General features: G+C 41.9%; 2 protein-coding genes across 9 annotated transcripts in view; one reads left to right on the top strand and one right to left on the bottom strand.

The window, feature by feature from the left end:
- Positions 1-9,876: 9,876 nt before the first annotated feature.
- SLK (STE20 like kinase) lies at positions 9,877-97,253 on the bottom strand. Of its 5 annotated transcripts, none has more exons than XM_032786109.2 (19): positions 96,197-97,253; positions 65,091-65,255; positions 61,175-61,223; positions 60,252-60,401; positions 57,568-57,640; positions 57,148-57,342; positions 55,920-56,001; positions 54,732-54,860; positions 50,866-52,320; positions 48,335-48,465; positions 47,910-48,033; positions 44,683-44,862; positions 41,978-42,070; positions 35,505-35,634; positions 28,155-28,279; positions 26,857-27,045; positions 22,300-22,425; positions 14,835-14,948; positions 9,877-12,515 (listed from the first exon to the last, which is right to left on the bottom strand). In XM_032786109.2, exons 1-19 carry the CDS (start codon positions 96,344-96,346, stop codon positions 12,369-12,371), a joined length of 3,807 nt encoding a protein of 1,268 aa, XP_032642000.1. In that variant the 5' UTR covers positions 96,347-97,253; the 3' UTR covers positions 9,877-12,368. The 5 variants fall into 5 exon arrangements, with proteins under 5 accessions (XP_032642000.1, XP_032642004.1, XP_032641999.1 ...); XM_032786113.2 differs by having other exon boundaries at positions 9,877-11,115; positions 48,335-48,483; XM_032786108.2 differs by having other exon boundaries at positions 48,335-48,483.
- Positions 97,254-120,710: 23,457 nt separating this feature from the next.
- Positions 120,711-126,174, top strand: part of STN1 (STN1 subunit of CST complex) — a 70,490-nt gene continuing 65,026 nt past the window's right edge. The window contains exons 1-2 of one of the 4 annotated variants that reach the window (XM_075072888.1): positions 120,711-120,938; positions 122,034-122,229. In XM_075072888.1, coding sequence (XP_074928989.1) covers positions 122,097-122,229 — 133 coding nt within the window. In that variant the 5' untranslated portion in view covers positions 120,711-120,938; positions 122,034-122,096. The remainder of the gene's footprint in view (positions 120,939-122,033; positions 122,230-126,174) is intronic. The other 3 variants (XM_075072889.1, XM_075072887.1, XM_075072886.1) reach the window with 3 other exon arrangements.

Consider the following 126,174-nt stretch of genomic DNA (forward strand, 5'->3'; position numbering starts at 1 on the left):
CTGCAGACAGGGTAACATATCAATTGTCAACTAATTGTTTTGAAAACTTCCCATGCATCTGACTCATTCATACAGCACTTGCACTCGGTACAATCTTTGTTTCTGCTCATGCAGAAGTATGTCCCAGCAAACAGTGTGTTTCATTATATTTACAGAAGAATTAGGGCAGTATTCTACAGATAGCCATGCAATCAAGTTACTTTTTAAAAAAAACTTAGAAAACTGCTGTTTGTTTATTCATAGATTCTTGGCCAATTCATTCATCTCGTGGTGATGATGTCCCTGCATCCTTCACATAAGGCAAAAATAACTTGGTTTGCAGTTACATAAAACATTCAACAAAAATTGTGATGAGACAATGTAATGTTTGATTTGCTCTTTGATATATGCAGTGCCCTTTGTGTGTTTTATTTATCACACACAAGCACGATTTGCTTAGCTTTCTTGGCAGACACAGTGAAATCAATGTTTGTATCAATTCAGGTTCCTGAGTTTTCAACCTCAGTCTCAATTTCTGGTAGTATTAGAAATAGATAGAAAAATAAATGGAAGTCCAGTTTGTTTTAAATAATACTTTCTCTGGAAAACAGTCATCGTCCTCCCAAATTCTGCTCATCTGTCAGGTAGACTGACCAATAATCAAGGCTTTTTGCACATACACATGCTATTCTTCCACAGGGGTCCAAGACAATATTTTGCCTACGTCCCCAGAAAAAGAAAACAGCAGAAAAAGACCCTTCATTTGTCTTGGGGGAATCTGCAAAATGACAAGGGGCTGGGTCCCAGTGTTAGGAATCAGAGACACAAAAGATCTCAGGAGAACCAGGTCACCCCTCTAAAGTTTCATACAATTTGATATTCGCCACTGTTTTGAGCAGTTTAATTTTAACTAAGTATGATGACAGTGTTTCCATCACTGCCCTTGGTAGATTATGACTCTCATTGGTGGATATAGTTTACAAAATCTACACTTGCAGAAACCCAAAAACCCACAACTCCACCAAAATAGTCATCTGGTTTGATAATCAGCTAAGAGAGAAGCTTTAGTTAGGACTTGATAAATATAGATGAAAGCGCTGTGACTATGATAGTATAGGCAAATTATGTGTGCTATGCTATATCCTTCTGCTTCAAGGACAGTGGGGTCTTAGGTAGCATTATGTAGGTGCCCATAGGTGAGAGCCTTTTGAGTGGGTCCTTATTGTGATTACTCAAAGGCGGCTTTCCACTTCATCTTGTTGGAGCCAAGAAATGCTATGATGCATAAATATGCAATTGTTCTAGAAACTGACAATGGATCACCAAAAATTTTCTCCATCGGTGGAGAGCACGGGGTGGGGGTGCAGGAAGATGAGGAGAATTAAGTGTTGGCTAAAATGGAAGAATTGGGCTTTGGTGAGAAAATTGGCATAAACTCTCTTGATTTTAAAGTCTGAGCATAATTATCCAAATCTTCTGCAGGAATGAATATATTGACTGCAGTAGAGTTACACCTTTAGAGAATTTGGCTCGGCCTAGCCTCTTGATTGTTAAATTTTAACCTAGTTACTGTGCAGAAGAGTTAAGGTGATCCAGTATCACCCACTTTGTTCTCTTACTTGTCAGTGGCTGAAACCTAGACCTTTAACACAACTGTAGAAAAATGAAGACCTCACTGTAGAAACTCTAGGAATGAGGTTACAGAACATAGTTTGGGCCTTACCGCTGGATGGTTATTTGATTTAACCTTTCTTTGCAAAGGGTTTGCTGGGTGCCTATTTCCTAGAAACAGCAGAGTCCTGTGGCACCTTATAGACTAACAGACATATCTGGAGCACGAGCTTTCGCGGGTGAATACCCACTTAGTTGGATGCATGTATTCACCCATAAAAGCTCATGCTCCAATACGTCTGTTAGTTTATAAGGTGCCACAGGACTCTTTGTTGGTTTTACAGATCCAGACTAACACGGCTACCTGTCTGATACTATTTCCTAGAAAACTATCATGACTCTGGTTCTGAGCTTGTAGCCCATTTCCTACTTGACAAGGCAGGGAGAACGTTTCCATTTTTCTTTTTGTGTGGATCCGTGCCATATATTAGCAGTTATCTCTACCCTCACTAACTCTGGAAGAGCAGCAAGGTCTGAGAATGAAACCTTTTGTGGCCAGATAGAGATTGATAGGATTCTACTGGGCCCTATTTCTCTGGTTGTCTTTCATAAGACTTTGGGGAATAAGTGGGGAGAGGCATCCAAAGCATGTCTATGGACTCATGCGGGCTTAACTGGCTCTCTGGCCTCATTCTCAATACCTGTTACAAAATTCTGATGTTTAAAAATAGGGCGAAGAGGAAATGTGTCTGGACTTATCAAGCTGTGGAAGTTTCTTACTGCCATTCCCCTTCTCCTGGCAGAGTCGCCGGCTGACTGAGGGCAGAAACTCAGTGTACTTCAAATGGGAATTGCTCTATGGGGCAGATGTTGTTCTACCCATAAATGCATTTTAGAAACTGTCCAACATAGGGTGAATTTGAGCATGTTATAATTGCTGTTTTTCTTCAGGAGTTTGGGCCTACAGTATGACACTCTCTCTTGTCATCTTAAGAGCCTTGACTAGACAGACTAGCTGTAGATCCCAGAAAGTTGGCATCCAGTGGTAGTAATATCCCATCTAAGTGAAATTTGTTTTGCTGGAAAACCACCCTTAAAGAATGTCCCTGACACTGGAACTATGATTGTTAGTCTAGTGAGTTACAGACTTGGTGTAGCACTTGCTACACTGAGCAACAGCCATAGGAAAAAATGGTTACTCGCCTTGTCGTAACCGTTGCTCTTCGAGTTGTATTGTTCATGTCCATTCGAGTCAGGTTTGTGCACCCAATATAGAGCCCTGTTGACCCGCCACCCCCGCCCAGTTTCATCTTGCTGGCTACGCTGACAGAGGGGTAGGAGGATGAGTTTTGGAATGGACATGAACAACACATCTCGAACAACAACAGTTACGAGAAGGTGAGTAATCGTTTTTTCTTCTTCGAGTGCTTGTTCATGTCAATTCCAATCAGGGGACTCACAAGCCCAAGTTCAGGAAGTGGGATCGGAGTCGTCCACTGATTGGAGTACTGCTCCTCCAAAGGCTTCGTTGTCTCTGGCCTGCTGTGTAATCACACAGTGCATGGTAAAAGTGTGGATGGAGAATCATGTCACAGCTCTGCAGATTTCCTGAGTAGGGATCTGTGCAGGGAACGCTGTTGACGAAGCCTGCACCGTGGTGGAGTGCCAGGCTGCAGCACTTGCGGATGCAGGACATGATCCATGACTAAATGCATTGTGATGACAAGGGTAGGTTTTTCATTCTGTCCGCCACTGCCACAAATAGCTGGGCCGATTTTCTGAATATCTTCGTTCTCTCGATGTAGAAAGCTAGTGCCCTGTGGACATCTAGTGAGTGGAGTCTCTGCTCCCAGCCACTAGAATGAGGCTTAGGGTAGAACACCAGGAGAAAGATGTCTTGGTTAATGTGAAATTGCAACACAACCTTTGGGAGGAAAGCAGCATGAGGTCTGAACTGCACCTTGTCCTTATTGAACATGGTATAAGGGGGCTCTGAGGTTAGGGCCTTGAGTTCAGACACCCTCCTGGCTGAGGTTATCGCCACAAGGAATGCCACCTTGTAAGACAGGTATAGCAGGGAGCACATCGCTAAGGACTCAAAAGGTGGTCCCATGAGTCTAGAAAGGACCAGGTTGAGGTCCCAGACTGACAAGCATTAGAGTATATAGCCTGTCGAACCCTTTTAAGTATCAGCTGAAAGGGGGGTGAAAGGCCAAGATGGCAGCTAAGTGCATCTTACTGATGTCAACGAAAGTCCCTGCTGCTTCAGATGTAGGAGGTATTCCAGAATAAGTGGCACTTATGCTAGTGTTGGGGACGAACGGCACTGCACCAACCAGATTGAAAATTTCTTCCACTTGGCAAGGATGTGGCTCTCGTAGAGGGTTTTCTGCTGCCAAGGAGAACCTGTCTAACCTGGTCTGAAGAAGAAAGCTCCATCCGGTTCAACCATGGAGCTTCCACGCCATGGATGTTCGTATGTTGAAGACGACCGTGATCTTGTGTCAGAAGGTCCAGAAAGAGCGGCAGGGTGATCGGGGCTTCCACAGACATGTCTAGGAGAAATGTGTACCAGTGCTGATGGGGCCAGGCTGGTGCTATCAATATGACCGGAGCTCATTCCCTCTGGATCTTGAGGTGTATCTTGTGAATGAGCGATATGGGCGTAAAGGCGTATAGGAGATCATGAAGGTGCAACTCCAGGGGGTGTCCAGGCCGACCTTACGGTTGCTGCTAGGGGACAAATCTTCTGGCTACTGTGCACATGCACACACCTGATTGGAATGGACATGAACAATACATCTCAAAGAACAACAGTTACAAGGCGAGTAACCATTTTTTCCTATGGCTGTTGCTCAGTGTAACAAGTGCTACACCAAGCCTGTAACTCACTAGACTAACAAGCATAGTTCTAATGTCAGGGACATTCTTTTTGGCATGTGCTTCGTACAAATCTGGCAAGTCTTAAAGCCCAAGGATCACAGCATGCTCCACTAACAAATGAGGTGGTGGGGAACCCTCTGTAACTGAAACGTATATAGAACTACTAAACTTTACTAACTACTGGAAACTATGTACAGTGTACAGCTAAAGCACTGCTAATCTACTTGCTGGAGCAAGAGAAAAACAAAGGGAAGTTCCCGCTACTGTCACTGGTGGTAAGAAAGAACTGAGGGGGTGACGGGTTGGCGTGGTTCTGTATTGAGTGCCATGAAGGCACGACTTCAGAGGGTGCCCAGACCAACCCTACGGTTGCTGCTAGGGGAAAAATCTTCCAGCTACTGTGCATGGGCGCGCACGCACCTGATTGGAATTGACAAGAACAAGCACTCGAAGAAGAACAGTTGGTTATAGGTTTTCATTGTACAATGCAGATTGTGTGAGATTAGGATGGAAGGTTGTGTTAATAACTGTCCTTACTAGGTTCTGTAAAGAGAAATAATACAAGTTCACATTTCAGTGAGGGAGTGAGATGCTTTCCTTTACATAGATACAGCAGTGTAGGTTTTGAAACGTAAATGACCTTGGTGTTAATTGCTGGAGTAGACCAAGAGGCAAAATTTTCAGAAGCTAATTAGGGCCCTACCAAATTCATGGCCATGAAAAATGCATCACGGACCATGAAACCTGGTCTGCCCCTATGAAATCTGGTCTTTTATGTGCTCTTACCCTATACAATGGAGATTTCATTAGGAGAGACCAGCTAGGGTGACCAGATCTGCTGATAAAATTGGGACCGTCCCAATATTTAGGTGTTTGTCCCGATATTTTGCTCTGTGAGCAGCACTCACATTTTTTTTTTTTTGCTCCACTGGCGGGACCCCCCCCCCTCAGCTGGTCACCATAAGACCAGCATTTCTCAGACTGGGTGTTCTGACCCAAAATGGAATTGCAGGGGAGTCACAAGGTTATTTTAGGGGGTCACAGTATCGCTACCTTTACTTCTGTGCTGACTTCAGAGCTGGGCAGCATACCATACCATACCCCCCTTACTTCTGTGCTAATGCTGGCAATGGCGCTGCCTACAGAGCTGGGCTCCCAGCCAGCAGCCGCTGCTCTCCAGCTGCTCAGCTCTGAAGGCAGCGCTGCTGCCTGCAGCAGCGCGGAAGTAAGAGTAGCAGTACCGCAATTCCCCACCCCTACCCCCTTTTTGGGTCAGGATCCCAACACTGTGAAATTTCAGGCTTAAATAGTTGAAATCATAAAATGTACCATTAAACATCCTATGACTGTGAAATTGACCAAAATAGACCATGAATTTGGTAGGGCCCTACAGACAAAGGCCAAAATAAGCACTTACTGCTTTTGTGCTGCTACTATTGTCGCTTGTACCAAACACATCCACTCAGGGCAGGTCATATATAAAGTGAGGCTCCATGTTTGTCACAGGTCATGGATTCCGTGGCTTTCTGTGACTTCTGCAGCAGCTGGTGTGCCTGCCCAGGGGGCCACCTGAACAGCTCAGGCAGCCCCTGGGCCAGTCACACTGGCTGCTGCTGCTGGGGCAGTCTCGCCCGCCCCCCAGCAGCAGCAGGAGTTTAGGTGGGGGCTCAGGACCAGAGGTTGGGGTGCGGGGTGGTGCTTACCTAGGGCAGGTCCCCAGAAGGGCTACAGGAACTCCCCTCCCTCAGTTCCTACCTCCACATGCTGCCTCTGCTGGCAGGCACTGCCCCTGCAGCTCCCATTGGCCACGGTTCCCACAGGAGCTGCAGAACCAGGCTTAGGGTGGAGCAGAGGCAGCACGTGGAACTCATGAGCCATATAGGGAGCCTGTCCCAGCCCCACTAACCCTCCCGCTTGAGCACCCACAGCGGGTGGCCTGCCAGGCCCTGCCACCCACCCCCTACCGAGCACCTGGGACGTCCCAGGAGCACATGTGGCACCCCCATGACTTGTCTGTGACTCTTACTAAAAATACCCATGACTAAAGCGTAGCCTTATACATAAGGGTATGTTTAACATTGGGAGTGTCCATTATTCATGATGTACTATCAAGAAAAGTCTGAAGTACAGTTCAAAATTTTCATACTTGGGTTCCTAAAATGAGGCACCCAAATAAATTATCTGGTTCTCAGAGGTAATGAGCACCCTCAAAATCACTGGGAACTGGGGTTGCTCAGCACATCTGGAAATCAAGCCATCCAGTCAGGTATCTAAATACAGATTTAAATGCCTTCACTTTGGATACCAAATTTTGAAAACGTGGGCCTTTCTGTGTTAAAGGTGTCAAAACCTTGGTCTTTGTTTTTCAATTTCTGATGGAGAACTAGCTGAAACCATCAATATGACTTGCCATCACAAACATAAGTTCCTGGTGGAAGTATTTACAGGCACTTTCCTTGTTAAGGGATAAATGTTAAGTAAAATAGTAGGATTTTTTTGACAAATCTCTATAGTACTGTGGTTATACTGGGATAGAATCCTTTGAGCCTCTAGGGACATTTCTCATTTGCCAGGGGTACTGAGATTGGGGAGACAAGGTATCAAACTCTTCCTGTATAATTTGGGGGTGGCATTATTTTAAGAACACTTGGCTGAAGAAAACTGATATAAGAACAGTACATATGGGACGAAAAGATACATTATGCTTCCTTGCACCACAGGAAAAGGAATTATTAGTTTTTTGGTGAAATGCTTGACTAAACAGTCAATTCTTCCTCAGCATAAAGGCCTGATGCATAATTTGAAATGATAATCAGCTTTCAAAGATTGCTGTGGAAAATCACTTTGAATTGCCCCAACCGTCATTCACTTCCAGTCAGACTGTTGACATCAAAGTAATACAGCCTCACCTGAATTTAATTTCTGCTTATTATGAGTTTTCTACAAGAAAATCTTTAAAACCAAGTTAGGACATCCCTGGTCCCCATGACAAAACAGTTGTGCTCAACCTTTTTGTAATAATCTCAGTTGTGTGTTGTTCTAATACAACAGAATTAAATTTCCTCACAAGGCCACCGAGCAAGGAAAGAATCTCTCCTTGGCAAAAACAGATTTCCTAAGGCACATCCATTTTACGATGGGTGTGCTTTCAGGGTGACTGGGAGCTTGGAGAAAAATATTTTTTAAAATTGCTTGTGTATATAAAATTACACTCTGAGGGGAAAAAGAAAAAGGCAGGGGGTGAAATTCTGGCTCCATTGAAATCAATGGCAAAACTGACATGCACTGCAGTGGGGCTCAGATATCACCATTTCTATGTCCTCTCTGATCTGAAGAATATTTTACTTTAAGGGGGCCGCTATGGTTCTGGGTAGGAGACCCAGACTTCAGGTCAAGAACCCTCTACAATAAATACAGCAGAATCCAGATTATCCAATGATCTCAGGGGTCCCACCTGCAACATTCAACTAACAAAGGCTCTGACACTGCAAACATTTGAACAAATTAGTAACTTTATGCTGCGAGTAGAGCCCCTGAACTCATGCATGTATACAGGGTCAAGTCTCAAGGGAGCCAAGTAAGGTGGTATTGAAGCCTGCTTTCAGGGTCCAGGTCTGACTCTGCCAAAGGCAACAACAGTTAGGCCTGGAGCTATACAGAACTGAGTGCACAGGAAGTGCAGTCCTGTGATGTGCAGATGATATGTGGCACTGGAATTTCAGCTGGTTCTCAAGGGAAATTTCCAGTCTTTGGGTTGGAGTTTTGTTTAAGATGGATTGAGAGTGGAAGTTTTCCTGTACTTGCACTTGAGCAGACTGTCAACACCACATTCACTTCCCAAAGCAACACTGAAGAGAGTACAAAATAGTCTGAAATTAAGGGGCCACATGAGAAGAGGCAACATTTGACACTAATTTAGAAGCCTCAATCTCTGCTGGTGAAGGAGACCCTAGTGGGACTAATTGTACTTGTTAAGTGAAGATCTGTTGTAAATAGAAGAGGCCAACTGAAATGGTCAGTTGCAGGTCATAAATTTATAACTCATTTTGTGCTTTGCCCTTGTGGTATTTATCCAGAGCTGGTGTAACCACTAGGTGAACTAGGCGACCGCCTAGGGTACCAAGATTTGGGGGTGCCAAAAAGCAGTGCCCTTTTTTTTCTTTTCTTTTTTTTTTTTTTTTTACACTACAGTGGAGTCACATCTTACACGGGGGTTAGGTTCTAAAGTCACCACGTAAGAGGAAAATCACATATAGTGAAAATTACCATAAAGTACAGTATACACAGTACACACTAGAACAGGGGTCCTCAACCCACCGAACGCGTGCCAAAGGTGGCACGCAAGCCGATTTTTCTTTAACGGCAGGTTGCAGGTCCTGGCTGCTGCTGAGCCTGCTGCCAACCTGAGGTTCTGTTCACTCAGCTGGCAGCGGGCTGAGCAGGGCCGGCAGTGAGTCGGCTCCTGCCAGCTGGGGTCCCAGCTGCCAGCCCTGCTCAGCCCGCTCAGGTCCCAGCCAGCTCCACTCAGCCTCCTACCGGCCTGGGTCAACAGTCTGGGGTTCCGTTCACCCAGGGTTCTGTACGCCGCCTGGGGTTCTGTTCACTCAGGCCAGCAGGAGGCTGAGCGGATCCAGCAGCTGGGACCCCGGCTAGCAGTGGGCTGAGTGGGGCTGGCGGTCGGGACCCCGGCTGGCAGGAGCCAGCAGATGGAACCCCAGACCAACAGCGAGATAAGCAGCTCAGCCCACTGCTGGGCTGGGGTCCTAGCCGTCGGCCCTACTCAGCCCACTGATGATCTGGGGTTTCAGCTGCCGGCTCCTTGCCAGCCAGGGTCTCGGCCACCGGTCCCGCTCAGCCTCCTGCCGGCCTGGGTGAATGAGAGGAAGCTATGTGGAGTCGCTAGCTGGGACCCTGGCTGGCAGCTGAGTGAACGGAACCCCAGGCCCACAGCCTGCCATTAAAAAAAAAATTGGCCCACATGCTGTAGATTGAGGACCCCTGTTCTAGTGTATACTGTACTTTATGGTAATTTTCACCATACGCGATTTTTCCTCTTAGCACTGACCTTAGAACCTAACCCCCGCGTAAGATGTGACGCCACTGCATTCATTTTCGAATATGGGGGGGGGGGGGGGCGCGGCAAAGTGGAAGTTTTGCACCGGCCCTGTATTTATCATGCAGTGGAAAATAAAGGTGAGCAAGTGCCGATTGTGACCATGCTGTTTAGGGGCATTGAGATTTTAGCAGACCACATTCAGTGAGAAAGGCAATTGTTTCATCCGGAAAATAAGTGAGATTAGGCTTCAGTCTGAACTTAAATGTGTTGTGAGCAAAGGCATCAAAACAATCTTGTACATCTCTTCATGTTCCATAATCTTTAAAAAGCAATTTTATAAGCCTAAGTACATAAACAATGATTTTACCCTAGATTTTATTACCAAATGGTAATTTTACATTAGATTTCATTATCAAGACATTTCAAAATACGGCAGTTATTTAATGAATGCAGTATGATTGGAAATATTCTAAATCCAACGACCATTGTATGAGGCTTCAGCTGTTACATTTCCTTCCTGTATCCTTTGTGAAATTTCTGAAGGGATAAGGTTACAGAGGCTGGTGAGGAAGGTGGTGGAAGTCAAATAAAAAGTCCAACAGATGCAGAACAAGATATATAGTGTGTCATAAAATATATTAGCAAATGATCATTTAAACCTCCAAAATATTATAGAGTGTGAGGAGAAAATACATATTCTGCCTGTGAAGTTATTAAACATTTTGAATGAGTTGAACACAAAGTTTAGAGGGGGAAAATTTGCCTGACCCCTTCACAAAAAATAAATCACTAACAATATATTTTGCAAAAAACAGTTTTTCACACAGATGTTCTGTTGACTATAGTGATATAAACACTATTTAATATATTTAATACTAGTCATTTTATAAAGGTGTAGCTTAAAAAGTAAAGGCCCTCAAAGACATTTTTCACCCTAGCATTTTGGAATAAACATATTAAAGAATTTTGCCTCTAGCTACATATAACATTCTAGTATGATACGGTATGTGAATTTACAACCAGTACACAATACATATTTATATAATGAAATGCCAGAAATTAAGGCTAGCTATAATTTTCAGAGTAAGTTATGCTTATCAAAAATGTTACAAAATTTAAATCAAAACATGCATTTCTCAATTATATTTACCGTCAATTTAAACTGTCTGCATTAACAAGCTAAAAGTTCAGCATCCAAGATTTCAACCAAGCCCAATTAAAATTCTACATTAATTTATAATCAGTTCCTTCACATGCATCAACACTGTTCCCATGAAATGAACAATATATGTTCACCAGTCAGATGTCTGATGCAAGCTAGCAAAATTAAACAAAAATAAAAACTTTTACAAAGACACTAAAAGATCACATTTCAAACGACAGAAAGCCAACATTATTTTACAAATTTAACTTTGGCATACCAATGTACAGTTTATAATACTGTGTTGATATGACTCAAATTCTAAACCTCTGAGTGTGTTTTTCTTTAATACAGTTACATTCCCACCAGCTACATGATAAACATTTCAGATTTTTCTTCCCACTGCAAATCAGTCAAGTAAATAACCTACAGTACACCTATGAAACTGAAAAATAAAAATCGTTAACACGTTACTATGCAGCAAAAAAACCAACCCAAACACACACATATATTTAAAGTAGTTTGTCTACATATTCAACTTAAATCCTTCCATGAAATAAATTGACTAAAACAAAAATTTCAAAACACTTCTATTCAGATCAGATTTCGGCATTTAGTTTATAATATGAACAGCCACTTCCACTTCTCTGATGGAGTTTCAAATGAACAGACTTTGGATAAGAACAGAAGGATCCACCTACCCAGTCCAAGTATGTTAGAGAAACAATGTGCAGAGTGCACATTATGTTCTGAAAATACATTCTACAGTTTGTAGAAGTAAACACCTCTAATGTGTAAGGAAAATAATAACTTGTGCATTTTAAAGTTAGCAGTTTTCCACCTTTACATATTTTAGTGCAAAATATTTTAGGGTGAGGACTTATGACAAAAATGGCAATAGCAGCAAGATTTTTTTTCTTTTTTTTCTTTTTTTTTACAGTAACATCCATGCTAAGAAGGTTTTTTTAATAACAATAAGTCTATCCTATTGCAAAGATTAATATATGTAAGTGTTTCAGGCACTGGATTAATGAAACTAGCACCCCATTTCATCATGGATTTTAATAGACAAAACATGTAATGGAGGTTTGGTTGCTTTAGTTATGATGCCAGAAGATTTTAAAAAAAAAACTTAAAGGCATACGCTGTAACTAAATATGTTGAACATAAGATTCTTTTTCTTATAATTCAACAGTATGTTTTGAAGAAATAGTTTCTGCCCTAGTTATGAATGACCTGCTCAATGACACAAAACTTTTAACCTCTTTACAGAAGTTTCAGTTATGAAATTCTGTGGTGGAGAAATCAGACAGTTAAAAAAAGAAATAATAATATTACATCATTTACATGATGATTTATGTAATAGTTTCTTTTTTGTGACCTTTATATCTAATATTTTAAGCTTATTTTTTTAATGTCATAGTAGATAACATTTTCTGAGACTGATTAATAAAAAGAAATTCTTCTTGAAATATCTGAAGGATGACATCGTATTACCATTACAGACTAATGTCTGTTCTTCTATTCAGTTTTCTCCAGTCAGAAACAAAAAGGAAAAATCTTGACAATGACACTGTTGATTGTCTCCACTAAAACTTAAAAGCATTGAGGTCCTCTGATGTAATTTGTAGATTCTACCAAGGCAGAAGCCAAAGATATGAGAATTCCAAATAGGAAAATTGACAGAAGTTCCTAGAGTTACGATCCAGTGGAGTGCACGCTAGGGATTGGATAGAATTTGGAAATCCGGTTCTGTGTTGAAGGGTTAAGGCATTCGGACTCTCCAGTCATTTTAAAGAAAACTTCCTGTTCTTGAAGTTTCCTAGCAAATTCCTCTTCCAGTGTCTAAAAACAATAGATTAACAAAGGTGTATATGGTGAAGTGCAAAGAAATCCACTATATCAACGTGTTATTTGCCCAACCTTCATGCAACACACCACAAAAAATCATGCACTAATATCAAACTGAGCATTCAGAGGCTTTATAGTCTACCACTTAGGTTGGTTTGCATCCGTAGGACAGTTCGCCTACAGATATGTTAAAGGGTCCAATTTATTTTTTACACACACGCACATGCATGTGCACACACTCTAGGAGATGTTAAAAGGTGGATTGCAAGCCTCTCCTGTCTGCCTCCCTTGTATCTATTGTGGCTTCTAGATAAGATGATGCTCTACTGAATTTTTTGTACATTAGTTTCACTACAGTAATTCCTCACTTAATGTTGTAGTTGTGTTCCTGAAAAATGTGACTTTAAGCAAAACAATGTTAAGCGAATCCAATTTCCCCATAAGAATTAATGTAAATAGGGAGAGTTGGGTTCCAGAGAAATTTTTTTCACCAGACAAAAAACTATCATATAGATATACACACAGTATACATTTTAAACAAACAATTTAATACTGTTCATAGCTATGATGATTGTGAAGCTTGGCTGAGGTTGTCATAAACAGATAGCTAAGGGTTAATGTTTCTTTTACCTGTAAAGGGTTAACAAAGGGAACCAAACACCTGACCAGAGGACCAATCAGGAAACCGGATTTTTAAAAAAGCTCAGGGAGGAATTGTTTGGGTGTCTGTGTTTTTGTCTGTTTCTTCAGGAAACCGGATTTTAAAAGCTCATGAGGGAATGTGTTGGGTGTGGTCTTTTGTCTGATCTCTCGGCTATGAAGAGGTGATTCTTTTCTTTCTTCAAGTTCTAATCTTCAGTTTTCCAAGTTGAGTACAAAAGATAGAATAAACAATTAGGCTTTTATTGTTTTTGGTATTTACATGTGTTGTAGTTGCTGAATGTTTAAATTGTATTTTCTTTTTGATAAGGCTGTTTATTCATTTTCTCTTTAAGAAATTTTTGGGGGACCCCCCTTGGTATATTTGGGGGTCCAACCTTGATATAGAAGAACATTTTTTGTCTTTTCTTTCTTTTATATAAAGCTTTTCTTTTTAAAACCTGTTGGATTTTCTTTTCTAGTGTGAGCGTTCTAGGGGATAGAAATCCCTTCCGGATTTACAGTCTTCTCTTCAAGGAAAAGACTGGGAGGGGAAAAAGAAGGAGGGGGGAAGGGTAGATTGCCCTCTCTGTTTTGTGATTCAAGGAGTTTTAATTACAGTAATCTCCAGGGATACCCATGGAGGGGAAGCCTGGGTAGAAGTAAAAGAGAAGACATGGGGAGGAGGGTTATTTCCCTTTGTGGTAAGACTCAGGGCATCTGAGTCTTGGGGTCCCCCAGGGAAGGTTTTGGGGAGACCAGAGTGAGCCAAACACTGGAAATTTTTGGCTGGTGGCAGCGCTATCAGATCCAAGCTGGTAATTAAGCTTGGAGGTTTCATGCAGGCACCCACATTTTGGGCTCTAAGGTTCAGAATTAGGAATTATGCTTATGATAGAGGTGGTGAAGTCAGAGGGTGGAAGAGGGTGAGAGATTTCCCAGGGAATGCCTTGCTGCTAAAATGAACTAGCACTTGGCTGAGCCTTCAAGGGTTAACACATTGTTAATGTAGCCTCTCACACAAGGGGAGACAGCACAGCAGACAGAGACAGACACACACTTTGTGTGTGGCAGAGAGAGAAATGCACACTGCCCCTTTAAGTAAGCTGACCCACTCTTAAGTGCATTGTCTTGGATCAGGAAGTTTGAAACAGAAGCTGCTGCCCCAGGCTCTCTCTCTCTCTCCCCATCTGTGTTCCCACCCTGCTCTATATGGAGAAGAAGGGGTAAGTGGGGTGCAAAAGCAGGGGGGATGGAGACACCCTGACATTAGCTCCCCCTTCCTTCCCCTCCTGCACAGCAAGCAGGAGGCTTGGGGAGCAGCTCTGAGGCAGAGGGCAGGAGGAGCACATGGCAGTGGTGGGAGGGACAGCTGCAACTGCTAGCTGCTGGATGGCTGCAGCACAGGGAACTTAGGGGAGCTGATGGGGGGCTGCTGGTCCACCCTGGTTACAAGCCCCCACCAGCTAGCTGCAACAGGCTGCTCTTCCTGCAAGTAGTGGACAAAGCAGGTGGCTGCCAAAGGATGTTAGACGGGAGCATTGCACAACTTTAAATGAGCATGTTCCCTAATTGATCAGCATTGTAACAACAAAACAACTTTAACAGGGATGACTTTAAGTGAGGAGTTTATCTTCTGGACCCGTCTTTTGCTTATAAACTGTCCTGGGTTACCTTTTTTCTTGGTCTTAGCTTCTCTCTCCATTCCTTCAGTTCTAGGCTATGCTCTTCATCTAACTCTTTTAGTTTCTGAGTCTCATGTTCAACCAGTAGATGGCATTTTTCATTCTGAAAACAACATAGATAATCCTTAAATAAAATGAATTCAGATCAGACAATCAACCATTTGTACAGTAACATGTTGCCCTAATTCTTTTAAAACAGCTTACACTGTATAATGTGATGTGAATTATTATAACAACGCATTCTTATCAAGAGCTGATGTTTCCAACAGAACCAATGGTTTTGTGTTATAAAATATGGCATAATCAGAAATATTGTGAAATATATTTCAGTGGCGTAGAAGATAAAGTCACTCAATACTGTATGTGTGTTATTGGCTAATCTATTCAGTGTCATGCAGTGCATGCTCTGTCTAGTCAAGGCAGTTTGTACGATTCAGTTTAAGAGCTTAATTACGTTAGAAAGTTATGCTTGCAACCATTTCAGTTCTTGATTCTAGTAGTTGAGGCTGACTGACAAGTCAAAGGGGATATGTCTTCATGGAGGGAACCTCAGTTTACCACTATAAAGAGGTAAAGAGCAACAAATCATCATCATCTTGCTCCTAAAGACAGCTGGGGGCCAAATTATCCCCTGCTACAGCTCAGAGCAACCTTAGGGCAGCTCTAACTTACACCCAGCAGAAATGGCCTCCAAAATGGTCTGTTCCTTCAGTTGGGGCTCATTGACGCGCATCAGTTCTGTGGCCATACCCATTTCCACAGGATGCTGTGAAAGAGAGTGGTGTAGCACCAGCTTCCTTGGCTCTATGTCCCTGGGGGATTTCCCATTGCAAGGGGAATAATCGGCTGGTAACTTAACTCCTGTTTTAAATCTGCCTTATGTCACTGGAGCAGAAGAAAACAGACTTAATGGGGAACAGGATCTGGCTCATGGTGTGCAGCAGTTGGTTTTACAACATACATGTCATGAAAGGACCAAAAACTGAGGCCTGCATTACTGAAAAGAGGAGGTTACTCACCTTGTGCAGTAACTGACGTTCTTCGAGATGAGTGTCCCTGTGGGTGCTCCACTCTAGGTGTCGGTGCGCCCCTGCACCTTTGATCGGAGATTTTTTGCAGCAGTACTCGTAGCGGCCACGCATGCTTAGAACCTGTCACTCATTCTGAGTATATCACTAGTGAGCATGCACAGCTGGTACCCTCAGTTCCTTCTCTACAACGGAGGCTACCCCAACTCTGAAGTAGAGGGGGGGAGGAGGGTGGGTAGTGGAGCACCCACAGGGACACTCATCTAGAAGAACGTCAGTTACTGCACAAGGTGAGTAACCTCCTCTTCTCCTTCGAGAAATGTCCCTGTGGGTGCTCCACTCTAGGTGACTTCAAAGCAGTGTATCTCAAGGAGGTAGGGACTTCGGATCTGGCAGGAATGCCGTAGACAATACTGCCCTGCCTAAATCGAGTGTCAGAGAGAGGGCCTTGAGTAAGGGCATAGTGATTAACGAATGTGTGTGGGAGGACCAGGTGGCCGCCCTACAAATGTCAGACAAGGGTACTTTGTGTACGAAGGCTACAGAGGTAGATACAGATCTAGTGGAATGTGTCCTGATCAGTGCTGGAGGTGTAATGTTCTTTAACTGATAACAGAGACGTATGCAGTCAGAGATCCATTTCGAAAGCCTCTGGGTAGAGATAGCCATGCCTTTGGAATGGCCCGCGATGGAGACAAAGAGTCTGAGAGTTTCTGAAGGGTTTGGTTCTGTCCAGATAAAAGGATAAGGCCCTATGCACATCAATTGTGTGCATTGTGACCTTGAAGGAGTTTGCATTAGGTTTCGGAAAGAAAGTTGGTAGGTGTATTGGTTCGTTGAGGTGAAAAGAAGCATGAACTTTTGGAAGGAATTTTGGGTGTAATCGTAGAGTAACTTTGTCCTTGAAGAAGAGCGTATATGGTGGATCTGCCATAAGGGCTGCTATCTCGCCTGCCCGTCTGGCAGAGGTAATGGCCACCAAAAAAGCTGTTTTCCATCGAGAGGTGCAAAAGGGAGCAGGTGGCTAAGGGCTCAAAGGGTTGATGAGTTAAACAGGACAATACTAGGTGAAGATCCCATGGAGGGGGTAGGTGGCTTAATGTCTGGATTATAGGGTTTGGAGTCCCTTCAGGAAACGCTTGGTGATGGGATGAGCGAAAACCGAGGTATTGTCAACTGTACGATGAAAGGTTGTGATGGCAGCTAAGTGGACTCTAATGGAGCTGAATGACAGGCCGGATTGCTTTAATGTCCAATAGATAATCGAGTATGCAGGGAAGAGGTGCAGAGGTAGGAGACAGTTGTTTTGGTTGAGCACCATTTTGTGAATCGTTTCCACTTTCGGAGGTAGGTGGTACGGGTGGATTGCGTTCTGCTGTGTAGAAGTACCCTCTGTACTTGGTCGGAACAGTCTAGTTTCTCGTTGGAGAACCATGCAGGTACAAGCTTTGAGGTGAAGCATGGAGAGATTGGGGTGAAGAAGCCGGCCGTGCTGCTGTGATAAGAGGTTGGGATGAGAGGCAGGGAGATCGGTGGTTGAATTGACATTCTGGTGAGGAATGGGAACCACGGTTGTCTCGGCCATGAAGGTGCGATCAAGATTATCCTGGCACGATCCGTTCGTATCTTCGTGAGGACCCTGTTGAGCAATGGTATTGGGGAAAAGCATAAACGAAGGGCCGGTGCCAGGAGATCATGAATGCGTCCCTAGGAGTGTTTGCCCAGTCCCGCCCTGGAGCAGAAATTGAGGCATTTCGTGTTTTTCGGGGTTGCGAAGAGATCTATGGTTGGGTGACCCAAGTGCAAAAATATGTTGAGAATGATTCTGTTGTCTATCTCCCATTCGTGCTCCGAAGGAAAACGTCTGCTTAGCTCGTCGGCAGTGGTGTTCAGCACGCCTGGGATGTAAGCAGCTGATATCTGGATGTGGTTCGCAAGGCACCAATTCCAGAGTTTCATGGCCTCTGAACAAAGAGAGTGGGAACGAGCCCCCCCTTGTCTGTTGACGTAGAACATGCAGGCAATGTTGTCTGTCATTATGCGTACATGCTGATTCTTGATTAGTGGGAGGAAGCAACGGCAAGCATTCCAGATAGCTCGAAGTTCTAGAACGTTTATGTGTAGGGAGGTCTCGGAGTGAGACCATAGCCCGTGGACTGTTTGGTGAGAGATATGGGCCCCCAGCCGGTGAGGGATGCATCGGTCGTCATCATCACAGTTGGTGGAGTCTGGAGGAAGGGGACTCCAGAACAGAGGTTGTCGGGGACTGTCCACCATATGAAAGAGTCCTTGACCCGGTAAGGTATGGTTAATTGTTTGTTTATTGAGTGCACGTTGGTTTGTAAACCGTGGCCAGCCAAGCTTGGAAGCACCTCATGTGGAGACGTGCATTCTGGACCACGAAAGTGCACGAGGACATGTGCCCCAGTAGTTGGAGGCAGTCTCGGGCGGCGACCCGAGGGCTGCTGTGAAGCCTTGTAGCCAGCAGTTTTATGGTATTGAATCGGTCGGGTGGAAGGGATGCCCATCCGGTTCTGGAGTCGAGGCTCGCTCCTATAAAGTCCAGGCGTTGGGTAGGACTTAATGTGGATTTGTTTTCGTTTATTTGCAGGCCCAGGGATTGAAAGCACTCGATGGTGATTTTTGTGAAGTGGAAGGCCTCGGCGTATGTGGAGGCCTTGAGGAGGCAATCGTCTAGGTAAGGAAATATTATAACTCCTTTTTCCTGAGGTAGGCCGTGACTACCGCTAGGAGCTTGGAGAAAACTCGAGGGGCAGTGGAAAGGCCAAATGGTAGAACTCTGTATTGGTAATGCGTTGAGCCAAGGGTAAAACGAAGAAAACGTCTGTGGGCTGGGTGGATAGTGACGTGAAAATAGGCGTCTTGTAGGTCGAGGGCTGAAAACCAATCGCCCTGCTCCAGGGCTGGAATTATGGTGGTGAGAGTAACCATCTTGAACTTTTGCTTCTTGACGAATTTGTTGAGCCTCCTGAGGTCGAGGATCGGTCGCCATCCTCCAGTTTTTTTTGTGTTAGGAAATAAGGGGAGTAGAATCCTTTCCCCTTGTGGCATTCGGGCACGAGTTCGATAGCACCAGGTGAAGGAGATGTTGTACTTCTTGCTGGAGGTGTGGCTCGTGAAGGTGTCCCTGAAGAGGGATGGGGAGGGTTGGTGGGTGGGGGAGGTAAGGAGAGGAAGGGGATGGAATACCCGTTGTGATGACCTCTAGAACCCACTTGTCGGTGGTAATATTTCTGCCATTGGTGTAAAAATGGCTGTAGACGGTGTCCAAAGATAGTTGTGGCAGTGCATACGCTGGAGTTGGGGCGACGTTTACGAGACCCTCGACCAAAGGTTCAAATTTGCTTATTATTTTGAGGAAGTTGGGGCATCCCGGAAGAATTGGGGCGACGCCGCTGGTATCTGGACCTCTGGCGTTGGTGTGTTGTTGTTGATCCTGAGATCTCGGGAAATGCTGAGTATATGAGGGGTAGCGCGGACGGTGGTAAGGTTGATATCTGTACTGTCGCCTTCTGTTTGTAGGGGTTTGGATACCTAAGGACCGAAGAGTTGCCCTTGAGTCCTTCATTGAGTGGAGCACCTCATTAGTGGTGGAAGCAAAGAGTTTGTCACCATCAAAAGGGAGATCCTCTATGGTGCTCTGAACCTCGTGAGGAAAGAGAGAAGAGGAAAGCCATGAACCTCGGCGCATGACCACCGCTGTAGCGGTGGATCTTGCTGCAGTATTGGCTGAATCCAGAGCTGCTTGGAGAGCCGTGCGGGATATGATTTGGCCCTCGGAAACTAAAGCTGTAAACTGTTGTTTCTTGTTGTCTGGATGTGTTCAATAAAGTCCATGAACTTGTTATAGTTTCTATGGTCGTACTTTGCTAGAATTGCGGTATAATTGGCAATTTGAAATTGTAACGTTGAAGAGGCATATACCTTACGACCCAGCAGGTCTAGGCGTTTGCCTTCTTTGTTGGCTGGGGTATGGCGGAAATACTGTTGTTTGTTTCTCTGATTGGCTGCGTCCACTACCAATGAGTTTGGGTGCAGGATGTGAGAAAAGGAATTCAGAGCCCTTCGAGGGAATGAAGTATTTACGGTCTACTTGCTTGTTTGCAGGTAGGCTGGCTTGTGGCTGGAGTCTGCCAGATGGATTTAGCAGGTTCCAGAAGGGCCGGATTAATTGGTAATGCCAGTCTGGATGACGAAGATGGTTGCAGGATGTCCGTTAACTCATGTTGTTGGTCAGGTACTTCCTCCAGATTGATTCTAAGCTCACTGGCAACCCTTTTAAAGAGATCTTGGAATTTCGAAAAATCGTCTGATGGCGGGGGAGGGGAAGGAAGTAAAGCCTCCTCAGGTATTGGATCAGTTGGTACGTCAGGTAATACTGGATCAGGAGCTGGAGTTAATTGATCCTGAGGATGGGAGGGTGCCTGCCAAGTGAGTCATAGGATTTGACGTTCGCGTCTAGTCTGAGTAGGATAGCGGACGTGCTGCCGAGGGAAAGATGGCCAGGGAGCCCAATACTGCCATGGTGATGGAAAAGGCATAGGTGGTGCCATCCAGGGGTTAACACACCAGGAGGCGGGATCTTGAGGGTGGTTTGGGACAATTTTCCTGTGTCCGCGGGTGACAGGACTCTGAGAGTAGAATTCAGATTGTACTGGAACATCACCCTGTAGTTCAGACTCCTCCTCACTGGAGGAAGGCTGCTCGGACCCTGAATCATTTGTCAGGGAGAAGCCATCCCTAAGAAAGGGCGAATGCAGTGAAGGTGATACTAAGAGGTTACTTGAGTGGGTAAACTGCAGAGCTGGGGCAGCCGAAGGCGAAGCCTGATAGAAATCCTGTGAGGGAACCCAGGCTGACACCGGAGTTCTTAATCTTGGCTCCATGCCAAGTAGTGTTGGTAATGCTGGTGCTGCAGGCAGTGTTGCGCTATTAATAGCAGGCTGCGGTGCCTCATGGGGGGCCTGAGTTGTCGGTGCCGCATTCATCGCGGTGCCGATAGGTGCCATAATCGAGGCAGGCAACTGAAAGCCTGTCGCCTCGGCACCAGAGCCTTGCGCTGCCGCCGAAAGCACAGGCAGGTTTAGCGCGGTACCGGAGGAGCACACCTCGTCGAAAGTACTCGGGGGGGCGGGGGAGGAGCACCAGTAAGGAGACTGTGGATCTGACCGGAGAAGGTTTGTCTGTAAGGTTTTGTTTAGATTTTGAGTGCTCTCGTTTAGTGCTTTCTTCAGTTTCTTTGAAGTGTTAGAGCTGTGTCTGTGAGCGGAGGCAGAATCCGCACCAGGGTCTGAGGCGGACTGCAGAGATTTCTGAAGCAAAATGAGTTTGAACTTTAACTCCCTATCCTTCCTTGCTCTGGAACTTAGTTTAGTGCAGTGAGTACATTTTTAGGGAATATGAGCCTCCCCCAAGCATTTTATACACTGTGAGTGTCCATCAGAGAGAGGGATAGCGTCCTTACAGGAGGAGCAGCGCTTAAAGCCTGTGGAGCCAGGTATATTTGAAGCGGCTGAGAGAACAAGAAATTTTTTTTTTTTCTTTTAAATAGTAGAAAAAATGGTAGGTAACGCTAACTAACAACTAATTAACAGGAAAAAAACTGTCTAACTACAGGTATTTTAAGATGGGGAAAGAAATCTTAAGGAGTCTGCTGAGCTCCATCTCAAGCCGGGGGCGGTAGAGAAGGAACTGAGGGTACCGGCCCCGCATGCTCACTAGTGATATACTCAGAGTGAGTGACAGGTTCTAAGCATGCGTGGCTGCTACGAGTACTGCTGCAAAAAATTTCCGATCAAAGGCGCAGGGGCGCACTGACACCTAGAGTGGAGCACCCACAGGGACATCTCTCGAAGGAGAACTTAGTTATGTTCCAGAACTGCAGAGGTAATCAGCAACCTGCCCTTTGCAAGACAGACCTCATTGCACGTAGTACTATAAACCTGCTCTTATGGCAAGGTACTGACATCACTCAGAGCAACTGAAAATTCAACTAACAGAAGATGGAGCTGCCTTTCTCTTTTGAATACTGATTTAAAAAACAAAACAAAAAACAAAAAAAAAACATTAAAAAGAAATGTTGCCAAAGGAAAGTAGCAGTTAAAACAAAGGTTGGTAAGCACTCTACAAGGTTAATATTCCCTTACGGTTCATAGTGTGTGTGTGTGCGTGTGTGCGTGCGCGCACAAATCTCTATCATTAACTGAGTTATGGATATGAATCAGGAGTACAATATGCAGTATCCCTTAGAAAAGGACCTCATTCATTTCTATATGGATGGGTAATTACGTAAGAAAAACATCATTAAAACATTTTCCTAATCAATAAATTCAGAATTTGCTCAGTTTGTATTGATTAACTTGACTCTCTTCATACACTGCTTATTTTATGCCCTATATGTTTAACCTGTAATTGGTGCAGTTCTCTGATGTTTGCTTCACACTGCAACTGAAGGTCCCGCATTTGATTTTCATGTTTTTGATGCTGAGCCAACCTCTCATTTTTCTGCCTCTTTTCTTCTTGAGTAGCAAACTAAAATTAAAAACAAAGAGTAGGTGATTGATACTGTAGTACCTAATGCAGGTATATATCACAAATGACTTTTCCAGGGTTGTAAAGAACATAATGTATTTACAGTATAACTGGACAGAACAACATTACAAGATTAAAGTCATCAGTGCAATTTCCTAATTTTCACTGCTTGAATTTTCCAATATACCCTTAACAGGCTCCTCCCCGCCATCTCTTCTCTGTCATGTCACTTCTCCATCTTTGTTCAAATCCCTCCCTAAAACTCACTTCTTCTATGAGGCCCCTAAAATATGTCAATTATAGTTATTATTGGCTCAAACTCATCTAGTGTAAACCACAAAGCTCTGTGGACTTTAATGGAGCAAATGGATTTAAACCACTTTAGAATCTGGCTCTATATTTAAAAAAAAAAAAATTAAACATTCAATACATGCATAAGCCATACATGAGTAATCCTTGCTTTTCACCTAATATACTTTCACTCACTGCATCGAATCTAAGCCCTCGATCCTTCAAAAAATTTATGCATGTGCTTAACTTTACGCACTCAGTAGTCAGACTGACTTCAATGGGATCACTTAATAATAAAATAAATAATAATAATAGGAGATATACCAATCTCCTAGAACTGGAAGGGACCTTGAAAGGTCATCTAGTCCAGCCCCCTGCCTTCACTAGCAGGACCAAGTACTGATTTTTGCCCCAGATCTCTAAGTGGCCCCCTCAAGGATTTAACTCACAACCTGGGTTTAGCAGGCCAATGCTCAAACCACTGAGCTATCCCTCCCCCCCTCACTGTATGTAAAGTTAAGCATATGTTAAGGCTCTGGATGATCGGGGCCTAAAATTATCTGGTATGATCTTCAAGGCAAGAACTATATTTTACTAGTACTGCAGAGTGCCTACTAATTTGGGAGTCTTTGTAAAAATAACAATCAACATCACTCCTATTCAAGAATTAGAAGATATACAGATGATTGCATCAAAAACAGGCTGTCAAAAACAGAACAATTTAAATGTCTTTGATTATACTCAAATGGAGAAGTAATCTAATCGGCAGCAGGCATTTCAGCTAACCTTATAACAGGGGTTGGCAACCTTTGGCACGCAGCCCAATAGGGGCTGCGGGAAGCGTCGGGTCCAAGGGATGTGCTGGCCACCACTTCGCGCCACCCCCATTGGCCTGGAGTGGTGAACAGTGGCCAGTGGGAGTGCGATCGGCCGAACCTGCGGACGTGGCAGGTAAACAAACAGCCCCAGCCCGCCAGGGTGCTTACCCTGGAGAGATGCGTGCCAAAGGTTGCTGACCCCTGCCTTATAATATGCACACAAGTTGGAAATATCAAAAACTACTGGGGCATACAACAAACTGATTTGTACAAACAAATTTGGAGAAGGATTAAGGGAAACTGCAAATACTTCTCTTAAATGCAAATAGAAATGGCTGCTCCAGATTGAGCCAATAGGTAGAGTTCCATGATAAACAATCCAGTCTCCATTTTACAGTGGGATGATTTTAGATAAATTTTCCAAATTTAGTTGTGACCATCAAACCTGCACAGAGGACTGGATGGTACTCTCTTTGAAACTCAATAAAATTAAAAGCAGCAGAGAATCCTGTGGCACCTTATAGACTAACAGACGTTTTGGAGTGTGAGCTTTCGTGGGTGAATACCCACTTCGTCAGACACAGGTAGTGGAAATTTCCAGGGGTAGGTATATATATGCTAGCAAGCAAGCTAGAGATAACGAGGTAGTTAATCAGGGAGGATGGGCCTGTTCTAGCAGTAGAGGTGTGAAAACAAGGGAGAGAAACTGGTTCTGTAATTGCAAGCCATTCACAGTCTTTGTTTATCCGAGCTGATGGTGTCAAATTTGCAAATGAACTGAAGCTCAGCAGTTTCTCTTGAAGTCTGGTCCTGAGTTTTTTTGCTGCAGGATGGCCACCTTAAGGTCTGCTATAGTGTGGCCAGGGAGGTTGAAGTGCTCTCCTACGGTTTTTGTATATTGCCTTCTGATATCTGATTTGTGTCCATTATCCTTTTCCGTGTGACTGTCCAGTTTTGGCAATGTACATAGCAGAGGGCATTGCTTGGCATATGATGGCGTATAACATTGGTGGACGTGCAGGTGAGAGACCAGTGATGAACCAGTGAATCAAGAGGCTGATAAAGGAGGTGCTGTGTCATCATGACAGGTCTGACTACCAAAAGGAGGCCGCCAGACAACTCTCCAATACCAAATTCTACAGGCCACTTCCCTCAGATCCCACTGAGGAATACACTAAGGAACTGCACCATTACTCAGGACACTCCCACACTAATACGGAACAAATCAGCTATACTCTTAGAGCCACGACCAGGGTATTCTATCTACTACCCAAATCCACAACCCGGAAATCCTGGACGCCCATCATCTCGGGCATTGGCACTCTCACTGAAGATGAGTAGATATGGAATCTAGAGCCCATGCCACCAGCACTCCCAGCTATTCCGTGACACCTCTGATTTCCTAAGGAAACTACAATGCATTGGTCACCTCCCAGAAAACACCATCTACGCACCATGGATGTAGAGGCCTCCTAACACAAACATCCCACACACAGATGGAATACAAGCCGTCAGGAACAGTATCCCTGATGAGCGCACAGAACTGGCTGCTGAGCTCTGTGTCTTATATACTCGCACACACTATTTCAAGTTTGATGACAATATATATCTTCCAGATCAGTGGCACTGCTATGGGCACCCGCATGGCCCCACAATACGCCAATATTTTATGGCTGACCTGGAACAACGCTTCCTCAGCTCTCGTCCATCAACGCCCCTTCTCTACCTGCTACATTGAAGACATCTTCATCATCTGGACCCATGGAAGGAGACTCTAGAAAAACCACCACGATTCAACAACTTCCACCCGCACCATCCAACCTCTACCACTCAGCCTGGACCAATCTACACAGGAGGTCCACTTTCTAGACACGCCGGTGCAAATAAGCGATGGTCACATTAGCACCACCACCCCATACCAAAAACCTACGACGCATGCCTACCTCATGCCTCCAGCTTCCATCGGGCACATCACACATCCATGTCTACAGCCAAGCACGAGGTACAACCGCATCTGCTTCTAACCCCTCAGACAGAGACCAACACCTACAAAATCTCCACCAAGGCATTCTCAAAACTACAATACCCGGAGGAAATTAGGAAACCAGATCAACAGAGCCAGACGTGTACAGAGCCTCCTCTACAAGACAACCCAAGAAAGAAACCAACAGGACTCCACTGCCATCACATACAGCCCCCAGCTAAAACCCTCCAACCATCATCAGGGATCTACAACCCATCCTGGACAATGACTCCAAACTTTCACAGGTCTGGGTGGCAGGCCAATCCTTGCCCACAGACAACCGCCACCTGAACGTATTCTCACCCAAACTGCAACCACCGTACCATAGTAACTCTAGCTCAGGAACCAATCCATGCAACAAACCTCGATGCCAATCTGCCCATATCTACACCAGCACACCATCACAGACCTAACCAGATCAGCGACACCATCACTGGTTCATTCACCTGCACGTCCACCAATGTAATATACGCCATCATATGCCGACAATGCCCTCTGCTTGTACATCGGCCCAAACTGGACAGTCACATGGGGAAAAGGAATAAATGGACACAAATCAGAATGTAGAAGCAATATACAAAAATCCTGTAGAGAGCACTCACTCCCTGCCAACTATAGCAGACCTTAAGGTGGCCATCCTGCAGCAAAAAACTTCAGGACCAGACTCAAGAGAGACTGCTGAGCTTCAGTTCATTTGCAAATTTGACACCATCAGCTCGCGATAAACAAAGACTGTGAATGGCTGCCAATTACAGAACCAGTTTTCCTCCTTGGTTTTCACACCGTACTGCTAGAAACACGGGCCCATCCTCCCTGATTGAACTAACCTCGTTATCTCTAGCTTGCTTGCTAGCATATATATACCTACCCCTGGAAATTTCCACTACCTGCGTCTGACGAAGTGGGTATTCACCCACGAAAGCTCATGCTCCAAAACGTCTGTTAGTCTATAAGGTGCCACAGGATTCTCTGCTGCTTTTACAGATCCAGACTAACACGGCTATCCCTCTGATACTCAATAAAATTACATTCCAAAAGCTGTCCGTGAAAGTGAACACTAAGCAATATAAGGTTCATAACATCCTGAGGCTAAATGTACTTCTTGCACAGAATTTCAAGTCCTTGTTCACTTCTGACATACATAAAAGACTGACTCGGGACAGTCATGCAGCAATAATCTCTCTAGGCCTTTAAACTGATGCCTTTTAAAATACAACTGAATACACATAACTATACTTCAAATCTTCACTCAACTCAAGCACTTTCAGATATTTTAAACTACAGATGTTTGTCAGTCACCTGTTTAATCTTCTCACGATCCTGTTCTGGAGTGCCTGATGAGTTAATTCTTAAACTTTTCTTAAACATAGCCATTCGAGTCTTTGCTTCACTTCGCTGAATTTTGGGCAGTCTTGCTCTTTCCTGAGTTTGCCTGTTCTTCAACTCCTCAATAAGCCGTTGATTATATCGTTGCATCTGTTCTGTTTCCTAAAAAGGTTTTGAACAAAAAGATTGTTTGTAATATTGCTATATGACTAACATAATATGTTTAAACATTTAGGCATCAATTTAGCAAAGCACTTAAACATGTGCTTAAGTCCATCCCATTTCTGCAGGGGTCTGATTCAAAGCCCAGTGAAGCCAAGCTGCCCAGCTCTGAAGGAGAGGGTAAAAGTACACAACAGACCAAATTTCACAGTCTGTGATGCATTTTTCACGGCCACAAATTTGGTAGGACCCTACTTATAGTATTTTACTGAACTTGGGGCCTTATAGGGACATTGATGTTAAATATTCTTAAATAAGACCTCTTTACCTATGTTAAAAATACCATAGGTTATTAAAACTCTAACTTTAGTGTAATTACTTGGGATTTACACCAGGGCAATGTAGCTCAGAATATGGTCAATAGCACTTTCAGGTTCTCTTGCAATAACAAGAGTCATTGGACTCTAAACACGGCAGAGAACTATTTGTTTAAAGCACCTGCTTCTCTTGGAATAAAACACCAATATTAACAAGAACCCACTAATGCTAATGTTTCTATTGGTTTTTTATTTTTAAAAACTTGTTTTTTGAAATCTAACTTTTGGGCTAAATTTGACATAAGAAGTATCTTGATCCCATTACTTTATAGGCCCAATACTACAAATAACTATGCAAATGGATGGGACTGATCACATAAGAAAATATGTAAACGTATTTTTGGAAGGTAAGTTTCTATATTTGTAACAGCAGTGCTTCCTTTTGTGCTCCCTAATCGTTTACTGTTCTCCCATGTTACATCTGGTCTTAAATTTAGATTGTAATCTTTCTGGATAAGGAATATCTCTCTCCTAATGGCTTACTTTGAGTGCTTGAAATATAAATAATGTGTTAACTACCAAACATGTCAAACAACTTTGATAAAGTGCCTCAATGTACTGACTGAAGCAACAAAACAAAGCGAAGAGAGATTTATATAGCAAGAAAGAAGCTACACAAGTTGAATGAACCAAGTTGTTGTAGACAAGTAAACTAGTATTATAGATCAAAAGATATTTTAATATACCACTGAAGATTGTAATATAGAGGAAAGGGACAAACTCAGCACTAACTTTTTCATGCCTCTTAAGAAGCTGGTGTCTCTGCATGAAGTACTGATCTTTGAGTTGCTGCTTCAGAAGCTGATGTTTTTCCTGTAAATGTCGTTCTTCTAGCTCCCAGATTGCAGCTTCACGAGCTGGAGGAGGAGGAGGAGGAAGTTTGTTCCAGAAAGTACTACATAGTATTTTCTAATCTACACATATATATTTAAAATTACAGGGATATTTTAATTTAAACAAAATGATAAAAACATATTTGTAAGAAGCCATTAATACAGATATATGCAACACCACCATATCTAATAAAATGATCAATAGTTACAATTTTAAGAACATTAGAATGGCCATACTGGGTCAGACCAAAGGTCCATCCAGCCCAGTATCCTGTCTCCCAACAGTGGCCAATGCCAGGTGCCCTGAAGGGAATGAACCTAACAGCTAATGATCAAATGCTCTCTCTCCTGCCATCCATCTCCACCATCTGACAAACCGAGGCTAGGGACACCATTCCTTCCTCAGGCAAGGAGTTCCACAGGTTGACTGTGCACAGTGTGAAGAAGAGCTTCCTTTTATTTGTTTTAAACCTGCTGCCCATTAATTTCATTTCGTGGCCCCTAGTTCTTATATTATGGGAACAAGGAAATAACTTTTTCTTATTCACTTTTTTCACACCACTCATGATTTTATACACCTCTCTCATATCTCACCTTAGGCCTTGTCTACACTAAGGGGTGGGGTGGGGTATCGATCCAAGTTACGCAACTTTAGCTATGTGAATCACGTACTTAGATTTACACCGTGTCTTCACTGGGTTAAATTGATGGCCGATGCTCCCCCGTCGACTCGGCCTGCGCCTCTCGCCCTGCTGGAGTACCAGAGTCGATGGGAGAGTGCTCGGAGGTCAATTTATCACGTCTAGACTAGATGTGATAAATCAACCCCCACTGGATTGATTGCTGCCCATCGATCCAGCCGGTAATGTAGACAAGCCCTTAGTCTCCTCTTTTCCAAACTGAAAAGTCCTAGCCTCTTTAATCTCTCCTCATATGGGGCCCGTTCCAAATCCCTAATCATTTTAGTTGCCCTTCTCTGAACCTTTTCTAATGGCAGTATATCTTTTTTGAGAGGAGGAGATCACATCTGTGCGCAGTATTCAATGAATACTGTATTCACTGTGTTTAATTAAGAATTAATACAAGAAAAGTGTTATCTGGAAATGTCTTGAGTAAATTTTTTTTGTTATAGAGTTATAAGCAAAATTCAAAATTATGTGACCAAAACTGTGCAAATAAATAGGTATTGGCTGAGTCAGAAAAGGCAAGGAACAGCTCAAAAAAAGACGGTAACTCATCTTTGTAACTGTTGTTCTTCGAGGTGTGTTGCTCATATCCATTCCAGTTAGGTGATTCCCAAGCCTTACCTAGGCGGTGGGGTCGGAGTGAGATGTCGCAGAGTGCAACATGGCGGAGCTGAAGGCTGCATCATCCCTAGACTGCTGAACCAGGGTGTAGTGGGAAGCGAAGGTATGGACCGAGGACCAGGTCGCTGCCTGACAGATTTCATGAATGGGCACGTGAGCGAGAAAGGCAGCCGATGAGGCCTGAGCCCTGGCGGATTGCGCAGTCATGTGGCCCGAAGGGGCGTGAGCCAAGTCGTAACAGGCGCGGATGCAGGACGTTACCCAGGAGGAAATCCTCTGCGAGGAGACGGGTAACCCTTTGACACGTTCAGCCACCGCAACAAAGAGCTGGGGGGGGGTTCTGCGGAGTGGCTTAGTTCACTCTATATAAAAAGCAAGCACCCTACGGACGTCCAGTGAGTGTAGCTGCTGCTCCCTGTGAGACGAATGGGGTTTTGGGAAGAAGACAGGTAGGAAGATCTCCTGGTTAACATGGAAGGCCGATACCACTTGGGGAGAAAGACTGGGTGCGGCCTCAGCTGCACCTTGTCCCTGTGGAACACAGTATACGGGGGGATCTATCGTGAGGGCCTGAAGCTCCGACACCCGCCTTGCGGATGTGATGGCCACCAGGAAAGCGGTTTTCCGGGAGAGTAGAGAAGGGAGCAAGTCGCTAATGGTTCAAATGGAGGGGACATGAGCCGGGCCAGAACTAAGTTAAGATACCACGTAGGGGCAGGGCGGCGAATTTGGGGGTAGAGACGCTCCAGGCCCTTAAGGAATCTAGCCACCATTGGGTGGGAGAACACCGAGCGGCCATCTCCGCCTGGGTGGAAGGTGGAGATGGCTGCCAAATGAACCCTCAGAGATGATACCGCCAGACCCTGTTGCTTGAGGGACCAGAGGTAGTCCAAGATATCGGAAATGGAGACCTCGGTGGGACGGAAGTTCCGTTCCGCGCACCAGCACGCGAAACGCTTCCATTTGGCCAAATATGTCGCTCTAGCGGAAGGCTTCCTGCTACCCAGGAGCACCTGTCGCACTGGGGTAGAGCAACGCAGCTCAGACTGGGTCAGCCACGCAGGAGCCATGCCGTGAGGTGGAGCGACTGAAGGTCCGGGTGACGGAGCCTGCCGTGCTCCTGAGTGATCAGGTCCAGGTGAAGAGGCAGGGGAACAGGGTTGACTACGGAAAGGTCTAGCAACACGGTGCACCAATGCTGCCGAAGCCACGCTGGAGCTATCATGATCAAGCGGGCCCTGTCCCTGTGCACCTTCAGAAGGACCTTGTGGACGAGCGGAAATGGTGGAAAGGCATTGAGCAGGTGCGTCACCCACAGTACAAGGAAGGCATCCGCCACTGAACCCGGTGAGATGCCTTGAAAGGAGCAAAACCTCTGGCATTTCCTGTTCCCGTGAGATGCAAAGAGGTCCATCCTGGGAAACCCACACCTCTGGAAGAGCGAAAGAGCAACGTCCGGGTGAAAGGACCATTCGAGGGAAAGGAAGGATCTGCTGAGGCGATCCGCCAGCGTGTTCCGAACCCCCAGGAGAAAGGACGCGATGAGGTGAATAGAATGGACTATGCAGAAGTCCCAGAGTCGTAAGGTCTCTTGACACAGGAGAGAGGACCTCGTGCTGCCCTGCTTGTTGATATAGTACATGGTCGTTGTGTTGCCGGTGAATACCGACACACAATGGCCCTGTAAGTGTTGACAGAACGTCTGACAAGGAAGGCGGACCGCTCTCAGCTCCCGGACGTTGATGTGGAGGGCCAGCTCGTGACGTGACCAAAGGCCTTGGGTGCGTAGGAGCCCGAGGTGAGCCCCCCAAGCCAGGGAGGAGGCATCCGTTGTCAGGGACACCGAGGGCTGGGACGGATGGAATGGGAGCCGCGCACACACCACGGAAGGATCCAGCCACCACTGGAAGGAGTCTAAGACATTCGGGGGAACAGTGACGATCATGTCCATAGGATCTCTGGCCAGACGGTATTGTGTGTTGAGCCAGGACTGGAGGGGCCTTAGGCGGAGTCTTGCGTAGTTCGTTACGAATGTGCAGGCCGCCATGTGGCCCAAGAGGGCAAGGGCGCCGCTTGCAGTCTCCGGATGATGGCCGCCGTAGTTTGGAACCTTGACAGTGGCAGACAGGCTTTGGCAAGAGTGGAGTCCAGGGTGGCGCCGATAAACTCTATCCTCTGAGTGGGGATTAGAGTTGATTTTTCCACATTGATCATTAGACTTAGACGTAAGAAAAGGTTCCTGACAACGTGGAAGTGACTGAGGACTTGCGCCTCGGAGGTCCCGCGGATAAGCCAGTCGTCTAGGTACGGAAATACGTGTATTTGACTGCAGCGAAGGTGGGCGACGACAGCCATACATTTGGTGAATACTCTTGGGGCTGTAGAGAGGCCGAACGGGAGGACCGCGAACTGGAAATGTTGTCGGTTGACCACAAACCGAAGGAACCTCCTGTGAGGTGGGAAATGGCTATGTGGAAGTAGGCATCCTGCATGTCGAGGGCGGCATACCAGTCTCTAGGATCCAGGGATGGGACAATGGTCCCCAGGGATACCATACGAAACTTCAACTTTATCATGTATCTGTTGAGTTCCCGCAGATCGAGGATAGGTCTGAGACCTCCCTTTGCCTTGGGGATTAGGAAGTAGCGGGAATAAAACCCCTTGCCCCGCTCAAGCTCCGGGACCTCCTCTATGGCTCCTTTGGCGAGGAGCGCTTGCACCTCCTGTAGGAGGAGTTGCTTGTGAGAGGGGTCCCTGAAGAGGGACGAGGGAGGGGGGTGGAAGGGAGGCTTTGAAACAAATTGTAGGTGGTATCCAAGTTCCAACGTGCGTAAGACCCAGCGATCTGACGTTAGCTGGGACCATGCAGGGAGGAAAAAGGAAAGATGGTTGGAAAAAGGAGGGGACGGATCCCTTAAAGAAACTGGTACAACGCCCTCGAGCGCACCTTCAAAAGGAAGGTTTTGGCCCGGAGAAAGGCTTGGAGGAGCTCTGGTTCTGGCCTCCTTGGTTGCTGGATTGTCTCCGGCGACCATTCCTGCCTCACCGTCTGGCGAAGTCTTGCCTCTGCTGAGGTTGAGGGTAAGGCCGGTGTTGTTGTTGTGGTAGGAAGGGCCTGCGCTGGGTTACGGGTGTGTGCATCCCTAAAGAGCGCATAATGACCCTATTGTCTTTTAGGCTTTGCAGCCTATTTTCTGTTTTATCTGAAAACAGGTCTTGGCCCTCAAATGGGAGGTCCTGAATGGTATGTTGGAGTTCCGGGGGGGGAGGCCGGAGACCTGCAGCCATGAGATACGGCGCATAGTTATGCCAGATGCTAGAGTCCGGGCAGCTGAGTCCGCGGCGTCCAGGGAAGCCTGTAGGGAAGTTCTTGCGACCTTTTTGCCCTCACTGAGGATCGCGGAGAACTCCTGACGTGCTTCCTGCGGAAGCAACTCCTTAAATTTGTCTGCTGCTGCCCAGGTGTTGTAGCTATAGCAGCTAAGGAGGGCCTACTGACTGAAGATGCGGAGCTGGAGGGCCCCCGCAGAGGAGACCTTTCGGCAGAGCAATTTCATACGTCTCGCCTCTTTCGATTTTGGGGCCGGGGCCTGCTGTCCATGGCGCTCCCTCTCGTTCACCGACTGGACGACAAGGGAGCAAGGAGGAGGGTGGACATACACATATTCATAACCCTTCGAGGGTATCATGTATTTGCGCTCTACCCCTCACGCTCCAGGGGGAACAGAAGCCGGAGACTGCTAGATGGTAGTGGCATTGGCCTGTATGGTCTTAATGAATGTGAGGGCAACTCTAGTGGGGGCATCCCCTGACAATATGTCCACCACTGGGTCTTGTATCTCCGAGACCTCCTTGGCTTGCAAGTTCATGTTCTGTGCAACACGCCTGAGGAGGTCCTGGTGTGCCCTGAGGTCAATTGAAGGGGGGCTGGTAGATGAGGTTCCAGCTACAGCCTCGTCAGGGGAGGATGAAGAGGAGAGACCAGGTACGAACGGGTCTGCAGAGGGCTCTGCCTGGTGAACCACGTCTGACTCCCCATGGAGCTCGGGGTCCTGAGGCTGGGACAACCCTTCCTCCGTGGGAGGAGGAGGAGGAGGAGGAGGACAGGAAATCGTGGCCTCCGGAACCCTGTGTTCTGAGGCATTCGAGCGTGAGGGACCTGGCAGAGGGCCTTGGGCTTGATGGTATGCCTAAGGCGTCCAGAATCCCCACTGCTGCGGTCCAGCATCTTGAGGTTGGGGTTCATGGAACAAAGCAGCAGGTACGTTGGTGTCCGGGGTGTATACGCTATCCGCCTGAGAAGACACAGACGGCTGTTGGCACGGCCGGGGGGTGCCGAACGAGGCTGGTATGGGTCCCTTGCTCCCGTTGGTGGAGACCTCCTCGGTGCCGGGGACCGGTACCGGGAATCATAACGGTGCCGAGATTGAGACCAGGACCTGCCACCAGCACGGTACCGGGAGGTCGACCGGGATCGGGAATGCCTACGGCGGGAGCGGCTACGCGAGTCTCGGTGCTGGGAGGATGTCTAGAGCCAGAACGGTACCGAGAGTACCGGGCAGGGCATGAGGTGGATCCGTGCCGTAAGTACGACCGGTACCGTCACAGTGAGCGGTGCCGGGACTGCGAGCGGCGCCTAGATCGTGACCTTCCACGAGACCGTGAGCGGTGCCGGGACCTGGATGGAGATCGGTGCCGGCTCACCGAATCCAGCGAAGGAGGCCTCATGGCTGCAGGCTTGCCTCTAGACTGTAGAACCCGCACCAGCAGCGCTGGGGGTTGAGGCAGGGCAGACTCAGTCATTGCAATAAGGTCCCTGGCCGAAGAGAATGTCTCCAGCGTGGAGGGGACCGTCAGCTCGACCACAGGTCTCACCGGGGAGCTCTCCAGGAATGGACTCGACGAACCTCTCGGGGCCAGAGTCGACAGTACCACGGGCGTCGGTGCCGCAGCAGGAGTAGATGCTGGGCGATCCGCACGAGTCTGCTTCGAAGGTGTAGAGGAAGCTGAGGGCCTTCGGTCGGGACCCTGCGCCGGAGAAGGCCAGTGCCGAGGTGTCTTCGCGGAGCCGGCGCGGTCCGGTGCCGGAGGGGCGGTGTCAGGACTCTGTGCTGAGGACGGAGGGTTAAGGGCTGCCTCCATAAGGAGAGTCTTTAACCGAATGTCCCTCTCCTTTTTAGTCCGTGACTTAAAGGCTTTACAAATGCGGCCCTTGTCAGATATGTGCGACTCCCCGAGGCACTTTAGGCAGGAGTCATGGGGATCACTTGTGGGCATCGGCTTTTTACAGGCTGAGCACGGTTTGAATCCCGGTGAGCCGGGCATGGGCCCGGACACCGGGTGCAGGGAAGGGCTAAAGCCCAAGCCCGCTAAACTATATACAACAACTGATTAACAACTATAAAACTAAATACTCTATAGACTAATGATAACTATATACAACGAGAGATGAGTGAACAAGGAGAAGCTAGGGACGTGGAGGACAGCTATGCTGCGCTCCACAGTTCCAATGACCGACATGACGGTAAGAAGGAACTGAGGAGCGGATGGGCCAGCAGGGGTATATATCAGGCGCCATAGCGGCGCCACTCCAGGGGGCGACCTGCCGACCCACCGGAGTTGCTAGGGTAAAAATCTTCTGACGAACGTGCATGTGCGGCGCGCACACCTAACCGGAATGGATATGAGCAATCACTCGAAGAAGAAACAATTTTAACATATTACTTTTCTGCTAGCAGAACAAAGGCATTTCAAATATAGTACTGTTTTATATTAATGATATGCTTTTAACTACAGTTTCAATTTTAACTGTGGATGTCCTTGATTTTACAGATTTAGGTCAGACTTTACTATTTTTCTAACAGCTCCCTTTGAGATGAAAAGTTGCATATAAAAAAGAAGAAGATCTAATTTTAAAGGACAAATTTGATGATGATGGATACCTCTCATAAGCTGCTGCTTGTTATTCAGGCAGTCTCGCTCAATATTGGCTAGTTCTGTTTTTTGCTGCTGGATGATTTTCTTTAGAGATGAATCCAATTCTTGTTGCTGCTTCTGCACAAATTCTTGTTCCTATTAAAAACCAGGGAAAATAGATTAAGTTGCTGTATTCTATTCATACTAAATTTTTAATGAGATTCCCAGAACAATTTTCTTTGTTCCCTTGATTAAATTGCAAACCAAACACATTTATGAAAATTGGGCCTACAATACATCTGTAATAAAATTATCTACTTTTGGGGACATCCAGTAAAAGAGAAAGGGTACAGAATTTTTAATTACACTTTTAGAAATGAAACAGAAAGCAATGAACTAACCAAAATCTGCAGTTATTTCTGTGCTCAGAGTAAAACATAATGAGTTTGATTAGAAAAAATAATTTACATTTTCTCAAATTAAATTAGCAACTGGTCTGAAAGTGGGTGGAAATTGTGCATCTACGGCAATGCAAAGAGGTCAAAAACTAAACCTTTTATTCCCTGAACCAGCAGGAGCTACTACTGTTGCTTAAATAACGTGTCAACACCAGGGAGAGGTAACTTTATTATACCACCCTCTGGTGGTTCCTCCTGCCTAATTTAGGTGGGAAGCTTATGAAAAGAAAGCCTTGGCTCTGACCTTGGTTGGCTAATGGTACTGTCATGAAAGATGCCTGGAAGGGCTGGTACTAAATCCTACTAATAAGGAGCAGTCCTCCATGGGAAGAATTTAAAGAGGAGGAAAACATGCAGCTTATGTAACTGTGGGATCAGTGTCTGAAGATCCCTCCTACCTAGACTCTAGGTTTTGGAAGGGCCACATAATGTAACCAAACGTGACAGCAGCTGCATGGGACTGAAGAAGCCCTGCAGTCGCCAATAAAGGAAAACCAACCACGTGCTAAAAACTGAACCCATGTTCACTCAAAGCCAAGTACAATCATCATTTTGTTAGCTACTCTTTATTTGGCAATGCACAGAGTTAACAAGCCTTCATAAACCAATAGAAACTATCTGCACATAAATTATTCAAATAACTTTTAAAGAAAATAATTACTTTTCATACGTGTGTGTGTGTGTGTGTGTGTCTGTCTATATACACACACACACACACACACACACACTTTTCATAGTTTATATTTATTTATATCACTGGGGAATAAAAACTGAGGAAGTCATATTGATACAGGCCCCAGTCCTGCAATTTGCTCTATGTACAAAGGTCCTCCCATGCAGAACAAGCTGCAGGACTAGGAACCTAATTTGCAGAAATAACAAAAATATTTATTTGCAAAGTTGGAAACCCCCCTCCCCCATGCACACACACACAAACAACCCAGAAAAACTCTGATACAATAAAGTCACATGTAGTAAAGAGTGTAACAGTTGACATTTGTTTGGGATTATTATTCAAAACTATTTGTATGCACACTTTGCACAGCTACGTCTAAGTTATTTAGTCAAAATAAAACAGACATTACACAGTTCACTATAACCTATCCACACTCTACAGTTGACTTCTCATTTTTATGTATCTACACATACAGGAAAGCATGCACACACATCTTTGCCTTACAAAAATGACAAGAAATTTTATGTAAAATATGATATACATTGAACCTACTTTCCAAAACAAGAAAAAAGTGTTTTAAAAATGGATCTGTGCTGGTTACATGGAAAGGGGCATAATCTCAGCATTTTTAGTGGAACACAAAAAAGAACATAAGGAGAATACAGACCTTAGTATTGTGTTAATTTTGTCTTTAAACTTATAAGACAGATTTTCAATAAAACGTTCTTAAACTTGTTAGTGAAAGTGTCTTAGTAAAGTTGAGTTCAATAACTTAATGAAATAGTCACCGATATTTTTTGTTGTTCAAAGTTACCTTTATAAGGTGTATATTATTTTGTTAAGCACTATGAAAAGCAGTAAGTAACCTTTTTACGCTGCGAGTTGAAAGTGTCCTTGTTTTAGTGCTCATGAATTCAGAAAATTGACATGCATTGCTTAGGGGCTATCAAAGAAGCTTTTCTGCTGCAATAGTACAAAAAGTTTGACTATTTTTACTGCACTTGCAATACACAAATAGACTAAAGGCCTGATTTAGCAAAGCATCTAAGCATGAAGATAGCTGTGGTCTAAGTAAGGGCTTATTTACACTTACATTTTATAGTGCTCTAACTTGCTGGCTCAGGAGGGTGAAAAATCACCCCACTGAGCACAGCAAGTTTGAGCAATTTAAAGCACTAGTGTGGACAGGCTCAGAGCACTGGGAGCGCTGCTCCCGGAACTCGGAGCTATTCCCCTCATGGAGATGTATTACCAGGAGTGCTGGGAGAGCTCACGTGTGACCACACACACACTTCAAAGTGCTGCCGTAGGAGCACACCCGCGGCAGCGCTTTGAAGTTTCTAGTGTAGACGTAGCCTAAGTGGGTATTTGTGTGGAATTTAGTGTCCTGTGATATATAGGTCAGACTAGATCAGGGGTGGGGAAACTTTTTGGCCCGAGGCCACATCTGGCTATGGAAATTGTATGGCAGGCCATGAATGCTCATGAAATTGGGGAGTGGAAGGAGGTGAGGGCTCTGGGGTAGGGCCAGAAATGAGTTCAGGGTGCAAGAGGGGGCTCCAGGTTGGGAAAGGGGGTTGGGATAGCGGGATGAGGGCTCAGGCTGAGGGTCCAGGCTCTGGGGGGAGGAGGGGCTGGGGATGAGGGGTTGGAGGTGCAGGAGGGTGCTCTGGGCTGGGACCAAGGGGTTTGGAGGCCTGGAGAGGGATCATGGATGGGGTAGGGGGCTGGGGCCTGGAAGAGGGGCAGGGGTGCAGGGTCCAGGCAGCACTTATCTCAGGCAGCTTCCAGAAGCAGCAGCATGCCCCCAACTTTGGCTCCTACACAGAGACGTGTCCATGAGGTTCTACACGTTGCCTCTTCTGCAGGCGCAGTCCCTGGGGCTTCCATTGGCCGTGGTTCCTGACCAATGGGAGCTGGGGGGGCTGCATTTGGGGTGGGAACAGTGTGCGGAGCCCCCTGGCTGCCCTTACATGTAGGAGCCGTAGGAGGGACATGTGGAGCCACAGGGCCAGCCCTGACCCTGCTCCCCAGCTGGAGCACAGGAGCAGCCCAACCCTCAGACCCTGCTCCCCGGTGGGAGCTCCAGGGCCAGATTAAAATGTCTGAAGGGCCGGATGCAGCCCCCGAGCCGTAGTTTGCCCACTGCTGGACTAGACAGTCTAATGGTCCCTTCTGGTTTTAAAAATCTACCAAACATGTAAGAGAAGATCAGTTTTTCTAGAACGATGCTGTGGAAAGGCTGAATGGATAGAGGACGGTAGCTACCAAATGCTAGCAAACAGCAAGAGGATTAGAGCAGACATTTTTAGTATGACTGACAAAGAGTCCATATATGGTCAATGGAAAGGTTCCTGACAGCTTTGATATGAGCCAAGTTGCAAAGCATTTGTTCTCATACAGGAAGAAATGAAGTTTAAGATGGTTTCTAGAGAAGAGAGAGAAGGGAAGACAGCTGGGATGCTAGTGGATGCTAGTCAAATGAGATACATGGGCTTGAGCAGCAACAATAACATTTTATCTTATTGATCTTTAAAGTAAGATGAGTGTAGCAAATACTTCACAAAGCTCAATGGAGAAGAGATGTGTACAGGTCTGTTGCATCTTATGTGCATTTAACGTGCACGATTTCAACTTTATGCAGTTGGGAAAACCAAAAAAAAAGAAGAAAAATAGTAAGTTTAATACTGTACCTATCGCCCGCACTTCAACTCAATGTAATTTTGACTATACGCGGTTTTCGCTTTATGCGCTAACCACGGAACGGAACCCCCACGTAAGATGAGACTCGCCTGTAAGGCGAAATCTGGAATCAACTATCTGTTACAGGCACACTTGATAATGACTGTTGAGAGAGACGTGATTTTCCTCTCTTACAGAAGTTCAGTAAATATTAAGTAAGGCTTGTGTGTGTCCCATTGCACAATGAATTACAATTTTCACAACCATCTCTCTAGGGCTGGGTAGGTACACTGAAGTGGGTATACTTAGAGGTTATTGTGGTACCAGGGTGAATGGGATGTGCAGAAGGTGGTATAAAATTGGAAGAGGAGCAAGTTGGTGAATATCTGGAAGAATGATAGTTATGGGTATTATCAGAGGGATAAGGACACTGATACAGATTAAAAACAGAATGATGGGCTCATGAGAATACAGTTTTAGAGTGTTCCACATTATTGACTTTTCAATGGAAAGAGTAAGAAGACTGAAATATATTAGAAATACAGCTTTAGTATACTGGAATAGCTGGGGGTGCCATTGTGTAAAACATGTTGTAAGTGACTTTCAAGGTATTTTTTTCATGCTGTCTTACATTTTCAACCCCTGGGGAAAATATTACATTAGAAGTGTGTGGTCAAGGTCAGAAAAGCAATTATGGAAGAGACTTTCCTCCCTCAATCACTTACATATAGGTTCTGATCTGTTTATACTGGAAGTCAAAATAAAAGAGTTTTCTTAAAATGGCTAGCACAGCAAGCTAAGCCATGTATCTGAAAAATGCAAGCTCTGTCCTTTCAGCTTCAAACATCAATACCAAACATCACACACAATAAAGATTGTGTACTGCGGTCTACCTCCTATACTATCCAACCAAGCTGCGAGTGAAGATGTTTTCCACAATCTTTATCACATTACATGCAATAAACATTATGCAGAAAAACTTCACTGGCAATTTTGCTGGCTAGTGTAGGAGGGCAGACCGCAATACAATTTTCTCCTTAGCAGTTACATTAGTTCTTTGTGACAGTAGTAACAAGTTTTTATCCTACGATTTAGCAAAAGAATGATAAATGCCACTTGCCAAAGGTAAACATTACACTGCACACACAACATAAACTTTAGTCACTGCATTCAATTTCTCACAGGTGCTGAAATGATAAAATCATTAAATTCTTGACTACTTCTGTTTCTGAGAGAAAATTCACAATGTTTTGTCCAAAGTTAATCACTGCATCAATTTGAACTTTTAAACTATACAATTTTAAAAATTTACACTTATCAATTTTTGAGACAGTGAAATTCATCAGCACATATGAGCCAAAGAAAAAAACAGGAGATACCACAAAGTTGAAAAAATTAGGGAAATAAACTCTTCTTGGTATTTTTGGACTTACATCCTGCATTTGTGCATTGAAGAGTGTACACGAAGACAATTGAAAAGACTGAATCATAACCTGAGCAATGGCCTGTGGATCAGAATACAATACAACACAATACAATACTTCCCAGGTCAAAATGTAAACAAAAACAACTCCTTTCTTTCAAAGGCGCTAAACTATTGTACATCAGCCATGAGAATATGAAGATGGTTTGAGCAATCATTTACAGTAGAAATGGTACTTGTACGTCACTGATCTGTTTACAGATTTGAAATCAAATTTCTGCAGATGTTCTTATGCTTACAATACTTTCTGATGACATGAAATTAGGATCTTTTAACTTAATCAGGATATCCTATTATTTATCAAAGCTTTTGCTGTAGTGGAAACTCATTAATCTACTGATAGAAGTATGACAACTTGTAGTTCTAAAACTCTACTTACTATGAACTTTGCTCAGGTGTACAACTTGAAAGAAAGATGGGTGTACAACAAAGTTTTCAACTCATTATGCCAATAACATCTACGCCTCAAAGTCAAGTCACAACTAACAGTCCAATCACATCACTACCTTTTCCACTCCTGTACACAATAATTAAATCCTACTTCAGTTATTCATCCCAAAACCCTTTTTGTGATATAACCTTGACTAGAGGTAGAACAGCACATTCAAAACCTTACAAAAGGAAGAACACATTTAATATTTTTTTTTGCCTTCCAGCTCTGTCAGATAATATCAGTGAGGTGCAAGGTGTGGAACTATATTTGCAATCTTCTAAAGTTTTCATACAACTTTCCATTTCACTTTGGTATTTAATTAAGTCAGTTTACTTTAAATGCTTTGCTGTCATGAACAGTATTCTTAATTTTACACTTTCTTTAGACTTATTTTCTTCCTTTATGCTTCATATTCTGAAAATATTTGACATTCTACTCTAACATTTATAATTATGCAGACACACAAGATACTTATCAGCTGAAAAGACCATGTCATGATTTTTCCCGGGATGTATAAAGATATTTTTCTAATTTGAATACAGCTTTCCAAATGTTAAGATTTTTTAACATATCAGTGTAAGTTTGCATATAATTGATTATACATTGTACTCTATGGAAAGGGTTATGGGAGCATTTGAGGGAGCAGAACAAATGTCAAGGGTTAGAAGTTAAATTGCAAAGTCACTCTAAAAAAGAAAGTGAAATGATTAAGCTGTGTGACTAATGCTGCTTTTTGGATTTTAGTAGCATGAAGCTGCTGCTGTTACCTGAGCATGCTGGGTTTGTGCAAGCTCCTCTTTCTTGCGTTTCATGAGCTCTTTTCTCAGCTCTTTTGGTGCTTTCTCCACTTCATTAAAAACCTAGTGTATAAGCATGCAGAAGGTGGGGAAAATAACATTTTTTTCTCCACAGCAAGCATTTGTTGTGAAGATGAGAGGTGTAGTTCAAGCACTAAGGTAGTAGAAAGCATGCAGAGGTGTTAGTTTGGTGAAAAAGGAAAAGATAGTGTATGCTCTGTGCAAGTCTAAGTGCAGCGTAGAAAGGAGCCATAAACCAATCTGATTTTACATGCAAATGTTAAGGAAGTGCTCTCAGAACCAGTGATCCCTTCCTATGGATTACTTTATCTCATTAATGCGTTTTCATGCAGTAGTTTAAACAGCCATCGATTAAGGAAGCCGCCTGCAATAGTAATGGTCTCTATAAACAGCACAGGAAATTTTATAAAATATTTTTATCCCCAGAGTAACATATCTGAAACAAGTGGAAGTTTAGAGGAACTTCCACTGAAAAACAGCTTTCATTGACATTTTCTCATATCCAAATTGATACGTCATGTCTATATTCTCAACCACAAATTACACTTACATAGTATGTTTTAAAATATAAAAGAGGCATATAAGCACACTAAAGATAAAAGGGCTGTAAGTATTCAGTTTTAAAAAGTAAACCTTTGAAACAACCACCCCCACCAATTATTATATTCTTAAAGAACTCTGCATTACTGTGGCTGAAATTGTATAAAATGTGTTTCAGTATAGTGCACTTTAAAATGGTGAGCTAATTTCTAAATATTATTTGATAAAACAACTTGCTAAGAATATGATGATTTGATGATTTTGTTTAGTGGAGATTAAATATTGCCGGTTTTTAACATCATATACTTTCCAATACAACATGGATAGTTTTAGAGCTCTGACTGCATTTTCCTCAAAACTGTAAATCTCCTCATTGAAATATGAAAAAAAAAAAGAGTATGCCTCCAAGAACAAAATGTTTATGTAATAGTGGAAGCCCCATCAGAAATCAGAGTCCAAACCACCACATGCTATTCCTGTTTCCAAGAAAGAAATGTTTTTAGATCAGTATACAGCATTAAGTTCCACCAGCTCCCCTATATAAGACCCAATCACCAGTAAAAAGAAACTCAAAAATGCAAGAAGTTCAGCAAAAGAGAAAAAACATCATTAATACATACCAGTGTACAGTTCAAAATAAATAAAATATATATTTTTCTAAACATGTTCATACTATCGGGTCCTTCTGCATAAAAGCTCTGATAGTGCACCATAGATTTTTCAATTAATGAATATTAATCTAATAACTACTCTTATTTTTTAATAAATTATATTCACTTATATGCAGAACTATAACTATGCAAATGTTTTAAAAATAAAATATAGCCTTCATATACAAAAAACTATATGTAAATACACCACTTTGTCATGCGCTAACACAAGCAAATTAACAGTTTAGACCAGAGGCTCTCAAACTGTGGTCCGTGAGCTCCATTCAGGTGGTCCGCGGATAGTTCCCACTAAGGTGCACCCCTGAGTGGGCACACACAAGAGAATGAGGGCCGTCCACCTAATTAGTGGAGCCGCGCAGGCATGGGTTCACTAATTAGGTGCCTGGTCCCTGGAGAAGAAACACATGTAAGGTGAGGTGGCGGCCTTGGGGGAATAGAGGGTAAGTGGGAGGGGGCAATGGAGTGAGAAGAGGGGGTGAGGGGAATTTGGGACGTGCAGGGCTGCGGCGGCCAGAGAAAGGGGTGACTTTCCCCAGCTCCAGGGCTGCGGCTGCCATGAAGAGACGGCCCTCCTTCCCAGCCTCAGCTCAGGGGTTGCTGTGGTGCGAGAGAGAGGGAGAGACTCCCATCCTTTCCAGCCCCAGCTTGGGGGACTGCTGCGCTGGAGGAGAGAGGGCACATCCATCGCATTAGAAAGGTAAGACTACTGATATTAAAATGAGTTGTGCGCTTTTATTTGTGGAACAAAAAAACACTGATTATTATTAAGCTTTTTTTTAAATAGTGCTTTTATCCAAAGTGCTTTACTATAGCTAGCTAACGGTAAAAACAATATTAAGTGGTCTGCCGAGACCCTCAGCAATTTTCAAGTGGCCCACGAAGAAAAAGTATGAGAACCACTGGTTTAGACTTTCAGCATCATCCTTCACTCACTTGTTTCACTATATAACTTAGATCTGCAATTAGTCATAAAAACTTTTCAGCTGTCATTTCTGCCCCCCATGCCCCAATTGAATTAAAAATCAGAAGAAACACAACTCCTGCCAGGGTTACATCTTTTACAGACAAGTTATAAAATATGGGCTTAATGAGTAAACAAATGGAAACTTACAGTAGGTATGACGACTCAACTGTTACCAAAGCTGTATTATTGTTTTTTTAAAAATTCTAACATTACAAATACAGGGAAATTTGGCTTTTTTGTTTTGTGGAATGCTATCAACCAAAATTAAAATTTATTAATTTTAAAGATTATATGAAAGATACAAATGTGTTAATCTATCAATGACTTCTGCAAAAGTCAATATTTCAATGGTCTGTTAGCTCTTTTGTATGCAATAAAACAAAAAAATTACAAGGACTGTGATGGCAGGGATAAAGGAAGTCCAACCATGCTCGCCTCTGGCCAAGCCCCCTACTTTCTAAATTGTCAATGTGTCTTACCTCTTTTTTTTTGTTTTTCAACATGCTCTGGAATTTGGACAATTCCTTCTCCTGCTCTGCTTTGATGCGTTTCGCTTCATCTCGTAAGCGATTTGTGTGTTCCTGTTCCAAACGTTCTATTGTCTGTTTTTGCTGCTTTTCTAGATTTTCAATCTCTTGATCATACTGCCGCTTTTTACTCTGTAAAATAATTCCATTTCATCTGATACTTTTCTAGAAAGCTAAATTCAGGAGGGTTGAAAATTCTGCAGAACTGTTCAGTCAAAGCAATGATGTTTGCTCAGCTTAGCTAGGGAATTCCAAATTGTGGTATACCAAATTTTGAATTTGTGATGAATGTGTTTGAAATGTGAACAGAGCATGCCTTGCTTGTGCTGAAAAATGCCTGGAGACCTCTTGTGTTACAAATCTTTAGGCATTACACAACAGACAATTTACTATATAAATTTTACATTCATACCTTGGGAATTGAATCATCACAGGCTAAAAATACAGGCCTCTAAAACTTGTGTTAACAGATACCACCCTCAGCGAATAACAGAGTCCTTATCTTCAGTCAGCCACTAGAGGGCAATACTTCTCAAATCATACCAGTACATTATGCTGGAAATAATTTATATGGAAGTGCATAAAATGAGAGAGAGCGAGGATGGGAGGCACAGCACAGGATATTTAGCAGCTCCAGATCAAAACATCTTGTGGGTCTAGCAGGGGGCCTGTGCTATCTATCTTATTGTAGGTATTTACAGGGTGACTATTACTTTGGCCTATGACCTGCAATGTAGGAGGCAGGAGGAGGAGCTACTTATCTTCTTAAGGAAGCTGGAGCATGCTCATGCTTGTAGGGGTAGGAGGAGTTGCCTGTGGGAAAGGGAATCCTTTTTGCGTCTTCTGTGTTGCAAAGGAAGATTTAGATGTAGTGGGGGGAAAGCTAATTTGGTGCATATATGATGGGGCGATTCCTTTGATTCCCCACAGAAGCAGCTTTTACTCCTGAGGGAATTCTGTGCCACTGCGCATGCACAGAATTTATATCTCCTGCAGATTTCTTTGCTTCCTTGCAGAAAAATGACTCTCTGACTGGGAAGCAAAGGGAAACCACAGGAGCGGTCATGTGACCCTCTCCAGAAGTATGTTTTGGGAACCCAGGGCAGCTGTCAGAGAGGCAGCAGAGGGGTAGGAGGCGGGACTGGGGAAGAGCTGGCTGGTGGCTCCTACCCTGCACTGGACTCAGCAGATAGTCCTGGCTGGGCTGGGGAGGACAGGACTTCCTCTTTCCCTGCATGGCATCTGGGGCCAGATCAGACCCATTCCCAGATCTCTCCCCCGTCTGCAGGTTCTGCAAACTCCCACCACTTCCTGCACCCATTGCTCTTCAGCTGCAGGGGGAGGGATCCCTGTACATGGAACTGCTTCCCCACTCACTCAAATGTGTGTATCCAGACCCCCTCATATCCCGACCCTCCCACCAAGCCTCAGTGTCCCCGCACTCAGAACCCGCCTGATAAGCCCCACTCCCCCTGCACCTAGACCACCCCAACAAGCCACCCAGATCGCCACCCCATCAAGCCCCTACCAGCTGCATCTGGATCCCCACCCTACTGAGCCCCACTCTCCCAGCATCTGGACCACCCACTGAATCCCTCACACTCAGACCCCCCTGCCGAGTTCTATCCCCCTTACAGCCAGACTCCTCTCCCGCCGCTAAGGCGCAACCACCTTCACCTGGACACTCCCCACCACCACCACCCGAGTCCCATTACCATTGCACCCAGAACCCTCCAACAAGCCCCTGTACATCCAGATCCCCCCTGCAACCAGATCCCCCACTGAGCTGCCTGCACCCATATTGCCCCACACAGAATCCTCTAATCCCACACCTGGATCCCCCCATATTAAGTCCCTCCACACTTGAGTCCTACCTTGTTAAGCTTGCCTGCCCACATAGAGGGGTAGTACCCTGGGGTGTTTCTGGGGCAGGCCCAGACCTTGCGCTGTGTCAGTGTTGGGTACAGGCTCACCGCTAAGTCTGTGTCCCAGGGAGGGAGTTGCACAGTGATCTCCCACCTTTGTGCAGCCAGTGGCCTGTGCTCCCCAATGCCATGCTGGAGCCTTCACATTAATTTAACAAATATAATTTGGAATATTTTAAAATATTGCATGCAAAATTTTACAATTTTTGGTGTAGAATGCCCTTAGGCGTAAGCTTTGAAGGACCTGGGGACTAGAGGACCTTCATTATTGAGAGTGACCATTTGAATACCTTCTGCAGTCACCCTCCTGGATCGAAAGGCGCTAACAGCTGTTATTTCATTGCTCTGATGAGTCACTCAGGAACTGGGCTGAACGAGAGTCCAGTACTGACTGGGCTCAGGCAGGCTGGAATTGATTTGGAGATGGTTAGGGATAGGACTGCAACTGCTTGTTTCTGTTAAGGTTCCTTCTCTCTGGACCAAGAAGCAGGAGAGAAATTCCTAGAGGGTCCCAGAGAAGAGGATCTTTTGGAAAACCAAAGGCAGTGCCCTCAGAGGAGGTAGGACATGCTAGGTATTCCCTGATGATAGGCTTTCTACCTTTCTCCTGAGATACTTCACAACTAGCATTTCCCACACAATTCAAACAAAAGTATCCTCCAATTTTTGGTTGTGTGAGGACTTAGCATTACCAGCAATTCCACGCCCTAGAGCTCCTGTAGAACTTGTCATACTGCACTCCCAAAAGGGCTGACCTGCTGCTAGGGAGAGGGCTTGCATACTCTTGGGGTCCCAACCGCATGCTGCAGAGGCAGCTGTACATTGGTGAATATCTCTGGCCTAGTCTTTTTGCTTTAGCCCAGACAGCTGGTAAAGGAAATGTCCCTCCGCTTGCTAGAGACAAAAACAACTGAAGTATGTGAATTAGCAAACCAATTAATGGAGTGGGAAAAGACAACCTCCCAAAAACTGGTTTTATCACCCTCTGCTGAGTAGGAGGCACTATTTCCAAGCATTTTGATTAGCTCAGGAGATCAACATGACTATCTGTCAAAATCTTTCCAAGTAGAGAGAACAGGGACTGAATAAACATGAACACTGAACTACAGAGCAGTACCCTCAGCAGGAAAAACCTAGACTGTTGCTACCCATGTTCACCTACTCCATCAATATGACATCTTTTAAGAGCACTAAATTTACTCAATAAAAAGCTGCCTTATATCATGTAGGTGAAAAAAAATAAATCAAACTTACCGTCATTTCCTGTTCAAAACGTCTGAACATCTGTTCTCGTTGTTGTAGGAGTTTATTACTGAGCTGCTGTTGAGCTCTCTGTTCTTCTTTCTGAAGAAGTCTTAGCTCCCGCAGCTCTTGACGTCTGATAATAAGCAGTAGTGTTGGTGGGGCAAAAGAAGAGAAGTGAATAAAGATAAAAATAATTTTTAAAAAAAATCAACAATTTGGGCTCAATAATACCAGTTTTAAAAAAGAAATGTAAGATTAGACTTGGATTTTTGTATCATTATTTTAAAATAATCAGTTTTTCCTTCTGCTAACAAGAAGATCTAAATTTAATCTCAATGGACTATAAAAACAAACCCCAGAGCCCGCACTCATTAATTAAAGATTCTTCCTGTGTTATTCAGGAAGGAAAAAGTCATTTAGAGATTTTTACTCACCGAAGAAATCTCAATTCTTCACTTTTTGAATCATTTTCTGTAACTATTTTTGAAGTTGTCACACTCACTTCTACTCCATCAACAACAAATTTGCGAGTTTTCTTTAACGTTTTCTTGTGTCTTCTAGTTTCCTGAATGAAAATGTTGTTCTGTGTTCAACTAAATAACACTTTTTTACATCTGATAAATTAAATTACTGCGCTTCTAAATAGAGAACAACTGCATACAATACAGCAAAAGTAAATTGTCCTCAAATTACAAGAGCTTGAAAAGTCCTCTTACTGGGGCCAAGTTAAACTTTTCTTAGCCAGCAAAGGGGGAAATTAAGCCATTATTATTTCCTATAAATTAAGCTGCCATTTATCTAGACATTTTTTTAAATTTTCCAACATGAACCAATGCAGTATTATCTTCCTGAGTCTGAAAACAGTTCTATTGCCTTTGTTGTTCCCCATTGCTTTCCCTTGAATTCATCAAGACTAGACATTTTCACAGATGTCCCCAGGATTCTGAAAAGTGGCACTGAAACTAGGATGATCAGACAAATGTGAAAAATTGGGGCAGGGGTGGGGTGTAATAGGAGTCTATATAAGAAAAAGACCCAAAAATCAGGACCATCCCTATTAAATCGGGATACCTGGTTACCCTAACAGAAACTGAATAAAAATTTGCTAATTTCACCCTACCACTTCTGCCTGAGAAACTTATCAGCAAAAACAGAGGCAGGTAATGGGAAAAGGGGACCCGAATTGTTGGTCAGGGGAGAGGCAATATACCAGACCCCTTCCTTACAACACTTTACGGTAGAGTAGGAGAGGCTCCTGAGTGGAGAAGAAAAAGAGAGAGAAAATTGTTCTCATCCCTTAACCAGGGTTTCACATTTGTCAGACACTTGCAAGCCAGTAGTGGATATGAAAGAAGGAGTTCAAGAGCAGTATCCATGGACAACACCTCTGATGAGAATCCCAATACCCTCCCCTTCAGTTACTGACAGTAGCACCAGGGGAGGGGAATGAGACTCTCCATGGACAATGCCTCTCTAGACCTTGGTGGCAACTCCCACCAGCCTTTTGTCCTTAGGCTTAGTCCTCTGGCCGTTAAGTGTTTGGTAAATTTTTCAAGCTGTGTTCAACAACAGACCTGCTTCTAATGTGAAATCAGTGAGGTGATCAAATGTCAAACATTACTGCCAGATTCCATGCCTTGACAGTGCTTCATTAACTTTCCGATTTAATCAATGTATTAAATTCTCCTTTCTGTTCAACAGTACCTCGTGACTTCACATATCACGTGACTAACAAATTCATAGCCTTTTATTATTATTTTATTACACTTTACTACACAGTACCAAATTATGACTTCATTCAGATAAAAGGGAGTAGTTCTCACCTCTCAGAACTACTGGTTTTTATTTTATTTTATTGGTTTTGATATTATTTTATTTCAGTAGCACAGAGGTCCCAGCTGAAGTTGGGTCCTCATCATACTAGGCACTGTAAAAATATATTAAGTTTTGGCCTACACACAGTTTTTGTATTGGGTGTGATTATTTTTTTTTAAACCAATACCATGGATACTGTTATACTGGTATGAATGTGCCTTATGTTCTTCTTGCTGAATAGGAATGAGATATATTGATATAAGCAGTTATACTGGCATAACTGCATTCATACCAATATAGGTAAAGCACCTTTTGTTATAGAAAAGCCTTAAGATACAATTGCTATCCTGACAATCTTGCAGTCTAAATCAGTGGTTTTCAAAATTTTTTTTCTGGGGACCCAGCTGAAGAAAATTGTTAATGCCAGTGATCCAGAGGAGCTGGAGATAAGGGGTTTGGGGTGTGGGAGGCGCTCAGGGCTGGGGCATAGGGTTGGGATGTGGGGGTGAGGGCTGCGGGGTGGGGCTGGAAATGAGGGGTTCAGGGCATGGGAGGGGGCTCTGGGCTGGGGCAGGGCTGCAGGAGGGGGTCAGGGCTCTGGGCTGGTGGTGCAGGCTCTAGGTTGGGGCAGGGGATGAGGGGTGTGGGGTGGAGGAAGGGGGCTCAGGGCTCGGGAAGGAGATTGGGGTATGGGGTTAGGCTGAGGACTTACCTGTGGTGGCTCCCGATCAGCGGTGCAGCCAGGGTGCAGAGGCAGCCTTCCCACCTGTCCTGGCACCGCAGACCACAGTGCACCTGAAGCGGCCAGCAGCAGGTCCAGCTCTACGTGGCTCTCACCTGCAGGCACCGCCCCCAAGCTCCCACTGGCTGGGAACTAGCCAATGGGAGTGTAGGGCTGGGGCTCAGGACGGGACAGCACACGGAGTACCGTGGCCCCCCCGCCTTTGATCAAGACCTGCTGCTGGCCGCTTCCGGGGTGCAGTGCAATGTTGGACTGACGGGACTTTTAATGTCCCAGTTGGCGGTGCTGACCAGAGCGACCCAGTGCCTTACATGCTGCAACCCAATACTGGGTCGCGACCTGAACTTTGAAAAACACCGGTCTAAATAGTCAGGACGTAAAATATTACAACTAATTGTCTACACTTACTTGTAAAGATATTGATCCAGTGTCCTTGTTTTTAGTGAGGAAGCTAGAGATGGACAAGTTCAAATCAATGCTGTTATTATCAGCTGTGGAACCAGTGCCTGAATCTGTATCATTTTCCTTTAGTGTCTCAAGTTCTAGCTGCTGTAATGTTTCAGCACTGGCTTGATTACCCATTTTAACTTTTTCCTCATTTTCTTCTGTGCTAACACTAATAATGGGTATTAGAGTGAGTTCAGAATCATTAAGTTGTTCAACTGCAGGATCTTGAAGCTTGTTCTTAAGTGGTGCATCACACGGAACTTCTGAATGCTCTGGATTTATCTGAATGTTGTTCTCCTGAGTATCCTCAGGTTCATTTGTTTCTGAATTTTGGTCAGGCTCAACCACTTTATCCACACTTTCAATTCGAATTTCTTCAATGTTATTTGTCTCATGAATATTCTCAGTCTTGCTCTGTATTGGCTTCTGGTCTATATTACCCAGTTTTCCTGAATCCTTGACTTCAGTTTCCTCTATGCTGCTTGTGTTATGAACATCTTCATCTTCATTTTCACTTTTAACTAATTTCTGATTTGTATCAGTCACTTCATCTCCACTTTTAATCTGAGTTTCTTCAGAACTGCTTGTCTCGTGAACATGCTCAGTTCTACTTTCCATTAGCTTCTGGACTGTCCCGGGTATTTTATTTCCATTACTGATCTGTCTTTCACTAGTGCTGCCTGCCTCTTGAGCATTGTCAGCTCCATTTTTTATTGGCTCCTGCTCTGTGTCAGCCATTTTCTCTGCACCTTTAACCAGAGTTTCATTAGTGCTGCCTGTCATCTCGTCTTTCTGAACTTCTTCAGATTTACCATCAACCTTTTGCTCCGTAATTTTTTCTATCATTGTTCCTTCATTCTTATTTTCCTGGCTATCTGTTCCGCTTTCTTTCTCCTCTTTCTCCTCAGTCTCTTCAGATATCACTTCTGTAGTTTGAATACTGACATCTTCAATTTCAGGTGCTATTTTCAGTTTATTTTCATCTGTCTCTTCATTTTCTATGGCACTTCTTTCCTCTGTTTTCAGACTGTGTTTATTGTTTGTTTCTAATGTTGTCATTGTATCAACTTCTTTTCTTTCTGTCTGTGATCCAGTGTCTTCATTTACTACTTCTGCTTTTCCAGTATTCTTTTCAACTCCTGATCTTTTCTCTGGCTCATCTTCCTCAATTAATACTGACCCATTCTGCACCTTTACAATATCTCTAGGAGTGGTATCAGACACATCTTTAATTGTCTTGGGTTCATTAGCAGTCGTCTTATCATCTGGAAATACACTGATGTTCTTCTCCTCAGCAGCATTATTTTCTGTTTTCTCAGAAACAGATTCCAGAATCGTGGCATTCTGTGAAAGTTTATCTTCTTCAGAGCTGGTGATACTAAGGTCAGAGGAGGCACGCTTGTTTGTTGGTAACTGCTAAAAATGTATTTAAAAAAGAAAAAAAAATACTATTTTCTAATTTATGTAGAAAACAAAGTATACAAAAACTTCTTGCACAGAGCAATATGTATATGAAAAAACACTACACATATGTACTTGGTTTCCAGGAAAAATAAATTCAATAATCTCAAACTATTTGACAAGACATAACCACAGAACTATTACATCTGGAGAAAAGCCCTTCTGACCAGTTTACAATTTCACAGGAGCCCTCTCTCAGTCCCTGAGGGACGCTAGACATCCTTTCCCTCAGCACCCACACACCTTGTAAAGTCCTCATAAGCCCTTCCTCCACCACTTTACACCCTATATGGTTCTTCTGGCCACAGAGATGAGATTCCGTGTGCACACCTAAGAGGCACAACAAAAAATCTTGGCCTTATGCCATCTTTTTGCCCCCCTGATCCTGGGCTACTCAAGGGACTGGAGAGGACCTGAGCATAAATTAAACACACCTGGGGGTGCGTCTAAATTACCGCAGCTTCCCCAGGCTGCCCTAAGGACCACGACATTGCCCACAAGTCTGAGTACTGCCCCAAGATGCCCCTAGTACGTTCCCTTTGCCAGGGCTTGTGAGGGGATACTCAGAAAGCAGTCTCATGGCTGTTTTCACAGTGCTTGTACCAGGGAAATCCATCCATAGCCAGAAGTGGGGCTTTCATGGCCCTTTTACTTAGCATAATAAGGCTGGAATGGGGATGAGGATCTCATCCCATAGGTCCCAACTAATTAGCAGCAATACATCTAATTAGGCTTTTTGCTTTGTAGCCAACTTTGCTCTACTCACGTGAAAAAAAAAACAATTTCTTTTCAACAATGGCACTACGCCTCCAGGAGGGTTATTTCCATGCCAAATTTTAACTTGCACATGTTTAAGAAGGTTGTAACATTTTCTTTGTTTTTTAAATATACAGGTTTATTATATTATAATATCAGTATATAGATATAAAAATTGGAAAAGTGTATTTTTTAACCTCTTCTCACACAAAAATGGCTGAACAATTTTTACACAAACTTCTGAAGTTCACCTTCACAAGAGACCAAGTGTGAGAAATTTCAGTTAGAAAGGTAAAAGTTTTTAGCAGATATGAATGGATGGTAACAAGAAGTTATAATCAAAATGATTATGTGAACGTAACCCTAGCAATTGTTGTTGCTAGACTGTGAATTAATATTATATTTCTATAAAGACAGATACAGACAAATATATCTCAAATCATAATTATTCTTTCACTCTTCGGAGCGATAATGATACATCTTTGTCTATACTTACTACTAGAACCCCCTAATCTGTGAATGAAACTGTTAAAACTTGCCATTAGGAGATTATAGTACATAATTTAAAATGTTATGTAAATTATGCCTACCTACTGTATCAAATATTGCCCTGATCCTGCTCTTTCTACTAAGGCAAACCTCAATGTGAGTTTTTTGCCTAAGAAAACATGTAGTAAAACACTCTTTGTGCTAAAATGCATCTAAAATAATTCTAAATGTGAAAGTATTTTAGAATCTCAGTATATTGGAAGTCAAATGTGTTTTGAAATAGGATACATATAAATTATGTAAATTAATCTATTTTATCCACAATATATTAGCATATTATCATACTAGAGTTATGGTTTCATTTCCCTTTAAGGGACTGAATTTGACTGGCAGAAGTATCCTTATAAATCTTAAATTTCTCACAAACTAACTCCACTAGAGAGTTTGTCCTGTAGAGAGATTTTTGTTTTTTTTAAAATAGTCGAGTTATAAATGCACAGGAAACTTAATCTATAACATAAATGTCATACCTTCACCCATACAAGAGTTAGTTATTATACCAAATACACAGTTCACTTACACATTAATATATTTACATATTTGCCTGAATTTAAATATTTGTGTATTATTTTACAAAAAGTCTTTGACTGTTTAAAGCAGAGGTGGCCAAACCTACTGACCCTCTGAGCTGCATATGGCCATCTTCAGAAGTTCGAGAGCTGGAGCGTACCTGCCGGGGCTTGGGGCTTCAGCCCCATGGAAGGCGCCCGACAGAGCTTGGGGCTTCAGCTCACGAGCCACAGTTTGTCCACCCCTGGTTTAAACAGCCTTCTTGCCTTATATATCCACATGTACACATATAACAACCATACATGCACACAATATTCTTTATTATTCTGTCCTGAAGCTTAAGATCTGACTTTTATAAATTCTGACTTCTGTATTTTGCACTGAAGACATGCTATATTTGAAAAAAAAAAAAAAAAAAAAATTCATTCTTAGTACAAATTAAAAATGTTACAAAAATAATTAATTAGTGTGCCAGAAAACAAGTTTTGCATAGACAAAATGTAATTAAAATAAGCACCCATATATATCTATAAATTTATACTTTAACTGACCAGAGAATTTTCTGTTTCCTCCTCTTCATCTTCATCTTTACCATCTTCAACTTCTTCTGTTACTTCAGCCTTTGCCTCTGCAATCAACTCTCTGACTGGTTTATTAGAAGTGACAGTAACAAATGGATGCTTGTAAAAAAAAAAAAAAAAAAAAAAGGCTTTAAAAATAAACAATAAATAGTCATTTCATTTTTTATAACAATGGAATAAAAGTAGCAATTTTTTTAGGGTTGTATCTAGTTCTCTATTATACCCAGATATTAAAGAGATTAAACTGTAATACTTAACCAATACTCTTTTATTAATGAAGATTTTTTAAATTAGAAGTTTTAAAATCTAAAACATCAATATCTAAATATTTATGTGGAGATTTGTTCAATAAACTCATCAAAAATACAGATAGCTCATCAAATAATTTTTAAAAAAAGTTATACCAACCTTAATAACCCAAAGAACAAAAGTAGAAAGAGTTTTTAAAAGGCTGCTTTTCGTGGAAATTGTTTTCATTTTTTTTTTTATTCCTTGCCTGAACTTCCACCTAATAAATTTTCTATTTACTATCTAAAAGTACTTAATCTAGAAAAATACAATGCTGCCTTTGGACCAAAGATTTGTGAGATAATCAATTTCTTCTGTATTTTTCCTTTAGAAAAAACAACTGTCTGTCTTCATATCCTTTCTGCATAAACTATTCTCACTCTGTTTGGTCCTGCTTCTTAAAGCCTTTCAAGATATGTCAAATGTATTTTGGATACAAGTAAACATGCACTGATGTTAAACAGAATCAAATTTATCAAGTCAGATCTACTCCTGTTAGCTCTTTTGCAGTGACAGCATTATAGCAGATGGAGGGGGACTAAAGCTTTTAAAACATCTGTCAGCAATCAATTGCTTAGTTAAGCACAATTACTTTATACATTAGGGGAAGCACTGAATTAACATAAATAGGTGCACAAAATTATTATTTTCATATAAAAATTTACAAATAGTAGGCCAGATTTCCACCTGGCGTAAGCTCGTGTCTCTCCACTGATTTATACCAGCTGAGGATCTGCCCCATAGTGTTAAATACAGATTAAGTATATCTTATTTTGAATTATTCAGAACTTCAGAGTAGCAGTGTCTTGATTCTAAATAGACGTATTAAACCCAAGTACTATAACCCTGTCGGCAGGTAACTCTTCCTACCTGCAGAAGCTGAGCAGTATTCCATCTGGCATCTACATTCTTTTCCAAACATTTCCTTAGAAAATCTTTAAAGTCTGAAGACCTGCAGAAGAAAACAAAGAAGCGATTGCCACTTTACCTTTCCTCATACACAAACTGCAGAGTGACACATTTCTTTTCAATTTCCCACTTATGACTGCATTACAATTGCTCACCATCCCATTCAAAACAAGGCAAGAGAGGCAAGAGAATGGAAAAAAAAGAAAACCCAAACAGTTTCTCCTTAACTGGTTACAATCACTGGCATAACTCAAATGAAATCAATGGAGTTATACCAGGGTTATGAATTTAACCCAATGAGTTTTACAGTCGGAAAGCCCATGAGGTGCTGCATATTGATCTTCTGATAGCCAATCTAATAAATGTTTAAAAGTGAAAGTAGCACATTGCTTACCTTGTAACATCTCTTAATAAAGTTTTATAATCTAGGCTACATTAAAAACCACTGCTTTATCTGTCACATTGTTTTGTGCAAAGTGATATGGCTTGATTCAACACCCGTTTATCCATTATTTTGCCTTGTGAAGTGCAAACTTAACCTTTCTGTTCTTTTTCAGTCCCTGAACAACATTTTTTCTAATCAAGTTCCATTTTAAAGAAAGGTTTTATTTTATGGTTCTTGATTTTAAATGCTTCCTAACTGCAAATTCACCTAGTAATACTTTGCACTAACCATTTGAAAACAATCTGTTGTCATGACTGAGTGGGCAATGGCGTACGCTTTTCAAACCACGTATACTGTCTGTTTAAAATCCTCAAGAGGACTCGTCAACATTTCTCTTTTTTCCATTTTTACTTTTTTTTTTGAACAGATCATCCTCTTCATGCTTTTTCTCTATATCACATTTTTTTTTTTAAAAAAGGTAGTTAAAAATCTTTATGTACACATTTGATGTTGAATCTGAATCTTATGTTTAAAAAGAACAAGCTCTATTTTCCAACAATATCAAAATACTAAGATACTGTAGCCTTTTTAATATGAAAGTTTCTAGACACTGCAACAACAAAAAGTAAAGTCATGGGTCCCAACCCTCCAGGGCCACATATAAGCACTTAATGCATGTGAGTAGTTCCATACAATTTAATAGGACTACCCACGGGCCTGAAGTTAAATGTGCTTACATCGCCGCAGACTCAGGGTCAGTCTCCAAAACGCTTGACAAAAAAAAGTTAGCATTAAAAGACTTACCATTTTGAAGGCTGTGCCAATGTAGGTGGGTCAGATTTTGCTATTTTCAGCAGCACGCGCATAGGATTTAGCTCGTGGTGAGGTGGTTCTACTTGAGCCATTTCTATTAAAGTGATGCCCAGTGACCACACATCAGCCTTATAATCATAAGGCCTGTCTTTAGATGTCTCACACATTACCACTTCAGGAGCCATCCTGCAAAAGAGAATGGTGTATAGAATTAGAGAATGAAGCATTATCATCTGCAGTTAAAAACATTCTAAATTGTTGCCTTAATTAAAATATTAATGAAATTTAAATATTTTAAAGTAAATGGCACACTTACATATTTTACATTATTCTTTTGCAAGGCTATGTAATCAACTGTGATATTAAAATATTAGTTCATGCTAAAAAGTTAACAAAAAACTGCACACTTACCAGTAAGGTGTACCAATGAAAGAATCTCTTCTCTGTATTGTCCTTGTGTTTTTAGCAGATACGCCAAAATCCGCTTGAAGCAAACAGTAAAAATATTGTTAATTTAGAGGTGGAATGTAAAAAAGAGAAATTTTCACAACTAGGATATGAAATTTTGAGCTATGTTTCAGACCAATAACCATAAATATGTGAATATTAAAACTCCAAAGTGAGAGTTCAAAATATTTTAAAATGTTGGTATTATTAATCAGTAATGCTTTGTAGCTCACTAACTGCTCTAATAAAAAAGTATAATGCCTTCCCCTGCTAAAAATAAAGCACTTTAAAGGCTAATGCCTTTAGGATGTGAGGGACAGAAATAATGGCAGGTAAGAGAAATAATTTGTTGTTAAAAGAAAAGGAATAAAATATTTTCCATTAGGAAATTATTTATTTTACCTATGAAATTATACTAAACTTGAACATTAACGTCACTGATTTTTACACTAATTCAGAAATCTTAAACTAGGTTTTATTTTTTTTTCTGTTTCGCCAGTACGAAATCTTTGAAAAAAGCTAATAGTAAAGGCATGTAGGTACACTTTTCTAATTTATATTTTACAATCAAATCTGGCATTTCCTATAATAAATTTTATCAAATAGCATATCAAGCATGACATTTCTCATTTATAAAATAAGTATATTTATTTTGAAGAGAGACTTTTGTGTGTCCTACTATAGCAGATGTTCTAACTCTTCTTAATTAAAGTGTACTGATTAGACCAGAGACACAAAATACCCATATGCTGTCTGCTTCAATCTGTATAAAATGACATGATAGGCTCAACGCTTGATAGCCTAATTTTACTCTTTACAGCTATTTCAGTATAAAAACAGGAATAGTAAAGGACTGTAGATACTATAAATTAGACATTAAAACTTGATTGTTTCTCATAAAATTATTGTCATACATGAAATTCCATATTATTTATTAAAAAACAGGAGGCATTGCACTTAAATTCAAGACCATCAGAAGCAAAAAGGCTAATAGTACAAGCAGCAAGAAAGAAATTACACGTTCTTTCATACAGACCCTGTTTCCTTTTCAAAGATAAAGTAAATTAAATCTTTGACCAGTCTGAATTTTATAGGGCCAGTTTACATCCACTGAATCCATGCATGAAGGGGACTTCCCCACTCAGATCTCTCTGCAAAGTATGGTCTCAGCTACCTCTACAGCACTATAACCCAACTTCACATCCGTGCTGAGAAGAGACAGAGATCTCGTGGGACAAGGGAAATGGGCAAAGACAGAAGAATACACGTCACCCTAGCTCTGACCCCGTGGACATTTGTTAGAAAAGATAATACAGCCTCAGGCTTTAGTATTAATTATTATTTTATTATAGTATTATTTTTATATTAATTTATTTATTTGTACTAATGTAGTGCCTACGAATCCTAGTCATGGACTAGGACCCCATTGTGTTAGGGGCTGCATAAACACAAAACAAAAAAAAGTTACTTACCCTAAGAAGCTTACAATTTAAGTAGAAGACATGAGACAAAAGGTGGATACAGACAGAGGAGTACAAGGAAACAGTGGGAGGCCACAATCAAGATTGGGTTCCCATTGTGCCAGGTGCTTTGTATATATACACACAGGAAGAGACAGCCCCTGCCTTGAAGCTTACAAGTTTAACAGACAAGACAAATAGGAAGGCAGGATTATTATCTCTACTTTGCAGATGAAAAACTGCGGCACAGAATCACCAAAGCACTTAGCTATTCTGTATTTTTTAATTGATTTCAAAGTTAAGCTAGTAGTGAAGGAATGCTACTTGGAGCCCCAAAGTCAGTGTAAAAGCAGAGGGCCTCCATGAAGATAGATCTGGACAACTGTGCATCCCTGCGGATCTACCAGATTTAGAGCTCTGGGCCATTTAGCCATTTCCTAGATGGAGGGACTAAATTCCATCCCTCAATGGGACAATGTGGAGCTTTCATGAAGGAATCCTCATGGAGATTTCCTCTCTCTACCATTTCCGTTCTCAGGAGACAAAATTTTGGGTGGTGGTGATTACTTCAGACAGAATGCTAGGAATAAAAACTACAAAGCTCATAGCAATTGTGTGTTCCAGCTCCCACTGAAGTTAAGGAAGAGGGAATGATCACCAGTATAGAAGGCTGTAGGGAAAAGGGAACGCCAATAATAACAGTGATCATATCACATTTTTTCTATATCTAGAATATTAGTGGGAGACATTTAAAGAAATTCAATTATTATAGACTTTATTTTCACACATTTTAAATATAGTTTTCCATAGCCAAACTCAGAAAAGAGAAGAGCTGAGGTTTCTACCATAAACCTACTATAAAATTCTTGTTTTTTATAAAAGTATTTACACCCAGCATAACCTGACTCTCAAACAATTCAGTAACAATATTGCTACCAGGCCTGCTCCTGCTCCCTTTGAACTCTATGGGAGGTTTGGCAAGCATAAATAAGATAACTCAAGCTTTACTTATTTTTCAGAACAAAAAATCACTTATGTCTGTTGAACTATAATTCTTCTATGATGTGTATCTAAGTACACAAATACTTAACAGTGCCAAACAACAATTTAAACAAAAAAGTTCATAAGATGATTTGGTTGTTTTTTTTTTTTTTTTTAATCTTGTATATTTCCATGCAAGAGCCTTACCCAGTTTAATGTCTCCATCTAATGTAAAAAGAATATTGCCAGCTTTTAGATCTCTGTGAATGATCTTATTTTCATGCAAGTAGTTCAGTGCCTCCAAAGTCTGCTTGCAAACTACTTTGATCTGTGGCTCTGTTAATGGCCTCTCAAGTTCTGAAAAAGAGAAACACATATACAAATATTAAAAAAATCCCATCTTTTGCATTTTTGTTTTTATTTTTACATAAATTTCCAGACTGATTATTATAAATCATAGCAAAAACTGTCAATCTGACCATTAGTTTTAGAAGTAAACATTAGGCGAAAAATTCTGGCCCACTCAAGTCAATGGCAAAATTCCTATTGACTCCAATGAAGCCAGGATTTCACACCTGGGATCTGGGAAAATCTCATTTATGAACTATTTATAAAGTTAGTTTGAATTTTCTGTTTAATATACGGAAATGTCATTAAAATGACTCAAGTCTATGAAATATAAAGTATTATTTAAAACGTAATTAGAGTAAGATGGAAAAAAGAACCAGATTCTGTAAAGACTTAAATACATGGACAACTAATCACATAAATAATCTACTCATGCAATTAAAGTTGCTCACATGCATAAATTAATGCATAATTTAAATTAATTTTAAAATAATTTAGATTTTTGAGAAATTATAATGACTATTTTAAAAATAACAAAATTACTTTGCATTAAGATGAAGGGGTTATGTACATAGATAAATCTACTTTAAGCTCATATAATAAATATTTTAAAATCATCACAATGAGTATTGTTCAGTATAGTCCTGCACAAAATACAAACAAAATATCTGCATTTCAAAATAGTATATAATTTTTAAAATGTAAAATCCTTCCAAATATTTAATTATATTTATTTTAACCTGTTATAAAGATTATTATTTGAAACAAAACCTTGTATTTACCCAACATTACTGCATCTACTGCTCCACCTGCACAAAATTCAATCAGGATCTGTGTATAAATAAAAACACAGGTATTAAAAATAAAGCTAATTTACTGAATTGGAAGTGTTGTCTAGATGTGTGAAACCACAGGTCTTGCATCAGGAGGCTTGGGTTTTATTTGCTCGTTTATCCCTGGCTTGCTGTGTGACCTTGATAAATCACTTATCTAACCTCTGTAGAACAGTGATATTAGCTAACTGAAAGTGGCACTGTAAGGCTTAAGTAAATTGTGTGCAAAGTGCTTGGAGATCCTCAGACAAAATGTGTTAATCCAGGTATATAAATTCCACAATAAAAGGATTAAAGTCAACTGAAATCTGGTTGGCTGAGAGTGTAATTTGCATAATTATTATATAGTCATTTCGGATTTGAAAATTCTGAGTACAGGAGCCAAAACATTTGTTAACAGCCCAGAGATAGCTGCCTTATCTTCACTCCCCCCTCTTCAGATGAAACAGAAAAAAAATATAACTTTATATGAAAGGAAAGACATCAAAAATCAAAGGAAATAGACCTGTCACATGTTTTAAAAGGAAAAACCAAAAACCCTTTGATGTGTTTTTCTCCTTCTTCCTATTCATGTCCATAGAACAGTCTCTTGTTCCCAGAACAACTAGTTACACTGGGAGTATTCCACATCCTTGCTTCCAAGTCTCTTATTAAACAAAAGCTAATGTAGTTATCTGGGGATACAAATCCTACTGATTTGTAGAGACAAAAAGAAGATGGACAAAAATAATAAAAAGGATGGAAAGAAGGGTGAGCCAATAGTTTTTTAAACCTTTTTATTAAACAATGTACCTTTCAGCATATTGAGATCTCATTTTTTTATATCCTGAAGTAGTGTTCTTTTTCATTTAAACTTTGAATATTTAATTAAAAAGTTGAATATGACAACTACTTCCTCACAATCATACATTGGGAAAACACCTTGATGTTTAACTCAGAACATACTTTTCTTAAAAAAGGAAAGAGTCTCAAATTATGACTTAAATAAATACTCATTTACAACTTGTGACACTACACTTATACTAACTGCTCCTCACAATAGTATTATGAAGAACTAATATCATGTAGAATCTTTGTAAACCCCTGCCACATTCACATACCATTACTCAATTTACACATCTGCAGTGTTTTGTTTTTACAAACCAGACAAGTGAAGAATGAGACAAAACACCAAAAAACTCACTGTAGAAAAATTCCACACAAAAAAATATAGTCTATAATATTTAGTTTAAAACACATTTTTGTATATGTCCTTTTGATGAAAAAGGTGTTTGTAAAACTGATGGAAGCCAAAAACCATTTTTAACACCCATTTCTGATTGTTATCTTATTCTAGAAAATTAACAGTTTGCTACCCAGGAGAACTTAATGCCAAATCTTGTCTTTTTTTTCTTTATAGGCCACAGATCTAAAATAATGTAAGAGAAGAAAATACAAGCTTATTTTCATAAATCAGGTTATGACTCTGAGGAGAAATAAATCACACTTTATTACTACCACATGGGAGAGACACATTTGATTACTAAAGAATAAAAGCTGGTAAGACAAACTGGTCAGAACGTGAGCATTTTAACATGATTAATTACTATAAATGGATGAAACATTAATTTGCATTTAACTCTTTGCTGGGACATAGGTTGAGTAATAAAAGGCATTTCAGGCAAGCCTTTCTTCTCAAAACAGTAATTAACCATGTGCTTAACTTTAAGCATATGGTTAGGTCCAATTAACATCACTAGTATTTATGCATATGCTTAAAGTTAAGAATATGCATAAGTGTTGTCCTTAATAGACATGGACTTCAGCACTTCTTAACTGCTTTCCTGAGTCAGGGCCTCAGAGGGAAGAATGCCATATACCAAATCACTAATACTACTTCCTGCAGCATCCAGGGAGGTCTCCTATGCAAGCACACCTCTACCCCGATATAACGCCACCTGATAGAACACGAATTTGGACATAATGCGGTAAAGCAGCACTCCAGAGGGGCAGGGCTGAGTGCTCCGGTGGCTCAAATCAAGTTCGATATAATGCAGTTTCACCTATAACGCAGTAAGATTTTTTGGCTCCCGAGGACAGCGTTATATTGAGGTAGAAGTGTACTAATCAAGGCTGACTCCTGTTTTAACTTGAGCGAGCTAACAAAATTACAAGCAAAGGTGATAGGACTGAAGACATTTATTCTTAATTAAAAACATAGGGAGCACGGTATCCCATTTCAAACTTTAATAAAAATGTACAACTAAAACATTTTAAATCTTTTTGAAAAACACATAGATAATATCCTTCTTGAAGATTATTTATGTGATTATCACCTCAGTGGCCATTCTAACTATCACTCCTGTCTTTGATTCCTGTCAGTGGCTTCCTTTTGCCTACCACAAAGTTTAGGCTTCTCACTGTCACCTTCAACTCCACCATATCTATGTCTCTGGTTTTATTTCAAACTACTCACCCTTTGGCCTCTTCACTCTGCCAATGAATCCCACCTAACCACTCACTTTGATGTTTGACTCCCGTACGGCCCCCCTGCACGTGGAACTTTCCCCCTATTCAACACTTCATTCGTGAAATTCTTCCATGAAACCCTCCCAGGCAAATTCACATTAGTAAAACTGATATCATTCATTAATTTTTTTTTAAAAGGCTGTGAGCAAAGTTAAACTTATTTACGTGTCCTAGGATATTTTCTGTTTAACTTGTGTTTTGTGTGTATTTAAACTGTAAACACCTAAGGGCAAAGATTATCTTCCTTGTACAGACCCAAGTATACTTCTTTCTTAATAAATAATCATAGAAATGTAGGGCTAGAAATGGACCTTCAGAAGTCAACAAGGCCATCCACCATGACAGGTGCCTATGCCACTTGTTCTTAAAAGCCGCCAATGGTGGGGATTCCACAACCTCCCTTGGAACCCTATTCCAGTCTAATAATGATATCAAAGAACAAAGGTGGAATAATCTTATTACACATCACTTTGATACTTATATACATTTAATTCACTGCAAAGTAATTAGCAGAGTATCTAAGTACATGCATTGTATTTGTGAAATCTACACATGTACATTCAAAGGCCTGGAAATTGTGGGCCCAGTTCTGTTAGATGCTAAGCACTTTCTGCAAGTTACTGAGTTCCCTCAAGTCCCACTAAAACCAGTGGAAGTTGAGGTTGATCATCATCTCACAAGATTGGTCTCTATAAGCCCTAATTTTTATTTTATTTTTAATTGTGTGGTTGCCATTATCAAATCTTCCCGTTATCTATTTCTGAACTGTGCTGGTGGACTTAAAACCTGAATCCAGCAGTTACAAACAAGAAATGTCTAAATTCTCTCCATACATGGAAATAAACTACACCTCTACGCCAATATAACGTGACCTGATATAACACAAATTTGGCTGTAACGCGGTAAAGTAGTGCTCAGGCCGGGGGGAGGCGTGGGGTGGGAAGAGGCTGTGCACTCCGGCGGATCAAAGCAAGTTAGATATAACACAGTTTCACCTGTAACGCGGTAAGATTTTTTGGCTCCTGAGGACAGTGTTATAACAAGGTAGAGGTGTATCAAATATCAAGTTTTAGAATCAAATCAGGGTAAACCAGAGCTGCTGTTACAATCAGAACTGTATAGATGCCTCTGTATATGTTAATTTCATCATACCGATTTGCTAGAAGATGTTTTGACACAGTAATCATGCAACGTGCAAGTTAGTTGTAAAATTGTGTGGATAATTATCCTAATAATTAGTAACAATGTAGAAAAGATTTGATGGAATAATGATATAAAGACTCTTATTATTAAGTTGGGGGGGAAGTTCAATATTTTTACATAAATAGAAGAATAGTATACAAAAGGAAAGACCTACCCAAAGATTGTTCTCATAGTAGAAAGCATCTAGAAGCTTGACAATATTTGGATGATCGCAGGATGCTAGAATATCAATCTCAACCATGTAATCTTCTAGTTCTTCCTCAGATTTAGTATCAATCACCTTTGCTGCAGCAAGGACTTTGGTTTCTTTGTTCTGAGCCTGTAAAAGGAATTCACAGCACCATTAACACAGGGACTTCTCTATTCTGAACACGTTCAAAATAGTGACAAACGTCAATTATTTCACCTCCAGATTCTGTTATAATAATTAGTATACTACTGTAGCATTTTGCCATCTTCAATGTGTTTTACAAACATTTACTAATTAATCCTCAACGTACCACACAGAAGACAATATATACATATTATATACTGGATAAACTGAGGCAGAGGAAGGTTCGATAACTTTCCTAGTGAAACAGAGAATCCATGGAAGAAATAAGATGAGAACATAGGAGTTCCTGACTCCTAATTCCATTCTCTGAATCATCATGATGTCTATCTCCCAAGGAAGTTACTGCTGGTACTCCCTATAAAAGGAACAACATAGAATTTACATCTTAAATGAAGGGTGGGGTAAGATGGTTTAAACCACCTTTGTGCCATCCTCCTGGGGCTGGAGAAGCACTGGGAGTAACTAAAGATTTGTCTCAAGTTATGACAGCTTCCCTGGGATGCTCTATAGGCCACAGTACTGCCTGGCATGCTGTGACCCCTCGTCCCCGACAGGTCCCTGTGACTGAACTTGCAAGCTTCTTTATGATTGTCCTCAACTGTACCTGCACAGCGGAAATCCTCTGCTGTCTGGAACTGGGGCTTTTAGGACCCTTTTATTCTATTTCAGCTCTCTTACATAGCATAAAGGAAGCCAGAGTAAAGCTCTGGATACAATAGCTAGAGAATGTTCAGAAGCACAGCTGCATTGATGCAGCAGTGTCGTTGTAAACATTCTAGTGTAGCTGTTCTAAGCCAATAGGAGAGAGCTTTCTCATCTGCTTAATTACTCCAGCCCCTGTAAGCAATGAGAGAAGCTCTCCCACCATCATAGAGTTGTCCACACCGGCACTTAAAGCAGCATAAATTATGTCGTTCAAGGGGATGGCTAATTCACACCCCTGAGTGACATAATTTATGTTGATTTAAGCTGTAGTGTAGCCATAGATTAAGGAGGATGATCTCACCTCCTGACTTCCTGCTAGGTTAGAAGTAACTGTTCTGAGAACACACTAAGTTAAAAACCTTCTCTACAAGCTTGTTTACAATCTTACATCTTACTAACTGAACTAAAACTACACTGAATCTTGGAGTGTTAAGAAAGGACCCACAAAGATGAAAAATAGGAGGTAAAGGATTGTGCCTTTTATAAACTCCCTGTTTTTCAGATAGGAAACTAAAGTTTGTTGACCTTGTAAAACTTTATGGACCTGCCTATCCTAGGAAAAATGTCTCCAAACGACATGCGTTGATAATTACAGTTCAGCTCCAATAGTGTTAGCATAACTGGGAGATCTAGTATAGATGTCTACTTGCTGCTGGTGGGGTTTAATAGGATGTTGAAAATTCTGGCAGCCTGTCACATACTGCTAACACAGGGGCAGCTGAACTGCATACAGCAATGGTGGGAAATTTTTAGAAAATGTTCTTGGTGTAGAGAGGTCCCCTGGCAAATGGAGAACTAATGGAATTATGCCATCACAAGCAACAAAACCCAGAAAGCTGAGCAACCGAGAAAGGAAAGAATTTGTAGTTAGACTGTTTAAAACTCTCATTTTTGTTTGGCTTTTAACACCTTTTTAATATCAAAGTTAACAAATATTTGGAAGAAGGGAACTCTTTGTTAAACATTCAGTAAAAGCGTGAGAGCTCACCATACTCAAAAAGTAATCCAGTAAAACTAGAGAAGATGAGACTTGACATTTTGATATTTCTAATATCAGAAACAATTATAAAAATAAAACCTTTAAGCCTGTCTATATACATCATAAATGGACACAAATACAATTTTAAAAAAAATCTTTTGAAGTGAATCCATAAATTTGGAATCTAATCAATTTCAATAAATGAGATAAAAGTAATTTCAAAAACAATGTTTCCCTACTTTTTTTTTTTTTTTTAAAAAGGTTTCCGTCACCAAGTACTGTCTGAAAGACCCACAAAAGCAACATGGAAAACTTGACAAAGACCACAATGCTGCAAACATATCCATGCAGAGCAACCCATGTGCCCACAAATGTGTAGTTGCAGAACTGAAGCACAATTCTCTTGACAATAGGAAAAAACCCATGAAACTGACTATACACAAAGTGCCATCACAAATGCACAAAAACTCCTTGAAACCATGTTTTTCCTCTAATCTTTTAGTTATACTAATTTTAGACATTACTTGTAATACCTACAGATAAGAATTTTTAAACATGATTTTCAAGTTGAGAGTGTTCCTTTAAATCTCGACAATGATTTTTTCAATTACTTTGTAAAATATATATTAAAATTAAAAGGTAGATCAGTAGTTACAAGTATCTACTTAACTCATTGGGTTTTCTATTGAAAGGAAAAACTGGAAAACACACAAATGATAGGTTTATAAACGTGTACACAAAAACTTGGTTCATTCAATTTGTGAACTGAAATGGTTACTTACTAGTGTACTACTATCAAAAAATAAAATGACTTAACATTTCCATACATATGAGCTACAGGGAGGAATATCACCTGTAAAATAATAGTCCTAATTATTTTCAAATAGTCTTGCCTTTTCTTTTGCTTTTTTTTGCCACATCAACAAAATTACTTATTTAAGACGGATATTTAGTCAGAGCATATGTATTCATCAACATGCAGCAAGGCTAGAATATCATTTCAATGGATCAGCTAAGACTACTATATTATGTTGAGGATATGATTTTCTTGACAATTATGTATTACATTTATATATCAAGTAGCACTTCCAAAAGTGAACTGTAAAAACAAAAGTCTTGACATTTGCCTTTTTGTTTTTCCACAGTAATATCAGAACATTCATAGCTCTATGAAGTTATTCTAAAACATAAAACTAATTACTGAGGTAGAAATTCTAATGTCTGATAATATAAAAGGTGAAACCAAGGTATTTTATCATTTGTTTGTATTGGTTTCATGTTTTACAAAAGGAGCAAAAGTCAAATCTTCCTGTACTCTAACTGCACTCAATGTACTGTATCATTAATAAATTAATGAGAGATAAAATAAATGAAAGATAAAATAGGTATTTAATTCCACAGTAAAATTAGACTTATGTTTTCTGTGCATAATAAAGTTGAAATATACACTTAATTAATGCAAATGTCTACTTACCCAAAAAATTATTTTCACAGAACGGGCAGAAATTTATTTTCTTCAATAGCTCCTTGGAGTTCAGAGTCCATGACCTTGAAGGTATGTCTACGCTGCATTTAAACACTCATGTTTGGCCTGTGTCAGCTGATTCAGGCTGTGGGGCTGTTTAATTGTGGTGTAGACATTCAGGCTTGAGTCCTCAAGGTCACAGAGCCCAGGCTCTCACTGAAGCCCGAATGTCTACACCGCAGTTAAACAGCCCAATAGCCCAAACCCCACAAGTCTGTGTCAGATGCATAGGGCCAGTTGCACGTGTTTAATTGCAGTGTAGACATAGCCCACTGTCTAGAATCTGTAGATCTGCCTGTGACAAAGAATTCTAAAATTGCCTGACTCTCAGGGAAATGCATAACAGAAGACTTTTTAAAATTTGCATTTAGTATAAAAAATGCGAACTATAAAGCATTTCTGAAATTGAATTTTTTTCAAATAAAGCTATACTTAAGATTTTGATAGGAATCACTGAGTTTTATAACAGCAGGAGTAACACTTTCTGCCTCAACTTCATCGTGACTGAAAACAAAAAGCAGTAATTCAAAACATAGGAATATCACTGAGTGGTCTAAATGCAACAAAATCCACATTTGTTCTGTTTGTACGGACAGATCTCCCTGCATGTTGATTTTTCCCAGATCCTTGTGTTCCAAGTAACCTGAAGTCTGGTTTTGTGCTCATTTGGTAAAATTAAGTATTGGAATATCCACCAGCTTTGGGATTGTCTGCCCCATTCTTTGCAGTTGACGCTAATTGAGTGACCTCAGTGTGGCTCCCCTGGGATCCCGGTTACAATTATTCCAAGTCCTAAGGATTATGATAATGACTCAGAGATACCAGAGACTTTCTTCTTCAGGTCACCAGCTTTTGGGGAATCTGGTATAGTTTTTCATCTCTAGGAAAAGGGAGGCGCTAAAGGTACCAGAGCACTATCCCTAGACTCATCTGTCCCCACACCCCCATATGTTTTTAGCACCCTTTGCAATTAGGTTTTTAAAATTTAGATCTTCGCCTAGCTGTTTGCTACTTGTAGAGGGGTTAACTATGCCATGCTCTCTTACTCTGCCAACTACAGAGACCGCTGAGATAATACAGGCTAGAGAATCTTTCTTCTCCCTTTTCCCTAGTGGGCTATTGTATGACTTCACTGGCTACTGAAACAATCTGCCAGAAAAACACTAATCTGAGTAAGTAGGCAAAGTAGACTCGTTTTTAAGAATTAGAAAGTAACACTGAATTTAAAAAAACTTTACATTTTTGCTAGTTAAGGCTGGAATTAACATTTGTTTGCTTTAAAGATGCGCTTTAAAATAATCATACAGTCTTGATGACCCATCCTGTTTTATAACGACATGTTTTTCATGTTGCTGCAAACAGGAAGTTAGGCCTCCACTCAGACACTCAGTCAAATATGACGACGATTACAAAGCTCTAAAACTTAATGTTATTCCATTTATGGGAGATAATGCTGCCTGCTCCTGATTTACAATATCACCAGAAAGTGAAAACAGGCATTCACATAGCACTTTTGTAGCCAATGTTGCGAGGTATTTTCATGCCAGATATGCTAAACATTCGTATGCCCCTTCATGCTTCGGCCAACATTCCAGGTTTAAGACTCTAAAAAGTCTTCCAAAATCTGAGGCTGCGTCTTCACTACCCGCCGTATCGGCGGCTAGCAATTGATTGCTCGGGGATCAATATATCGCGTCTCATCTAGACGCGATATATCGATCCCCGAACGCGCTTATATAGAATCTGGAACTCCCCCAACCCGAATGGAGTTGCGGAATCGACAGGGGGAGCCGCAGACATTGATCCTGCGCCGTGAGGACGGTGAGTAATTCGATCTTACATACTTTGACTTCAGCTACATTATTCACATAGCTGAAGCTGTGTATCTAAGATCGATTTTCCCTCGTAGCGTAGACCAGCCCTGAGAGGGACGATGTGTGGAACATACTGTCAGGAGTCTCAGAAGAGCAACACTCCGATGCAGAAACTACAGAACCCAAACCATCAAAAAAGAAAAACAACCTTCTGCTGGTGGCATCTGACTCAGATGATGAAAATGAACGTGTGCCAGTTTCCAGTGTTTTGGATTGTTATTGAGCAAAACCTGTCATCAACATGGAAGCATGTCCTCTGAAATGATGGTTGAAGCATGAAGGAGCATGCAAATGTTTAGCGTATCTGACATGTAAATACCTTGCAATGCTAGCTACAACAGTGCCACGTGAATGCCTCTTCTTACTTTCAGGTGATGTAACTAAGAAGTGGGCGGCATTATCTCCCATAAATGTAAACAAACTTGTCTTAGTGATTGAATGAACAAAAAGTAGGACTGAGTAGACTTGTAGGCGCAAGTTTTACATTACTTCATTTTTGAGTGCATTATGTAAAAAAAAAAAAAAATCTAAATTTGTAAGTTGCTCTTTCACAATAAAGAAATTGCACTACAGTACTCGTGTGAGGTGAACTGAAAAATACTATTTCTTTTATCTTTTTCACAGTGCAAATATTTTTACTGCAAATATAAAGTGAGCATTGTATACTTTGTATACTGTGTTGTAATTGAAATCAATACATTTGAAAATGTAGAAAACATCCAAAACTATTTAAATGGTACTGTATTAACAGTGCAATTAAAATTGCAATTAATTGTGATTTTTTAAATCTTTTTAATTTGTTTGACAGCCCTAGTCACTAACGAAACTAAGTAGTCACAAACAAGGAATAAAGTACTGTCATGGGTGTGAAACTGGCTGGCACAAAATAGAGTGGAATTAAATGGTCTATTTCCAATATCGCAGAAGGCTAAAGGTCAAGTGCCCAATGATCTGTACTAGGACTGCAATATTTAACACATTAATGTGCTGGAAAAGGTGGTGAACAGTGAGATGACAATTTTTAATACTTATGTAGAGGGGAAAGGAGTATAGCACAAGTAATTCAATTGAGTTGCTTACATAAGAGATACATACTGCTAGCTCAAAGTAAGTGGCCTTGGGGGGGGGGGCGGAGGGTAATTGTTTAACATTTTTTGATACTGTAACTTGAGCTCGATTAAAGGATTATGAGGTGATGTGTAAAAACAGAGGTAGATGGCTAGAATTGGAAGACTAAATGAAATAAAATACATCACTGTATTAGCACTGCAGCTGTCTATCTTGCTAAAGAGAGCAATAGCTAGTTAAAATAATGTATACTTTTCCTTTTACAAAGACATGCTTATGCTAAATTAAGACAAGCAATACTTTACAAGATATTTGATGAAAACCAAACTACTTCATATTGTTAGAAAGCAGTGGTAAAATAACATTCCATATTAATCATAAAATGTGACAATACCATGTGGAAATTGGCTTTTGTGGTTTCTTATAAGGTTTGTTATATACATACTCTTTTTCATCATACTTAGCACTTGATCTTTATTTGCTGAAAAGCTATTTTGTTCAGATAAAAACATACTTATTTCTAAGCTAATGAAGAGGAAGTAGGGTATGTTTTTATCAACTTGCAAAAGAAAAAGGGCATTGCCGAAATGTCTGTTTCCTAAAAAGTGTTAGAAACTGATTTAATATTGTAAGGAGAATTATCAATCAACTAATTCGTGGAGATATTGAAGCTTAGAATATTACAAGAAGTAAAATGTTAAGAAAATTTTAATTGATTCTGAGGGTACTGCTGAGTTGCTGCCTTCCACAAAGCTTTATAAAAGTTTTTTAAATAATTTGCTTTTTTAAAATATAAACCAATTGTAAACAAATGGAAAATTGAACAGGAATTAAAGAAAATTATATGATATATTTAAGCTAGTGTTTCACAGATCTTCTACAGTTTATGCATAAAGATGTAAACATAAATATTTCTGCCCAATTCTATGCTGATGTTCATTTAACAAGAGGTGCAAAATTAGATTAAAAATATATTAAAAGCTAAGACTTCCAGCAATTACGTACTTTGATTTTCTCTTTTGATTCTTTTACGAAGCTTACATTGAATCTCCATTAGTTTGTGATTTTGCCAAATCTCACAAGGGAAAGAGGGTTGATATGAGCCAGCACTTGGATGACAGATCTCTGAGGAACACCTAGTGCTGCAAAAATGGCATTCAGGATTCAGTAGGTGGACTCTTCACTCAGATTCAAAGGCAAATCACTACTCTACCATGGTTTTAGCAGCAATATGATGCTTAAGATACTGTCTTTCAAATGAGATGGAGCCATGAATTGTATCTATTAAAGATTCCTATTTGATTATTCATAACTGTATGGGTGTTAACCCTGGAATACTGACAAAATTACAAATTGGCTTATTACAGTATGCCTACCTAACTTACTCTTCTAATATGTTCTGTAGTGCTGTGGTGCAGTTTACTTATACACTTACTGTATTTAAAGTATAACGTAGCCACACCAGCGGCATATACAATAATTGCTGTAGCAGCTTGTATCAGTTCATAAAGTGCATTGGAATCATTTGAAACAAATGTTAAATATAAAATATAAAACCCTCTGGAAAGCTTTATGCACAAAATGTGCAAGGAGGAAATGGCTACCCTTATGCAAACTTTGCAGCTATATTAAATTAGAGATTTTATCTGTATGTTTATGAATGGCAGAAGCATGACTGATGTCCTTCCTCTGATATAACTGCGGTGTTACAATACTTATGTACTTATATGTAGCTAGTTCTGGAGTTTTGTATCTTTTGTAACTAACTTGTTATAATTATTAAGGGGGAGGAGCTAACATATCACACTGTTTATCATGGCTTGTCCATTAAAACTCCTTTATTGCTGAGTGGGTTAATGGTGAATTCAGGACTGGGAAAAACCAAGCACTCTCATAATGAACTACTCCTGCCTGATAAGAGCAACTAACACAAGTGTTTCATACTAGTGTATGAAATGTTAATAAATTTTAAGAGAATTATAATGACTTTTATATTGCCATTTTGCTTTAAACTGCCTATATTCCCTCACCCCTGGTAAGAGCCAGGAGGCTCCAGTGTGGAGGAAATATTTTTTCGTTTTCATCAGGCAGAAGCTCATTACTGTTTTCCTCATCCTTCCTCCCCAATTCCTTCTGTTACACTGATCGAGTCTTGTTTTTGTTAGACAGAAAACTCATTGAGGTAGGGACTGTCTTGTTTGGTATTTCCACTTTCACATCAATCTCAGGACAACCCTCTTTCTTTGCAACTGGCTGAGTAGGATACACCTCTCCCCAAGGCATTTCAGCTGTATTTCACGATTTCTCAATGTCTGTATTATCCTGTCACAAGTAGGTTTAGTGTCAAGTCACAGGCATCAATGTTTCATTCTCTGAGCAGAGGTTAATGTAGCATATTTGAAAAGCAGAGGGAAGAGAGTCTGAAATGAAAGAAGCCAGAGGATATATGCTTGAAATAATCTCTGAAGTAACATTTCTGAGTGTTCTTGTGTCTCTTTACTCAATAAACTACTGAAAAATCACTCCGAGAAGGTGTTCTTACTCTAACGGCTATACTCCACTCTATGTTAATTCTGTTTTTCTTAGTTTGTGCCTTTAAATTATAAGGCCAAGATTTTCAAAAGTAACTAGTTATTTGAGTGCCCAAACGGAGACTCTATGAAAAGGGCCTGGTTTACAGTGAATTAATTATAATCAAGAACTCATCTATTCTGTAGAATCTGAAGCAAAGATCTAAGGTAATGCTCCATGGTATCTGAGGGCACAGATTGGAAATTCACCAACAATATAATTGAAATTTAAAAATGTAGAGTTTTATTGAATTAAATATGAAAACAAGTAATAACCAATACAGCTGTTCATATTTTATATTAGATCTTTTCAATATGCAGAAAAGTTTTATACTATCAACACAACTCCAGCAGCAAGGTTGTCAGGCAAAGCTGGAAATTTCGTTAGCTAGCTGGAAGACACAGGAGGAAGTTTAAGATGTTAGAAAAGTTATATTAGCATAGAGACTTTGGTCAGGGTGTGAAAAAAAAACCCCACCCAACCGATGTAGCTAAGCTGACACAACCTCCTCTGTAGATGCACCCATGTTGATTGAAAGGGGGCGTCCATCGACATAGCTAACCATCAGCTCAGGGTTGAACAAAGACTGTGAATGGCTTGCCAGCTACAGAACCAGTTTCTCCTCCCTTGGTTTTCACACCTCAACAGCTAGAACAGGGCCTCATCCTCCCTGATTGAACTAACCTCGTTATCTCTAGCTTGCTTGCTAGAATATATAAACCTGCCACTGGAAATTTCCACTACATACATCTGACGAAGTGGGTATTCACACACGAAAGCTCATGATCCAAAACGTCTGTTAGTCTATAAGGTGCCCCAGGATTCTCTGCTGCTTTTACAGATTCAGACTAACACGGCTACCCCTCTGATAGCTAACCTTGTTTGGGGAGGTGATGCTCCTGCACCAAAAGAAAAACCCCTCTGTTAGTGTAGTACTCCCGGGAGACTTCTGCACCACTACGCATGTGCATAATTAATGAGCTCTGCATATTTTTAATTTTTTGCACAGAAAAAAGCTTCTGCTGAAAAGTTACTGCAATTCTGCCTTTTGCCCACCAGAGGGTGCTGTGGTGATAGAACACATCAGCACTCCCAGCCAGCTAGGGAAGAGAAAGAGCCTGAAGAGCCTTCTTCACAGTGCCCGTCAGACCAGGTCAGGAGATGGGGGCTATGGGGAAAAAGACAGCCTATAGTGCTGGGAGGGGGGGGTGTCAGACAGGGGCTCATAGGGGCTAGTGGGAGAGGGCTGAATGGGAGTGGAGGCACAGGGCTGTATGGTGATGGGAGACAGGGTACAGAGCTACATAGGGACAGAGGGTGTCTGAGTGGGGGCAGAGAGACACATGGGGATGAAGGGAGTGGGTATATCTGAGTGGGGGTAGAGGGACACAAGTGCCTGACTGAATGGGAGAGGCTGGGGATAGCCAGGTCGGCATGGGGGAAGCTCCCTAACAGTCCTCTTCCTCCCTCGCCACCCCACCCCCCAAAACTCTGTTCTATATTTTTCCCACCCAGGCTCCCTTCCCAGAAATTATTTCACTCTCCCTTAGCTCCTCTGTTACTCCTCACTCCCACAAGCCTTTGCACTGCTTCTGGGGGGGATGTGTGCAGGAACTATAGTTCTGTATTGTAGTTTAAATGAATTACTCAGAGTTCTGTATTAATATGCCTAGTAAGGAATCTATTTGTTAAAAAACATTTTCTGAATCCTTTTTGTTGTCTGTATTGTTACAGACATACTTGCTCACAGGTATTTTGAAATAAATGACCAAAAATAATTGAAACTGATGTTATTTCAATTATTTTGACAAATAAAATATGCATAATTTGAAAATACTGTGTGCAGAATTTTTAATTGGTTGGCACAGAATTCCCACAGGAGTAGTGTTAGCTTCATCAACACTAGAGGGCAATGCCGACACAGCTATGCTAGTATAGTGTCTTTAGGGCAGCACATCCCCTTAAAATGGATATTTTTACTAAACTTACCAGTAACGAAACAGTTAAGTGTTGACATTTAAATGGTCACTAAATTTCAGAGTTACCACCCTACTGAGATAAATGAAAAGTTAACATCTCTGAGCTATTGTTTCAGGCTACAGTATTTATAGACTTAGGGAACAATTTTCACAAGGAAAAAAGGTGTATTCTTAAATCATGTTAGCTAATACATGGTAACCAACAAGAGGTAAAATCCTAGTGAAGGTAAGTCAGTTTGCTATTTTCACACAAGTTAGCAAGTTGAGGTAAACTCTAGGCTTTCCTCACAGTCTTTACCTTAACCCGCTACGAGCAGGCCTAAGGTTTACCTCAAACAGCTAAGGCCTTGTCTCCACTACAGTTTTGTTAGTTACATGAATGATCAAAAACTGGCATAATTACATCACTTGTGCATGTTCACACAACGGTCCGGTCGGCAGAGTGTGATCACAGTTGGTGCTCTAGCACTGACAAGAGAGCAGTGCACTGTGGGTAGCTATCCCACTGTGCTACTTGCTACCTGTTGCAGCTAGGAGTTGTGTGGAGGCAAAGTGGATCACAGTGAAGGGCTGCCCAGAGGATTCAGGGGGCCTGGGGCAAAGCAATTTCGGAGGCACCTTCCATAAACAAGTTGCAATACTATAAAATACTATATTCTCGTGGGGGCCCTTGCGGGGCCCAGGGCCTGGGGCAAATTGCCCCACTTGCCCCCCCGCTCTGGGCACCCCTGTCACAGTGCATCATGGGTGCATGCTCAACATCCCATAATGCAATTTTTTTCCATCTCATCACTATATAGGCTTCCAACTGTGTTTCACTGCATTTTTCAATGGCCCCTGATTACTGGGAGCCTGTCATCTGTCTCAAAGGATGGATCTTGCATTGCTCTCTACTGTTGTGGTCGCTGTTATGACTCCATCGTAGCTGGTCATGCAGTATATCAAGAGCACTCAATCTGAACATGGAACAGAGGTGCCTGACCTGCTATGTGCCATGGAGACAAATACCACCAGTTTACTTTTGGCATTCACAGAGCAGCTGACACGATGACTTGTTTTTGGGCTCGGGAAACAAGCACTGAGTGATGGATCACATTGTTATGCAGGTCTGGGATGACAAGCAGCGGCTGCAGAACTTTCAGATGCAGAAACCCACCTTCCTGGATCTGTGTGTGGAATTCTTCCCAGCACTGCAGTGCAAGGACAGCAAAATGGTGTAGAATAGCATGTGATTGCTGTGTGGAAGCTGACAACTCCAGACTGCTACCAGTCACTCACAAATCAGTTTGGAGTCAGGAAGTCCACCATTGGTGGTGCATTAATATAAGTGTGCAGGGCCATTAATTGCATTCTGCTATGAAGGACTAACATTCTTGGACACATGAATGAGATATTGGATGATTTTGCAGCAATGGCATTGCCTAACTTGCTCCTCCTCGATTGCTTCCTTATCTGGTGGAGGCGCTCCACCAGTGTGTAGGGGGTTCCCCTGAAGGCCACATCTGCAGAAGCACAAGAAACAGAAGCATGATTGTTAGTGCACACACAGCATTGAATCATTGTAGTAAAATGCACCTCTTTTTAAATATGAATCAGTTTCTCACTGTCCCTTGGCAAGCACACAACTCAGCCAACACCCTAAACATGGTGAGTTCAACCTGGGCGGGGGGGAATGTGTGCTCAAGATGGGGCAAACCGTCTAGGTGTTTTTTTTAAGTGGATCACTGCAGACAGCTAGGGACGATATTGTAAATTCTCCCACCATTTTCCACTGATGAGGGTCATTGAAGCCAATCTCTCTCCTGAAGGTAAGCAAGGATGCACGTATGCACCTCCTGCATGCATGCAGCTTCAAACCGAGTCCCTTTGCTACTTTCCTGTGTGCTGCTTTGCTCCCCGTACAAGTGATTGCCAACTGGCGCAGGAAAAAGTTTCCTAGAAGGAACCTTCGGCAGAGGATTGGTGAATACCTCTAGGAAAGTTTCCTAGAGATTTCCCTGGAAGATTCCCATGAAATCTTGGTGGCATTACCATAATATTCTGCCACACTGCTTTGCTGCACAGAGGAACGTGTGGCAAATGCAAACACAGCTAGTCTTGTGCATTTCTATCCCTTCACTCCTTTCTAGAATTTACAGAGCAAAGGACAGTTCTACCTCAGATAATCAAGAATCACTAACTCAAAAAGATCACTTACCAAAGCTCTCTTCTCCTGCATCATGCACACCAGAGATGGACTGCTAGGGCCAGTTGGACCCCTCCTGAATGGAAAAGAGATCCTGACTCGCTGCGTCACTGGACAATCCTGCTGTGTGCTCCACATCCTCCTCCAGTTCTACTTCCTTGAGGTTGATTCTGCTGTCCACTTTCTCTAGCTACACTGAAGTATCCACAGGGCTCTTGAGAGTGGAGGTCATCACCAAGGATGACGTCGAGCTCCTTACAGAAGCAGCACGTCTTCAGGACAGCACCAGAGCAATGGTTTGACTCCACTGCCTTCTGGTACACCTGCCTCAGCTCATTTATCTTTGCACGGCACTGATGCAGGTCCCATTTGTAGTCCGTCTTCAGCATGCCATGAGAAGTCTGACCACAGGTACTGAAGTTCCTATGGCTGGAGCAGAGCTGGTACAGCATCCAACAACTCAGATGTGCTCCAAGTGGGAAAGTGTTTGCTGCATGGCACTGCCATGGTCAGCTGGGAAGATATGTTTGCTGTCCATACCGAGCAAATAGGAAGTAAAATTTCAAAAATTCCCAGGCCTTTAAAGGGGCAAGGGTGGATACCTGTGCACCTGAGTGCAAGGCAGTGGAGTTCGAACTGCTGACCAGAGCAGTCAGGATGGGTATTTTGAGACACCTCCTGGAGGCCATTTACAGTGACATAATCAAATGCAGTGTCTATACTGACACACTTTGTAGCTAACCTTCCTGCACAAACCTCTCATTGAGGCAGTTTTATGTTGCTGGCAAAACAGGAGAATTTTGTCGGCAGACGAAGCATTCTAGTGTGTACACCTGCACTGTTTTGTTGACGAAAGTCAGAACTCTGTAGTGTAGACAAGGCCTTACTTGGGTGAAAACTGCAAACTGACTTGTCTTCACTAAGATTTTACCTTGGGCTGGCTACCACGTATCAGTGAACTTGTGTAAAAAATTAGAAATATTTTTTTTAAAAGAAAGCTTTGACTCTGGAACATAATTCTGTGCTCAGAGTAGCACGAGACATGTAGGGCCCAGCAAGAATAAATTACCTAATGCACAGTCCAAGTCTTATCAAGCTTATTGTATCCTGGCCGAAGCTAACGCTCTTTTTCTCACCAGACTGCTTGTTAGAGGGAGAGTCAAGGGCTTGGCTGAATATTTCTCAAGACAAGATCCAGTCCTTTAAGCATTAAATTTTTGGGCTCTTTGTAAAGAACAATTTGACATTTTGCTTTCCTCAACCAAGAAAGAATTGCTCATCTGTTGCTCAAGAATAAGAATGAAATAAAAAGGAGACATGTTGGCAGTTGCAACTGCGACTGCCTTCATTATGAAGCTGTATGAAAACTAGGCGGATTAAAAAAATAGTCATCACAGAAAAGCAGTAGTTAATCCCTGCCCTACTTGAAACAGACTTGTCACTAGGAGTAACTTTAATAGCTGTAGACTGGCGGATCCTAGGCAGTAACACAATTGATTTTGACTACTCTTGCTCTTTGTGGTTGTTTTAGAACTCTGCATTAACTTAAACAAAACTGAGGTTTTTATTGAAATACGAAATGAACAAAATGTACAAGCTTATTTTAAGATTAAATTCCATTTAATTTAAACGGTCTTGTTCAGTTTAACGTACACCTCTACCTCAATATAATGCTACCCGATATAAAACAAATTCGGATATAACGCAGTAAAGCAGTGCTCCAGGGGGGCGGGGCTGCGCACTCTGGCAGATCAAAGCAAGTTTGATATAATGCAGTTTTACCTATAACTTGGTACGATTTTTTGGCTCCCAAGGACAGTGTTATATTGAGGTAGAGGTGTACTTTAGATTTCAGAATTGACAACACTAACTGCATAAAAGATTGGCTCTCTCTAAAATTGTGAGGTTTTTAGGGGTGGGACTAGGACTGCCTTGGCATTTAAAAAGGAATTGGGACATTTTGCACACTACTGCAAGTTAATTAATCAATTTGGTTTGGTTACTGTATCATAGCACAATGCCTTAATTTCACTCAGTTTACTTTCTTCTTGACAGGTAAACTATTACACTCATCAAAAGTAAAGAGACATTATCATGGCGTATGAGAATGTGCTGAGGCCGGTAAAGTACCATCCCGTAGCCAGATTTTGAGTGGAACTAGGTTTGAAGAAGATTTGTTTCAAATAATGGTTACACAATTGGAAAGGACAAGAATGGGCTTTTAAAATATAACTGAGCAGCCTAAGGGAAGCAGCCTGGATCTCTCCAGATCCTCCTGAATAATTGTTCTCAGAACTATGTTTTATATAAATATACACATGTATTTATACCTATAAGCAACATGGAATGTGAAAAACTGTCAGTGTAGGAGTAAGGCTGCACAAGAAAATACACATCAGGAAACTGAGGTTGAATGCTCAACCTTAATGCTGCAACTTTGTGTCTACACGTTTAGAGTTCGTTATATGATCATACTTTTCCAACACAGCATAATGTATTGTATAAGTGAAATTGCACATGTACAGCATCTTGCAATTTACCATTCTTCAGTGCTCATCCTTGCATGTTTCTGGCTTATGTAACTTTTCTAATATATGCATTTTGTCAGTATGTGTGACTACATATTCAATATTTGCTATCCTTTGCAGACAAATTTCTAAACAGTAATTTGTTACTGCAGTACCTCAAGCTGTTACTCAATACAAATAAAGTCTACTTTTCCACTTATATTTTATGATTCCTTGTTTTACTGAGCCTTGTCTAGCTAAGTTTTATGGCGGGTCAGAATACAAACACTACTAAATATTTTCAGCACATATCGGATGCACTTTCTTTTAAACATTCTTAAACATTTGAGTAGAAAGAGATATACTTGTACACTATGGATCTGAATGTTAAAACATTTATATTTACATCAATAAAATGAATACTGATTTTTTTCTGTAAACCATTCCAAAACTGTGTGTAAGTTTCACAAGTATTAATATTTTAACTGTATAAATTACCACAGGGAGCTACTACAGCATGTATTAATGAAGCAGCACTGATAATCTAATCATTGAAAGAGGTCGGGGTTTAGAATTAAATTACAGTGCTTTGCATGGTAACACTTTCACTTACTCTGTGCTATACTTCACTCTCTAATAAGTTATCTAAGTATGGTTTACCATGTAATATTCACACAGCACAATATCATGAACTGGCTTACACAAAGTTGTACCTCCTACTGGAAGATGGTAAGTGTACTTAAGAGGTTGGGCGAAATGTGACAGACTACTGAAAGACAAGCATAAAGGGAAGAATATGCATATAACTAATGTTGGTATTTCTTCATATAACTGCGCAACCTAACATTAGCGAATACATTTTTAATTTCATTACTTCAGGAGTTTTGTTGTTGTTTTTAAGGCAAAATACTAAAAAGGTGATACTTCAAGCTCCAGTGCTTTAAAAAAAAAAAAAAAAAAAAAGTGCAAATTCCTTGAGTCAGGTATGATTTGGTTATGTGCTACCAGCCACCCTTGATCAAGGCTGCAGAAAGACAAATGTCATTTGACAAGAATGCCGTTTACAAGACCCAGGGATTCCCAAAACACAAATCATAGGCTATAACTCATTTCCTGCTTGAATCACTTAAGGCTTTTTGATTACTATACTGTCACTGCATTGAGTAGTTAGGGTTAGCTGATAATAAAAGGACTTGTGTCTTTTCTTAAGAAGAAGTCAAACAAATGTATATTTAAACAGTCCCCTAAACAAGATTTTAGTTCCACACAGACTTGAGAACAGTTAAGCCTTGTTTACCTTAGAAATTTTCATGACTTGTGCTCTGTAGTCAACACTCCACCAATGGTGGAACCTCTGGTGTAAATATGGCAAAAGTTATTCTACTACTGTGGTCTGAGCAGGGTTAAAGACAATGATAAAAAGGTCTGAACCTTGTCTGTACCAGTACTGACAATGCACTGTTGGAATAATAGGTAGGAATGTCTTCAACACAGAAACATCTTTAAAATTTACACTCAGATTGTTCCAACAACTGACTGAGGGCAGTGCCTCAGAGCTCAGATGCTCTACTGTAGACCTCTATTGAGGCTTTTAAAAGGCAAGTGGATCTCCTGACTTCAGGTTTTTGGGAACTGTTGCATTTCCACTCATGTCCCTTTCATGAAAAGTGTTATGTAAGAGATAAGTAGCAGTATTATTTCCTGAACTCCAGATGCATCTAACTGAAGATTCAGCTTCTCTTCAGGGATTCCACCTCCTTGGACAGGTGTAGAAAGTAAACCAGAGTGGGAAGGAAGACAGACAAAAGGAAAATTTCTTTGTGCACTGGAAATAAAAATAAAAAATATGAAGTACTATTTTGAGAGAAAGGAACAATACAAAATTTTTGTACTTATGTTCATACCACAGAGAGAATGCCTAAGATTCCCAGTCAGAACTACCACTGGAAGGGAGACATCTGTATAGTCTTGGATGAACATAACTCACTCCCCCACATCAGGAACTCCATCCTCAGTTCCCTAACCAAAGAGGAGTGGCAAAAAGTTTTCTTGTGCACTACTTAAATAATCCAAAACAAATATATACATGTATAGCATTCTCTCAAGTATGATTTTCATAATTTAGTCAAATGTAAAACAATTTCATCTAGAATGTGTGTATTACTAATCTGAGGACTATTTTTATACCAAAAGATGCAACTCAAAAATTTTAGCCACTTTAAATGTAAGGCCTGTTAAAAGCAAGAAAAATCAAGAATTTTTCTCCCTCAGAAATGGATGAACATTCAAGAAAACATAACTTCATAAACAGATCATGAAAAATGTAATGCTTAAACATTGTTCAAAGTTATGACAGCTTGACAAAGAGGACTTTATGGAAACTACTGTACAACCCTAAATGGTTGCATCTGTCCTACTATATAAAGTATATACAAACAAACAATCTGGAGAATAAAAATGTCAGTAACAATTCAAGATGTTACAGATACTCTATTACAGTTAATCTATGCATAGATTTCTGGACCTTAAAAATTAGAAATTTTGTAAGTATAGGTGATGCAGAGTACTAGAAAACTCTTCAGAAATTAAAGTAAGTGTTTCCTATTTTAAATAAGGTACTTAACGAGAATGTCGGAACAATTTATATAGCTGAGCTCACGCTTCGGAAAAGATGACTGCCTGGTAAAGGAAAGGGAGTGATCATGAACATATTCTATATTTATACTCTGTGCCCTTGTGTGCTCACTGCATTCAAGAGTAAAATGTGGACAACATATTATTCATATGATCAGGACCCACAGCGCATAACTCTCATACACCAAATGACAAAGGATATACAGAAAATGAGGAGGCATTAAATAACTTGTGCTATCCATCTTGCTTATTTAAAATATATCATACCCATACCAATGAAGAGAAACCTTTTATAAAGAAGAAAGATGACCATCTTCAGTAGGGATCCATTACAAATACAAATAGTAAAATTCTCAAACAATAGTTTACTGGTTGTAGGTAAGTTTTTCCTGCTCTACTTGCTCCCTCTCAAAACCCCAAAGTGACAGAGGCAACAAGGAAGCATACATAGCTATGTGCAGCAAGACTGCTTCATCATGAGAAAGAGAGCCTTATTCTACCTGATATTCTCATGTTCTTTAATAAAATGATTTAAAACAGTGTGAAAACTAAAGTTAACACTTTCTCCATACTTCCTGGGGCACTGCAACATTAAGGATAGTTTTGACTTTGAGCGGCTGACCAAGCTGATCAGTGAGACTGAAAAAATCCTTTTGTTTTCTACACATGGTAAGCTTTCATCTTTGTTTCAAAAGTCATATCCAGAAGAACTTAAACTCTTTAGGTCTGCTTAACACAATGATGAGGTACACTTAGGAAGTACAGATTAAATAAATAATATGAGTTTGTAAGTGTTTTAATTAACAAACAGTAAACAATGCTGTTATTTGAAGAATTCATGTTACATCTGAGTAAAAATAAACTCAAGTGTGGTCTACATCTAAAACGCAGATCAACCTAGATACGTTGCCCAAAGGTGTGAAAAATTCACAGCCCTGAGACACAGTGGTGCTAATCTAAGCCCTGCTGTACACTATACTAGGCTGAAAGTTCTTTCCATTAACCTAGCTACCATCTCTCGGGGGGAGTGTATGGAGGGGTGGATGAAATACATCGATGGAAGATTCCCTGCCATCACTGTAGTAAGTATCTACACTAAAGCGGTGTAGCTGCAGCATCTGCAGCATAAACGTACCCTGACTTGTTTCTTCCCTATCTCCACCTCATTGCTCATTTCTGACAAAAAGTAACAGTACCTGAATGGAAATCCAATCTGAATTTGTGACAAGTACAATTTCATTATTTCACTAGTAATTTCTTTTTTAAAAGGAGAAATTAATTTGGGTCTAGCTGTTTATGAAATTCACAGTCTAAAGGTAAAAACCTACATCAATTACAATCAAGTTATTTTTCACTTATATTCATATATATTAATAGTCTAAATGATTTGCTCCCCATACTGACATATTTAACATGTATTTATGCAATAGTTTAATACAACAAAGAAAGCTATTATCCCTTCTAGACCTTATTTTCAGATAATGAAAAGAAAAACATGCATTTTTTCAGTCTATACAGGAAGCTATGAGTCTAGACAGATTAGAGCAAAATATTTTATAAATACAAACATTTTTGAATCAAGACTACCAAAAATCCTCCACTGATCTTTCGTGTACTAAAATCTCTGGGTGCACTTAGCTTCATTTGATCAGTATTACTGATTCACCTGCATTGGAATGGAAGATGCTAATAATCTGATAAAGGAAGAATTTTCTTCCTGCTCATTTTTTCCTGTGCCAGACTAGTGGGTTACAACTCCTTGTGCAGATTTCAGGCACCTGGCAGTCTATCAAAAACTTATTTTTTTGATCTGCTAGCCAATTCAATTCTACTCACCCCCTTACTCTAGACTGGTTTTATTCCAATGCTGAAATTTTAATTAAACGCAAAACATGGCAGTATGCAAAATTTAAATGGAACAAAATGGGTATACTCCCTAAAAGAAACTAGAAGGAAGAGAAGAACTTCTCCTTTATGTATTAAACAAAAGTTACATACTAGGACAGAGAAAATAACGCTAAGTAGACCCTCGCTGTGAGGCCACTTTCCAAATATAAATAAAACAGTAAACGAAGGTTCATTTAACCTCAGTACCAATAAACAAAAAACCTGAGGACCAGCCCAGCCTGGGATAGATCTCAATAAAGTCTCTTTTGAGAGAACATATTTGCTAGTGAATACTGTGCGTCACGTCTACACTAGAAACTTCTGCCAGTATGAAAATGTCTGTTAGGTGGATGACTTTTTTTTTTAAAAAACACAACATTTCTATACCAGCCAAAGCCCTAGTGTATATAAAGATGTGACAATCAGGGCCCTTAGGGGAGAACAGAAGTTTTAAACCCCCAAAACGAACAGTTAAGCAAACTGTATTATTGTAATATAAAAGTATATTTAGTATGGTCTTTTATGAAAGCTTGTACTGTTCTGAACTTGGTCATTATGATGTTAATACAGATGCTAGTTATGAATAGATGTATATAGAAAATTGTGCTCATAATCTGTACAACTTCCTCTACACCTCACACCTCTCAAGCCAAGTGTTTATACAAAACCAGATTCAAATAACTATCAGCTCAGGAAAAGACAATGATAAACCATTACAGATTAATAGGAAGACACTAAGACCATCCAGGCTATCAACTCAAGAGGGAATTTACCCACTCTGAAAGTCCATGGTGACTCTTGGTTAGAGGGCAGGGGAGGGGGCAGGCTTTTACAAACAGAGTTGGTACTGAAGGTTTTTATCCAGAACTGGAGGGACAGCCTCCGGCGAGGAGGCTGTCTGTGAATGCTGAATCCCTCCTATACGTAGAGGGTATGTCTTACGGCCATAGGTAACTTGTATTAGAAAAGGGATTTTAGCTAATATGAAAGTGTAAAACTTGAAGTTGCATTTTTATGTTTATTTTCTGTGCAACTTGTATATGTTTGCTTCCCCTTACTATGTTAAGCTTTTAATCTGTGATTTTTTTATTGAATAAACCTATTTTTATCCCAATCAGGTCTCTGGTGTGCAAACTGCATTGAGTTTGTATGCTAAAGTAAGCTGATACTTGGGGAGGCTAGCTTCACGTCTTCAGGGGTGATGAACCGGGGGAATGGTCAGAGTATATGGTACTTAAGAAATCAGGAAGGATTTATTTAAGGAAATTTGGGATTGGGAACACTCTTGGTGTCTGAGACAGTCTGTACTCCTATATTCACTCATTTTTACAAGACTATGTTAAACTTTGTAGAAAGCATACTGTGTAAGATATCATTTGAAAACTCATGATTGCTGATCATTATTTTCCTGGTAAAACATGCGTGGTAACATTTTATGTAAAGATTAGAGCTGTCGATTAATCGCAGTTAACTCATGCAATTAAACACAGTTTTAATCTCACTGTTAAACAACAGAATACCAATTGAAATTTACTAAATATTTTTGGATGTTTTTCTACATTTTCAAATATATTAATTTCAATTACAACACAGTAATACAAAGTAAAGAGTACTCACTTTGTTATTTTTATTACAAATATATGCACTGTAAAAATGGCAAACAAAAGAAATAGTATGAGGTGATCTGAAAAACACAAGTACTGTAGTCCAATCTGGATCCTGAAAGTGCAACTTATACATGTAGAACCTTCTGTTACATAACTGCACTCAAAAACAAAAATGTAAAACTTTAGAGCCTACTAGTCCACTCAGTCCCACTTCTTGTTCAGCCAATCACCAAGACAAAAAAGTTTGTTTACATTTATGGGAGATAATATTGCCTGCTTTGTATTTACAATGTCACCTGAAAGTGAGAACAGATGTTAGCATTGCACTTTTGTAGCCCTTCGTACTTTGGACACCATTCCAAAGGACATGCTTCCATGCTGATGACACTCGTTAAAAAAAGAATGCATTAATTATATCTGTGGCTGAACTCCTTGGGAGAGAATTGTATGTTTCCTACTTTGTTTTACCTGCATTCTGCCATATATTTCGTGTTATAGCAGTCTTGGATGATGACCCAGCACATATTTGTTTTAAGAACACTTTCATAGCAGATTTGACAAAAAGCAAAGAAGGTATCTATGTGAGATTTCTGAAAATAGCTACATCACTCAACCCAAGGTTTAAGAATCTGAAGTACCTTCTAGAACCTGAAAGGGATGAGGTGTGGAGCATGCTTTCAGAAGTCTTAAAAGAGCAACACTCTGATGCGGAAACTACAGAACCCGAACCACCAAATAAATAAATAAATAAATCAATAAAAAAAAAAAAATCAAACTTTCTTCTGGTGGCATCTGACTCAGATGATGAAAATGAGCATGCGTCGCTCCGCACTGCTTTGGATGGTTATCAAGCAGAACCCATTATCAGCATGAACGCATGTCCTCTGGAATGATGGTTGAAGCATGAAGGGACATATGAATCTTTAGTGCATCTGGTGCATAAATATCTTGCAATGTCGGCTACAACAATGCCATGCAAACTCCTCTTCTTACTTTTAGGTAATTCTGTAAACAAGAAACTGGCAGCATTATCTCCCATAAATGTAAACAAACTTGTTTGTCTGAGCGATGGGCTGAACAAGAAGTGGGACTGAGTGGATTTGTAGGCTCTAAAGAGATTGCACTACAGTACTTGTATTAGATGAATTGAAAAATATATTATTTTTATACTACTTGCACTGTAAAAACCAAAAATATAAAGTGTACACTTATTATGTTATAATTGAAATCAATATATTTCAAAAAGTAGAAAATAACCAAAACCTATTTAAATAAATGGTATTCTATCATTAATCGTGCAATTAATTTTTTTAAATTGCTTGACAGTCCTTGTAAAGACATAAGATTTCACTGTATAATATAACCAAGACATGTTTCAACATGTTCTGGAGGTCAGTCACAAATAAGTTCAGAGACAAAAAGGCTAGCCAAATGCCTCAGCCAGGTGTCAACAAGATCAAATGGATCACCACTTGATTAAATGGCCACTCCTCCGCAGGTGAAAGAGGGTAGGTTAAAATAATAATAATAAAAAAAAAAAATCTACATTTTGACAAAGGAGCAGCTTAATGTTTCTGGCCACATTGACTTTGTCTCCTGAACATCAGGTGGAGATGATTCTTGTGTAAGAGAAAGGGCTACAAAAAGAGAAGGCAGATGGCACAAATCATCTCTCTGCAGCTCTCTACCCATGGCATCATCAACACTTGAAGAACAAAGGAAGCAGCACTGGACTGAAAGGAGTTGTCAATAAGACTGCTGGAACATGTGATGAGAGAAACCTTTGCTTTATATTCATTTAGCTTAAGTTAGGTGTTGGTTACAGAGAAATAAAAGGTAAAATGCAGCTAAGTCTGACTTATATACCTCATTACTTATAGTCACTTAAAATCTAACTTTCTGTAGCTAATACATTTGTTTTATCTACACCAACGAGTTTGGGTTGAAGTGTCTGGGAAATTCCATTTGGGATAACAAGATTTGTGCACATCATTTTCTATTAATGACTGACTTTATAGGAGCTTGTACTGTCCAGGAAGGTGCTCTGCAATACAAGACGCACATTTCTGGGGGGAAGTTTGGGACTGGAAGTTTGCTGGTGTTGTCCTGCAGTGTAATTCATGAGTGGCTGGCTATAGCACTCACAGTATAGTTGGGAGTGATTTACATGCTGGAGACAGTGAGAGAGCAGACCAAAAGTGATTGCTCTCATGAAGTAGTGTAAAAGGCACCCCAGATTGGGGAATTGAGGGGACAGTTGTCCATCAGTCCAGACTGTACCCTGCATAATGTCATAATGTCATCCTGCAAAGAATAAATAGGCTGGTGAGAGCCAGCATGAGACCTTATGTTTGTGGGCTTGCTATTGGTGTCTGGGATCTGAACTATTTCTGCACAGCATAAAGATCTCCACCCAAGGTTACAGGGCAGCCAGGAACAGAAGAACCCCTTGCTAGTCTCGGTGGACCTCAAAACACCATAACACATATAGAGGCATAAAAGTGCTTTTGCTAGTATAGCTTATTTTTCTTGGGGAAACAGTGTAAATTATACCATCAAAAGTACTTTTTGCCAATATAAGCTGCCTCTGTATTAGGTGGGTTTCCCAATATAACTGTAAAAGCAAACATTTTCTACTGTAGATTATGTTTAGCAGAAAATTTGGAAAAATTGGAGACGGTGGCTGTTCTGGACAACTTTCTCTTTCAACCCAAAAAGCAATGGTAGAGAGAGGAATTAGCTTTGTTAGGCCAAGAAAATTTTACCACTTCGTATATCTATGCTAAGTCAGCAAAAATGCCAAGTCAAAAATGAAGTTGGGAAACTTGTTGCCTTCATATAGAGCAAAACAGCACCTAGATTTTCTCAATTCTGATAAGAAAACAGTACAGGTCTTGTAAATATCTAACATGAGCCAAAGTTTTGTCACCCTAGACCTCGAACAATAACTGGACAAAACAAGAAGCATAAACATTTTTGAAGAATTAAAATATTTGCAAGACAACTTTTTCTGATGAACAACTGTATATGGAAATAAGGTACTGCACTTAGGCCAAGAGATTGTGGGGAGTAGGCTTATTGGCAGAGCGTCCTCTAGAGGAGCCTGGGTGGAAAACACTGCCTAGTTGTTAGGAAAGTTTATAACACTTCATTAGCTTACAGAAGGGTAAGAAATTTTTTTCTCACAAGCCCAACTAACAGATTAAACTGGAAGTGAGTCCTGGCCACTTCTGATTGATTCAGAGGGCTAAGTGGGGCATTCTTGCAGTTAAATTAGTCATGCATACAGCATACATGTAAAATACAGGATCCTTTGCAGTGAATTTTACGAGTGTAGCAAGACCAACCCATGAACAACATTATGTACACCAAAGGCTTGTTTATCCACAATCTGAACACCAAATTAAATAAGTTGGTTTAGAAAGCGATTTGATGAAACCTGTTATATGGCAGCTCTTAATTTCAGTTTGAGTTGCCTATATCGATTTAGTTTAAAACAATTTCTTATTGAATTAAATAAATATGGCCTTTTAATCTGAAAAGAGAGAGACTACATAAGGGGTTTCACCAATTTAACCAAGTCACTTTCTAAACCAATTTAAATTGTAGCTACAACTCTGAGCAGACCACCACTCAAAATGATTTTCCAAAGAGTCAGACCTTGATCAAATCAAAGAATTTGCATCAGAACTATTTTCTTCCCTAAAGAAAGTGATTTTCATTCTCCCTGAAAAATTTCAAATATAAAAACACAATAGGGAAAGTTTTTTCCCCTCCACTCTTCTCATACTCAGAAGTAACTGCTTTTGTTCAAACTCTCTAAACAATTACCCCACAGCAAGCCAGAGGAGGGGAAAAATCTGCCTAAAAGGTGGAAGTTTTGAGTGTCTGAAAACTAACTAGAATGAAAAGCCTTATCTAACCTTAACCATCCCTATAATATGAGAAAGGCCAGCAGCAGTCTCCAGTTATGTAGCCACCCTGATTTAGCTGGGAGAGATCTGCAGTGGGAATATTAGTTATGAGATCGTTTTAGTGCACTTTGAGACCTGGTTCTCAATTAGAGTAAGATCATCATCATATTTGGGAAGAATCCTCTTGAAATTGAGTGGCAGATAGAAGGACACCCTGTAGAACAAGTCTCTGCTTTTATTTACTTAGGGATAAAGTTTCATCCTCCAGGCCATTCGTCACATTATCATAAAGACTTAAAACAAATGGCCCTTAGTTCTGCTGAAGGGGTGCTCTGTTCTACCTGCACGGGGGAACAGAGTTGCCACAGCACCAAGAATTTTTAATGCTGAAATAATAAGGCAGATTCTCTGCGGGGTCGAAGTTTGGATCAGAGGCCAAGTTTTGGACTTAGCGATCATTCAAATAATTTTTTGAAGAAACTTTATTCCTTCATTTTCTCACTCCTTCCGCTTTGCTTGTGTGTGTCACGGTAGGTGTTTTTATTAGCTGAGCTGTACACAATAGAGCTTGTACTGCTTTTCTTAAATTTTGGTCTAAGATTTGCACTCTTCAAGATTATAGACTGCCCCATCTTTGCCTTCAGGAGATGGGAGGAACAACCTGTGTATTGTTTCCATGCACAAGACTCTCCAATTTATTATAGCTAGCTTGAGATTTTATATTACTCAGCTATTGTCAATGTATTTTAATCAGCATCATCAACTACTCCAACAGACAGTGAAAGATATTACCCAAAAAGAAGATCTGGCTGTGATTCATGAGTCTAAGTTTGCCTTTTGGTTCTCTACTTTGAAGATGGTCATGTTTTTAATTTTAATGAGTTATCAAACTCTCGTTTAACCATGATTCCAAAACCATGGAAATTGCTATCCTTAGAGGCAGATAAAAACAAGTTCCTTCACATCTTTATTTTTGCCCATGTAAATCGAGAGTGTTGGAAGAGCTACCTCATTATTTTTGAGCTATAGAATTTTTCAGCTTCTGAGAGCACAGTGGATTTTACCTCTTTTTTCCATTTCAAAAGATAATGTTTTAAGTATTTTCTCAATTCCTGGTAGTAATCACATCGGTGGCAATTATTCCTCTTTTAGCACTGTACGAAAGAAGAGTTTTTAATGCAGTTCTGATTAACATTTTAATTATATGGATGTTTCTGTTTTAGATTGCGTATGTTTTTCTTTTTGTATTTGCAAGAGACATGTCATATGCAATCCAATAAAACTGAATTGAACTGGAAGCAGATAAATGATTAGTAAGAGAAAAAGAACTGTACCATTAACAGAAAAAAAAGTTTAAACCACAAATTAGATATCCTAAGGACTTCAACTACATTTTGTTAGGTTAATATATCCTGTATTAAATAAATTTATATTAATAAAATTAATCAAGTCATAATTTCATATGACCAATAGTAACAAACATGTACAAGAAAAACCATTGTTTTAGGGGGTTCCTTAAGCATATTTTGTCAACTGAAAAATGAATGACTACTTAAAAGATGTTTCTAAATGTAAGCTGTATCAAGTAGGCAACCTGACCTTTGTTTTGCATTAAATACTGAAGAAACACAAAATCTGATTTGTTTAGTGTTCTTATATTGTAAATCTGCTGAAACATTGAGAATACAGACATTCACACAAGGTTCCTAGGGTCTTAACAGTTGCATAAAAAGATGTTTCAGTTTACTTAAATCCAGTTCAGAGAAAACTGGGCTGTGGAAGTAGTATGTTATTTCCCTTAAGCTTCTGACATTCAGGTATTCATGAAAATTATGTTCACTCCAGGAACAAAAAACAACACTTCTATGAGAAGACACTTCTGAGTTCTCTTCACTGCTTTTTATGCAAGATAAAAAAGACAGCTTGATTTAGATTCACTGGGTAAAAGGCTCTGAGATCCAGCATCTACTTAACTAACATGGTTTGGCTGCTCGTTCCACAATGGAATTGTGACTGAACAGCTCTATTTGCCCCACCCCCTTCAGGATGCCAGATAAAGCTTAACTCTAATCACTTTTCAGCAGATTTATTTATACTTGCTTCGTAATTTAACCATTTATTGGTATTCAAGACGTAGTTGGTATATATACACACACACACTACTAAAGCACGTTAATGACATTAGCAAAGAATGGCATGCTCAAAAAGATATTTGGAGGCGGGGGTGGGGGGGAAGAGACAGGGAAGTAGTTTTTCCAAAATGTGTTGGCACGAATTTGTTGTTTTATAAATCACTAAATACAAATTGTCTTTAAAAGGCAACAGGTCTGTTTTATTGAAATCATTCTTCATCCTTCCAATAATTTTAGTCAAATATGTTATCCTGGAGGTTTCTAAACAGAGACGCATGTGTCAAGGATTTAAGATTGTGACGTACTCTAACACTTGGAACTGAAGTTTCTGTGTAACAGCCTCAGTGAACAAGCAGCAATACATATAGGATGTGTAGTTTAGACATCTTCCTCTCAAAACTATAAATAGAAACAAGTGGAACTCCTCAGAAAATATAAGCAATCCTACTGATACATATCTGCCACTCTCCATTTTTTAAAATTGAGGGAGTCTTCAGTAGCATTAAAATATGTGAAAATTGACAGATTTTTGCATTCAACTAAAAAAGTTTGTGAGAGCACAAGTAACAAGACTGTGGAATTCCAAGTGTCATTCTTAATACTATAATCTAAATACTAAGATTCTTAAAAATATTTTCAGTTTGAAAATTGTTAAAATTGTGAACTGCAGCATTTAAAAAGTTTTGTTTTCTAAATGCAGAGACATTATCAAATTAGAAGTCACACTTTCTGCTGAAAAATGTATACTGACTGTGGGGGGAGCTAAATCCCTTTTATTATGTTTATTTTGTTCATATCTCGAAATGCTAAAATGAATAGTTTCACTGTTCTGTTGGTCAATTGCACTTTCTGCATCACGCACTAGTATGACAAGATCACTGGTGCTGCTCTCAGGGGAGCTCACTACACAATTTTACCCAGATCCTGCAGATAGTGTGTTTATAACTAGCAGCTGAAACTGCACATGGAAAGGGGATGTGCCAGAGGATGTTTAGTGGCATTGCTCTGGGGCCTGCCCACTCTCCCCTGATGGAAAGACCATTATAATAATCAGAAGAAAAATTTAAAACACAGTTATGAAGTTCAAAAAAAAAATACATGCTATTTATGAGGGTGCTCTGCTATATCGGATTTGGCTGAGATTTTCAAAACAATCTAAAGGATTTAGATAGACATCATCCATTCATTTTCTTGGAAGATGTACTAATTCCCTACACTGCTTTGAAAATCTCAACTTAGCTTTAAAAAAACAAAAAATAATCAAGTTCTGTGTTCCTTTAAGAGGATGTTTTTACATAGGCGAATCCTGAAAACCAGACTCTGGAATTAGAACAGGATTTCTGAGTTTGGCTATATCTTACTGTACAGACTATCATTGCTCAGGTTTGTAAATATGACACCCCCTGAGCGACATAAGTGCTTGTGTCCACAGTGCCACGTGAGCGGAAGAGCTTCTCCTATTGACATTCCTTCTGCCACTCATGGAGGTGAGTTTTTTACACTGACGGGAGAGCTCTTCAACAGATGCACTGCAGTGGCACAGCTGCATCGGTACAGCTACAGCACTGCAGCGCTGTACGCAGACATGGCCCTAGTGAAAAGGAAAGCATGCAACAGATGCTACTTTCCATTAACATTTTTGTAAGTTAAGTGTTATTCCCTCTAACAATCTGGAAAAGAAACATAAGAAAATGCAAAATTGCTTCTGTTCAGAATAGCAGCCATTTGCTGGAGGATAAGGAAACTGTGTAAACCAGTGGTTCTCAACCAGGATCCATGGCCCCCTGGGGTAGGGTGACCAGATGTCCTGCTTTTTATAGGGACAGTCCCGATTTTTGGGTCTTTTTCTTATACAGGTTTTTATTATCCCCTACCCCATCCCGATTTTTCAGTTGCTGTCTCGTGACCCTACCCTGGGGGGCTGCGAGTAGGTTTCAGGGGCCCACCAAGCAGGGCTGGCATTAGACTTGGTAGGTCCCAGGGCAGAAAGCCAAAGCCCCACTATTTGGAGCTGAAGCCCAGGGCTCCAAGCTCCGCCATCCAGGGCCGAAGCCAAAGTCTGAGCAACTTAGCTTTGCAGGGCCCTCTGTGGCAAAGGACCCCAAGCAATTGCCCTGTTTGCTACCCCTTAACCCTGGCTTTTATATGTAGAAAAACAGTTGTGGCACAGGTGGGCCGTGGAGTTTTTATAGCATGCTGGGGGGGGGAAGTGGGCTCAAAAGGAAAAAGGCTGAGAACCCCTGGTGTAAACGATCTTGTATTCCCACTGAAATGTAGTGTTTTAAACATGAAATCTTCTTGAATGAAACAATTAGATACTTTCTAGTAACAATGCATTTGGTATCCTTTTTTCTACACTTTATCCCTGCCCCATGAATCTGCTCAAGATATCACCTTCCTACATTATGTCTGTTCCCTAATGAGCTTGAGGATGCAGTTCTCTCCTTGCCACCAAGTAACATTAAACATCATGCACTCCATAAAACAAACCAAGACACTGACATACTGTGTGAAACCCAAAGCCAGCAGAGAAGAATGTTTGAAGGCATGAGTTTATTTCTTGACATCTATCCCATAGTGTCTTTATGAATGAAATTTAAAACTATTACAATGTAGGTTTCTTCTGTGAAGTTTTACATAGTAAGTAGCCTATAAAAATATAAGGTACATTGCTATATTTCAGCATTTTAGATCAAGTCATTGAAACAAGTTAGGATAGCCAGCACACACATCCTTAAAAAAAAAAAAAAAACCTGGACAGCCCTGGGGCATTTAATTCAATCAATCATTAAGTTAATCAAGAGAACAAGATATTCTATTAAGGCAAACGGACTCTTTAAAAATATCACAAGATCAGCAGTCATGCTAATATAAGAGACATTTAAGTCTATTTTACTTCTAAGTTTGATATTTTACAAAAAAGTAGCCAGGGAAAGAAAACTGAGCTTATGCTTGCCTAGAGAAGCCTATCCCTTGAGAGATTAAAAGCCAGACTGAACAAAACACTGGAGGGAAAATAAAGCAGAAGCAGGGAACAACTCAGCAGTGGAGGGTTGGAGAAGAGGGCGGGATGATGACCTAATAGGACTTTTCCATCTCCAGTTTCTATGATTCTTTGTGATGATTAGGAATTTCAGGTAGCCCAGTGCTGCCAATGTTTAGCTATATGACTGGGCAAATCACAACCTATTTGCCTCAGTTTCCCAAAGTGTTAAATGGGCATAATACTTACGTATGTTAGAAGGATGCTTTGAGACCCTCAGATAACAGGCCTTACAGAAGGGCAAGCTTGCAGTGTACTTATTTCAAGAAACAATACTACATGAGGCTTAGTTGCCATTTCTCAGGTTTTCTCTTACCTTGAACACTTTACCAAAAGCACCATCTCCCAGCTCTCCTATTATCTCCCAGAACTCCTCCGGATTCAAGTCTCTCTTGACGTTCTCATATTGTTTCTTTTTCTTCTCGCCACCGAGCTTAAAGATTTTACGAAAGTTAAAGAAAGACATTTTTCCCTCTCTTCAAAAAAAGTGTTCCAAAATTAAAGGAAAACCGCAGAGGGTGGGAACAACAGCTGCCCTCGGAGCAGCGTCTCACGATGTCTCTCACTCTACCTTCTCCTGCAAGGGAAAAGCTAAGAAGTGTCTTGCAAGTGCGCTGTCCCGCACGAGCCCCGCACGCGGCCGCGCCTGGAAAGCCCCTGGCCCGGTGGTGCAGCGCTGAGGCAGGGCGAGGGGTGAGATCCCCCTCGGTGCTTAGCGGGGTGGGTTACTGCCCCCCCTCAAGTCTCTCCCTGAATCGCAGTTCGACAACAGCCAGCTGCGTGGCCGTCACACCGGCGACAAGCGCCCGGGTCCCTGCTCGCCCTGGGAACGGCGGTTTCAGCATCCAAGGCTGGGTGGGGACGAAGCACGAACTTCCTCACTCACATCCTGGGTGGAGGCTCCTACCCCACTGGAGACGGCCCGCTGGCGCGGGGGATAGCCGGCACCTCGGGCCCCCTCTCCCCGGGGTGGGATTCGCCTCCTTTCCCTGAGGGGCGCGGGGTCCCCCTGCGGCCCCGGAGGAAGGGATGTCCAGTCCCCCTAGTTACACAGGGGAGGGCGGCAGGGTCCCAGGGCAGGAAACGGCGTCTCCTCGCTTCCTCCTCACAGGCGCAGAGCCCAGGCTGCCGCTCGCTCTGCGGGCGGCAACCGGCGTCTCCCCGCTCAGGGCCGGCTGGGGGAGGGGCGGAGTGTCAGGTTCCTCCAGCCGCGGCGGCCTCCTTCTTCTCCCTCAGTCAGTCACTCACTGGCGCGCGCGCCTCTCGCCCCCATGTCGGGAACCGTCTCTCGCGGCGCGCTCTCCCGGCCGGGCCTCACCTCTCTAGCACGCGCGCGCGCCCCCCAACCGCCGACTTCCCTCCTTGGCGCACGCGCACTGACAGCTGAACCCGGAGACGTTTTCCCCTCCCCTCACACTCCTTCGCCGGCTGGAGAAAAGGGCGGGGTTAGAGGAGCGGCTTAAACGGCCGATCGGTAGTTAACGTCCTCTTCCACGTGATCCCGGAGAGCGCGCGAGGGGCCAATAGGAGCGCGCTGAGCTCTCAGGCGGGTAAGACCGTGTTTTCTGCCTGTGGGGGCTTCTTCCTGACTGTCGCGGGGGGCGGGTGTACTCCCCTTTCCGGACCGTGCCCCTGCCCCTGCCCCTGGACAGCGAGGCGGGTGGGGCAGGAGTTCGCTTTCCTCCTAGCTGCTTGCCTGGGAGGTTGAGGCAGGGCGTGGGTGTGTTCGCCTCCATCCCCTGAGGCAGGGCGTAGGGTACAGGGTGTGATGGGAGAGTGCGCCAGTGGGAGGGTGTAAGTTTTGGGGGGCAGGGGCTGTTTAGCTGGAGAGGGGGGTTGTGCCAGAAGCTCTGGCCCTCTACTTGGTTTCTGGAGGAGCTGAGTGGTTTCTAGACTAGCGCTTGGTGCATTGGGGTCTCAGCAGGGTGTGATGTCATTGCGTCTTAATTGTTTGGCACCCTACTTGCTTCTCCTGCTCCCCCGCTCACTGTATCAGGGGTCCTGTTGTAATGCTGCTGTCGTTTATACCACACAAAAAGTGTCAGGTGCGTCACACCCAAAGAGGATGAGCTGGCTGTCCTGAAGGGCTTACAATTCAAACAGACAACTCCTAGACAATGGTTGGATGCAAGGGGAGGCAGGATGGCTTTGAGTTGAGGCACTGGGCCTTGAGAAAGCTGGGTTCCCACCTGTGCCTCACACCTCGGTCACTTCCTATGTGACATTGAGCAAACTGTGTCGCATTTGATTCTCAGATGGGCCAAGCACCTCTAGTTGCCACTGACTTAGATTGGGCATTATGGATACTCAGGACCTCCAAAGATCAGACCCTTCATCTCTCTGTGCCTCAGTTCTCAGTCTAAAATGGGGATGATGATGCACTCCTACCTCACAGGGGGAATGAATATAAATTTGTGAATGTCCATGAGGTATAGTACTAATATATTACAATGATTATATTAGCTTATAACCATTTAGGGCTTGTCTATACTTGAAACACTACTGTGGCACAGCTGCATCTGGTATAGTGCTTCAGTGTAGATGTTATCTATGCTGATGAGAGGAATTCTTCTGTCGGTGTAATCCTACTCCCCGAGAGGCAGTAGGTAGGTTGATGGAAGAATTCACAGGGATTTAAATTGGTTTAAGTGTGCCACTCAGGGATGTGGATTTTTCACACCTCTGAGCTATTTAGCTAAACCAACCTAATTTTATAGTGTAGACCAGACCTCAGATAGGAAAGCAGCCTGAGCAGTAATGTCAACAACTTCTTGTTAGTTAAATTTTTTTTAAGTCTCTCATCTGTTTTATTCTCTACTATGGGAAGGGATAAGACTCATAATACTCTTGAAAGAAGTATTATTTAAGGTGGGTCTTAGGAAATGATAACTTGATGGGGCACATTAGGAAGAAGATTGCATGGAATAAGGCACAGCTACTATGGGAGAAGGGCACAGTGAAGACTGGGGAAGTGGAATAAAAAGAAGCAAGGACAGAGATGTAGGTAGAAGCTGAACTTGGCGTCACACTATTTGTGGAGGAATGGAAAACCTTTTAATTCCAGAAAGTTGCTGACATTGCATAATTAGTGATAAGAATATTATTTGTATTGCAGTAGTTCTCAGGAAGTCCCTGGCATGGACCGGTGTCATATAGTGCCAGATGCTGTCCCAACACAGAACAGAATGACAGTCCCTGCCCTAAAGAGCTTATAATCTAAGTATTAACACAGTGTCATGCATGACCTAAGGTTCTATTACCTATCCAGAATTATTTGCTAGCACTGACAGAACAAGGGGCCTCCCAAATATTTCTGATTTTGGAGCAGATGGATAGTAACACTGACCTCCTTTTTTCAAGGAGATTCTTGGGCTTTGTAGTTTCTCTCTGTGTTGACTCCTTCCCAACACAGGTGGCAGATACCAGAGCTATGCTGCCCACTTATGGATATGAGGTAGTAATAAAATGACAACAGCCATCCAGACTAGTCTCTGTTTTCCCACCACACCTGGATTCTGATTGGCCAGTCACAGCTACCAGCTTCATTTGGAAGTTGCATGAAGATGGTTTGGAATTAAAACCTAGGGAGAAAGAAACAATTATGGCTGAATATTTTTTTTTAAAAATTGATTTTCCTGGGTTCTCAATGTTTCCCACCTTAAATTATGAAATCTCTGGATTTTAGAAGTCCAATTTTCCCTCAGGCTGAATAATAAGTCAGTTTGGTTTTAAAAATAAAAGTTGGATTTTTTAAAAAAGCATTTCTATTTGCATTCAGTTATGTAAAAGCTTGCTTTTTACAAAGATTCAGATTTGGCTCCAAACCAAGATTAACATCCTTTGAACCAGTCCACTGACAGGACGTCAAAACAAGTGGAAAGTAAAAGCACAAGTTTTATCCTGTTGCCCTAAAACCAGTCCAGCTCACATTTTCTTCATCAGAAGTTGGATTAAGCCCAAAAGCTTATATCAGAAGTAGGTGGGTCACGCCCAAAGACAGGAACTTTTCTAGAGTCACTTGAGGGTGAACGTAGTTGTTAGGATGGTCTGTTGGATAGGACGGGCTAGGGAATTGGGGCTCCTGTGCCATGATGTGGCTAACTTACTCTGTAAGCAATTCACTTTATCCTCCTGTGCATCAGTTTATCCCTATGTAATATGGGTGTCATGGAATTGGAACTGCTCTGTAATAATTTATGAATATTGTATGTTGACCTGGTTCTTAGACCATTTATTCTATGAATATTTTGGTGTATTTTAGTATGAGTTGTAAGTAAAGACAAGCAGAGAGTGAAGAAATAGCTCAAGATAAATTACTTCTCTGCAGATACTTGAGGGATGTTATGAGATAATACCAGGGCAGGAAAAGGCTCACACATACTGGAGATCAAAAGGTTTAAAAAGGAACATATTCTCTAAAGAGAGGTAGGAGGAGAGGAGCATTTTGAGGCAACCGAAATAAGATAGGCACCTTCTGGGATTTCTGAAAAAGTTAGGCCTGCCAAGGTTACCATCAGTGGATGGTAAGCCTTTAAGTCAGAGAGAAATAAGCGTAGATTGTTTCAAAACCTTTTTTCTCTAAACACTTTGTTCCTACAGTTTAAAATAAACAGGACTTTGGTTTTAAGAAGGCTGTCTGATCACAATATATTACTGGTCACAGACTCCCGAAGGAAAGAAGAACTGTGGATACTTAAATTCAGCCAGATTTGCAAAATTCAAAGGAGGTGATGCACAAGGTCTTGTAGCCCAGGACCTGGTCTATGAGTGGGGAGAACTGCACAATTCCAGCCCAGGACAGGTAAAGGCACATGGTGCACTCAGAGACCAGAAGTGCAGGGAGGCAGAGGTGCAGCCAGCCCTGTAACCATGTTAATAGGTAGAGAATTACACATTATATGAAGCCCCAAATGTGCTTTAGACTGGTATATAGACAAGCTCCTGCTTCCAAGTTCCAGGAGATCTGCAGATCACATAAACAATGAAGTATCGGTGATGTGGTAAAGAGATGCCATAAAAACTCAGTGATTGAGCAATAAGGTTTGACATGTTGTAGTTCCACTTTTTTCTTTTACTTAATGTTTAAAGCGATTTCAGATCCTCAGATAAAAGGTTTTGTAGTCATAGAATCATAGAAGATTAGGGTTGGAAGAGACCTCAGGAAGTCATCTAATCCAATCCCCTGCTCAAAGCAGGACCAGCACCAACTAAATCAGGGGTTCTCAAACTGGGGGTCAGGACCCCTCCACGGGTCGCGATGTCATTACAATGGGGGATTGCGAGCTGTCAACCTCCACCCCAAACCCTGCTTGCCTCCAGCATTTATAATGGTGTTAAATATATTAAAAAGAGTGTTTAATTTGTTAGGGGGGTTGCACTCAGAGGCTTGCAATGTGAAAAGGATTGCCAGTAAAAAAGTTTTAGGCCCACTGAAGTAAATCATCCCAGCCAGTGCTTTATTAAGCTGATCCTTAAAAACCTCTAAGCATGGAGATTTCGCTACCTCCCTAGGTAACCCATTCCAGTGCTTCACCACCCTCCTAGTGAAAGAGTGTTTCCTAATATCCAACCTTGACCTCCCCCACTGCAGCTTGAGACCATTGCTCCTTGTTCTGTCATCTGCCATCCCTGAGAACAGTTGAGCTCCATCCCCTTTGGAACCCGCCTTCAGGAGTTGAAGGCTGCTATCAAATTCCCCATCACTCTTCTCTTCTGCAGACTAAACAAGCTCAGTTCCCTCAGCCTCTCCTCGCAAGTCATGTGCCCCAGTACCCTGATCATTTTTGTTGTCCTCTACTGGACTCTCTCCAATTTGTCCACATCCTTTCTGTAGGGGGGGCCCAAAACTGGATGCAGTACTCCACATGTGACCACCAGTGCTGAATAGAGGGGAATAATCAGTTCCCTCGATCTGGTGGCAATGCTCCTACTAATGCAGCCCAATATGCTGTTAGCCTTCCTGTCAACAAGGGCACACTGCTGACTCATCCAGCTTCTCATCCACTGTAATCCTCTGGTCCTTTTCTGCAGAACTGCTGCCTAGCCAGTCAGTCCTCAGCCTGTAGCGGTGCACGGGATTCTTCTGTCCTAAGTTCAGGGCTCTTCACTTGTCCTTGTTGAACCTCATCAGATTTGGCCCAATCATCCAATTTGTCTAGGTCACTCTGGACCCTATCCCTACTCTCCAGAGTATCTACCTCTCCCCAAAGCTTAGTGTCATCCACGAACTTGCTGAGGATGCAATTTATCCCATCATCCAGCTCATTAATAATGATGTTGAACAAAACTGGCCCCAGGACCGACCCCTGGGGCACTTCACTTGATACCAGCTGCCAACTAGACATCGAGCCATTGATCGCTACCCTTTGAGCCCAACAATCTAGCCAGTTTACTATCCACCTTATAGTCAGTTCATCCAATCCACACTTTTTTAACTTGCTGGGAATAATACTGTGGGAGGCCATATCAAAAGCTTTGCTAAAGTCAAGATAGATCATGTCCACTGCTTTCCCCATATCCACAGAGCCAATTATCTCATCATAGAAGGCAGTCAGGTTGGCCAGGCATGACTTGCCCTTGGTGAATCCATATTGATTCTTTCCGATCACCTACTTCTCCTCCAAGTGATTCAAAATGGTTTCCATGAGTACCTGGTCCATGATTTTTTTCCAGGGACTGAGGTGAGGCTGATCGATCCGTATTTTCCCAGGTTCTCTTTCTTCCCTTTTTTAAAAATGGGCACTATGTTTGCCTTTTCCCAATCGTCCAGGACCTCCCGCAATTGCCATGAGTTTTCAAAGATAATGGCCAATGGCTCTGCAATCACATCAGCCAATTCCCTCAGCTGCATTAGATCTGGACTCATAGACTTGTGCATGTCTAGCTTTTCTAAATAGTCCTTAACCTGTTCTTTCACCACTGAGGGCTGCTCACCTCCTTCCCATACTGTGTTCCCCAGTGCAGCAGTCTGGGAGCTGACCTTGTCTGTGAAGACTGAGGCAAAAACAGCATTGAATACTTCAGCTTTTTCCACATCATTTGTGACTAGGTTGCCTCCCCTATTCATTTAAGGTCCCACACTTTCTCTGACCTTTTTCTTGTTGCTAACATACCTGTAAAAACCCTTCTTGTTACCTTTCACATCCCTTGCCAGCTGCAACGCCAGTTGTGTTTTGGCCTTCCTAATTATACCCCTGCATTGCATGCTCAAGCAATATTTTTATACTCCTTCCTTTATTCATCTAACCAAGCCATGGAAAACCTGAGACACAAGTTTTTCTTCTCTTATTTCTGCTACAACAGAGTAATATCTTGCCAGCCAATCCTAAAAATATACACTAGAAAATAAAGGTTAAATGACCGGTAGCAAATCCTTCCCTATTTGTACTGATTTCCTGGTCTGGAGTAGGGTATATGGAACTCAATCTATTTCTGGAGGCAAGAGCTTTTTAGCAACTGTAAATGCTTCCAAATGCTAGAGATGAAAAGTAAAAGTGACCGATAGGTAAATTACAATTCCTCCTTCACCAATTTACTTCAGTAGCCTTTGAAAGTTGGTCAGGGATTTCTTTCACTGAAGCAGATTCCTGTCAAGTCTTGCAAAAAGAAAGCTATTTTGGTTCTGCATTGAATACATTGACCTAGAAATATCTTTCACTCCTGATCCATCACTAAAACCCTAATTCCACTGCCACCTCCTTTGATTCCAACTCTGAAGACTCTCTCCTACTTTTTTATTCTAAAGTCTAAACTCTGTCTGCTCCCTTGACTTCATCCCTTCTCACTTCCCGCTGTCCCTAGTTCCCTCTTTAATACTCCCTTTAACTGATCTGTCCTCTGCTTTATTTTGTGCTCCCTGCACCAGGTTAAAATTAAAATATTCCACAAACTAACATGACCGTCTAACTGCTGCCCTATTTCCTCTCTCACCTTTCCAAAATCCTTAACTGTGTAGTGTATTTATTTATTTATTTATTTTTAAGTTTTGCTGCCTTGATTTCCTGTCCACCCACTCTTTGGGTGATCTCTTCCAATCTGTCTAAGGGTTTCCATTGCCTCCACTCCGCTGAAACTGCCCTGACTAAGGTCACCAATTTTACTGTCTTCTAGCTAACTCTAAGGGACACATCTAGTCTCATTCTCCTGTATCTGTCTGCCACCTTTGACACTTAATCACTGTGTGACACCTTTTCTTGTTTTTTTTCTTCCTCAGGCCATACTGAGTCTTTTTTCATGGCTTCCCCATTCTCAGAGTTTGTTCGTTCCTCTATCCTGGCCACTTGCTTCAGCTACCATCTTTACGAGGGTAACTCCTAATTCTTCTCTTTAACATACCCAGCCCTTTCTTGAATCTCTAGCTGCCCCTCTGACATCTCTTCTTGGTATCAGCTGCCATCTCCAAGATTATTTTCACTGACCTCTCCAATATCTATCTTGTCTGTGTCATTTGGCTCTTTTTTTCTTTACCCTTGTCCGTAAACTACTCTTATCTCACTTTGATTACCGAAACCATCTGTCTGACCTCCCTGCTTCTCACCTCTTCCCATTGCATCATCAGCCATCTGCCTCTCCCACAGCTCTGACCATGTCACCGTCCTCTTTGAATTTCTCCATTCACTCGCTGTCTCTTATCACATCAATTTCAGCCCATTCCAGCTCACCTGGAGGTTTCTATGGAATACTTCCTTCATGTGCATCTCTGCTGTCATTTCATTCTCTTTTCTGCTTCCTTGCTATGCTTCTCTTAATCTCTGCATTTTACTCCTCCCTTTGAGGCCTCTTCCCTATTCTCAACTTCACACTCTTTTTACCATGCTGCCCCCAGCTCCTGGACTCTAGTTTTATTTGCATAACAAGTGCCAACGGTGTATAGGCACTTGTTTGCCAGTTCTAAATAATGCACTTCTTTGTCTTGTTTTTAACTTTCTAAACTCGTACAGCAAAGTCTGTGAGGAGTTTCTATTATCACCAGAGAGAGCATGCACACAAACCTAGGTCAGTAACGGTGATCTGAATATGAGAAAATAAGTGGATTTGAACCCTCTTTCATTTCTTTGATGTGTAAGGAAGGCCTGAGAGGCTGTTTTTCTGCCCCACCCCCACCCCAAAAAGTCACAAATGTCAAATCATATTTTCCCATTTCTTGCTGGAAGTCTTGAATGACTCAGCAGTGCATATGCAGAGCTCTCAGCTGTTAATTGAAGGAGTGTGGTTGCTAAATCTAAGGTAGAAAAACCTGCTCATTTCTTGGAGGAGGGGGAACCTTTCATGGCTTGTTCATAAAGAATCCACAGAAAGGCCCAAACCCATTTTTTTTTCCATCCTTGCTTGCTGTTATTAAGTCTCTGTTTGTATAATGGAAATAATTCAGGAATTTATGGGGCAGATAAGAAGAAAGAATAATGCTGGAGGTCAGTCTCTGAAAGAACAAGTTCCAGGGCTATCATTACATTGTTAATCTGAATCAATATTCTGGCTCATAACAATGACTTTGAAACAATCCATTGCATGGCTCCTTATTAGCTTCTGATGGATTTATACAGGGTTGTTTTTTTTAATCCAGGGAAACTGCTATGGAATGATTTGGTATTTGTGTTGTGAAAACTTGAATACACAGAACACATTTATTATTAGTATTTAATTTGTAACCCTTCTGCCAGTTGGAGTCAGCAGCAAGTAGGGCTGGATTCAATATCTAGGGGTTCCTTTTCAACATACAACACAGAACCAGCTCGAGCCCACACCCAGTAACCTGGCACAATTACACACCACCCATTGGGTCCCTCCAAGAGGCAGTACTTCCTCTCTCGCAAGCACAGAGTCTGAGTGTAGAATAGAAAATGTTAATAAAAATGGGGGAAGTAACCTGGCATTAACTTGGGAAAATGCCGCAAGCAGGATTCATAAGCATAAAACTGTGAGCAAAACACCCACCTCAGAGTATATTTTTTGCCTCAAGTTTTTCAGTCCAACAACCAAAAGCTCCTTTAATGTGCCCCTCCCTTCTCCCTCCACCACACAGTTGTTGTCCATGGTCAGTGAAGACCCAGAGGTCAGAAGTGCATCTGTGTGAGTTCACCTCCCCACCTGGCTGGTGGGAGGAATGCACCTTGCTTGCTTCACTGTCCAGGCACTCACTCTGGCATCAGCCGCTCTGCCAGCTGCTTGCCACACCGCGTGCTCTGGAATGTCTTAAGGTCCCACCATGTAACACAGCTGTCAGTGATTTCCACTGTTAATGGGTTACTAGTGCAGGCTGGGCAGAATCTTGCATCAGACATGCTGCCCAAAGCAAAGTCTAATGCTTAGACCTGGTTATCACTGTCTTCAACTCTATTGGTCTGCACCAAAAGTCTCATTTGAGTCTTAATCCACTCTGTTATTACACAGTGGAGAGAGGAAGGGTCAAATGGTGTCTGGGATCCTTAGGCAAAGCCCACACCACCAGATACAAATACTTGTCCCCACTCCATCTGTCTCTCAACTCCACTGTTCTTTGGCACTCTTGTCGCCTGTCTAGTGGGTGCAGTTTAGTTGAGGGTGAGTCCCTCAATCAGGGTATGCCAAGCCCAGTTCAGATGCCCTTGATTCATACAACAAGGATAACAGCCCTTTATTATAAGGGTGTTACAAGGTCACAAGCCTTGTCGATGGGGGAAAGTGATCGAGATGGTATATCTTGAATTTAGTAAGCCTTTTGATACTGTCTCTCATAAACAAAGTAGGGAAATACAACCTAGCTCGAGCTGCTATAAGGTGTGTGCAGAACTGATTAGAAAATCATTTCCATAGAGTAGTTAGCAGTGGCTCATGATCAAGCTAGAAGTGCATATTGAGTGGGATCCTGCAGGAATCAGTTCTGGGTCCAATTCTGTTCAACACCTTCATCTGTGATTTAGTTAATGGCAGAGAGTACACTTATAAAGTTTGTGGACGATACCAAGCTGAAAGGGGTTGCATGTGCTTTGGAGGATAGGATTAAAATTCAAAATTATCTGGACAAACTGGAGAAATGGTCTGAAGTAAATAGAATAAAATTCAATAAGGGCAAATGAAAAGTACTCCATTTAGGAAGGAACTATCAGTTCCACACATACAAAATGGGAAATGACTGTCTAGGAAGGAGTACTGCGGAAAGGGATCTGGGAGTCCTAGTGGATCACAAGCTAAATATGAGTCAACAGTGTAAACACTGTACAGTGTATACACTGTTACAGAAAAAGCAAACATCATTCTGAGATATATTAGCTGGAGTGTTGTAAGCAAAACACGAGAAATAATTCTTCTGCTCTACTCCGTGCAGATTAGGCCTCAACTGGAGTATTGTTTCTAGTTCTGGGAGCCACGTTTCAGGAAAGATGTGGACAAATTGGAGAAAATCCAGAGAAGAGCAACAAAAATGATTAAAGGTCTAGAAAACGACCTATGAGAGAAGATTGAAATAATTGTGTTTGTTTAGTCTGCAGAAGAGAAGACTGAAGGGTTTTCTAGTACATCAAAGGTTGTTACCAGGAAGAGGGAGAAAAATTGTTCTCCTTAGCCTCTGACGATAGGACAAGAAGCAATGGGTTTAACTTGCAGGAAGGTCAGTTTAGGTTGGACATTGGAAAAACTTCGTAACTGTCAAGGAGGTTAAGCACTAGAATAAATTGCCTAGGGAGGTAGTAGAATCTCCATGGTTGGAGATTTTTAAGAACAGGTAAGACATAATGCGAGGGATGGTCGAGTAGAGGCAGACTTTACCCTGCATGAAGTGCAGCGGACTGGACTAGATGAACCTTTGGAGGTCCTTCCATTCATCAGGATCTGTGATTAGCTTGCCCCCACATACAAGGTGAGTTGTGATCAAAATCCAGCCGAAACATGATCATTTGAGCAAAAAGCATAGCGTCATGCTGCATGGCTGGCAGATATGGATGTAGCGTAATGCAAACAACGTTGGTTCGATGAAGTCATCTCCTCAGCTCATTGCTAAATACCAGGGACAGCTCAAATGCAGACCTCTCTTACAAACGATTGTATTATTGTAGTGCAGGTTTCCCTAGTCATGGACTGACGGGCTTGCTACACTTGCAGTTGCAGCGCTGGGAGGGGGTTAAGCGCTTCACTTAGCAGGTGTCCGACACTTAAAAGCTAGCCAGCGCTGGGCACACTCCTGTTTGCAGCGCTGGCTGTACACTGAGTCTGCTTCGGTGTAGCAAGACCAGCAACTGGTGATGCACTGCGCTGGTCATTTAGTTGTGTGACTACTCACCAGCGTTTTATGGCCTTCAGGGTATTAAGACTTATCCATTTGCATTTCCTTTTCAGGGCCTCTCTGGTATCGATTGCCTCCACTGCCCTGGCTCAGAGCCTGTGAGAGGAGGGGGAGTTTTAAGAGGAACCCAAGGGGAGGCTACTGAGGCGTTGGAGACTCCCAGGAGTCATGCAGGCAGGAGCTATTTTCCAGCAGGAAGAAAGCTAGCGCGTCTGCAGCTGCTGGATTGGTAGTGAGGACCAGCAGAGGAGCCTTATCTGGTAAGAAGCTTTATATAAGGATGCAAATGTTTGGGAGCAGGGGGGCTATGGCTGCCTTGCAAGCATGCCTAGATGTGGAAAGCCCATGATTCCCTGTAGCTGCTCTTGCTTTCCACAAGTCACAGACACCCCATGGCTTTCCACAGTGAAGCAACCCCCCCCACCCTTCCCAGTGGCCACGTTTGCAGCCCCCCTTTCACGGTGACGATGTGGGGAAACTCGCCATCTTATCTGCCAGCTGGCGGCCTCTCTGGCTATGCTCAGAATGTGTAAATGATGCTACAAAACTCTTAAACAATGCAGGCTCTGTATTTAACAGTTTTCTTCTCTGTGTTTTTTTAAAGTGACCTTGCAATACTGCTCATAGTGCAGATTCTGAAGACTTGCAAAGCTTAAAAAAAAAAAAAAAAAAAACAAGGAAGACTAAGAAAGAGGTGAAAGCAGTTATGAATTGTATTCCACAGAAATAAAAAGTGCAAGTACTGCGGGGAAGGAAACCATGAAAAGGAACAGGCTGCCAAGAGAAAGGAATTGGACTACCAAGAGAAGCACAGATGGCCAGGGATGATTAAAAAAAGGGAGAAAAAAAGCCTTCTCACTCTTTCATGTATTATTTATACTTTCCATAATATATGAATAATAAAATCTATATACATTGCATCACATATGCTGTTGATTGTGTTATTAATGACTGCCGTTTCACAGTGTGGGTCCCCGCCACTCCTGGGGGTGTGCCATGTTGGTTCCAGCCTGCTTGCAGGGGTTAATGCCTGGAAACTGCAGGGCAGCAGTGGACATGCGGCTGGCTGAAGGCAGGCAGGGGTCTGAACTGGATGTAGAGTCCCTGGCTGCAGGCAGGGCAAGGCGATGTGGGGCGGTTGGAGACAAGGGGTGTGGGGCGGCTGCTTCAGGCAGTGGGGTGGCAGCAGGGTTGACTGGAACGGGCAGGGGGGTGCGGGCTGGGCAGAGTGTGCAGAGCTGGTGGCGGGCAGCAGTGTGTTGGGGGGCTGGCTGCTTTGGGCAGGGCTGCAGGGGTGTGTGGCCGGTGTGGAGACAGACAGGGTGTTGGCAGGGTGGCTGTGGGCACGGGGTGCAGAGCTGGCTGCAGGCGGGGGGGCCGGGACTGGTGCTGGGCGGTCATTGGGTGCAGCAGAGGCAGCTGGAACCCCACCTTTAAGTAGCGCCCCAAGACCCCCTTCTACTCTGGGGACCTTTTAAATAGCCTGCGGGGCGCGGGAATGCAAGAGGGAGGCGGGCTCGGCGGCTATTTGACAGGACCCGGGGTGGCAGAGGCAGCTGGAGCCAGGACTTTAAATACCCCCTCACTGCCCCGGGCTCAGGGGGGCATTTAAGCCCAGAGCTCCAGCCGGGGTCGCGGGGCTTGCCGCGCTCTGGCCGAGCTCCAGACGGGAGGGCGGGGCTTGCTGCGCTCCAGCCAGAGCCCCGGCCTTGCGCGCTCCAGCTGGAGCGCGGCAGCTCCGCGACTCCGCTCTCCCGGCTGCAGCCCGGTCAGAGCGCGGCAAGCTCCGCGACTCGCTCTCCGGCTGGAGCCCCGGTCAGAAAGCGCGGCAAGCTTCCGCAACTCCGCTCCCCGGCGGACCCCGGTCAGAGCGCGGCAAGCTCCATCGACTCGCCTCCTAGCCAGAGTGCGACAAAGCCGCCTCTTTTTTTGCCCACTAAACTCATGTTCTGAGCCCGGCCGAGCGCCACAAAAGCCCCGCAAGTCCGGCGGAGCTCTAGCTGGGAGAGCGGGGCCATGCGCGCGCTCACCCGCCGGCGCTTCACTCAAAGGAGCGGGACCCTGGAGCGACCGGCTGGGGACGGGTAATTAAAAAAAAGAAAAATTAAAAAGGGGCCTAAAGGTGGCGGGGCGCTCTTGCGGGGGTCCGATTCCTGGCAGCACGGCTCGTTGGAACAGGAAGCGGAATGACCCGCACCCTTCCGTCCCCTTCCCACAACCCCCAGCAGCAAATTGGGACGAGGTGCTCTGTGGGATAGCTGCCCACAATGCACCACTCACAACAGCGCTGCAACTGGTGCAAGTGTGGACACACTGCAGCGCTGGTCGCTGTCAGTGTGGACGCACTGCAGCGCTGGCCGTACACAGCTGTACGACCACAGCTGTAACTGCCAGCGCTGCAAAACTGTAAGTGTAGACAAAGCCTGAGATCTCATTGTGCTAGGTGCTGTAAATACACATAACAAGAGTTTACAGTCCAAGCGTAAGGCGAGAGGCAGCACATTGATGCAGACTGATAAGAGTACAAGGTAGTGATCTCAACACACCAGCAGCCTAGGGTCTTAGTTGGTATTTTCTGCAGAATTTTAGATTGTTTAACAACATTACTAGCCCTTCTGTCTGTGAATAAATCCTTCTCAATGTGGAACTGATGTAGGACTGCCTTGTAGGGTCTGCAAACAGCTAGCTGCCTTCATCTCAGTTGGATGTTAACCTTTGAGGCTGAATGACAAATAAAATGTCAACATTACTAAATTCTCAGAGTACCTAGAAACCTTTAGATGATACACTTTATCCAGTTGGTTTTATCTGAAATTAAATATAATTAAAATTATCCTTGAAGGTCTGTCAAATATTTTATTTTTATTCAAGAACTGACATTGAAAAAAGGGATTTTTTTTTCTAATTCAGCAGAATGTATTGGACCAAATGTATTCCTGGTTAACTTTATTGACCTCAGTGGAGTTGTTACAGAAGTTATATATTTGACCCGGTATTTCTAGCTGGCTAACTACGATGTCACCTTCAGGAATGGGATGCTGAAATAGACTGTCGATCCTGGATACAACGTGACAGCTAAACTGTGCTGCTATGCTTATTAGAATTGATAAACTAAGTATTGCCTCATATATCTAATGTGAATATGCATCAACTGCTTGACAATTCCATAATCAAACTTCCTTTTTTTTTTTTCCCTTGAAATTCAGACATTAGTGTGTCAGATAAAAGCCCTTTCAAATACACATGTGTAGCTCAAAATGTGATATCCAGTGGACTACTAGGTTTATGACAACTGGCTACATTAGGAAAGTTAGAGGAATATACATTTCCTTTTGTAAGATTGTTGCGTTTGTCTGAATATGTTGACTACAGTGTGCATTTAGTAGATCTCTGTTAGGTAAATCTCTTAATTGAGTAACGCACATAACTTCTAATAAATTACGTTCCCAGGGGAACCTGTACATTTTAAATGGGTATATCTTTCAAAAATATTAATCACTATTTTTGGAATATACTTATTTATTAAACTGAACATTTTAAAATACTTCTTATAAAAGTCTTTCACAGCATTAATGAAGTACACCAGTAAATTGGTAATCTGATTTTCTTTAGAAATAACATATAATTATTTTTGTTTAATTAAATGTCTCTAATCTTACCGAAAGGAATAATAATACTCTAGTCCCTTTAACCAGTTTCAATCAATGGAGATTATCTTTTATTTAAATCAAAGGCATCTTGTAGCTCTTCTGAGGGTATTGGATCAAAATTTCATTATGCAGTATATCAACATGAGAAAAGGTACTTAAATCTTGTAGGGCACCATCCGTCTGATGAGTATTAAAAGGCTTAGTTCAGTCACATGAAAGCATGCACTGCAAATGCTACACCCCGGTTGTCTTACCACCAAATAGTAATTAGACCTTTCCTCTTGCACAGGAGTACAAGCTGATTTGCTTTGTTTGTTTGTGGCTTTAAAATTTTCACTAGTTCACATAATAGTTAGGATTAGGAATTTATTAAGGGATAAAGACTGCTTTGCATCTCAATATTGCTTTCAGTCAACAATGGCACAACCATTTCTGAACATATTATATCTACAAGCATGGCTTTTCTTGTTCCAAATCTGATTTCCCTCCTCCATACTACAGATTCTCGTTTCCAAAATGACATGTTCTGTTATGTCCTGATGGGCTGCAGAGTCTCAAGATAAAACAACTTGTAATGTGATACGCTATTGTAACGAGGTTATTTTTAAATTATCTTTTTTATTAAGGCCAGCAAGTCAAGCTAGTTCAGGTTTTGCCATAAACATGGTCTAGAAGGTGATCTGATTCTTTACATATACTATTTTAAGAAATCCCTCATTTCTCAGTAAAATTTATTTCCAAAATCTAGAACATTTTGACACACACAAATTACTAAAGACTATTAGTTTTTCAGTAAGATATGCTTTAATTACAAGATGGAAAGAGATGCAGTGTGGTAGAATCAAGTTTGGTTAGTAACACAAAGAGGAAATAATGACACTAAATGTTAATTAATGCAAAGGTGAAGCTGAAAGTCTTAACAAAATTAGAAATGGGAAACAGTTAAAATACAGGTGGGTTTTCGATTGTTTGTTTGTTTTTTTTGGGAGGGTTCAGGGGGGTGAAAAGTGACTTAATAGAAATGATTTTAGGGTTGCATGTTTGATGATGCATTACACATACAGAACCATAATTTTAAATGCAGAATGTTGCTTGGGTTACTTGAGTTTTCATAATAGATATTCTCCAATATTTATTTTTGAAGGCAAAGATACCATTATATTGTAGAATAAAAATTGGTTTTATTTAGCATTTTTGAGCTTCCAGAGTAATGAAATAGATACTGATAGTGTGATTGTTTAGGCAAAACACAGCAACTGTTGTGTGTTCAACAATAGCTCATGCAAACCATTGGACACTAAGATTTGCTTTTTGGAATACAGATAACTAGCAAACTGATTTCATTCCTCCTTTTTCTTAAATGACTTGGAATCTTTAATTTGCAGAATGAAGGGATTTTAATTTTCAGTGCAGCACACCACAATATTAATACATTAAGGCCAGAAGAGACTATTAGGATCATCTAGTCTGAGCATCTGCATAAGACAAGCCCATGTAATTTCATCCAGTAATTTCTGCAGCTTCTGATTGAGTTACACATATTGTATCTGTTGTAATTCATGGAGGCGGTTTGTGGTGAGAATGTGCAAAATAAAATGTCAGCAACATTTAGAGTGATGTTTACAAAAGCTGAAGTACAATTAAACCAAACCACATTTCAAACCTGCTTATCAAAAGGATGCTCATTTACTGTTTCTAAGTATGTGAAGCAATAATAGGGAGTCACCAACGTCCTGCGTATCCATAACATCAGTATTCTAAATGAGTGACTTGCCAAGAAATCTGAGCAAATTAAAGTTGTTGTAGGGAATGATCCAGGAGGTATTTGTGCTCAGAAAATCTTATTACATGCCATTTGGTGCCATCCTACTGGATTCAAAATGTTCTTTACAAGGCAGAGAGAGTCAGCAAAGGCTTAACAGAATCTAGAGACAGACTAACTACATTAGAGTTGGGGAAACACAAATACTGCAGAGCGGGAGTTCTCAAATCTTTTTATAGTTTGCACATCTTAACATATAGATGGGGCAGAGTGGGAGGGAGTGGCAATAAGACATTCAATCTCAACATCATGTGTCAACTACAGCAATTGCTTACACAAAAATTATTATTAGGAAAGAAACTGGAGTTTAGCAGCTAGGGTTAGGAGAGTCAGCACTGTTTGACTAGCCAGTTCTCCCAGTCCCCAGATTATTAGAAAGGGCTTCATAGACTACCAGAGGTCCATCATCCGCAGCTTGAGAACAACTAATGTCGCATGCTCTAAGAAACATATCAAAAGAATCTACACAGATTCAGACACTCTTGTTGACAGTGACTATTACGTTTCTAGCCTTGGAAGGCCTGCAATTAACTGAAATACAGCATTGTCTTTACCAAACAGAGCTCTTACCTTTGTGTATTATATAATACATCTTTGTGTATTATCTTTGTGTGGGGCTTTGGTCTCAAGCTGGCTAAATGTACAGTAGTTTGTGATGAAGCGCAGCAATGGCGTCTTATAATGAAGTGCTACAGGAAATTGCTGACTTTTTCCCAATTTGTATTATATCTGTTTTGCAAAGAGTTACGGCTGTTTGAGCTGCTTTCATACAGTTTATCCATATGAACTTTATTGAGTTCAGCAAAACATTCTCTTGGTATCTTTCTCATAGCCTTGGCTAACAGAGCCTGAGAACAAATGCAAGCAGTGCAAGAGAAGCTAATCTTTGAGAACCATAACAGAAACTTGTTTTCACATGGGTGAATGGGTCAGGGACTTATTACTTTTATTTCTCCTCTAAGTGAAAACAAAAAGTTAGGCCCCAATTTTGCAAGGAGCTCTGGATAGGCAAATCATTGCATCTGTGTGGTGCCCCATTGACTCCAGTCACATTTCCTGCCTGTGTGGGGCAGAATTGAGGTCTTGAAGATTATTCTGCCTAGAATGAACTCTTGTCTATGCTCAACAACTACAGTTTGCGGAGACTTGATTACCAGGGCCACCCTGCCAACTCCTGATGTGTTTAAAACATGGTTTATTCTTGCAGCATAGATGGATCTGGACTGTGTTTAAAGAATGTTGAACAGCTCTACTAAAGTCTGACGCTTAGGGTTAGCATTCGTTTGGGTTTTCCAGGACATTGCCTCTTTTTTGGGACTCCATCCTCTGTCCTGGCAGGATTTTTCAAATGTCCGGATTTTTTCAGAGCAGACTCTGCAGCTCAGAAAGAGCCCCGATTAGTCCACTTCCTGACTGGGTCCTTCCTCCCTGCCTACCTCCGGAACAACTGCTGGATCCTGTCTACCCAAGCCCTGGGATCCCACAGGGAGGCGCTGATTGCCAGTTGTTGCTGCAGCTGGGCTTGCGCCAGCTGCCCTACCATCGTGACAGAGTGGCACTGCCCCCCATCCAGTGAGTACCCCTGTCACAGGTAACCCCTCCAGCTCCCCGAACTGTACTCCCCCTTCAGCTCCCACTCCCAACCCCCATAGTGTCCTCTTTTTTGGGAACTTGAAATATGGTAACCCTAGACATTGTTAAAACATGGTATCATCTCACCTACACTTCAATACCAAATCATATTTGAACTGTGTAGGAGACTACCCTGTTGTTACTCAATCCCTAAGCACAGTAGGTTTTGAATTGTAGACTAGACCTTAATTCAGCTTCTGCTTTAACTCACTAGGACAGCATGTGCACAGAATACCGCAGAAACCAGGCAACATTGCTGCAGAATTTAAGTCAAACTTGCTCTGGTGTATAGAAGTCCTTTACTGTGTCTTAATGAATAACTAATGGCTGACAATTCCACCCAAGATTTCAGTGTTACTAATTAAATTAAGCTTTAAAACCAGATAGGTGTTATGTTCATTTTAGAGATGGCTAAATTAAAATATTCATAAGGTAAATGACTTGCCTAAGGTCATAGAGTGAGTCCATGGCAGAGCTGGGAATATAAGGAATCTTGTCTTCCAGTTCTTTGCTCTATCTTCCAGACAACATTGTCTAGGAAGCTAATATCCAGTTATGTTTGTATCGATAAATTATGCATAATATATATTTAGGCACTACAGTGATACAAATCATTTAATGTCCAAGGAATCCCTTTATAAGGAACCTGGAATCTTCTTGCTCTCAGTTTTCACATAGTTGGTGCTTTACAAATAATAAATTTGCTGGTCCAAAAAAAGCTATCCTCTGCCTTGTCTATTCTTCCTCAGGGAATAATGAAGTTACAAACTCCTCTCCCCCCCCCACCCCCCGTCTTAATGGCTTTCTTTCTGTCTTTCTTTCTCATTCCAACAGCACTGCGGGTGATAGAGAATTAATTATCTCCTCCTGCTCTCACTCCAAAAAAGTTACAGAATTAGTAGGAGCAGAAACAGTCTTCAGCATGATACTTAAATACCTTTTAAGATACAGAAGGCAAGTGGAGCTTTCTGCCAGGTTGTCAATAGTTAGTAAATGTCTGATAGCTTATTGCTTCTGGCTATCCTGCATAACCAGTAAATGCACAGATTTCAATAACAACTAGTAAATTTATAGAGCTAACTTATTTCTCTTCCAGGTATTTTTACAGATTTATTGATACATAAGAGAATGGCCTTGTGACTAAAGCAGAGGACAAGGAATTGGAAGAACTAAGTTCTATTCCCTGCTCTACGTTGCACTTCCTCTGTAACCCTTGGGTAAGTCACAATCTGCCAAATGGGAATAAAATGATGTAATGAGGCTTAATTAATGTTTGTATAATGGTTCAAGATCCTCCAATCTTGCACTTCCGTAGTACGTTTCCTATGTCTCTGATCCTTGTGTGCGTTATATAGGTCTGCTCACAAAGATTGATTGGCAGCACTGGGGCTTCTGTTGTAAAAGAAATGCAGTATGACAGAGTATTATGTAAGCAAAGTGTTTCTCTAGCACGGGGTAGGCAACCTATGGCACGGGTGCCGAAGGCGGCACACGAGCTGATTTTCAGTGGCACTCACACTGCCCAGGTCCTGGCCGCCGGACCGGGGAGCTGTGCAGTTTAATTTAATTTTAAATGAAGCTTCTTAAGCATTTTAAAAACCTTATTTACTTTACACACAACAATAGTTTAGTTATATATTATAGACTTATAGAAAGAGAACTTCTAAAAACGTTAAAATGTATTACCGGCATGCGGAACCTTAAATTAGAGTGAATAAATGAAGACTCGGCACAGCACTTCTGAAAGGTTGCCCACCCCTGCTCTAGCAGATTACTGTCCTAATCACAAGAGTGTTCATCACAGAGTACATGTAGATATCAGGTTGGTAATCCAATACAAGACTATTTCTTCCTCCAATCCATATAATACCCATTCTATGATGCTGCACTAACACATCACAGGAAATTCTGTACATTCCGTGAACTGGGTACTAGTAGTATGGCAAAAAGTTATTTGCTTAACAATAACTCTTATATAGTTATGGGTTATTATCATAGGTGCTGACTCCGTGGGTGTTCTGGGGCTGGAGAACCCCTGGAAAAATAATAGTGGGTGGTCAGCACCGACCAGCCACCCACCGATCAGCTGTTTGGCAGGCCCGGCTGATCAGTTTGATGTTATGGTCAAAAGAGCCAATGCAGTCCTGGGAAACATAAACTGGGGAATCTCAAGTAGGGATAGAGAAGTTATTTTGCCTCTGTATTTGGCACTGGTGCAACTGCTGCTGGAATACTGTGTCCAGTTCTGGTGCCCACAATTCGAGAAGAATGTTGATAAATTGGAAAGAGTTCAGAGAAAAATCCAGAGAATGATAAAAGATTAGAAAACATGTCCTATCATGATAGACTCAAGGATCTCAACCTACTTAGCTTAGCAAAGAGAATGTTAGAGGGTGACTTGATTACAACCTGTAATGTGTATGTGGGGAACCAATATTTGATAATGGGCTCCTCAGTCTAGCAGAGAGAGGTCTAATACAATTCAATGGCTTGAAGCTGAAGCTAGACAAATTCAGACTCGAAATAAATTTTTAACAGTGAGAGTTATTAATCATTGGAATAATTTACCCAGGGTCATTGTGGATTCTTCATCACTGACCATTTTTAAATCAAGATTGGATGTTTTTCTAGGGGATCTGCTCTAGGATTGATTTTGGGGGTTCTATGGCATGTGTTATACAGGGGGTCAGACTAGATAATCCCAATGGTCTCTTCTGGCCTTGGAATCTATGAATCTTGGTACAATGCTCCAAACAGCGGATTATCCTGTTTCTGTTTTTATTGTGGCTGTACCATCTATGTCTGGAATAGAAATGTTTTTTATATCTAACAAACTCATGCATCCAAACCATTCTCTTCCTCCAGTAGGATTGAATCTCTAACACTGCAGCAGCAAAATCCCTAAGGCAGTGGTCCCCAAACTTTTTGTGTTGTGCCCCCCCAACCCATAATGGAATCTGTGCGCACTCGCGTGGAATCCAGCATCTGGAGCCAGGGGGCCATGAGTGGAGCTGCACTGTGGTCAGAGCCAGGGGCTGAGGCTGGGACCGGAGCTTGGAGTAGAAAGGGGCTACATGGCGCTCCTTCCCTGCCCCCTGTGGGAGTTGGCCTGGACCCCACTGCCCCCTCACTCCAAACATTACTCTACACTCCCCTATAGGGACACACCTTACAGTCTGATGACCACTGCCCCAAGGTATACACCATGTGTATGAAATGAAGTCCAGGTGGGGCTGACCTTTTGATGGGGCTCTGTAGTGTTTGCATTGCTAAAAATTTTCACAGCATTTTGGTACTTAAAGTATTAAGTGTGCGTAGCATCTACTCAGAATTGTCTGTTAGCATTGTGATCGATAATGGCACAAACATCTGCACGTCTCCAGGGAACCTGCTATGTCCCTAAACCTTCAATATACAGCGTAACCACTATCTTCCTTCCAGATACCAATTAACCAGTACCAATTAGGCGTTTAAAGCCACTACTGGAATAATGGAAAGTTCCACTTTCTCCCCAGGTGACGTACTAATTAATAAATCCCTGGGATACTCTGCCATGGATGTCAAAACTTCTGGTGTCAATTTTCAAACAGACATAAGAAGACCATGTATTTTAGCTAGGTGTTAGGGGATCCTATGGGTAGAGGTCTCTGCCATAGGGTTAGGGTTCCTATTGGTAGGGTACCTGGAGCTAGGGTCAAGTTTCCTATGGGTAGGGCAGACAGCATTTGTTTTAACTCTCTTTTTTTCTTCTCCTAGCCGGAAGCACATTTTGTGAATGACATTATAGATGTACATGAAGTAATGAAAAATATTGCCCAGTAGGTGCATTGAAAAGTTTCTTTTCCATCCCTCTCTTGGAGTAGGAGAGAAGAAGGGAGGCCTTTCTTAAAAGCCCAGATGGTGGTATGTTCCCAATGTTCTTATAAGGAATGTCAGGGATAATTCAATACAGAACTGTTGTGGAGGTCCACAATACTAGATGAATGGAAGTCACAGCAGCAGTGGAGATGTATAGCATCATGAGTCCCTGTATACTTTTGTTCTCCTTTAGATCTCTAGGGGACCAAAGAATTGTCAAAGTAGGCCATGACAGGGTAAACTGCTCAAAATAGAGCAATGCATGCTGGACCCTTTTCTCTGCTGGATGGGGGAGAAGGAAAAGTTGAGGGCAGCTGCTTTACTTCATGCAAACTGTGTACGGGGCCTGGATTTCAGGAAAGTGCCAGTCCAGCCTATACACCTTTTGGGTATGTTTGGCCATCCTTAAAATACAATAATTGCTATTGAAGTCCTAAATACTTCCTTATTTCCAGGGCTACTGATGAAAAGTCCTTCATTAGTTATCCCAGGGATTCACGTGTGCCAGTAGTGACTTTCTTCTTCTGCTCCATCCCCAGCACATGTGAATTTATGCAGTAACATGTAGTCAGACCTGCTTGTTGCCTAACTCCTTCCTTGTTGCTTTTAGGTCTAGAAGTGTCATCTTGGGCTTGGCTCAGAGAAACGTCTTCTATTGTAAAATTGTTGCAGATGCTGGCATTCAATGTGTGGAATATACCTTATGACTTTTGTTTGGGAGATATTGATTTCTACAAAAAGAAAAACTTCCCTAGGGAACCAAAACCATCTGCTTGTGTCATGTTACTTTCCAGGGAAGAAGTGCCCCTAAAATTGAATAGTTTATATCATAGAATCATGAGACAGGCATGATATCTTAACCCTCTCCCACCCAGAAGGAAGAAGGGTCAAGTGGAACTGCTTCCCTTCACTCTAATCTGGTGTCAGGAATAAGGCCCTGCGGCTGTACCTGGTCAGACTCCTGACAGCCTAAGGAGTCAGCTAGGCTGCCTGGTAGCTTCCTCAGTGAACCAGGCAGGTTAGTCTATCAGGCCAGATCTTAAGCCAGGCAGTAGCTTTCTGGCTGGCTCGATGCACAGACCTATGAATTCTCTGCCTCACTCCAAGCCCTGCTTTGGTCCTGCTCCAGCCTAGACCCTGCCCTGCACCTTGCCTTGTTCCAGTCCTGTCCCAGCCTCGCTCCTGCCTCTGATCCAACCCTGCTCCTGGCTTCTCTGACTCCAAGTCTGTCCTTTGGGTCCAATTCCTTGCTCCGATTCTGTTTTGATCCTGAGCTCTGGCATTTGAACTCTGACTGCTGTTCTTATCTCTTGCCTTGACCTGTGATAGTAATAATTTTGCCATGTCTACTGGCGTGCTAGATGCCCTACAAAACCCCACGACCTTGCTTTGTAAAGGTTACAATCTAGAGTTCATACAGGCATAATGAGCAATGGTGAGCACAGCTCCAAAGAGGAACAGGGAGGGGTGAGGTGGGCCAGAGTTAAATTAATAAGATCATACAGTGACTGAATTAGTTCATGTATGCTGCTTGGCAGGGTTTGATCTAAACATCATGTAATTCAGTGGTTCTCAACCCTGGGTCTGGGGCTTCCTAGGGGCTGTGAGCAGGTTTCAGGAGGTTCTTCAAGCAGAGCCAGCGTGACTCGCTGGGGCCCAGGGCAGAAAACCAAAAGCCCACCATGGGGGCTGAAGCCCGGGGCCCGAGCCCTGCCACCTGGGACTGAATCAGCTTAGCATCATGAGACCTCCTATAGCATGGGGCTGGGAGCAATTGCCCTGTTTGCTACACCCTAATGCTGGCCCTGGCTTTATATGCAGAAAAACAATTGTGGCACAGGTGGGCTGTGGAGTTTTTGTATAATGTTGGGGTGGGCGTTAAGAAAGAAAAAGGTTGAGACCCCTGATGTAATTCACACCTTTGTAGGTTTCATGGGAGACATTAACTTTGTGGAAGGATTTGATGACGAGAGAGTGGTTGGGTAGGTTTTGGAAGGGCCTTCCATATGTAAGGGTCAGCATGGAAGAAAGTAGAGTTGCCTGTGGGAGGAGGAAACGAAAATAAATCCAGGCACAGCGAACTGGTATTAATTTTGCGTAGACAAAACGGAGTGGCTGCACTGAGGAACTTAAGCAATAAAAACATCTTTACCTCTATACCAGCATGAATGACTGTTGCATTTAAAATTGGGGAGGTTGAAGGAGAGTGGAATTCCTCTTTTGTTCTTCCCCAGCTAAAGGGGACAAATAGAACTGTTTTCTACAGTTCTTTTCATAATCTGGGGCAACCTGGAGTACTTTACAGGAACAAGTTGAATGCCAGCAAAGGGGAAGTTAACAAAAATGCATGTCAGGGCTCAAAATTCCCGCTGGGTGTCCCTGGGCAGGTATTTTTGGGCAGAACACCTGTTTTCTGAAATTATCTGCCTAGTGGGATGTCTAAATTAGTCATGATGGTGGTGAGAGACGAGAACAAGACAGTAATCAGAATGAAAGGGAAGGGGAGGTAACCAGTATAAAGTATTGAAGGTTGTGTGGCACAAAATGGGGAAGAGGTGGCTGCTTTCAATGTTTCAGTAAAATATTTAAGTAGACGAATATGGGAAGATCCTTTTTTGTGGGGTGAAGGGGAAGAGGAAAAAAACCATAAACAAAAAGAGAAATAGAAAAGTAAAAAAGAAGGCATGTGATGCTCCAACTCTATTAGTGAAATATATTTTAGACATCTTTCTGTCACTGTAGGTCTGTAGGGAAATCCCTTTAATTTGTGTTTAATTTCAAGGAGTTGATGGCAGAATGCTATTGCTGCTACTACTGGTCACTCACTTCAAGTAAGCTAGTACAGCAGATATTTTACCATGTTTTGTGCTAGTTTCCAGAAACACTCTATCAATTTCCGAGGTCTGTATGTAATAGCATCTTTTTACCTGTGTAGATAAAGATCATCAGCAATCCATAGCTTGTCCTTGTTCATGGGAATTGGTCACTTGGTTTCTGAATGCAGTCCCACCCTGCAAAGTATGAAGCAGAGATGCCTTCCCTGTTATGGGGGCTGAATCCTGTCTTTTCTGCATTTGCAAGACTCTACATTAAGGATATAAAGGAAATGAAAGAATCTAAGCAGGTTCCAGGTATGTGTGCTTGATTTCTTTGGTGTATATAGAAATGTAATGGGTTTAATTAGTAATGGGTATCATTATAGAACAATATCAGCTTTACAAAGTTGCAGTCTTAGTTATGTAGCACTGACTGTCCAAGGATCTCAGAGTCTTTTTGAATGCTGATGAGTGAGTCCTCAACACTCCTGTGAGATAGGTCAGTATTGTCTCCATCAGGAGAGCTGAGACTCAGAGGTCAAAGAACTTGTATTAATTAATGTAGAATTGTAGTAGCAGTGCTGGAAATGGAATTTAGGAGACCTGATCCCTTCTCCATTGTTCTAACTGTTATGAAACAATCTCTCTAAAATTAAGAGACTTGTTTGGCAGAACAGAAAGGCTTCACTAACTTTCTCTGTGTGTTGCTGGGATCTAATAAAGCTTAATTGTAAACAAAACAAAACAATATTTTTTTGCTATGCTTTCTCCCCCTCAAACCATTTGAAAATGTTTATAGAGGATTTCCAGCCTTTTCTTTTATTGCCTTCATGTTGAAAGGTGGCCACTTTATTGTATTTAAATATTTATAAAAAGCAGTGTGTTTTTGTCTGGGCACATTCATAGGTAGTAAGAAATAGGAATGGGCTTTGCCTGTTTTGGTTTCTAAATATGAATGAAGGATACTTCATGTATTTGGAAAGCCTTGTGGTTCATTCTAGTTTCTGTGCTGACTCTCATGCCACACCTTTTATTTCCTAACCATTGTTTGAAATTGTATGCTTTGCTGTCTGTTTCCTGTGGAGCTCCAGCCAATATTGCTCACATATATATGTTTTCTAAAGCAGCATAGGGCTAACATTGGGTTGCTGTTATCACTAGGAAGAACCTAAACGGGCTGTAGTTTGTTCCATACTGTGGTGGGGTCTATGTACCCCAAACTATGTTGGGCAGGACTTAAGACTGTTGTTGTGGAGAGAGACAAGAAAAGGAAAACTCATAGAGAAACTTAGACCCCGTCTACACTGCGCCTTAAATTCAAATTTAACAGCGTTAATTCGAATTAATGGTGCACCCGTCCACACTACAACGCCCTTTAATTTGAATTAAAGGGCTATTTAAATCGATTTTAGTACTCCTTCAAAACCACAGGAGTAACCCTAAAATCGATGTTACTAATTCATTCAGAATTAGTGTAGTTGTGGACGGAAATCGAAGGTTACTGGCCTCCAGGAGGTACCTCAGAGAGCACCACTGACGGCTCTGGACAGCATCAAAACTCGATGCACTGGCCAGGTAAACAGGAAAAGCCCCGCGGAGTTTTGATTCAGTTTCCTGTTTGGCCAGCGTGGGGCTCTGAGCAGCACAGGTGACCACGTACAGCTCAGCAGCACATTTAAAATGCAGTCTCCTGAGAATAGAAAAAGAGCTCCAGCATGGACCACAAAAGAGCTAGTGGTCTCATTGCTATCTGGGGTGAGGATTCAGTGCTTACAGAACTCCGTTCGTCAAACCGAAATGAGAAAATTTGAAAGAATTTCAAAGTCTATGATTTGAAAAAGGGCACAGGAGGGACTCGTTGCAATGTAGGAATAAAGTCAAAGAACTGAGGCAGGCATACCAGAAAACAAGAGAGGCAAACGGAAGGTCTGGAGCAGGTCTGAAAACATGCAGGTTCTATGCAGAGCTGCATGCAATTTTAGGGGGCTTGGCAACAAGTACCCCATCCGTGCCGTGATTCAGAGGTCAGTGTTGCAATATCAACCATGCTGAGGATCTGCAGAGGGGGCAGATGACGAGATGAGCAGGAGGAAGAGATTGCAGATAGCACACAGCTCTTAATTACAACAGCAGCCAGGAGCTGTTTTTGAGCCCTGATTTACCCTCCCAGCCCAACCAAGCCACTATCCCAGACAGGTGGCCATGGAAGGGACCTCTGGTGAGTGAATGTTTCTATCAATCATGGTTACAAACAAGCGTTTTTTAATTATAAATTTGGAAGCATGCGTTGTCATTCTTCTTAGCCAGTACAGTTACAGGAAAAGTTCGTTACATGTTGGGATGGAGTGAAATCCTCCAAGAATCTCCATGAATGATATTGAGGAAATCAAAAGCCTTTTCAGTAGATTTCAGGGCAAGGCAGCCTTATCCGTCCCCCATTGAACAAAATTTTCCCCTCCAGGCATGCATGACGTATTTGGAATCATTGCTTCACAGAGCATAGGAAGGCTTGTGCTGGGCTTCTCTGTCTGTTTGGCGAGCAGGGACTCTTCCCAGCTAACAAGCCACGCGCTGTGAGGGGGTGGAGGAGGATGCTTAGGAGGGAGGAGTGAGGAGCTGGACTTACCATGGCTGCATGGAAGCTGAATTATGATTACAGGACGGGAACCTGCGTCTGCAGTGTGCTCTGACCCCAGGGACAGAGGCTCTCAGTATTAAAAGATGCAAAATTCGACCTTGTAGTGAAATCACATGTTGCTATGTAAGGTGCATAGTTGGTTCACTGTCAATCATTGTTCTGTAAAATGTATCTTTTACATACTTCTCTGTACTCTCTTACCTCCCCCATACAGCTGCGCACTGTTCTGTACTCCTGCCCCATCTGGAAGGCTAGCCAAAAGGCGGAGGAGAAAGAGAACTCGAGATGAAATGTTTTCAGAAATCATGGAAGTAAGCCACAGTAACAGAGCTCATCATAAATGATTGGAGAAGTGGTAGCAAACAAGAAAGATACAGTGACCGGGAGGACAGGAGAGACGCTCGAGAGAGAGTGGCGGCAGGAAGAACAGAGGTGGCGGAAGAAGACCGGCAGGTAGAAGAGAGGTGGCGCAAGGAAGACTGGCAGGAAGATCAGAGGTGTAGGCAGGAAGATCTGCGTTGGCGTGATGGAACACTGGAGCTGCTGTGTGAAACACACTGAGATCCTCAGACGCATGGTGGATGGTCAGGAACAGCAGCGGGGTACAGGTGCCACTGCAGCCCATGTTTAAACCACCTCGAAGCTCCCAAGTTCCATATCTCCCTCACCCAGACGTGTTAGAATGCATGGGGAAGGCTTTCTCACCAGAACACTCCACCCCATGGACAGCCCAACCAAAGGCTGACATTAAGGCTGAAATGTGCTTCATGGGCTTTCCTTACCTCTCCGATCCTCCTCCAAAAGCACACCATGCAGGGATACCTAGATAACTCAGTGCCTCTTTATATAATTACTTTACTAATCAAAGATACATCCAAACGGGGGAGGGTGGTTTTCTTACAGGAATGATTTTTAAAAAGAACTCATGATTTTTTAAGCATAACAAATGACTTTTATACTGAATAAATGATTTTTCAAATATACTGACTTTATTTCCTTCAGCTAGATGTAATCAAAGGGGGTGGGTGGGTTGCTTTTAAAAGTCCTTCAGCAAGCTGTAAGTAAAGGGGAGGGTGGTTGCTTACAGGGAGTCAAGAGAGGCGGCGAGTGTCATCAGAGGGAACAAGCACTGCAGTCACACCATACCCTGGCCCGCGCTGAAACTACTTTTCAGGCTCTCTGATGCGCACCGCCTCCTGGTGTGCTCTTCTAATCGCCCTGTGTCTGCTGCTCGTAGTGAGCGGCCAGGTGATTTGCCTCAGCCTCCCACCCCACCAGAAAGGTCTCCCCCTTCCTCTCACAGAGATTGTGGAGCACACAGCAAGCAGCAATAGCAATGGACATTCTTTTGGCTGAGGTCTGAGCGAGTAAGTAATGATCGAAAGCGCCCCTTAAACCGCCAATGCACATCTACCACCATCCTGCAATTGCTCAGCCTGTAGTTGAAAGCTCCTGACCCACTGTCCAGGCTGCCTGTGTGTATGGCTTCAATGAGCCATGGCATCAAAGGGTAGGCTGGATCCCCCAGGATTTAACGACAGGCATTCAACATTGCCAACTTTATTTTCCTGGTCTGGGAAGTATTTCCTTGTGCAGCCGTTTAAAGAAGATATGTTTCCTGA

This window comes from Chelonoidis abingdonii, chromosome 16 (genome assembly GCF_003597395.2).
Source record: "Chelonoidis abingdonii isolate Lonesome George chromosome 16, CheloAbing_2.0, whole genome shotgun sequence".
Taxonomy (NCBI): domain Eukaryota; kingdom Metazoa; phylum Chordata; order Testudines; family Testudinidae; genus Chelonoidis; species Chelonoidis abingdonii.

Coding starts and splice junctions, on each gene's coding strand:
- SLK (XM_032786108.2), bottom strand. CDS start 96,346: ATGTCTTTCTTTAACTTTCGTAAAATCTTTAAGCTCGGTGGCGAGAAG. Junction 48,034..48,334: donor GAAGAATTGAGATTTCTTCG/GTGAGTAAAAAT, acceptor GCTTATTATCAG/ACGTCAAGAGCTGCGGGAGC. Junction 22,426..26,856: donor ATCGTGAGAAGATTAAACAG/GTGACTGACAAA, acceptor TTTTAATTTTAG/TTTGCTACTCAAGAAGAAAA.